Raw genomic sequence first — 144,179 nt, forward strand, 5'->3', positions numbered from 1 at the left:
GATTGCTTTGTCACTGATTCTGTTGTTTTTAAGGAAAGAATTTCCTTGTGCTAAACATATTAATATTACTGCTGTATATATTTAAGGTTGAGCTCATTTTAAATACTTTATATTCTGTTTAATGCGGGGGTGTCCAACTCCAGGCCTCAAGGGCAGGTGTCCTGCAGGTTTTAGATATCACCCTGGGTCAGCACACCTGAATCAAATGATTATTTCATTACCAGACCTCTGGAGCACTTCAAGACATGTTGAAGAGGTAACATTTAAATCGGATGTGTTGGATCAAGGACACATCTGAAACCTGCAGGACACTGGCCTTTGAGGCCTGGAGTTGGACACCCCTGGTTTAATGCAAAGCATAATCTTGAAATCTTTTGTTTCTTCTGGCTGTCCTGTCCAATGAGGACCACGTATTTCTAAGAAAAAAGGTTTTCATGAGCTCCAAAACACATGCCTATATATTTATTTTTAAAAAGTATATTAAAATAGTATAGTAAAAACAACAAAAATGAAAATAAATCAGCTGTACTAAAAGGCCTGAGCAGTCTGTCACACAGTTAACTGTAAATATCTACAGGGGCTATTAAAATATGAATGGAAAATGAAGTGTTGGCAAAGCAGCTGGTTAAACGTACTACAATCAGACATTCTCATAGATGCTAATCTGAAAGTGCTACTGAACTTGCACCTGCTCAGCTTCCCTGTTCTATTAGGCCAGACATAGTTAGAGCTGCTGTCCCCTCTCCATCATCATCTGCTTTCCTCACTAGTGTATTAAATGAGTTATTAACAACTTTGCTAATGCTAGCTGGGTTTCCACACAAAGTGCAGATTGTAATTAGTCTCAGAGCAGTGAAAGTGGAGCCAGCGGCAGCTTGCCTCGCACGCTGGTCTCCCATCAGTTTACAATGAAAGATCAGCCTTTTTTCCTAAACCAGAAAACGGCTACTGGCCTCTTAGCTTGCTCACCTCAAGTCATTGTTAAAGGTAGATAAAGAAGCACTGCTTGCCTTGCTTGTCCTTACAGAATGGCACTGAAGCAGAGTGTTTTTGCTGTTCAAATGTTTTGAACACATTGTGATATGTAAGGGGTGGATCGGACAGAGAAACAAAGGGATGCTGCATACTCAGACTGTATCAAGTTGTCAGTCATACAGTAAAGCATACCAAATTATCCTGCTCTTTTACTTTAATCGGACCATCATTTATAAAATGAATGTTGTGTTTTACTGAGGATGACTCCTCAGGAAAGTGTTGCTGAGGTCATGAATCGTGGGAGCCAAGTACCAGTTTCTATAGCCAAATGTATTTTTGCAACCAGAGGAGACGCCACCTGATGCTATTAGACAGCTATTAGACACTCTTGTTTTTTCTTCATCTTTTATATCTGGAAGCTATGACCATTTTTTATTTACAGCATATGGTAATTGAGAATATGTTTTAGAGCTGCTAAAGCAGGACAGACTGGAGGCCTGTTAAAAATAAACTTCCTTCATAATAACAGCCTGTATACCCATCCAGACAATGCAATAAGAAGTCTGAGATGATACTTGGTGCTGTTTACTGTATGGTAGATGCCTTTCATTTTAAGTTCTGGGTAAGTGAAGGCGGCATGTCTGATAGTGTTTAGCTTTTTATAAAATTAGCAAATGGTGCAAAGACAGAAAGATGTAGCATCAATTATATATAATTGTATGATGATCAAAATGTATTGTGGATAATAAGCTGAAGGGTTGCAGTAGTTGAAGATATGTTTTTATATATATATATATATATATATATATATTACGTTATGTATATTTATTGTACAGAATGTGACTTCTGAAATACTTAAAGGGTTTTTTCATATTGTGTTAAGTCTTTGGAATTTCACACATAATATCACAAATCTTTTACATTGTTTTGTATTATTTTTTGATTTTACAACTAATAATATAATTAATCTCACGCATCAGTGCACATAAAATATATGACATCCATAGAAACTTAATATAATGTGACTATAAGTGTTTAGATATACTACACAGAAAATATTAGCTATAGCAATGATATAACGTGTGAGGACAAAAGAGCTTGTTGTTTCAAAATGCACTCATGGTTTCTGCCTGATGGTTTAATAATAATCTGGAGGTAAAGGATGACAATCCTTGACGGTTTGATTCAGCAATCTCTGGTTTCTCAATTAACGATTATTTTAAAATATCCTCTCTTCTTTTCTTATTCTGGTTATAATTAAGGGCCACTAAATTATTTTGAGGTCAAGGGAAAAGCTCCTTGTTTGAAAGACTCAATTTTTAATTTAGAGCAACTCAGACTACAAACCTTTTACCATGACTCAGTGAATTTCTTATCTGAGGCTTATTCTTATTATGTGCCCTTTGCTTATTTTAATTTTTATCTTAAAAAACGAAAAATAAATTCCTACAGCTAAACCAAACAAAATAAAGAAAATGTAGTTTGTCTACGAGTGATAGTAAATGTGCTAGTCTACTGATTTTGATGACAGACAGCTGCTCGTAATTAAATAGGAAATTTGTATATTCCCGTAACACCCAGAGTCAAAACCAAAACAATCCCAGCATGGCCAGTCGCTTATTGGGCGTTCGGACACGTCACAGTCTAACCCGGAAGTGCAGTGACAGCTCTTGTCAAAAATCCTTCATCTCTTTCGTTCAAGTGCGAAACAAAGGTGAGTTTTAAAGATGTAAAATGAGCTGATCATATGTCTGTTATTTACGATTTTTATTGATTCCTCTATGGTAAAGTGCGTTTAAAGTTTGGCCGTAATTTAACGCTGGAAGCACTTTTACAGAGCTTCAATATTAGCCGCTAGCTGGCTATTGTTAGCAGGTAGGTAGCGGCTCGGGACTTATTTATACTGTTTCCGTTTCTGATTCACTTTTCCGCGGATTTTTTTGTGCAATTTTATGCCATGACTGTCACGTCTGGGTTGTCACGGCAAGAGTTATCAGTCTGAACGTTTCCACATGGATATGCAAAATAATGAGACCCATGTTAGAAAAAAACATGTTATGCTTCATCATGCCTCAGTATCCTGCCAAATAGTGACCACGGCTTCTCCCCTCCGTTGCTTCCCAATGCGCAGTACAGGACAGCTGCAGGTTTCAGTCTGCCAGAAAGCATCTGAAAAGAGAGAGTCAAGCAGAAAGGCTACTGCAATGCAGGCTGTAGTACCTCTGCACGGTGGCTGGGAAAAAACTGGTGACTTTTAGATAAAGTAATGAACTCAAAGTTCTATGAATAACTTTTTTTGTGATTTCCAAATTCAAGGATGTAACCCACAACTATTTAAATGAAATATGGAATGGCAAACATTTGGTACTGGAGCTACAAAAACTTGTAGTTTGTTGGTTTATGGAAAAAAAAAAAAAATCAGAAAACTTCTTTAAGATTTCAGTAGACCTTATAGAAACCCCTAGGGGGGGATTTGGCTTTTATTAAAATGAGAGAAGACTTTATCTTTTGCTTTGTTAAATTTAATGTTTTTGTTTTTTTTTAGTTTAGCTGATACATATAGACCAAGTTTAATTAAAAAATAATGATCAGATTAATCAGTAATAGCAATAACTGTTGCAGTCATTAGAGTTGGATGACTGAACAAATATCTACTGCTAATTGGCCAAGTCCATTGCCATTGGAGGAAGGCGGGGATTCTTTTCTTTTTTTTTTTTGTGAATTTTGTTATTTAATTTACCTAATTTAGTAGCCTGCTTCTTTCATAATTATTAACTTGTGCAGCTCCATTAAAACCAAGTACTAATAGGAACTACCAGATGGATTTGTGCTGACGCTAGTACATGCCAGTGCTACGGTATTGTTTGGGCTGTTGGCCGTTAAAGTAAAACCACAGGATGCATTCATAAAATATTGTAGCTGCAGAAAGGCAAGAAACAGGTAATTTTAGCCCATTGCTCAGTGGTTGGCATCATAATATCTCGTACATAATTGAAATATGAGTTAATAGACGTTATCGCTGTGAAATAAACATGATCAGATGCTTTCATAGCATTTCATAGGTGCATACCTGCTAAAAACAGGACATTTAAGTCCGTTGCTTGGTGGTTGCTAGGCAACCTTGTGATATCTGATAAAGGTAAGAGCCTTCAGGGGTCCAAAGCTGTGTCCATACTGGAAGCGTTGTGACGACTAGAGACCATAGAAAGGGAAGGAAATTTTGCAACTTAAGTGACTACAGGCAAAATAACCTGGTTTCAACTTTTCTGGAGTTCTAGGCGAGCGACGGACAGCGTTATCAAAAAGAGCAGAGGATACCTTTGACTGGCATATGACCTGGTGGTAAATACATTAGTGGGTTACCTAGGCAACTAGAGCCTGGAATGTCTGTCAGGGACGAGCAGTCGGCTTCAAAGTGATGCAAATTGCTTCCAGTGTGGACAGAGCTCAAGATTTACTAGTGTGCCAAGTTTAGCTCCTTGGGCTCTGATAATGTGGGTGTAGTGCATTATGGTGTATTATATTTATGTATGTTTTATATTAAGATTCTCCTGTAGAATCTGGGAGTAAGAAGTCTGTTGTGAGAGTAGTGTGCATGTGGTAGCGAACCTGGCGAGGTGGAGGTATGCACTGAAGAGAAGAGGAATGAAAGTCGGTAGAAGCACGACAGAATGTGTATGAATGAGAAGGACACAGGTATATCGGTGAAGGTGGAAGAGTTTAAATGGGTGCCTGAGGTGATTTGTGACAGAAGGACGTCAGCAAAAGTGAAAGAAAAGGTGGCAGAGTTGATGAAACTCAGATTTTCACTGGGAGTACCCAGGATGGACAGGACTCGAAATAATTACTTCAGAGGGACAGCTCAGGTCGAGCTCTTTGGAGACAAAGTCAGAGAGGCAATGCTAAGATGGTTTGAACATGTGCAGAAGAGAGATCGGGGATGTATTTGAAAAAGGATGTTCAAGATGGAGTTGCCAGGAAGACCACAGAGATCATTTATGGATGAAGTGAAGGAGGTCATGCAGAGGGTTGGTGACAGAGTAGAATACTAGGGATTGGGTGAGATGGATGCAGATGATCTACTATGACAACTCATAAAGGGAGCAGCCAAAAGAAGAAGTAAAATTCTTGTTGCACCATGTTCCCAATGGAACAAAACAAGACAGTTACTGTGCTAAGTGACACTGGACTTAAATTGGTGCTGAATGTCAATTCACCTTTGAGATCTAGACCAAAATGTGTGGTTGTGGACCCTGATCATTTGTTTCTATTAAGAGGCTTAAGGGTTTCTCATCCTGTTGCCTTGTAAAGGCCCTTCTCCTTGCTGAATTCATGTTTTAAAACCCAAAACTCACTATTGTGGCTATAAGGACACCAAAAGCTGTTTTTTACACATCATGCTGGAATAAATGACCAGATCTAACAGTGCATCCTTAAAATAATTAGGTGGCCATCTGAAAGGGCAGGTAAACATGTCTCATTTTGTATTTTCTGTTAGTGATGTGACAAAAGTTGGTGGAACACTTTTTTGCAAAGCTGAATTTCCTAGTAAAAGATCTGCTAAGTGCTTGCTAAAAATTCAGCTGGTTTGTCCCACAGAGTTTTCTGCTCAGCTGTGCTGCGATTGTATGCATGAGCAAAGGGCATGTGGGAGTTCAGAAATGCTCTGAATGGGAGTTTGGATTGATTCAGAAGATTCTATGGTGAACAAATTTGAATCCCAAAAGATAACTCTTTGACTGGCTTAGCATTTTTCTCATTTTATCTTCTTAAACCGTGACACATCCACACATTCTTCACATATCTGTTGGTAAAGACAGATTCTTGATGTACAAGTTCGTGACTTGTTTTGGTGTGCAGGGAAATTGAATTTTTTATTAAACTGCAGCTCATTGCACAAAATAAAATACTGACTTCATTCCTCAAGCTTACAATACGGTCGAACTATGCAGATTCAGGATCTGAATTTCAACATCCAGTCAGTTTTGTGTAACAGCTGTTGGCACTTAAGTCACAGTTGTCTAGCTGTGACTGTAAAAGATGTGACGTCACATCATTGTTTTTATTGTGTTGGTATGGAAGTGTTTTGTTCACTCTCTGGACATTGTTGTGTCTGTCAGAAAAGGAAGTGGATACAAACTGGTAAACTTTCGGTTCATATTCTGAATGCAGGTGAACTAATCTACTGTTTAAGAACAGGACTAATGAAACTAACAGTGTAGTTTTGGTAGATATTTCAATATGACTTATATGGAAAGCAGTAGATGTATAAATGAAATCAACCAGGTGTCCAGTCCAATTTCTTTGCTAGTTTAATGGCCCTTTAGTTATAAATATTTTTTGTTGTAACTTTTTAAACCAATTTCAATTAAAATAAAACCATTTTGATTAAAATAAATAAAGTAAAACATTTTTTTTATTTCATGTGTCCCATTTAAAAAAAACAAAACAAAAAACAAAACAAAACAAAAAAACAAAAAAGTTTTGCTTTCACTGTGGTGCAGCTGCCTCAGTCTGTCTTTAGCCACCACTCTGTGGTCTTGAGCAATGTCCTTTCCAATTTGATTGGTTACATTTCACAAGTAATAGCCTGTTAATGCTGAAGGCCACTTTGCCACAGACAGGCACAGAGGAGCAGCTTTTCAGAGTTTTGAAGGTATAACAGATATTTCCCAAGTTGCAATAAACACAATAATCCTATGATTTATTTCTTTGAAGACAAGCACTCTGTTTTCCAGTTACATTAACTGATTAAAGCACTTTATTACAGTAATCATACAGTTCACTCAAATGTGATGCTAGAGCTTTACTGTATGAATCGGTAGCATAAATATACTTTTATTTTAATTACAAATAATTAGTAATGTTTTTGAGTCTAAACAAAAAAACCCCAAAACAACAAAAGAAAACCAAACGGGTTCCTTAGGTTATAAAAATTGTTTTAATTATACCTTTTCTTATAGTTAGCTGTGACTGCTTAGTGAATATATGCATGCAATGAAGCTAGCATTTGGTTGAGATCATTATGTTATTACTATTGTAAATGTTCTTTTTATATTTTTTCCACTAGTGTGCATGATATAATAGGATATAATGACTGTTAATTTAAACATATAGGTAATTGTGACTTTGTTGTGCCAGCGTCAGTCTTTCTTCACTTTTAGGCCAGCAGTTTTTTTTAAATTTGTACGAGGAAATTTATTATTTTTCCACAGTTCTTCAAAAGCCATTAAAAAAACAAACAAACAAAAAACTAAAACCTGTAGTGGTTGAATTTATAAACACAAAAGTGTGTGTGTGGGGTTTTTTTTTTTGTTTTTTTTTTTTTTTTTTTTTTTTTTTTTTTTTTTTTTTTTTTTTTGTATCTGAGTGAACTGCCCAAATAAATTCTATGTAAGAGGAACACGGATCAGGCTGTTAACAAGATCAGTTTGGAGGGGACAGGCCAGATGCTGTGTTTCATATTGCTGAGCTGTGTGCATCAAAAGTGGTTATTAGACAGGTGGCCTTTCCATAGACTTCCACCTGGCAGCTGGCAGATAGGCACACTTTTTCCTTTTGTATCTAGCTGTGTGTGTGTGTGTGTGTGGAGTGAGACCACTTGTCTTGATTTAAAAGTGCCTTTCTGGCTTCTCGTATTCCTCAAATTTAAACTCTTACAGTGATGTGTCGCGCTCTCCCTCTAGTTGACTGTGTCCATTCAGCTCGCTGCTGTATATTAAACTATTCAACCACTCTGTTAGATGTTCTTTACACACAAGCGCCCAGCTGCAAAGAGCCCCCCGCCCCTTCATATACTACAAGATGCAGCCATTTGGTTTATTTACGGGTGGTGCTTCTGTAACTGCTGGGAATAGGCCAAGAGCCAATCGAAGCACACGGTGGAGGCCAGGCTAATAGAATCTGACAGGAATGGAGTCATAGAGGCCGCTCAGGCATCGTAAAGCTGTCGCTGTTTAAGCCCCTAAATTTGTCGCTATTACCTGCTTGCCTCTCTCTTTACATGGGCAAAGAGTGCACCCGTGTTCCTGAGTTTGAGACGATGTTGTTACTCATCTTTGCTCATTTCAACACCAAATGAGTACGTCGGTGTGTGCGCACATGCTTGTGTATTTTCAGGGTCAAATGCAGAGCGCATTGAAAAATGGATCAATGATATACTATCCACTATATAATGTCAAGCAAAAAGTGAATTACTGCAGAGTGTGGTGGACCTTAACAAACAAATGTTTCAGCACTGCACCATTTCTCCATCAGGCTCAGACTGTATCCTATGTTTTCAGATTTGTATTTTTATTTGCTCTTCTGAGAATTCCTTTCTTGGTGTGTGCAGCAGTGGGAGATGTCAAGATGTGTGAATTTGTTTGGAGTGTAACAGTGTAAAATGCTACATCGGTCAGTACATCAATACTAGTCCGTAAGGAAATTGGGTGTTACTGAAAATGTTTAATATGTCAGAATTGAAGATTTTATCCCACTAATGAGCCTGATTAAAAGAACATTCACAAATTCCTCCAAAACCAGGCCCATACTGTCCAGTCTTCTGAGCTGTGTCGCTGGATCGATTTCAAAAAGTATTGGCTGATCACATCACAGCATACAGCTTTGATACTTCTTGTTCTGGCTTCGTGAAAAGCTGAAGTGATTTATTTTAAAGGAAAAACTAAGGTAATGAAATCCATATATGAACATCATATTCAAATTACTCATTCGGTTGACTCATTCGATGCTGTTAGCTTAATGTTTATTTAAATGTTTTGAAAACATGAAGTTGTTGATATAAACACAGGCAGTGGTGTAATGTATGAGTTTCAAATGGCACGCCATTTGATTAAAAAAAAAAATTCCTTTTGGTTGTAGTTTAGATTTTCTATCCTGCAATGCTACTCCTAAGGACAATTTGCATATGCACGGCACTACTAAGACATAATTGATATAGGCATTCAAAAATGTCTCAGATTGGACCTGTTTTTAGATGCAACATGCGAAGAAGCTCATTTCTCATATTGCTGATCGCTTGTGAGGGAAGGCAACAAGTATTGAATTAGTTTGCATGAGAGGAGGGAAATTGAAATATGGATTGGGGTCGCAAATGCCTGCCAGTGCTTTGGCTGTTTCGGATATGGAGGATGAAATGTATTTCTTTGTGTATGTGCGTGTCAGTGTGTGACTGATGCAGACAGAGCCGGCATTGAATGGTTTTCCACCTCTCTTGCATGAAGCTATTTTCCAATAACAAGTAGAGAGCAGAAGTGACACAGATGAAGTGAATGTTTTAAGAGGAAAAGTAATCTTAAAGACAAGCCAAGCCATTCCTCACTCTAATCCCTTTGCTTCTCCTGCATTACTGCTTCTGTCTTGAAGCCAGATCCCAGCCAGGTCTCTCACCATCTGCCATTTAGATGTATTTAAATCATGCATGCGTGCTGACTTTGGACCTGTGATTTGAACTGGCCAGGTCCCCGGTCTCTGCCAGACTGCTCAGCAAAACACATGACCCAGGAAAGCTGTATGAATATAAATGAATGACAACACAGTTGGTTAAAAGCGCCACTGCCCAAAAGTCAGATTCAGTTTTGCTGATACGCTGGCATTAGATTGTGGAAAACAGCGACCCATCCAAATACTCTGAACATCAGATCCAACTTTTTTTAAAGCTCCAACAGTGTTTGGCATTTAAAATTCATATCACTTGTAGGTGAAATGTTAAAAGAAATTAAGAGAAGACTGGTTCAAATAAAACAGTTCAGGGATGTTTTAAAAAAATGTATCTAAGTTATCATGTTGGTGTTCCAGGATAAGAGTGAACCACCTCTGTAGCACTAAATAAACCCAGGGTTAAATCTCAAGTTACCTCACTAAGCCCATAGTACACAGTACAAGCCTCAGCAGTGAATAAATAGATGTCGTGATGCATCTCAAGTCACGATATAGTCATTATAATAGGCAGTGCATTGTTACGGTGTGCCATTGGAAGTTACTCTGTGAGGCCCACCTTTTAATATCTCAAAAGTGTACAAGGTAAGGGCAGTGGTATTCACTTTTGCCAAGAAATAGCTTTTCTGTTTCACCTTACAGATCGATCGATTCGTGATGTCAATGGAAAAAACATTTCTTTTAGGAGAAATGTGAAAGATGTAAAAATGTGACGGTAACGACCTCTTCGTCGCGAGAAGCCTAATAATAAACAGTTTTCATTTAACAGAAGTTTGGGGGGGTGGGGGGGAAGGAGTTCCACATCAAAGGTGGGGAATGGAAAAGAGAGAGGACAGAAATAGGCAGAGAGAGTAAGAATCGTGACTGTGAAATCGATAGTTCATACTGTTCTGAAATTGAGGGGTTGTGTTTTTTTTTTTTTTTTTTTTCTTTCTCCTCAGAAACTGTGTATATATGGTGAAATATGAAATAGCCTTAGTGGAGGCCCCTCATGTAAGCAGCAGTATTGATTTCCACAGACCTGATCCAATTTTGGTACCACAAGTTTTTTTTTTTTTTTTTTTTTTTCTCCCGCTGCCCTTTTTAAAGGACTAGAGCGACTCTGGTGGGGCAACGTTATAGAAAAGCACCTGAATCTGCCTCATCTCCTCATACCCGAATGGCCAAGCTGTTTTTGCCACCAAAGCCACGACGAGAAAAGAGTCAAGGAAATTTCTACAGTTTCCAGAGTCTCTCTGAGGACACAGCTGCAGGATGGAAGATTTCCCCTGTTGGCAGTTCCTGTTAAGAGATTCACTAGCATTACAACATGAAGAGAAAATAATCCTTTCTCTTCGTGTGCCTGTGCACGCGTGTGTGCGTCCGTGCGCGCTTGTGTGTCTTTCTATTGGCAAGTGGCTCTGAGAGAAAGCGTGTGGCCGAGTGGACTGACAGACTTTGTGTACGATATAGACTGGCTTCTTACGTCTGTAAGTGTGTTTTGTTACTGAACAGAGGGAGGGGGAGTCACATGAGTGTCTGTTCAGCTGCAGCTTGCGTTGAGGTGTATTCACACATATCCCCCACAGTTTAGCAGTTACTGCGAGCAGCCAGACATTAGTGGTGAAATTGCAGCTGTTTTAAAGCCTTTATTGCAGTAGGATTTACAGGGTAAAACGGTCTGTAATTCTTAGCCTGTGCTCCCGCTGCGATGTCCCTGCTGCTGACGCTGCTTTCATTCTGCCCTATCTGGCTTCATAAGGAAAAGCGACTGGAGGGTATCAGCTCCCGGAACAATATAGGACATTTTTTCCTCCCCTCTTCTCCTGAGATTCAAAAAAGTTTGAAGGCAAAGAAACAAAGCCTTTGCCTCTTACTCTTTTTCTTCCCCTTTCCTTCCTTTGCAGTCACCATGTGTCCCATCTCTTCTTCCCCTTTCCTCTCCGCCTTTAACTTTCATTCTCTCCAAGTAACGGGAGTCTCTTGCAATATGCTGTGTTTCCCCACTTGAGTGTTAATGAGGCAGATGAATATTCATGAAGAGGAGGCTGACATCGCTGTATGGCGATTGTGCAGCGGATGATTGTGTGCATGGGGACTGTTGTGGCCACATTTCTGAGGGATCTGTTGTGCAGTGGGTAGACATCAGGGGACTCTGGGCTCCTTTGCTAATGATGCAGATGCTTGAGTTTTGTTTTGGTCTGTGGTTGTGGATGACCTATTCCCAAGGCCGTTCCTCTCTCCCTCGTGGCTGCTGGAGCTTAAGTTTAGCCTCCAGCTGCTGGTGGAGGATAGCCAGGGAGTGAAAGACTGAGAAAAAGAGCTGCCTTTTTACTGCCTACACTCCTCCTACTCTTCCTCCCTGTGGTCTTGACTTGTGACAAAGGGATGCCATGAGTCACCTCTTCAGGGACCATCTCTGTCTTCTTATTTTACCTCTCACTATTTGTTGCTACCTTTCTTATCTTTTGTGTTTTTTGCATTTTCTTTCTGTGGTGACTAAAACTGATTTCACCACATGTTGAAGGACATATTAGAAACTATGTGGCCCATTTTAACAGCAAAAGGCTGCGTAGTGCATGCTTGTCATGTCTCTTGGATTGCTGTTTCCTCCTGTGCACTGCCCACCCCCTTTTTTTTTTTTTCCTCTTTTGAGCTTTGTTCTGCTCTTCAGTTTCTCCTCGAACAGTTCCTATAGTAATCTCTCACGTTTTCTTCCCCTCTTTTCCTTTTTTTGCATGACAGATTCTCATTTACATTTTCTCACTAGCTCATCATCCAGTCTGCCTCTTCTCTCCCCGCTGCCATCAGCCTGGGGCTTTCTCTGGTCCCCTTTCCATCTCTTATTTGCCGTTGCTACCTTTTCCCCTCTCAGCCTCAATCTTTCCTCCTTTATTTCCCTGCAAGATATCTGACCCTCGCATATTTTAAACCTTTGATCTCCAAACAGTCATTTTCGACATGAAGTGATGTGTGTTTATGTCTGCAGCCCAAGGTGGAAATTTGTGTTTGTCTGTCTGGGACATGCTTTGTATTAAGCACCCTTTAATTTAAGAAGGTGAGTCTGCCATTGCTAGGTTGGAGGACCGATAGTCCGACTGTCTCCTTTATGGTGACACGTCTGCTAGTGACATAATGGAGGTCTTCCTTTTCCTTTGTGCTCCTGTGTTGTTCATGAAATCAGTTGCATTGCCACTTTATGTTGTCAGTTCCAGTCTAGCAGGCGTTCATACTTATTCTCATGCACACATATCCTTCTTGCAGTTGGGGAAAGGGTGGATGCTGGCCAATTTATCAGTGTTCTGACTGTAAGGCTACAGGGAGCCCTCCGTCTTCATCAGTTCACTCAGCAAATAGGCACACCCCAGTCACTGCTACTAGACTTAGCTCATGTGTCTCCATTATACTTTAACAACAAATCTGTGAGGCTGACTAGAAATAGTGTTCTGTGGTTAGCCATCTTAAAAAAACAGTCTGCTCAGATCACAGGTGAAACGGGTTAAAATGGGTTTATTGCCGCAGATTTATTAGTGTTTCCCACAGGCTGGCAGTTTACAATAAAAGGCAGTTGGAAGATTATTATAGTATAATAGTAGTCACTTTATTATAAGCTAATGAGAATAACATTAGCTGAATTATAACTGCAATGTCAGCTGACTGCAGCTCAATTGCCATTACCGCGAGTATGGAACAAATGTGTCACACTGCTTGTAATAACTGCATTCGGTTTAGTGCGCAGTTTTTTGTTTTTCTAGATATCTCTTTGAAACACTGTGCTTTTATTCTGTCGTGTCATGTGATATCTCAGGGCTGTTGTCCTGCAATAGTGAAGGACGTTTGTCTTATTTGTCTGTCTGTCCTCATCCTCCTCCTCTTCCTCCGCCGCCCTTAGCCTCTGTGCCCCCTCGATTTTCTCGACCCACTGCTGATCAAAGCTGCTTTGAGGGTGCTGAGCGTGTCCAAGGCCGGTAGTGATTTGATGATATGTGTTCGTCTAGAGAATCTTGTCTTCGTGTGATTAGATGGTGTGTGACAGGTGGCGTCAGTCCCATCAGCTCATATTAAGCCAGAGCGCCGTGCTGCCACCGCCGTTGCTGTTTTTATCCTTTAATGTTAAACCTTCCTCACCAGCAGAATCAATTATCAGTGATTATGTTAGTGTCAAAGTCTTTAGCGCCTGGCTGAGCCCCATTGCTGCCTCCTCCCACTCGTTGTTGTGTGGCCCACAGAAGCCACACTATGCTGATCCCCCAGTCAGAGCACTGCTGCTGCAGAGGGACAGCTTTACAGACAGCTCTAAGTTTAACCTTCCTCCTCAACAGTGGTGTGACAATGCAGGGAGAGTTTATTATGCCTGACAAAACTCCCCCCACGTAGGTTTTTCCTCAGTGAGAAAGCTGCATAGCGATTAGCCCTATCATGCTCAATTGTGGATGTAGCTGTCAGAGCTGGCCTGGTGGTCTTGCGTCCTTGGTTGCAGACTGCTTGAGAAGGCCATGTTTTATAAATATAAGAGTTCACTGAGCGTTTGCTGCACTGCATTACAAAAAACAACAAAAATACCCAGAATTTTCTATGCAAAAACTCTACTTTGCCATGTAACCAATCTTTTTCTCACATAAGGTTTCCTCAGAAGGACGTCCTCAGCCTTGGATTTACCTGTGATGCACAGTGTGTGTGCAGATTATTGCCACTGCACCACACAGGGCAGTGAGGCAGCTTGTTTAAAAACCCCTCTCTGCTGCAAGGTCACAGCTCTGGCTTTTCCACCATTGTGTCAGTTCTTTGTCAAACAAACATTCGCACATTGCTTTCAGAAGTCTCATCAGGCGGGATAATTGGCTTACAGGACTTTGTGAAACGCACAGAAATATTCGCGTATGCACTAACAACAATTTCTGTGTAGTGTTTAAGTAATTAAGCAGCGCTTGCTCCATCATGTTCCCCCACCTCCTTTCTATACATGCACCGTCACTTTTTCTTCCCCGTTCAAACTGAACTGTAATGACCTGTTGGTACCGTAGTTAACAACTAAATTAGTTACAGTAACAGTACAGTTTTGATTCTACATTTGTAACTCTGTTTTGGATGCAGAGTATGATTCATGTTCAGTCTAACAGAAGACCTGTATCTCATGTCTCTCCATAAGCAGAGCTCTCTGTGGAAGTAAATCAAGGATCAGGTTTGGAGTTGCCACTTAGGATTAGAGGTTTTAATTTCAGCTGCTGGGTGTCTTTTCTTGACAAGCCTCTGCTGGTGACAGGAGTGGAAGTTGGTTTTTATTATTTTTTTTAAATCTTTTTGAGGCTTTTAAGATCTAATGTCCATCTTCTATCTAAGATGGTTTCTTTGACTCACTCTCGACCCTCCCTGACTCTCCATTTGCCCTTTCTCTCCTTCTATATGTTATCCAGTGTTGAGTGGAGGTAAGCAGAGATAGTAATCTGCTGTAGCCTTGGCACTCTCTCGCACTCTGGTCTCATTGAAGAAGATTGATGGCCCTCTTTCTGGAATGGCCGTTGTTTTGGATGGAGAGAGAAGAAGATGGAGGCAAAGTAGTGGGTTTAAAATGAAAAACTAAGTGAGGGAGGGTTGAGGAAAGGCAAGCGGTAGCAGGGATAAAGAGAAATGGAGGTAAGGTGAATGATGGTTGTAAAAGATGGAGAATTGGGAGAGGAAATGTCACTGTGGAGGATCTTGAAAGCTCATTAAATTTGGTTTTTATTTTATTGAGTGAGAGTATACATCAAACTGTGATTGGTTTCAGATTCACACGTCGTTTCTTTTTCCCTTTTCTAATGCACACGCGGGTTATGGAATTGGCTGCACTTAGTTTGCATGTCAGCAGGATTATATTTAAATGTCAGCTCTTCTCTCAAGATGCAAATGAGACAAGAACATGTTTTGATGGAACGATTTTGTACACGTGTTTTGTGTTGCTGTTGCATTACGATGCAATGGCCTTTAGGGCTTTTAGGTATGTGTGCTAGTCAGTATTAACAGTCGCTGCTGCATTGCTAGGGGGAATAAGCAGTCCTTCATCCCTCTTCATGATGGTTCTGTTGCTCAGTGGCCATGTGGGTGGCACTGGGTTGATTGGCTGTAATGACAGTTATGCTCTTAATTGTGTCACTTATACTCCCTCTGTGGCTCTTTTGAATGCAGTCAAGCGCTTGATCTTACCCCCCCGCTGTTTTGTTCCTTTCTACGTATTGGTCTTTTCAGGTTTCAGGAGCAGCGAGATATAGAACAGCCACTCTTTCTTCTTCCTCCTTAATTCTTCTCTCGTTTAAGAGAAGTATTGAATCTGACATTGTCTTTATATTTGGGCTCCCCCTGTCTCTGCCCATCCCCCCCCATGCCCTCTCCTTAATTTGTCTCCTATTCCTTTAGTGTCTTTTTTTTTTTTTTTTTTTTTTTTTTTTTTGTTCCTCTGTTTGACTATTGTCTGACTTGCTGTTCCGCTTCTTTCTCTCTTTGCCTTTCTCGCTCTATTTCATCAGCCTGTGGTACATCGACCTATCTTTCATCCTGCCTCTCCCTCTTCTGTCTTGTCGACTTTTTTTTTTTTTTTTTTTTTTTTGCTTTCTATTCTCCCGTCTTGTATTTTTTGTTTTCCACCTCCTCATCTGTCAGCTCCCTCCTCAATCTTTTCTTTTTCTTTTTTGGAGACAGCCCTTGCTGTCTCATGGCGTCCCAGCATTGCTGGGGTCAGCTTGACATGTCTTGGTGGCATGGCTGGTTGTATTGCCTATTGTTATCGCTTCCTGTTTGAGCTGACCACTTGACTGGAGCAGGGCAAATGATACAAGACCAAAAAAACCAGGAAGAACATGAAGGGCACATAACGTTATGTTTGTTCATACTCCTGACAGGGTTGTTTCAGGTTATACTTCATGTAATTTCCTGTGGTAACAACTCAGCATAACACTTCTGAAGAGCCTCAAATAAACATCACAAATGGAAAGCAACCAATAACAAATATTTAAAAATGTGTTATCTTAGGCAATCTCCACTTCATCAGCTGAAACGGTTTCATCCAAGTTTGTGACAAATGGAGTTGGAGTCCACATCTGCTGTTTTGAGTCGGTAAGAACGAATCTTGTATTCATTTCAGGTGAGCTATTGATCAAATGGTGCTGGTCCCATTCACACATCACAGAGCCAGTCTACCTTTTTGACATTTCTTTCAGGGCTCAACCTTTGTATTTTGCATCTGATTGACATTTCCTTGGTATATATGTGTAAACACAGGGATCTTAAGATATTTCATTCATTCATGCAGATCATCTTTTCTCTCTCTGAGGTAAAAGCCCACAGGCAGTTTGAATGCCGGTCGTGAATACAAAGCACCAAAATATAAAAAGTAACACTCTCGGTGCAGTATTTCTGAGCCAAATATAAGTCAGTGTTTAGCCTTAGAGTTGCAGTTTATTACACTTCTGAGGCAACTTGTCACTCCCTGGATTGCTGTAGTTTGAAGTCATTCAACGCCGGTTTTAAAATCCTGTTTTATTCTTTATGATCCAAGTGTCAAAGTAAATTGACTTAAATCACACAGCTTTCTCTAGTTGCATGTTAAATGTCAGACATCTTTATGGATCGGCTTTATTATGAGAACAAAGTGCATCACTGTGGCTGTTTAGCTTGAGACATTTTGTCACAATCTGCAGACCTTTCTGCAGTAATGGTTGGCAAAACACACCCAGTCTGCTCTGTGAAATCCTGTTCATCTGTGGTTGGCAGGCATGTGAAGTATGAGTAAGCGTCCTTGGTCATGTTTATTTAGGTAGAGGTGGTATTTGAAAGAGAATTAGACTTGGAGGATTTTAATGACACTGCAGAGTTGAAGCCACCGTGGGTCTGTTCTGTCAGATGATTGTTTTGCTATCGGGCTCTGTGTGGGCCCTTTATGCATCACATTAACGTGGTGAATTTTATCTACAAAGATTTTTATCCACTTTTATGGGCCACTGTAAATATAGCATAAAAAGTATCAGGGAAGCATTAAGCCTGCTTTGCTGTGATCCTGCTTTGAATGCTATTGCTATAAGCAGCACTATTTCATTTGTGGGATTGAGATTGCATTGCTTTATTGCTCTGTTTACACCTGTGGCTTTTTGGTTTGCTGTTTGGATACAGTCCAGATACAGTTTGTGCTTGGATTAGTATTTTAAAGCTGCGTGTAATTGTGGAAGGTGGGCCCCTGTCCCGCTTTGTTCCGCCTCGCTGTGTAAACCTTACTACAGTCTCTGTAAAACATGTGTTTTTGTAATATCTTGTCACACACACACACACACAAACACACTCGCTCTATCTCAGGAATACTCTGCATTCAAGTCTCCTACATAACAGATGCACACACAAACAGTCAACTTGACAAGGAGTCTCTTGCAAGACTATGATAAGGCACTGGCTCACACCCACGCTCACTCTCACAACTACAGTCTTGTTGATTCTTTTCGCTGTTTGTGTTTGCAGCTTGCCAAGAAGCTCTGGCTTTGGACAGACGAGCAGTACTGACACACCTACAGACAGCAAGACCTGACGGAGAGAGTCCAGCTGGCTAGTTATGGCAGTTGCAAGCGGAACAGATGTGCGAGGTACTTTGATCTAGGTGAGTACCAAATGAGGTGTGGATCTGGGGGAGGGAAGGGGGGGGCATCGGTCTGTACCAATATTGGGAAATTGCAAATCTGCCGTGGGTGGGGAGAGGAGAAGTGGAGAAGAGGGATTGTTAGAGGCAATTTTAGTCTATGACGATAAAACATTAAAACGACCACTTTTGATCTCAAGCTGATGACAGCACTATTAAACCAAGTGTTTTTAGCTAACTTTTAACGATTGTTTAAGTATTGGAGTCTTTGTGTTCATGTGTTCTGTACTCATTTTTCAAAGCAGGCAATTTCACATTCATTTAAGTTTGAAATGCTGCCTTTTTGACTTCTGAACAACTTCAGTTGTCTTGAAGTGTGTTTTTATTTATTTTTTTTTTTTTCCCTCCAAACAGGTTTTAGCTTGAAAAAAATTAGTCATTTCTTCTAAAGTAAACTACATTTTGTTTAGCTGTTTAAGAAACCAACACCTACAGTATTCTCATAAGGCTAACTTTGAATCAAATTATGGGTAAGAGGAAGTGGATGGTCCAGCATAAGAAATAAGCTTGATGGTTTGGATAGAAAACACAAACCTTCAAAAAGCATGAAGGTGAAAGAAGATCTAAAGGCTGCCAGTGAAGGAATACCAAATAGCAAGAGAATAGAGACGGCAGCAGACACTTGATCATATAAATGGCAGCTCGATAAGACATTTCAGGTAGTATTCATCTGTCATTTATAAGCAGAATTTGGACCCAGTTCTAATAAAAGACTGAAAAGGTGAAAAAAGGAAAAGCTTGGGTTTTTAGAAGGGAAAATAAGGGTGGAGGTATAGAGGATGTGCCAACATTGGAGACCAAAAAAAACAGAGGAACAATAAAATAAATCCTTGAGGGTAAAGTATGTGGTCCTGTGTGTTTCATGCTTCCCCCACCAAACTTCTTAATTAGGTAGTGTAAAACTAGCAAGAACAGCAAGACGGGAAGAAAGGAAGGGGGGGAAAAAAGCCTGGTGAAAATAGTGTAAAGTAGCAGTCTCTTTCCATTTAGAGGCTATGAGATACTTGTTTTGTATTTGCTGAGATGACGAAATGGTAAATGATAAATGCATTAATTTGCCCTACTAGTGTACAGATCAGTCTGCTTCTCCACTCCTTCATCACATGTAAGATAAGACGTTTATTTATTTTTTTACTTTGGGTTTAAACTCAAAGCAAAGGTTGGTGTTGACATTAATACAAAAGAAATTCCAAGATATAGTTCAAACCTTTTCTCTTTCTTCCCACGTGTTTGGTGTGTGGTTTACTTTCATACATTCAGAAGTGAATTTCAGAGTATTTTTTTTATTTAACATTTCATTTGGCAGTGTCTCTTGACATCAGTGTTGCTGTGTATACCCATGAAAATTAAATCTCTGTGTAGGATTTGTTGAGAAATGCTGGGATATTTTAATCACCTCCTTTCTGTATTATCACACAGAAAGAGCATCATGAAAAATCAACATGAATGTGGTTTTTCAGATGGTTATGAAGCAGTGCCGGTGATATTAGATTTCTCGGTGGTAACTTCAGTTCTCCCATGAAACTAAAAATAGTTTTAGTATTGGAGATGAAGAAAAGTATTGTGTGTGTTCGGTTTTCTTGCAAAATTAGATGGTTGGATTCTGTGTGTATTCTTGTGTTTATATATAAGTGAATAACGGTCTTTGCTGACCTTGTAGTTACAGCCAATTTGCTGTGATCACAGTGACAAGTGTCTCCATATGGATACTTAGTAATTAGCTAAGAGGAGATGGAGAAAGGTTGGAATTCGTGGGGTATTAGAGGACCTGTCAGAAGGCTGCACTCATCTTATCCCCACCCCCCCTCCCAAATCTGTCAGGAGGCTTGTCTGGGGCCCATGCTCCCCAGTCCCCTTCCTTACACTTGGCTGCTTCAGTTAATTGAAGCCACTTCAGATCACTCAGAGGAGCTGGATCTGCATGCCTGAACAGACCACAGCACTCACCTGACCTGTCACTCACTTCTGTCAGCAGCTTCCTGCCACCCACAAGCTTTTTCCAACACATGATCGTCTACAAACCCAGGATATAACAAAGATCCCGGGAATATACTTAGTACACAGTTACCTTAAAAAAACAAAACAAAAAACCCATCACTTCACTGGAAATTGACAGGTGCAAATGTCCAACATATTGGGATCTTGGAGTAAACAGACTTTTAACTTGCCAGCTCCTTAGTACAATGTCTGTTTGATGGATCTTGTTAGAAAAACCACATAATTGTCTCAAATTTACATCAAGTGATTTATATCGTGGCATCTCTGTCACACAAATTTGAGTATTTCCTGTAGTGAGAATGCATCAGAAGCATTCTGGCTAGAGCAAATGTAGTGAGAATGTACTACAATATGTGGCACATAACATGTTGTCTAGTACATATTGGAAAAGGCAAATTTAAACAAAGCCATGAACCAATTCTCCCAGCATTTGAGTTTATGTGTGAAAACAGCTGAGGTCTGTTGTATTGTATCAGGTGCCATCATAAAAGTCTGGGACTTTGCCCATGAGTATAAAACACCTTTCTAAAGTTAAATTTAGCTGATCTCCCCTTAGAGTTCATCTACTCATGTGTTTCATACCTTCAGCATTGCTGCTTTTTATTTTTGTTATTTTAAGGTTCCTTCTGGTAGTCTCTTTATGGCCACTACTTGTGTTTCTGTGATGCACACAACATTTTAATGTTATTCAAGTGAAGAGGATTAAAACGAAGGCTTATGTGGTGAGTAGGGTTAAAGAAATGTTAGTCTAGCCAAAAGGCTCCTGTGTTTTCTATTTCTCTGTCTATATACAATGGTGAGCTAGTATGATGACATACTAGCATGTGAAAATGCTATCATGTGCCATCGTTTGAATTAATTACACTAAATGGCTCTATTGGGCTGCGGTAGCTGACCATGGTGCGACCAAAGCTTTTTTTTGACCATGTGCAAGCACCTTGTCATGTCCTTGTCTTTAAATGGTCGCTTCAAAGGCAGGGAGCAGTTCTGAAACCACTTATAGTCAGTTGCCTTCTTTGACTGTCTCATTGCTGTTTCATCAGTTTAATCTGCTATTGATTTTCAGTTGCATCTGTTTTTGATTCCTTCAGTCTATTTACAATAATATAGAGCATGGCTATTCAACTAAGAAGTTAGTTGGGCCAGATTTTTTTGCAGCCAGTAAGCAGCAGATCATGATCAATTTCAAACCCACACAACTGTATTGGAAAAACAAGTAATTTTTTTATTCCTTTTCCCCCTGTAAATGTGGTGACCTCTCAAGAATGCACACCGAAAGGTCCATTTATTTAAAAAAAAAGGGAGCTATATATACTATAAACTATTTTTTTTGCACATTTGAAATAATAATAATACTAATAATGATAATACTAAAACATTTTGATATTTCCCTTTCGAATTAAAATAAATCTTTTGCTGACCACTCACTTTTCCTGCCATGAATGGAGCCCCATCTGTCACAAGTATACAGTCACGCTTCATATCCAGACCATTTTCCTCAAAAAGAGCTGAAATCTTCTCAAACATTATTTCGCCAGCTGTGTGTCCCTCTAACAGTAGTAAGCAGAGCAATTTTCCATCCAAAAAACGGACATATAGGCACAACTGTGCATTATCAGTTCTGTCTGTGAACCCATCTCCTGCTATAGACATTAAATCAGTTTTCTTCAGGTCCTCTAACAGCATTTCAAACTCGTCTGACGCCAGAACTTCACAAAACTTCAACTCGACGAATATTTGAACTGTCTGACAGGGGTACGTTTTTAATAGCAGATGTCACACTTACTTTAATTTTTTTGTCACTTATCACCGCATCCACCACGGCCAGCATGCAGTATTTCACTGTTTCAGAATCTGTGAAAGGCTGTTCTTCTTTGCCAAGAAGCAAACACGAAGGGAAGCTGCTGCAGCTCTCTCTTGGGCTGTACAGGACCCTCACCATGGTAGTACAACTCCGGTTGTAAGATTATTAAACTGTACTTTTGCCGCCTTCTCCTGAGATCGCTCTGGAAAGTTTGTGTAGAAAGCCTGGTGTTTGTCATTGTGGTGCCTTCGTAAGTACTGCAACACACTCACTCCAAACTAAACACATTGGTTTGGCATTTGGATTTGTCAGTCCAGCCAGGGTTAAACCGACGGTTTTCATTGTCAATTTACGCTTTTGGACTGAGAAAGACATGCTGTTGTCGCATCATGCATTACAATGATAGTTTAATATATTTACATTACGGTGCATTGTGGGTTAAGTATTGCTAGGCTACTAGCAACATTCAGTCTACACTACGCTGTAGGAATTTTTAATTTTTTAAAATTAATTGATTAATTTTTTGCGGTTTCTCTGTTTCTGCCAGGACCACAGGCAGGGCCACTCTCAGGTTGCTTCTGGGCCGCATGTGGCCCGCGGGCCGCCATTTGAACAGGCTTGATATAGAGACTAGCTGTGATAAATGTGATATCTGTTGCAAATCTATCTACCGTACTACAGACCTGTAGTGCTGTATAGGAGCCAGTGGGGAACTCACCATGCAGAATCTCAGAATACGAAATAAATGTATAAGTTTACAATTTAGACATTTATAAACAAACAGAGCTAGTTAATTCCATTAATGACCAAGAGCAGTGCAAATTTATTGCTCAAAACTGAGAGTGTGAATAACGTACTAAAAGTACTACAGGTTCTAGACATTGCTTTTATCTGAAAACTGTTCAGATAAATTAAACGAAACTGCATAAGAATCAATATGTTTATGACACAAGGGTGAACTCTTCTGCTAGAAATTGCTGAGCACTGTATGCAGTCCTGTGGTGTGGGACTCAGGTAGAGTGCATGATTTATCCAGAGTGTGTTTTTATTACATATAATATTGTAATTATTGCACTGTGTAACAGCTGAAATGTACAAAGGAACACAAAACATTATTCATGTGAGATCCCGAGCCATCCATGTCTTTGTGAAGATACTATTAGTGTGCCATGTCCGTTAAACCACACATCACTCTAGGTTTTTCAGCAAGTTATGTAAGACATGGGTTTTGGTGTTAAATTTAGCACATTTTAGAGTAAACTGTCTGCTACAAACATTAGTAACTCAGGTTTGTGTGTTTGTTACTTTTCGATGAGCAGACGAGTTGCACTCATAGCTGCAGACTGACTGAAATTATATGTAAAAATGACCCTTGTGCAACCAAGAAAACACCATTTTTACTCTGGTGTTTTGAAGGCCTAGATAATAATGTAAAGGCAAAGTGAGAAAAGTTCGTGGTTCAAAAACTTAGTGAAGTGGTCCTGGTTATGCTTCTGACTGGAAGTTCCACCTTTTGAGGTGTACAGCTTCCAAACCCAATGTAAAATTCCTCTCTTATCAGCATTGATGATCCTCAGTCAAATTTGGGCTTATTTGGGTCCAAATTGAAATCGGAGATGTACAAGGGAACTGCAACATGGGAATCTAAAATTAGCATTGGAGCTGGATTCAGACTAGAAGATCTTGATCTTGAAGGGGAGAGTGGAAAGATTTTATTCTGGTATGATGGAGTCTCAGAATTTTATGATTGCACCATTTATGCAACTTATTGCAAACTTCTTTTGTTCATTTTTCAAAATATTTTAAAGTCAAGTGAAAGCGTTACAAACATACCAAGAGGCCTGAAAATAGACTTCAAGTGAGCAGAAACACAGATTTTCAAGAGTTGGACCTTCATTTACAAGACGTGACCCTGAACTGCAGTTTTATAGCTATAAGGAGAATGTTGCCATCTGATAGCCTGTACTTACTCATGCTTGAAAAGCCAAGCATAACAAAATGAAAAAAGGGCAAATGTGGACTGGAGATGCAATAAAAGGCCTTTTCCAATTCATGGGTATTTCTAAACTCTGAAAGAGCACAAGAAAAGTGTTAAAACTCAGTATAAACAGAGATCCAAGACTTCAAGCCCACAAAGCTCAGCTAAAGTGACATGGGCTAGAATTGGATTTGTTTTGAATAATTTGCCTCCCACATGGCTTTTGTTGATAAATTACGGCTGAATTGAAAATTATCTATGGTTATCATAAAGTAACCATTCTATAAATGCAACAAAGAAACAACTTGTTCTATGATTTGGACCAAAACAAGCTGTCTGAAGTTCATAAAGGCCATAAAGTCACGCCTTCATCATCCAGACATAGAAATTCTCTTTTTCTCTTGCCTCAGCATGCAGTTTGATGTCTGACCAGCAAGAAATCATACCTAAACGGCAAAGAAGGTTTCAGATTGGTCCTGCACGGTAACGATAAATGAAAGACTATGATAGTTTATACAATTCAAGTAAGATTACTTTTTTAAGTTTATGGTTATCTTTGAAAGAAACCATGATGAAGGCAGGAAGTCGAAGCAAGAGGTTGCATGCAAAAAAAGGGTGCATTCACATGGTTTAATTTAATAGCTGAAAGTGCTGCTGGGACAAGCAAGCTCAGTGGTTTATGGCGTTGCAGATATTTTTCAGATATTTGCACCTAGAAATCACTCAGTTGAGAGATTGTCTGGCTGATGCTGTAAAAAGTGAAACTTGCCAATCTCTTACATCTTGCTACTGAGTTACTTGAGGCTGCAATAATGTGCCCCCTCTGCTGGTTCTGAAGTGCTGCTTCCCGTAACACTGAAAACTGGGAATGTGTGCAGTATAGCCATAGGGAATAGATCTTTTTGAAACACTCCACTTGGGAGTGAATGTCTAAAATGAGAAGTGGGGCTTGTGAATTGTTTTAAATGCCAGGCTTCTACTCATTCAGGGTGCTTTCTTGTGGAAGTCTTTAGTTATACTGTAGCTCAGTCTGCTGACATTTAATGCTCAGCCATTACATCCTCTGTTGCTGCTTTAGTATAGGCCCAGTTGTTACCGGTATGAATATGAATAGACAGATGTGACAGCTGGCCAGCCATATGTGACAAGCCTTTTAAATCTTTACGCCTTAATTATTCCGTCCCTTGGGACAAATATTGGCATTTAAGGTCTTAACACTCAGACCTTATAAACTGCCAGCCTCCAGTTGGCATTATCAGTCTCTTGGCAACTTCCAAGCAGACTAACAAAGGTGCTAGATAAAGGCTCACAGCTAAATTCATAACTGTCAGTTGTGCTTAGATGATTTCCTTAAATTCTATCAGTATTATACAGATCATTATGTTGCATATTTGTTTAGAGGCAAGTATCTCCTGTAAGCAGTGTTGACTCTAGAAATGTTTTAATGCTTCACAAGGGGGCTCTAAAAATCTCATGGTGGCACACTGAAATCAAAATCTATCACTGAATTAGAGTAATTCTGTTATGCCTTGATTATGTATATAGCTTTGCTGAAAACTACATCAATACTGGAATTGTATACCGATGTACCCTTTTCATTTATACCCTCTGTAAAGTTACCAAAAAATGGAGGTTAGTTCATCTGCTGCATGTAATATAATTAAATGATTGATGCACTGAGCATTTCTTTATTATTCTACTGCATGACATTTCATTTATTGGATGCCATCAAATTTTCTCTACCTTTTTTTTTTTTTTTTTTTTAAATTTTATTTTTACTCTTCTTCTTTAACCTTTCCCCTCACCCCCATTAGTTTGGAAAGATTAAGACTCCTCCCCGAACTTGCTTTTTCCTCTTGGGGAGTTCGTCCTTCCCACTGTTGCTAAGTGTGTAGCAATTGGGTTGTGTGATTGTTGAGGGGTTTGCTTTCTAATATTGTAGAGTCCTGCAATTTAAAGCACCTCGGAGTAGCTGTTGTTTTGAGTTGGTGCTAGGTAAATAAAATTAGAATTGAAATTTAAAAGATCCAGAAGAGCAAGAGAAATCTCTGTATGCTATAGGACAGGGATGAAAGCCAATGCTGAATAAGCATGTTTCTTGGGCCCCCAGACAATGCTGGATTAAAATCCGACTCTGTTCTGTTGTGAAAATCTGTGCATGGGCAAGACAGGAATGTTAAAGAACAATTTGTTTGGGAACACATTTATTGTTGCTTCTACAGGCAAAGTAAAACTATTGTGAAAAGAACAAATCACAGGTAAAAAAAAAAATGGAAAAAATATATGCTTATAACTTTCACATTTGTGAAGGCACCATTAATGCTGAGTGTATATATATATAATATAAATATTATGCAGGTTCTACAGCAGCACATGCTGTGATCCAGCTTCCACATCAAAATAATTAGCTTTTTTTAGCATGACAAGGCCAAACCACATTCTGCATTAATGCCCTGTAGTTGCTGCTCAGCCACGTTGCAGCCATGCCTGCAGTCCAGACTTGTTACTCATCGAATACATTTTAGCTCATTATGAAATGGAAACTACAACAAAGAAGGCACCAGACTGGTGAGCAGCTGAATTCTGACTCAAACAACAATGGGAAAACATCTTGCTTTCCCAAGTGGTCTCCTCACTTCCCAACAGTCTAACAGTCTCGGTAAAAGGAAAGATGATGCAACATAGTGGCAAACATGCTTCTGTACCAACTTTTTTTGCATCACATTGCTGGTATCAAATTCCAAATGAGCATTTTTGAAAAAAACAAAACAAAGTGATTTTACAATTCACTGCCTTTGATTCTTTTATGTACATTTTTCACAGTCATTGTTTTTGTAGGTAGATATAAAATGTGTGTGTTTTATCGTATACATATTTAAAATGGCAGTGTTGCTGCTGTCAAATGAAGAGGAAGATCGGAGTGCTTCTTTCTCCCAGTGCTCCCAGTGAACTGTAATAGGAGAGCGTTATTTCGTATTGATGTTTCTCTTAACTTGGTTTAAACTTACTGTACATATTGTGATAACTGCCATAATGTGTCAAGATTGTACGTTACTGTTTACCCAGATAACATTACTCTGTAACCATTCACTTGATTATCTGGTATGCACTGTCACAAATTTGATTTATTATTTTTTTTGGTCAAGGAATGGGCTGGTGACGCTGTTTCTGGGGCAGAGCGTCTAGCACTTGGACTGTCAAGTTTGAGATTTTAGTGAATGAATGTCACCAGCCTGCATCAGTTTCACATTAGCCGTGAGCACAGCCAGTGAGAAACTGGTGGCTGTGGCCCCTTGTGATCCTCTTAGTGTCACCTTTGCTGCCAGTTTTCTCATGTTGGTTGGAGATTTGCCTCATTTCCAATGAGGGCCTGAGTTTTTAAGGCATTTTTTAATGTATTTTTATAGTGTGGGTATTGAGAAATCCTTTGAGAATCATTGTGACTATGGGCCATACAAATAAAACTGACTTAATTAATAACTGGAAGTCAAAGTTATAATAATTTATCATACACTATTTATAGCATCAGTTTCCACACAGTTATATAACTCTTCAGCTATATGTAAACATGTACAATTATGAAAAAAATGATGATAACGTCACACTACAGGAGAGCATATTTATCGTTGTCTGATGCATCAGAGGAATAAGGTGCTGACATCGCTTTTAAATGACAACACCTACCAGCATTTAATTTATTATATTGTTGTGTAAGGGTTGCTCAACAAAATGAAGGCGGATCTGTTATTCTGTCTCTAAATCTTTTTCTTTCTTTGCCTCTCATCTTCTGTCTGTTCCCCCTCTTGGTCTGCCTCACCTGGGTCATCCCACACATTCTCATTTCTCTTGTTATCCTAGGTTCTAATTTCAGTTGCTGCGGTAACCCTGCGGCTCCCTACTCTTATGCCTCCTCCCTCATCTCTCTGAGCTCCTTGTTAAGTGTGGCAGAGCTGGTTAATGATTGTGTTTTATTTATATTTTTCCTCCGGTAGGGTTCCTTTTGATAGGGCACGCATGCCTTGACTCTTGAATAAGCCTGGCTTTATAGTATGCCCTGTATCTTCATTTTATTTCTTTCTCGCTTACTCGTTTGCTTTCTTTCTTGCCCTTTATTTTCCTTCCTTTTTTGATTTGTAGCTGGCTGTCTTGTGTTTTCTTGTTTTTCTCATAACAGTTAGCTGTCAGTCGTGCAAGAAAACAATCTCTCAGAGACACGAGGTGGACTCTCACTGCTAATGCAGTGCTGTACTCGGATGCAAACTAATTTGCTCAGTGTGCCTTGTATGATTGTTTAAACTTGATCTACATAAATGCAAACAGAGTTTCGTTGAGCTCTGAGTTCATGATTGGAGTTCAAAGAAACCTCCCAAAACAGATGAGAACTAATACCTGTAACTGGTATGGTTGCATGATCTTCACTCCATAATTTTTATTTTTTAAGATATCCAGTAATAGCTGTATTTTTTTTTTTGCGCATTTGAGCCACTACTGTATTTTTCATTTACTTATGCATGTTGGCATTTGCTGAGCATATGGAGTTTTTTCTGCTATGTTGAAATACTGACCTCTTCATTTGAGTTTCTTTATAGACTAGGGAAAGAATGGAAAGGCAGCCAGATATGCTGAGTAGGGGAGGTGGTGAGCAGCTGTTGTGCTGGGGTGGCTAGAAAACTTTCACAATGTTATGATGGCACAGTATCAAGCCAAGCAGTTCAGGTTGTTTTCACCAAATGTCCTCACTCACACACCTCAGGATGTTTAAAGTAGAACTCCTCATTGACAGTCTAACTGTAGCACAGCATGCTCCTTGCTGTACCGCTTGAGCTGATGTGCATCCTTCAGGCTTGGGTGATGTGGTCTGTTTTACTAAACTACTGGTGTTTGGTTTTTTTTTTTTTTTTTTTTTTTTTTTTGAGTCATCCCTGAAGACCTAGCTCTTATCACCAGTGATTTTGGTCTGTATGATACAGAACGTGGTGTACTTTCTGAGCATGTGTACTTGATTAGAATGGAACTTACAGTCAGTGACTTGAAAATGGTCAAAACCAAGGCCAATGGGGTATTGTCGTCACCCCGCTGGGTGGGTGCCATGGACAATTAAGTTTGTGAATGTGAGAACAAAGAGATGTAGGAGCTTAAGATTGATGCTGTTGTTGGATCAGCTAAAAATCTGACATGGGTTTGAATCTCAGTGACCTCAAAGTCGGAGTCAGAGGTCAAGTTTTCTGAAAATCTTGTGAATGCGATAACTGAAGAACACGACGACGTAGGATTTTGAGGCTGAAGGGTAGCATTGGCGGTCTCCAGTATTTTTATTTTTTTTTTTTTTTTTTCCCCCCTCTCTCTCTCACATATGCTTTTTGCAGTTTACCAGTGTACTTCACTGATATGTCTTTAATGCTTGATATATATTTGTATACCCACTGAAGTCCTGTTTTCTGCTTGCTTGGAGATGATTACACATTACTTCAACTCAAATATAGAAGATTAAATTGTCCTAGTGTGTTGTTCTTTTTTTTTTTTTGATCTCAGCTAAATCTTACTACTTGTTAAAGTTAACAATCAGGAAAATGTACTTGAATATAACTACGAAATAATCTTCAGCCTATCTAATTAGTGTACTGACTTGCAAATGGTAAGATGCCAATGATCTGACTGACTGCATACCGACAGATAGCCCAGTTCACTTTAATACCAACCAGTACAATACTGTTCACATACTGTGTGACTGGACAGGTTCATGCTTGTTTATTGTCCAGCACCACTTTCCTTTTTCTTCTATTGTTACATCTTTCATTCTTCACTGTGTCTGATTTTGTTCCTTTCACAGATATCTCTGGGTAACGGCACAAAAGTTGTTCGAGATATTTTATCGATTAAAAAGTGACCGGACTAGAAACCAGAGTACTTTTTAATTTTTATTTTACTTTGGTAGCAACTCTTGTGGGAATCATCATGGCTCTAGTTATGTAGTTAATGAGATCTCACTGTGAAAACTGCAATGAAATATTTGTGTTTGAAAATTCTTTTTGCAAATATGAAGAAAATGGCTCATCCAGACATGTCCAGCCTGCTTATCCAAAGTTACAGAGACTGAAATCTAATTTGTTTTGACATCTGGATTTTGTGTTTGTGTTCTTAGTTTTTGTCTTTAAAGACATTCCTTGCTTTCTTTCTCCCTTACTCATTTTGTGTCTGCATGTATGCTTCCATTTATATCAATCTCTTTCCCCATTCATTACCATCTTAAATAACTTTTTACATATTTATTATGTTTATATATTTAACGTTTTTCTTTTTTTTTTAATGAGTGCTGTCTTATGTTGTTTTTTAGGCTTGTCATTCTTTTTTTTTTTTCTCTGCCTCCATCTCTAAGTCCATCGCTGTCTACTGTTGCCACCATCCTGGCATCTGCCAGAGCGGAGAAAGTCTCTCTGGTGCTTTTGATTGGCTGTTTAGAGATTGGAATGTGCCTGCCTGACACAAATGACTTCATTAGAGAGAGTGATAATCTCAGAGGGGGTCTTCACCAAAGGCATTCTTCAACAAAGGCCATTTAGACAAAAGACAAAACATTTGAAATGGTTAACGTGAGTAATTTCAAATGGCAGAACAGGCGAGGAAGATGAGTTTTAGTGCTAAAAGTTTGATAGTGGCAGGAGTGTTCTCAGAGATAGTGAAAGAGAAGGAGATGAATTAGGGAAGCTTCAATTCAGAGCATAACTGTTGGTTACGGTCCCAGATTTACTGTGAAGATCTGAAATGTCACTGTGTGTGTGAGAGAGAGTGTGTTTGTGTGTGAATGTGTGTTTGTGGTAGTCTAGCAGCTTTATCTGCCTGGCATTTCCTGTTTTCAGAACTGACTGTGGTACCAAGCAACATCTGATGACCCTCCAAAAGGCTCAGTGCTGCAGAGAATACTAAGGGGAACACTTGTAACCTTAACACAAATTAGAAAGGCTTAGATTTGGAGGGTGACTCACAAGGTTTTGTCACCTTTACTAACACCAGCAGTTATTTTGCAGCTGTTATCTTAATAGTTTCATGGGAATTTGGATTTGATTCTGCCAGTGCCAACTTTCCGTGAGCTCCCTTGTGCAGGTAATGAACTGATCTCAAATCAGGATGCTGGCTGATTAATATAGATGATATGACACATTTCCAGCTGGGTGGTATCAGCTTTTGGCTGCAACTTTGCAGTCTCTTCCACTTCAGTGGTGCAAGGATAGAGGTTGGCATTTAGGTGTCAGGAGACAAACAGAGATGTTCGTCTGCAGGCACCCAGCGCCCACCACTATCTCGACTGGGGTTCCTCCAAGTAAATACTGAAAATGTCAGCTCAAAATTACATTTAAGTTGAAACTTCTGAAATTTTAGCATTTTGAATGTCATATCCTTTTTTTTTTTTTTTTTTTTTTTTTTTTTTGGAAAGAGAAAACGCCAAAAATGTATTGAAGCTACATTAACAAACCATACTTGTTACAAATGAAACATTCAGCTTTTTCATTATGCAAATGATCTAAAAATGAGAGCGAATATAGTTTGAAAGAATAGACCGATGCTTGTTTACCGGTCCTTTATTTCTCTGACATTTCTCTTTTATAGGTTTATGCATCCTTGCTGTTAATGCTTAGTCTGACCAACAGTGTTTTTATCTGTTAGTGCTACCTGCATTTCCATTCTTATTATCAGGGCTGCGGTTTGGCACTTTACCGAGTGAGATGGGTAATTTTCAGCCCTCGCTGTATAATATCTGTGCTCTTTAATGTATAGATAACAATGTGTAAAAGGTGAGAAGATCACTTTTGGATTTAAGAGTTGGTCCATCTTTTAGGAATTTAATGAAGAGCATTTAAAATTCTTCCTGAATATAAATGAGTGTATGCATGTGTGGGTGTCGGTGTGGGTATGTGTGTAAGCGTCGTAATTGGGAAGCAGAGTGACGTTGGGGCACACAAAGGAGCAACCCTTGTCGTACCATGTGTAACCGATGGATGGAACTGAACTTATTAGCACAACTACCTTTTCCTTTCTTTTACTGAAAAGAGCAACAGCAAAGCAATAAGACAGAGAGCACTGCATCTGTCTCCAAATCTCATCAATGGTCTGTGAGACTGCCTGGTTTCAGTATGTTTTTGTGAATTCTGTAGCTCTATTAAATAAAGAGAGGAATGAACTTTCTTAAATGGTTCATTCATCTCCTAGAATTACTTTGTTGACAGTTTATATTAAATCATACATTCAGATGTATTCTCTTATTGGATATAAAGTACCTGTGATTGTATAAATTTAGGAAGTACATTAGTACTAAGTGTATTTCTTTGTTCTCATCTGTAGGTACTTTAAAATACAGCCTCACGACTTGCTTCAGCTATTTCTTAAGAATTAACTCTTCTTGTTGATGTTAGTTTTTGGATTCAGGAAGCCAGTTTATTTGGTCAAGCTCACTAATACAGACTTGGGCAAATTCAAAACATAACCTAAGATGCAAGTGACTTGAGTCTATGGCTGTATCCCAATTCAGGTTCTGCAGCCTTAAAGTACGCAGCCTCAACGATCCTCAAGGGCCGCGTACTCAAAGACCGCTAAGGCCGGAAGTGCGAGGCTTGTGTAAGGGGACGGTCTAGCCTCCGACAACTTTGCCGACATGTGGCCAACAGTAATGTTTAATGTTCTTCGTTATTAAATATTTGCACATAAATAAGTGACATAATATTCAGTACTTAAAGTTTACTCTTCGGCCGCCCCTCATCCGCCGTTTTTTTTCAGCAAAATTATCCACACCCACCGCCGCGCTAAGCATTCTGGGATATGTTGGGCCACGAAGTCTACACTGCCACAGCCTTAAAATTCAGGGAAATGAAGGACTCATTTGAGGGCCGCATTTTGAGCAGCCTTTGAATTGGGACAGCGCGCCGCTGTGACGTAATCGGCCTTGAAATGCGTACTTTAAGGCTGCAGACCCTGAATTGGGATACAGCCTCTGTGTGGCATTTCTTACTTGTCTGAGTCATTTTGCTCCCTTTAAATTATGTAAAATGATACTTCTGAGATGCCCAATCAGCAGGGAATTGTATTGCTGACGATCCAAAAAAGCCACTATTGGAGAAAAAATATGTTTTGTGATGTTATACTACTGTGATTAAGAGTCACAAGAGAAAGTATTTCTAGTATTTCTAGTTACTAGTAAGTAACTAGTAATACAGTTGGAGAAATCGAGAGAAATGCTGTGGTGTTTGTTTTAATTCCCCCCATTTCATTTTCCAGGTTTTGTTATTGGTTTCTTGTATTGATCTACTTTTGGAGTTGATCCATATTTGGATTTGAATCTAGGAATTTTGGGGAAGAAATCTTTAGGGATGAGATAAAATTTGTCATATTGGATCACATCAAATTGATACAGGAAAGATTAGAAGACGTGTGTTGTTTTTTGTTGTTGTTGTTTTGAAGAAAATTGAAACACAAGTCATCCAGATATCTTTCCGGGACTCAAATCATTCATGGTTTGGCAGTAGTTTTCAGCCTTGGTTGAGCTACACAGTCTTGGACAGTTTTTGTTAACATTTGTTGAATTGTTCTTGGGCCCCAATTGTACTGCTTTCCATTGTTATTTTGTGAGGACAGTCTCAAGAAAAGATTACCCCTGACCATTGCTTATGGTGACCCTGTACTTTTAACTGCCTGCTTCAGTGGTTGGTCCTGAATGGTCTCTATTGTTCACTTCTTCAGGCAGAAGGAGATTAGAGATGACATCTGGTAAGAAGCAGGAATATTGTTCCCCAAGGTAAAGACGAGTGGTAGTGTGAGAGAATCCCAGCGTTGACCATCGAGGACATTAGAGCACCCTTGATCCCAATATTGCTGCACAGTGATGTGACAGTATGACACATTAAGCGAACAGTTGAACCTAATTGGCTCCTTGTGTGTGGGTGTGTTGGTGTGTTGGTGTGTATCCAACTGGGATTTATGTCCTTTGTAATGCTAATGGAAAGACAGCAGTAGGGATAGATGTACTTCACAAAAAGACGTTCATACTTTACATTAATATTTGGTTCATTGATGGTTTTCACAGATTTTTTTTTTTTCTTTTTTCTTTTTCTGAAAGAGGATTATTTGTAGCTTTATGGTACTTAAAAGTATAATTGTCATTGAATTCAAACTCAAAGCTACTAAATGCAAGCATAGGCAGCCATTCTAGACAGAGCACCATAGTGAACATTGTTAAGGATAATGAAATTATTCCTTGCTGAAATTAAATCTTATGAATGTTTGGAGATGCACAAAGTTGCTTGGATTTCAAGCATTAATTAAAAGGGAAACAAAAAATGGAAAGTGGGTGTGCTATGGTCTTAACTTTAATACCTTGAGTTTTAACAATGTCATGAAATCTGCAAATCAGAATTGCACAGTAGTAATTGGTACTTTATCAAGTTTGTAGGAATAGTTCAGGCTGTATATTTTATCAGATATTCAATACTCCTTGTAGTTTACACAATGCTGCATTTGGAGGTCTGTTAAGTTTTGTTTCATTGTGCATGACATTCTGTGCTATGCTACAGGGTCCCGTGAGTATATAGTCACCTGCCGCTTTATTAGTTGCACCTTTTTAAATTGCTCTTTTACTTAAATAACTAATTGACCAGTCACCAACAGCGTGTAGACATGATTCAGACAACCTAGGGAAGTCTAAACCGAGCATCAGAATGGAGGACAAAGTGATTTAAGTGACTTTGAATGTGTCATGGTTATTGGTGGCAGACTGGCAGAGTATTTCAGAAAATGCTGATCTCCTGGGAAGTTTCCACACAACATTCTCTACGGTTTACAGAGAAGGGTATGAAATTGAGAAAATATACTGTGGGCAATAGTTCTCTGGATCAAAATGCCTGTTTGACATCAGAGTTCACAGGAGAAAGGTAGTTTGGCCACTCTCCTCTGAACTTGAGACAGACTCTGTCACTCACAAACTCACTCATCACCCCCAAGGTATGCAGAAGAGTGTGTCTGAATGCACAAGATATCAACCCTTGAAACACATGGACTACAGCACCAGGAGACCACACTGGGTGCCATTCCTGCCAGCTAACAACAGGAAAACAGGCTAAATTTGCATAGACTCGCCAAAATTGGACAATAGAAGAATGCAAAGGTCTCAGATTTTTGGTGGTAGGGTCAGAAAATGCTGTAAACATCATCATGGATCAATCCTGCCTTCCATCAGTGGTTCGGTGGGATATTTTTGATGACAGGCTTTGGGGCTGTTAGTACCAATTGAGCATCGTTTAAATGCTACAGTCTGTCTTGAGTATTGTTGCTGACCATCTCCATCCCTTTATGACCCGAGTGTAACCATCTTCTGATGGGTGCAAATGGCTCAAACTGGTTTCTTGAATATGACCATGATGGCCTCCACAGTCCATAGATCGTACTGGTAATTGGAGATTTGGATCATGGATGTGTAGCTGACAAATCTTTATAAGCTATTGTGTTAATATGTACCAAAATCTCTGAGGAATGCTTCTAGCATCTTGTTGAATCTGTGCCATAAATAATTAGGGAACCTGTTAAGGCAAAAGGGGTCCAGTATTTGTAAAGTGTACCTAACAACGAAGTGGAGAGTAATTCAATATATAGGTTTTTTTTTTTTAAATTGAATTTGTTTTATGTGGGATACAATTTAATAGTCCCCGTTTACTAATTTTCAGGCCTACTCCAAGTTTCTCATTTTGCATAATGCTTTGGTCCAGAAAAGCTGAAACCTGTTGGCATACAAAGAAACTGACAGAGTGCATACATGATGTCCAACACCCTTTGTGAAAAGAGAAGGATAAGAAGAGATTAGACAAACGAAGGGGATAAAGATAGAGCTAAAGACAGGCTTTGTTTTTGGTCCCCTTATGAGCCAGGGATCCTGCTAATTACCAAGCTCTCTGGTCCTTGCTAAATGTGTTTGAAATCCACTGGATGCAGATAATTGAGCTGGAAATGTGTTACATGACAAAGTCATGCTGAAGGACAACCACTAAAAAAGGCCTCCTCTCCATCGTTTTCTCTGTCAGGCACATTTTTGATATAAAACTTTCTCAAATGATTCATTCCACAGTGTTTATCTTTGTTGTTTGTTGAGATTAAAGCTTAGGGGATGCTTGAACCACCTTTTGTGATAAGCTATAGTCAAAACAGAGACAGGTCAGTGGTGGACGTGTCAGACAGGTCTGTGTTTTCTTGTTGCTGAATAATTGCTTTTAGTTTTCAATTTAGGGATTTGAGCTTTTTAAAATCCCTCACATCATCATAGCAAAGCAAAAGACTGTTTTTATAGCCACAGGCTGGATGTGTCCATCTATGCATCTCAAGTTTTTTTTTTTTTTTTTCTCAGCTAAACAGTGTCTTGTACTTGAGTTTTTGTATAGCCTAAGTCTCAAATTGATTTCGGTGCTTCATATAAAATTGATTTACTGACTTGGATACATAGATCCCGGGCAGAGATCAGCCTCCCCTGAGAATGTTGGAGTAAAGTGAAAACAAGGTGAAGAGAGACTCCCTGTCGTTCCATTTGCATTTTAATTATAAATTGCATCATTGCACCGAGTGCGGTAACAAAACAACTCTGCCTCTCTCCATTCACTCCTCCCTTTTGCTTCAAGCTCAGCTCACTTCACGAGACTGAAACTTCATGCGGAGAGCCTCTGCTGGGCAGAAATTAAAGAGGGAGAGTTATATGTAAGAGAACAGTTGGTGAAGCTGAATGAAGCCTTGCCTCAGTGAGTGTATGAAAACGTTATACAAATGATGTTCGTATCAGTTTAGTTTAGAAGAAATACATTGCCAAAAGAAGATTTTTGTTTCGATAGTAAGACAGACTTTGCTTTGGGCACTGGAAAAGAACACCAATATCATTTTGTCATTTAAAAAGCTTTTCTCTGTTATCTTGGCAACATGGGCCCACTATGATTTGATGTCTGTCTCAGAGTATATAATAATTTTTATTTTTTCAGGGCTGCAAATTTTCTCAGCGGGTTTGACTGTTTCTGCTGTGTGTCTTTGTGTGTGTTTGTGTGTGTGTGTGTGTCTACGCTTAGGAGTATTAGTTTGTCACTTGTGTTGTCAGTAAGTATATAGAGCTAATTGATCACACTGGAGAAGTGTACAAGGACAAACTGTGTGAATGCAGACTGAGAGGCTTGAGATGTGGCCCATAAAAATCCAGCATAGCATGGCACATTATTTACAGGGGTTGTATTTCCGTACCACTTGCAAAAGGTACCCCATATGTGAGAGAAGTCCTTTATCTTTCCTGCAGATTTGACTGATAAAAATGTTACATTGGAATGGTTTCTATCAGAGTTTGCAAAATATGGGAAAAGAATATTGCCAGTATGCAAACAGATTAATTTGCATTTTTCTAATCCTAAAAGGCAGAAAAGCAGTTGGCATGTGTAAGGAAGTATACCAAGCCATTCACTTTCATATATTTATTCACACGTTGCATCTTTGTGTGGGGGAAAAAATGGGAACTTTGAACAGACCGCAGGTGTTTTGACACACACAATTTGAATAGTGTTGGGGAAAATCAAGAGGTTTCCCATTCTCGCATATAGTACTGTGCAAAAAATCTTGAGCCACCACTCGTAAAGTAGTCTTGTGTTCTCCAGTTTTTCTTTCATTTTTAAAGGTGGGAAATGGGTAGAAAACTGAGGTATGCCAAATTACACAAGAATTTATTTGAAAATTGGTGGCAACTGGTCTTATGAAGTGACATGTTTCAATCAGTCATGGTTTTGCCTCCTCAGAGCCTGGACATGAGCACGCAACATTGAAGCGGCGTGGGATCATCTTGACAGAGAATGGAACAATAGGCAGTTGGTATGCAAAGAAGCACTTTTGCAATGTCCTTCAAGAAGTCTGGAGAACTATTCCTGAAGACCACTTAAAGAAATTAGAAGAAAGCTTGGCTAGGAGAGATCAGGCTGTGCTGAAAAACAAAGGTGGACATACCAGTCTGTTTTTCCCTTATAGAATATATATTCTATGTATGTTTGGATGCGTTTCAATCATTGACTGCACATTTTTCAAAATTTCCTACAAAAAATAAACAAAAGACGAGTGGTTTAACATTTTTGTGCTACACTGTATAGCATGAGATAGTTGGCTATAGATTTGAACTACTCTGTTTGATTTAGACAAGGTTTGCTACCTTTCTAGAGTATATAGGATGCAGGAAACACAATGTACACTTTATACTAGGGAGCTGAGAGGGTAAAAACCATCTAATAACTTTTCCAACTGAATCAGATGTTTACATTCTCACCTACAGGTTTGCCCGACCTGTAATTCATGTGTAAATTCTGGACTGCATTGCATGTGTTAAAACTTCTCAAGTCGTTTTAACTGTAGTTTAAATTGTGTACAAGCTGCTCTTTATATAACCTTTATGTGCACTTGAGTCATGTAGCAGCTGGTCTGCTCTGCAACAGAAGAGCAATGGAGAGATTTGGTAAAGATCAGAATATGACGGAGAAGTGGGAGGATTTAAGAGAGGATGATGGAAAAGGGCAAATGCTGCCAAAATATTCTTTTCTTGTCTTTTCGGCCTTACTATTACATTAGATGCGCAGACGTACTGGGCTACTTGTATATTACACCGACAGGAGCTGCTCAGCCATGGAAACCCATGACATGAAGCTCCAAGCAAATGTTTTTTGTGCTGATGTTGATGCCAGAGGAGGTTTGGAACTCCTCCAGTTTGGAAGATTTGACTTCACTTACTGTATTGAAAATGTAATTATTTCGTGGTATGACTATAGCAAACACTGTGACGTACTTACAGTACATACACTACATACAGTACATGCATCGGTATGTTATGTGTTGCAGTACAGCTGTGGATATATTTTGAGCTAAGCTGTCTCGTTTTATTTGCTAGCATTATAGTAGTTTTGTTATCTTAGCTGCAAGTAATACCTTTCTCGTTTGAAATCATCTAAAGTAGAAAATGCCATGTGAATTAGTAGATCTAAAGCAAGGTATGTGGTAAGGCATGGTTGCTCAGTTTTATAGCAGTCTTGAGAAGGATTAAGAGAAGTGAAAACGGAGAGTTTAAGTGATTTTAAAAAGGGGAGAGAGAAGGAAGCTGTGAGAAATGGAGAGTGAGAGAAGACGACTGGTGATATGGAGAGGGATAGTGATGGTGTTTCGCTGGAGTTTGCTCCACGGTTCAGGGAGGACCTCTGTCTCTGTCAGTGCCTCTTAATCCATCACACCTCCTGCGGTCCTGGATCCGACACACTACAGCGTCTTCCCAACCCGCTGACGAATTTATGCTCAGCTCTGTCATGCATGTGTGCCCACTGTTCCTGGCCTTCTCTTATCCCTGTTTTCACTCTTTTTCTTTCTCTGAGTGAATGTCAGGGCTATCAGCACTGCCTCGGGCAAGATGGACAGACACTGTTTTACAGTGTTTTTATACATGCTCCACGTCTAGACTTGTTCTTTCTCTCAACACTGAGAGGCTTTTCTCCTTCCCTTTTCATGTTTTGCCTGCCAGTCTCTCCTGCAGCAAGCTCACTTATTTTCAGTGTTCTTGCCCTTAATTTCTGCTACAAATCCAGAATCTCTCATAACGAATATTTGGGACATCTTCCTTTTTTATGATCCATGTGCATGTACTTATTTGACAGGATGTGCACCTCCAGCCATCTGTCTGTGAGTTTTAGAAATGAGGGTCGGCTACTTTACTTGATCAATCTTGCTAACCCCCCAGATGGATCTGCACATACTGCCTAGGCTTTTTATGAAATCTGACGTTATAATGAACAGGCTTGATTAACCCTCTGTCAGACTGCTCACCAGAGCTGGAGGAAAGAGAATTGTGGTGGTGGTGATAGAAGAACATGGCCTGGCTCTAGGCTGTGAAAAGATGAGCTAGCATGTGGGCATTTGATTTGCGTTCAGAAATGCGTCACACATACGTTGAAGTCTGCAGCACTTTGTCACTTAACCTCAGTTTTCTGGCAGGTTTTCAGTGTTTGTAGTCTGTCCCTCTCAACTCTGCAGCCCGTCTGTGTACCTCACAGGTTTGCTCTGTGCCTGTTGTTGCACAAGGTGACCCTCTAAACACTCCGGGATCCCTGCTGTGATTCTGGCTTTTCTTTGTAGCGGCCAAATTACGCACCTCCACCCCCTGTCCACCTGGTGGCGATGTCTCAGCACCTTCCCACCTGTTTCTCTGAGGGAGAGGATAGTAGGTAACTTAATATTTTTGACATTTTCATTTTATTTTCCGTGTAAAGGGAATTAAGATAGTGACAGGCTAATTGTGTATTGATGTGTGTTTGTGTGCTTGCATGTAGAATGTGTTTTTCCTTTTCTTTTGTATAATGAATATATTTTCTGTTTTTGAGACTCTGCGATAGCTGTAATGAATTCCAGAAGGCTTTTTGTTGTTTTGTTCTGTCACTCCTATTTCACAGTAGACCAGGTTGCTTGAAGTCCCTGCCATATGGTCATACTGAAGGATTTATTGGATAAACTTAACCTTTTCATACAAAAACATTGCTATAACTCTACATAACTTATGTAACCACAATAGGATCCGTTTGTCTTTAGAATGGCAATATATTGTAAAGTTAGAGTAGGTGACATTAGATTATGTTGGAACAAGTATTAATTTTAGAATATGAACACCACCTACACTTGTGTTCATAATCCAAAAACTCGTGGTGATGGTAAATGTAGATTGTAATTTTTCAACAGCGACATTTTATATGTAGGGATAGTAAAGCTAAATATTTTTTCTGCATGTGTTTTTGCTACTATTTAGCCATGACAGCAGAAGCAGCATAAAGAGAAAATGTGCAATGCAGCAGTGGTCCCTGGCTGTAACTATCAGTTAATTAGGTGAAGTATTGCACTGAAACAGGTACCCTACTGGACTGCCGAGAATGTTATGTTAGGACGACTGGCTCTGTAGTCACAGTCACCGGCGTAATTGCAAATTATTGATCTGTGAAGATATTATAGGCTGATGATCCAACCTGCTGAATATTATACAGGTTCACCTCCTGCAGCTCCCACCATGGTATGAATATGTTACCTCTTAGGTGCCATGTGGTATTTGCAACCAGGATGTTAGAATCAGATTTTTGGGTCTTGTGGGTTATAAGGCATTGACCGGTTTTGTTTTGACAAAGCCTGCAGGTACTAGATCGGATTAGAATCTCAGGAATTTGGAGACCAAGTCAACACTGTGTCATGTTTGTTGACTCATTTTCTTCTGTTTCTTTCTTTCTCTCTTTCTTTCTTTCTTTCTTTCTTTCTTTCTTTCTTTCTTTTTTTTTTCTCCCCCGTCCAGTGTGGTACGGTGCATTGTACTGCAGGCCGTTGCCAGTGACATTGCTATGGGAATGTGATCATTTGCAAGGATGTTTAGGGGGTGCCTCATGTCAAATAACATCCAAGTAAATATCAGGATCTGAAGATTCCCAGAAAATTACACTTTCAGTGGTTTTAGCATTATGGCTGTTCAGTCTAATTGAGGAAACAATATGAGCAAATGTTCTTTGTCAAAGATGTTTTTTGTTTGAGTTTTATAGTTGGTCTAAAAGAACACAATCTGGGAGAAGTCAGGCTAACAATTCAGAGAAAATTACAACTGATGTATGCTCTGTCAGCCCAGCAGCGTAACAATGTGCACTCTCCAGCATTTCTATGCATGAGCTTCTTCTTTCGGCTGCTCCCTTTAGGGGTCACTGCGGTGGTTCATCTGCCTCCATCTCACCCTATCCCGAGCATCCTCCTCTGTCACATCAACCTTCTGAATATCCTCCTTGACCACATCCATGAATCTTCTCTGTCGTCTTCCTCTTTTCCTCCTACTTGGCAGCTCCATATTCAACATCTTTCAGCTCCTTTCCTTAGTTTCCAGCCTCACATAGAAATCACTACACACCTTTTCCTTTCTCTTTGCCACCTAGCCTCCCAATGCTCTGTCTACTTTACTCGTCCTCCTGACTATCCCTCTTGTTTCTTTGCTAACCCTTTTGAATGCTTTCCTGTACCTCCTCATTCAAAGCAAAGTCTCCTTTTCTCTGTCCACAGGGTACACCTTCTTAGCAAATTACCACCTCAGCTGTACTTTCCCAGTCCTCCCTACCTTTTGTCACCCTATGTTCCTGCCTCTTCCTGAAATGCGTGTTCACCTCATCCATCCTTTTCTCTGCCATCTGTGCTTTTCTCTTTTTAACACTATATCTCTCTAACACCACCTCATCACACCTGTTCCTTTTTACTTGCATTTCTTCATCGAAGAACATTCAGCATCAACGCTTCAGTTTCTACCTTCAAACTCATGATCCTGGCTGATATTCTCCTCACCTCTACAACATTGTTCACATTATCCTTTCTCCATTTCTCTTCCTATCTACACCATGGTTGTTAACCTGTGCACCAACGGATCCTGCATGGAAATCTTATTGGTGATCTACACGTTTTATCTGGCAAACCCAAGCAAGTCCAGTTAAATGATTGGAAATGTTTTAAATATGAAATGTCTGGCAAACTTGGCATTTCTTTGATCCTGTTAAGATTTTTTTTTTTTTTTTTTTTTTAAGAAGGGCCAATAAATACTTTTATCCTGCAATGAAGTAAAGATAATACTCCAACAGCTAGACATATTGAAAGTAAACAAGCTAAATATGCATTGTTCTCACTGACACTGAGGTTGGGAAGGCTGTGCAAGCGATGTGCATCACCAGCTATTCAGATTGTCACAAGCACAGATGGAAAAACAAATGAACAGAAATGTGTCCTCGAGTGTAAATATGCATTGTAAGCTCTTCACAATATCAGATTTGCAGATGGAGGTAACATATGCGCAGAATATGCTATCACCACGTAAAATTTACAGATGGAGTGAATATCGCAGCACAGGAATTATTACACCATGAGCCGAGTGTCATGTATTCACTTAGTGTGTAACATGTTAGTGATGTGGTACCGGTATACCGTGGGGCTGTAACAGTCTGGACAGCTGGTGGCCTCTAGCTCTCATCCTGATGGCAGAGGCAGACGCAGCATCACCTCGCTTACCTCTTGTTTATGCAGGAGAAGTTGAATCTATCTGTCTTTTGGTTTGTCAGAGTCTCTTCCCTGGCGTGTTGAAGTATGTGACAGAGAGATGGAGAGAGATGGTGACTGGACTGGTAGAGTGAGAGCAGACTGTCTTTCTGTAATGAATATAAATGGGCTCCAGGTCTCACTCTCCTCATCTGGCCTACCTTTCTGAAAGCAGACATGGGATGAGAATGTGGATTGAAGTTGGCCCATCCTCCTTTACTCCTTTTGCTACACAGTCACACCTTCTGCATTATACATACAGAAAACAGAAGATCAAACTTGTTTTGTGCCATGCTTTTTTTTTTTTTTTTTTTTTTCTTCCTCCCGGCTGCATTTTGGTTTTAAGGTGTCATTTGAAAGGGGCATCTTGAACATAATCTTCTGCAAGGTAAAAGGTAAAAAATGACGACATGCCCTAAGGAAGCCCACAAGTTACACTTATAGCCCAACATAGCACTGAATTCTGATCTGTAGGGTACATTTATGTAGTTTGTAAACTATTTCTTTTTCTAATTATTCACTGTCTGTAGACCTGAAATGTAAAAAAACTGAGGAAATTCTAATGTCAAAGAGCTGATAAATTGTTGTATATCATTTAAGATTAAGTGTGTGTTGAGAGACATTAAGTGTAAGTGTGTGGAGAGACATAAACCATTTTGACACTTATGTGAATGTAAAGTAAGAACATTTGTTAAAACATGACTTCTTGAAATGAACCATAGCACTAAAACCTCTTGCAACCATTCATTTTTTTACCTGAGGTTGTTGTGCAGAAAATCAGGAATGATGCGTCTTGTCAGTCAAGATGTTGTGATAATGACATTTTCAATAAAGATGTGCAAAAACCGATGTTGAAGGACAGGAGTGCAGAACATTTTCTCTTTTCTACTGTGCACTTTCTGTTTTTGATTAAACTGTAATTATTGTAAGTGCAGAATGGGTTAAAACCAGAGTGGCAACATCCAAGACTATAATAAGGCTCATGCAGAAGTGCCAGAAACGGTTCTTCATTTCCAGTTACTCAAATGATGACAAATTGCTCTGAAGATGAGTCCCCATGGACTTCTATGCTAAAATGCCCAGCAGAAATGAAATTTTTTGCAACAGCTGTTCGGGGGCAAACTTTTAAATAACTCCCCTGTACAAATTTTTGTCAACATTTAACCTTTTAGCATTATTTATTTATTTTTTTTCATGACTAACAGTCGCCTAGCGTTAGCAGGTTTCTGTGACTGTGTGATGTTGTCCATCAGTCCATCGCAGCACTGTTAACCAGGCTCTGTAGTTTTATCTTGTAACTTAAGTTACAAAAAACCCCCAAACAAACAAAAAAGGAGAGCCAATGCCACAATGCTAAAACTGAGTCTTCGAAATGGCAGTTTACAAACCAGGTGGTGACATCTTTGTGACTCAATTCATTTTTATATGGCCTGTAAATTGCATGTGAAAACCATGCAGAAAATACTTTGGTGAGCTTGTGACATTCGTTTTTCAGATTTAAAAATAGAACCTCTTACTTTAGTGGTGTTCAATACAACAATAGCCCTCAAAAATTGTAGTGGTAAAGAAGGACCGGTCATTTAGTCTTCACAATGCAGCATCCCTAGCACAGCGTTTGTATGCTTTTGTTACAGAAGAGTAAACTGTTGTCTAGTTCTTTAGTTTGCTGTATTTGCAGGCAGAGAAATTTTGATGTATACTCTGCAGAATCTGAACTTGTTTGCTGTTCTTCTGCATTGCTCTCTCTCTTTCTAAGCACTTCTTATCCTCATCCTAATTTTCACTGCTTTTTATCCAACCTTGGAAGTGCTGATGGCTACCAAGTAGCTGCAAAAAATTCTTCAGTCCTTATCTGAACCACAGCACCTCGATTACCTCTTTCCTTTGTCTTTTAATTGCCTTTGGGAGAGCACAGTCTTTGTGCCTGCCATACACTGTAATGTGACAATATTTATTTTCCCTACATCATATGCATTATCACCTATTAGCTATTCCTTTCGTTCACACCGTCATCTTCAGATTCCTGTGACAAATGAACTGTCTGAAGACATTTCTCCTGAGGGAGTCCTATGATTAGCACGCATCTCCTCTGTCTCTCAGTTGTTATTGTTGCTTTTCTCCTACTGCTTTGCTCTTGATGTTTGTCATGAAAAACAAGGAAAAAAAAAAACATCCCAAGCTTTTTTCTGGTTAAGTGTCATCTGGGTGTATTTAGAAAGCTGTGAGGCTGTTAGCAGTGCTGCCAGTGTTGTCATGTTTTCTCAAATTGATTTCCTGTGATTACTAGGCATTCATGGTGCTCTTTAAGGGACATGATACAAGAAAGCCACTTGGTAAATTGTGCCTTGAATACACTGTGATACAATACCAGAATGATGACACGAGGAAACACACACGCATGTAAAAAATCACCCTCGCTCACTCGTATAGACTGTAATTAATTGCCAGGAAGTCTCAGGTAATTTAAATTGCAAATGAGTACAGCTTTTTTTCTCCCGACTTTTTTTTTGATTAATATTTTATTGTTTTACTGAGCGAAAATGCCACCAGTGTTTTCATCAGATACAAGTGGCACAAAAGAAGAAAAGGGGGCACTGAATTGAGATGATCAGATTCAGGCGTTAGCTCTAAACATTAATTAAGTTGTCTGGTTCTAGAGCCGGTGAGGTCCACGTGTCGCCTCTTCTGTTTCCAATCCACTCACCAGGAGACAGAGGTTCCTCTTACCCTTTTTACCCCTTTCCTTTCCTTCCCTTTTTTTTTTTTTTTTTTTTTGTCTCTCTGGATTCTTGGTCCAGTACTGTTTCTGCCAAGTTTTCTTAGGTCCTAAACTTCTCTTTCAATCAGACACTAATTAAGCAATGGAGTGGAAAGGTTTCTCTGGCAGGAGATCAGGGGGACTTGCAGGTTGAGTGAGAAAAGCCAGATCTTGAGACCTTGATGACTTAGGTATGAAATTTGTGGAGAGGAACTTGAAAGGAGCGTAAGGGAATGAGACGAGAGGAAATGAGAGATTTAGACAGCAGAGAAATTACACTTTGAAACCAAACCGTGCATATTCCTTTTTATTTTTCAGTAAGATGTTCAGGCATTTGAGACTGCTAGTATAGAACGGACCAAAAATTAGAATAGGAAAATAATGAGGAAACTCCGCTTTGCTTCAAATGGAAGCGGAGAGGCGATGTAGCCATTACAGTCTAAATCTGTACCGCAGTATTCTGGAATAAAAACAGCCTTGGAACAGGTGCTTATCAAACAAAACTTTGACCTTTCTTAGTCGTTTGAAAGTAAAGTGTGACCTTGTGTGTGTTGTGAGTACAGACTGGCTGCTTGAGATGAAAGTCTTAAGTCCTGCCCTTCACTTACAGCCGCAGCGGATGGGATGCAGCCTGGCTGGAATCACGTGGCTGACACAGCACTCTGTTCATCTCAAAGCAAAACAAAGACGAAACCACGCGCAGATAAAGGAAGGCTTCCCTTAGTGAAGCCGAGTGCACGCTGCTGCTGTGCTTTGACTGCCAAAGACTCTTTTAAAACAAATGAATCCAGAGCCCTTGCTTCCTACTTACTGGGAAATACCACTCAATTATTCCAAACATTTAATTAAGAATTGCCATGACATGTACAAAGAGAGGCAAATACACACATGGGATGCACAAGGTCACAGATTTCTTAGTTATCGGTTTTGTTGCTTTAAAAGTCAAACTGTTTTAATGGCTGTATTTCTGTGACACTACAGGGAGCCTGTAGCTATTTTAGAGTCTGTTGTACTGAATTCAACTTTCTGCTGTTCTCTGTATGGCAGGGGTTTAAGAGGCAGCCAGCTTGACTGATTATTGGACCTTTCCTCCCTCATACACCTCATACCACCCCTGGCTGCTGCCACTGCCCAACTCGGTGCTCTCAGCATCAATGCTGGCAATGTCCAGAGTACCAAGTCCCCCACCACCGGCAGAAATGTCCAGCAGTCCTGTGGCTGAGAGCTGGTGTTATACTCAGGTGAGTAATGCATGACTTTTTATATTTTGTGTTTCACTTCACTGAACCGTAATCAGGCCAGAATGCAACTTAAAATATTATAGTTAGATTGTCAGGCATTACTTAAGTCGGTAACCACTAACCAGTGCCATTAACCAGTCTCCTGTGTCTCCTGTCCTTTTGCCAGGAAATTAATCTCAGCACACAATGCTGAAGGATATCTCAATTCCTAAAATGCATCTGAAGTGAAAATGATCTATGTGTGTGTGATTTAACAAAAGAAGTATATCTGGTCACATTGCACCACGTTTTTAATTTAATTAAAAAGTAGACTTAATAAATAATATTTTGCTGATTTGCAAAACCGTTGACCATCTGAGATGAAACAAATACAGCTGTAGTTGGGATATAACGAAGCAATTTATGACACACCTGTGGCAATAGTTGTTTTCGCTAGAAATCAATTTTAAATGAGGCTCTGAAGCAGTGATTTTTTTAAATTTTGTTCAACGCCTGTTGCCTCAGCTCTTCTCTCCTCATATCTCTTTATCACCTCCTTCATTTGATACTCTGGTAAAATGCGAGAAAAGGAAATGAAGATGTACAAACTGAGAAATAAGAAATGGGGTATATTTTACTGGACTACTTTTGTAACCATAATTTTAATTTCACCCCTTGTAAATGCTGAGGTTATTTAATTTGTGGTCTTTAAAGATGTTAGAGGATTTATATATCTTCTTTGGATGTCATCTGCCTTTTTGTTCGCTTTCCAGATGATCCCAAACTGTTTAGATAATTTTGAAGTCTAGTCTCTGGGGATGTGAATCCATGCCTGATAGTTGTGTGTTCCATTGTGTGTTCTTCCATCCAGGTGATTTTTTTTTCTTTTTTTTTTGCATTGGCAGTGTTTTTGGAATCATTGTTATGCTGAAAAATGAAGCTGTTGCCAATCAGACAGTTTCCAGATGGTATTGCATGATGAATCAAAATCTGACAATATTTTCTTTTTTCATTATTCCATCGTTTCTGACGAGATCACTGGCTGAAATGCAGCACCAAAGGACGACAGAACCTCCGTGTTGTTGTGTTGTACCTCTCCTCTGACTTATTTAATGCATTTTGGAAAACGATTTGATCTAAAAATTAGAAATTTGGATTAAGCACTCATTAAGACCTTTTGCTACTGATTTTCAGCCCAGTTCTTGTGTAATTTGGCAAACCTCAGCTTTTTCTTCTCATTTCGCTTCCTTAAAAATTGCTTTCTGACAGCCACATTTGCACTGAGACTGTTTCTGATAAGGGTTCAGCAAACAGTAGATCAATCAACTGATGGACCAAATACATTTCTCAGGTCCTGTGTCTGGTGTTTGCTGAATAACATGACTTTTAGTTATTGTTATTATATCCCCACTAGACGGGCAGGCAACGTGGACAAGCAGCTTTTTTTTTTTTTTTTTTTTTTTTTTTTTAAATGTGATAACATAACGAGGTAGCGTAGGAGTTTTGGTATCAATAGGTGTATCTGCTAAAATTTTCAGACAGGTTTGAATCCCGGTGACCTTTATCTTAAGGTCACAGGGCAAATTCTGAATGCAGTCACTTTTGAAATTGATACCATAGGTGTTTCCACTAGGAGGCTGAGGGTTAGCACTGGTGGCTGCAAGTGATTTTTAGACCGGCCACTTTTATGGCCAGTAGCTCTTTGGGAATCAACTTGGTGTTGCAAAAACATTATATTATGCCTGTAAAACAATGTTTTGTTCTGTTTTTGCTGCATTTTTTTTTACAGGTTTAACTTTCCTGACCGTTTGCTACAGAGCACCTTTAAAAACCTTTTGTTGCCATTTTTTCCTGTTATGTGCAGATACAACACTGCTTTATCCCTTTTGTTAAGTTCCTTTTTTTATGCTTGAATGAGTCAAGTTAAGTGACTTACTAAACAAACAAACCAAAAAAAAAATGCTGGTGAAAATGTTCATTGTGTTCAATTTTTAAACGAAACTATGATTAACTAGCCAGGAGAACTACTGCTCAAGACCACTTTAAAAATTACAAGAACGTTTGGTTCCTTGGAGGCAAAATATAACAAAATGAGGCCTGACTCAAGACTTTTGCACAGTACCATATGCAGTACCTGGCTGGATTTAGCAAAATAATCTAATTCCACCCCAGAAGAACTCTGAATTTAGTAATTTGGTAATTACTTGGTAATCAGTCCCTTTTGTTGGATGCTTTCATGCAGTCAGGAGGTTGAGATGCTCTTTTTTTCGGTTCCTCCTTTTGTTGTTTTCTGCCCGTAGATTATCAAATGTCAGTTTGATTCATGCAAGCAAAATTCTCTTCATCATTTATAAAGTACAATCTTTGCTTTAGAATTGGCTAAGCACAGTCTGACAAATTGCTTCAAGCTTCTTCAAACATTGTTGGTTTGTTGGTAAGAGATTTTTGTTGCCTGCTTCTTATTTCTGCTCGACGCTAGAGGCTCAAGGCAAATTAGCAGTTACTACTATAATTTACACCCAGATTACTAGATAAACTGTCAGACGTTGAGCTATATTGCGGGTGAACTAGGTTCTGTGTTTTAACAAGGTGGCGATATCGCTGTTTCTGCTGCATCAATTTTGAATGTTAAAAAAAGTTCTCTACAAGGTGCGGTGTTAAATTGGAGGAGTAATTCAGCCATAAAGGTGTTCTTGAACAGTGTTACACAATATGTATCTTTTGCTTTAATCAGCCTGGTGCAGCTTTTGCTAATCTTTAATGGTGAATCTTTTTTTTTACTTTTTTGGTATTTGTGCAATATTAAATCTAGCTTGCTGATATGCTTTTTCCCTGATGGCTTCTACATTACCAGCCAAATTTTTATTTATTTATTTTTTTAAATAAAAATTGATGTCATTTTACGTGTTTTCTTTGTTTAATGGTTATCTGTTCTATGAAATTGTATTTGTTATAGTTATTGCAGTGTAGGCTTTACTAGCTCAGATAACACTTTCCTGATAAGAGCAAAGCTAGATAAAGTATGTCATTGATGATGTCTGTTTTTTCATCTCTGCTACGTCCTTGCAAAATTGTTTTTTTTTTTTGTTTTTTTTTCCGTTGCTACTTTTCCATTATCCTTTCTTCTTTCCCTTCGTTTGTTGTCAGTGTTTATTAAGATGAAAGGCAGTTTTGATGTGCGGTTTTGAAGTCCTGGCTGACCAAAGACCACTTACCCATATAGAATAGATAAATATATAAAAAAGGAGATCTGGTTTCAGCCGATCCTGTGCTTTTTCTATGCAGATCAAAGTGGTGAAGTTCTCCTACATGTGGACCATCAACAACTTCAGCTTCTGTCGTGAGGAGATGGGAGAGGTCATCAAAAGCTCCACTTTTTCCTCAGGAGCCAATGACAAACTCAAATGGTTAGTAAAGTCTCATCATTCTAGCTATCACATATAAAGTACAGCATTCCTGCTCTAAGAGTGCTTTTGGAGAATGTCCTTTCAAGAAGTCGTCTTAAGGATTTTCAACTTTCGCACCTTTGAAAGGTAGATCTACGTGATCTACGTGCTTCTACACGTGGAGTATCAATCATTGCTCTGTGCCTTTTTAACGTGTCTGTGTTTGCAGTGTTTATTAGCATATGTTTTGAAATTAAAATTAACCTTCTTGCATGACACCTTAGTATGCATGAATTGATCTGAGGTTAAACCCACATTTAAATTGGATTACTTTACTCTGAGATGAGGGGACTTTGCTCTGAGATGAGCACCCTCCTGCTTGTCGTGTTTAAAATTATAGGTTGAGTATGTGTAGCTCACACCTCCCATCTTTCCTTGAAACATCTTGGCAACTCCCCAGGAAGAACTGAGGGATGTGGAGGATGTGGCTAGGTACACAGAAAATTGCTCTATAATTCTTCGTCCGCTATTATTCACAGTCTGACCAGGGGAAAATGGATAAATGTTCGCTGAATTTTCTAGATCGTAGCTTTGGACTTTGTTTGATTCCTGCAAAGTGTGGCAAAAAATGTTCAAAGAAAAAACTGTTATGTTTAAGGTGCTACAGTGCTTATCCATCCTTGTCAAAACTAAATTTTTGAAGGCAGTAATATGATTTGATTTTGTACTAGTTTGCCCTGAAATGACTTGACAGACTTATTCCATCCGGTGTTGGAAATGTACCTAATTGCCGAGAGTGCAGCTGTACAAACCGGCTAAGTGAACAGCTACTGGGCTGACATGCTTTGACTTCCGTAGATGGCTGAACTGATGAGTACTTTTTGGATCCACATCATCAAAGATTTGTGTTAAGTATGACATGCCAGTGATTTCATTTCCACATAAGTCAGGGTCACTCATTTAGAATCTCATGCATTTATGTAGTGGCCAAAGATATTTTAGGGGGATGAAGGCAATGATTATGTCCTGGGATAAAACAATGCAGTAGTCACATTGGGTTATGTAAGTTGCTTGTTTAAATTGGATGCAAACTGTGTCATGTTAAAGAATGATGACTTAATTAGTCTTTTGTTTCCGGGTGAACGATTCTGTTATTTATTTATTTTTATTTTAACCATCTGTAGCATAACTCTTTTTCAGTTGCATCTTTTTCCAGTGCACTGCACTGCAGATCAGCCCCCCAAATTGTACAATAAAAACTAGAGACAAACATAAATGAATTAATAAGAACTTGTTAAGAATTCAGGCCAGGTTCGCTTTTCTTTTCATTTTCTTTTACCTTATAATACTTTTTAAGTAGAGCTTATTTAATTTGAAAAATGTAAGACTTACTTGGCAGCTGACTATGACGTGATGCCAGGATTATTACAGTAATTCATATAATGTCGTAAAATATTATTAAATAATTTCCAGAATTACAGTTTCCAGATGCTTAACAGTCCATATGGCCATGGTAAAGTGTTTGATGCTACTTAAACTGTAACAGGCTGTGCAACAAACAATCCATATGTTGCAAACACAAAGCTATGATTCTTTTGTGAAACTGGTTTCTGTTGCATTGCTGAGGACCCTTTTTTCCTGTGATTTATTTTAGATTTCTGATGTTTATTTATAGTTATTGCGGTTTCATATTGAAATATTAGGAAAGCTCAGACTCTTTGCTCTTTGCTCAACTACGTTGTACCACTACTGACTATAAAACTCTGCTGGATTTACCCTCATTTCAATTTGGCCGATTCCAGTCTGCTTGTGAAATTCGGCAGCGCCTGTAACACTACTTTTTCGAGGATGCTCTTGCTGTTCAGACCAATTTCACGTCTGTGAAGGATTCTAGATCTTCAACTTGCATTTGCTTTTGTGGAAGAGGAGAATCGAAAGGATCTAGATCTGACAAGTATGGCGGGTGATGAGTGATGACTGTGCTTGTGGCCAAAGTTCAGTTTGTGTGCATTGGTGTACAATTGACACGCACCACAGGTCATGAGTTTGCACTGAATGCTCTCCCTCAGGCTCCTTATTCAATTACTGCTGAAGCCCTCAACAGTCGGTCTGATCTTGGGTTAAATGTCCCCCTAAAAAACCCACCCAAAAACCCCAAACCACCCAAAAGCACAGGGGGGAAGGGAAACCCCCCAAAACAAACAAAAAAAACTAACAAAAAACGAAAATACCCCAAAGAGCTTACTGCTGATCACGGATCTCACCATGGACACTGTGTACTTCTACTGAAAATGGCTCATATTAGTAGTGACAATCCTTGACATAAAGGTTGGGTCAGCTTGACACAGAAGTCTGCACAAGTTTGAGATCAAAGGTGGAACTCCTGATGCACGCGTGTGAGGTGTTGGAACATGACTTTTCAGGTGCATTGTAATAAAAGTAGCTTCGCTGGAAGCAAAGAAGAAGACTTTGAGGGGAGATTGGGAGTAGTAGAATCAGGTGTTGTTTATTGGGTTTTTGTGAGTACAGTGAAACTTTATATTGGCTTTGCTTCCTACTTTGTTAAAAAAAATACCCTTTTAATGGCTATAGCTTCCACTTTAATGCATACCGTGGTTAATTAGTGACTAGGAAATATATTAAATCCTATGTATTTTATTTATTCACAAGTGTCATAATGTCAAAATATGTTTTTAGTTTATCTGATGAATTTATGCCGTGACAGCGCCTCTGGAGATTTGTCAGTCTTCCCAGACAGCCGCATGTCACAAGAATCGCTGCTCCTCCTGGTCAGAATCGAATCAAACATAGACACGGTGATCACCTAACAGGTCTTCATCCAAACTGTGCTTGGCATTTTACCTGCAATAACCTGCAAATTGTGACGGATCCTGATCCTTATGAGTTATAATACTGCGTTATTGCTGTTGTGGCTTTGTTTAAGTGTATGGGATCATTAACCAACCATGGCACAGCAGTGGGTTACCTCACAGTGGTATTGTCTCACTGTCCCTGAAACCATGTTACAAGTGTGAGTCTGTCTGGCTTATTGTCAGAGTAACATAATAGTGCACCAGACAGATTATAGGTTTACTTTTGAGCATCATTTCCTTTGATTACTGGAGGGTTTTGGTGACAATAGCTTTGGACATGAAGAGTAGTCTGAGACTGCTGCTAAGCAGATCTTTAGTAGCCTTAACTGCTGTGGTTTCTGTGCTTTGATGTAGTCTAAAGCTTCAATTAAATGTTGCTTTGTGAATAAGGACATTATTCGATTTTTAACAACTTGTTTGAGAATTTGTGAAATCAAGAGAAATTGCTTCATATTGGCTAAAACATAAATCGACTAAGTAATTGATTGTGTTTGATGAGGAAGACGTTTTTGTGCCATTATAAAACACATTTAAAAGCTGAAGTGGAGCATAGAAGTGACCGTTTAAAGTACATATCAGATGAAAAGTAAAAATCATTGTCAATAATTTCCAATACTTTTCATCTAAGAATAATCAGATTGTCACTTACAAATATTACAGATACTTCCAGGAACTGATACTCCCCCTTTGTCCTTTTTTTCTTCTTCTTTTTTTGGTCTCACTAGTGTGTTTCTTCCCTTTCTTTCCCCTAGGTGTTTGCGTGTGAATCCTAAAGGTCTGGATGAGGAGAGCAAAGACTATTTATCACTTTACCTCCTCTTGGTTAGCTGCCCAAAAAGTGAAGTGCGTGCCAAGTTTAAGTTTTCTATCCTCAATGCCAAGGGAGAGGAGACCAAAGCCATGGGTAAGTCAGAATCACCAGGCCCTAAACAGTGGCAGTCAGTTTTATTTATATAGCCTTATGGCTCAGTCAAAATAGGAAAACCTCCTTGGACTGGAAAAAAAAAATCGTTGATTTGTGAATGTTTTCAAATTTGGTGACTGATTTCAAGTAGGCGTGACGACCTGTTGGCTTACCAGAGATTGAGTGTGCAACATCCTCAAGTTTTAGGTGACTCCTTTTGGTCACAAGGTGATTGCACAGATCACTTTGTAGCAGAAAACCTGTCTCCAAACAGTCACAGTCTGACTCAGACTGACTGCAGCCACATTCAGACAGATTTACGAAGAGCATGGAATTCCTTTTTAATTCATAAACACAGACAGATTGCAACACATTGCAATCAATCTGAGCTAGTCTACCTGGGCACAACTCATCTGCGATGCATCTCTTTGCAATAAGACACCAGTTTTGCCAACTGGTTGCATTTTGGTTATATTCCTATAAAAGCATAGTCTGCAGTTAAATGGCCAATCTCTAGCAACTATGTCAGTATTTGTGGAGGGATTTCTGAATGAGGTTCTGGCTATACTCTCAATTTAAGTTGTTAGTGTGAATTTCTAGTGACTCAGACTGACACAGTCAAATTATTTTAAAGACACCAACTGTCTGCATGTGGATCTTAGACCCTGTCCTCGAAGCAACTATTTGAAAAGCAACAAGATTGCAAGTTCATTGCACACACTGATGAAAGAAAACATATTTATAATACAGGTGATCAAGGTGGTAACATTATGTTTTATATGAGGAGCTTTGACATGATAATAAACACATGACCCCTCCCTCACCTGCACAAGAAGTTAAGACTAACAAGCATTTAAAAATACATGGGAGTCCACAGTTTTATATTTTCTGAAATCCTAACTTGTTCTAATTGACACTGAAAAATATATTCAAATTCATTACTGAAACCTAAGCTGTCCACATAGACTTTATATTCAGCACAAAGCCAGGGATATCTCAAAGTTTAAGAGTTTCAAAATGAAAAACTCTTGTCACACCTGTGTCTTTGGGGCACTGAAATTTGTAATGTAGAAGGTGGAGAGTGTGTCTAATACCCCAAGTGTGTCTAATAACGTAAGGTATTGATAGCCATATGGGCTTGTGTAATCACTGCCGGTTGGATTCATTTCTGGTAAATATATAATTCAAAGTAGCGTGGGGCAATTTTGATTTTAATTAAAAAAGACCCAACCTTTTTAGAAGTCTTCGACAGCCTCACTCCCTGTTGATAAATTGGAAGTGAATGCACCTCCAATTCCCTTTTTTTATTTTTAATTAGGTTATGTTATGGGGAGGAAAAGCAAACTTGTGTGGAATTGAATTAGTGAGGGCCAGATGTGACCGCTTCCTGGTTATCAGGCTTTTTGGCTGCCTCCCTCTCTCCCAGTACCCTGCAGCTCACTGTACAGGAAGCATGGAGGAGGGAAGACGGGGCGGGTGGGTAGGGAGGTAGAGAGACGAGAAGAGGTGGGAGGCGGAAATGTGTTTGAATGAGAGGCATATGCAGTGAAGTTGTGTACAACACCCTGCGGTGCAGGTTGTGTAGAAAGGGAAATCATTTTTCCTGCTGAGAAACATCCCCCCCATGTGAACTTAGGTACCTCATTTGCTCACTTAGACCTTTGCCATTTTTCTCACTCACAAATTCGTTTTCTTTCTCTTTTATCCTTTTTAATTCCATCACTATTTGAAAACTAAATCTTAATTCTGAGTGGCCGACTGAAGAAGAGTTTCTCTTGTAGTGCTTATACTGGATATTAGGTATTTTGTGATCGATAGTTTAGTTTTGCATGGAGGATTTTTCTTTGGTAGAAGTAATAATTAGACTGTGGAGATGTATAATTTCAAGGCCTTACAATTTTGGTAATATTGCTCCCTTAAATCGCCAGAGAAAACCTGAATTTTGGGAATGCCAAGTGAAGTAAAAAAGAATCTTCTTTTTCTGACTCTCTTGCTCTCTTTTTGTCTCAAGGGGCTTTCTGTAATAAATGGTATGCTCCATGGTGCACACCCCATCCCATTCTTGCCATATGCCCTCCTACAATCTTCCCACATTCCCCCTGGGGAAACCTGGGCTCTCCACTGCACTTGCATTGTCAATGGAGAAAATTACCCAACTGCCAGCATATTTGTGACACTTTAGCAAGCACTGTGTCTAAGAATATGGTAGTAAAGATTGCTCTATTGGTTCTGGATCATTTAGAATCCAATTTAATCCAGGCCTCTAGGAAAAAAAAAAAAAAGTCAAATAAAAACAAATTGGCTTAATTAAGAAAGCTGAGCGGCTGTGGACTGTTTATGTGGCAGGACAGTGATTTGTCTGCCTCTATACTGTGTTCCTGTAGGGACCATATTTAATATAATAGTTATTGGGTTATATTTCTTTTAATGTGGATAGTTGAATAGAAGGAAGAAATGGTTAGAAAAACTAGTGAGAACTTAAAGTAGAGTAAGTCCAGTATCTTAACTTTGCTTCCATTTATATATATTTTTTAGCTTACTGGAGAAGTAAAGACATATTTAGATTTTCCATTTTTACAGATGTATTCATTCCCATGTTTTGGGTTTGTTTATATGGAAAATATGAATATTCCTGCAGTACATAAGAGGAGGTGTAGGATATACTATGACTGATTTGCTTGACATTATCTAATGAAACACCCGATCTGCATCAGTCAGCCCTTGAGCTTCTCACTAGAGAAGGTGTTTGGCTGTGGATCCTCTGATGGTCTGTACTTAATAATGGAGATGGATTCAAATATCAGCAGCAGACCCCCCCTCCTTTCCTACACCAGACTTGGCCACATCATTTCTCTCTCTTGCTTAATGTGCTGGTTCTCCCTCTGAGGCTACTGGGTGGATTGTAAGTTGTCTTTTGACCCCACCCCCCTCTCCCCAACACACACACACACTCCTTCCCCCCCCCCCCCTTTTGCCAGAGAAAACAGCTGCCCCCCTGCAGACTCCTGTTCTGACAGCTCAGAGAGGAGAGATGGAAAGTTCTCAACCATTGCCGCAAGCTGTTTTGTATTCAAATGGTCTCCATGTTAAATCTCCCCTACAGACAATGGTTTTGTTGTGTTGTAGCCAAAGGCTAAGTGAGCTCATGTGTGTTGGCTGTGGTCTGCTTTATATTGTAATTTAAGAATGAGAAATGTTGGTTTCATTTAACTGAAGCTGTGGATGTGAACTTGTCAGAGTCTGTTGCCCTCAGTGACTGATAGAGGCGATCAGGCATTCTGTGTGGGGGGAGTGGAGCACCGTGTAATAGAGTAGAAGTTATTGGTCAGTCTTTATATAATCAGGTTGTATTGACATTGCTAGCAAGAATGTCAATAGACAAGTTTGTGCTGACATTAGCTTATAGAGCTCGATCTTTAGTAGAGGTTAGATTTTCTTGTGTGAACAGCTGTCACATTTATATCTCTTTATGCCAGCCAATTTGAATCAGTGTGTAAATGGGAGCAACTTCTTACATTCGATTTTTCAGCTTTTTATAAAAGCTAGTAGAATGCTCATTACTGCTAACTGAAGGCAAGACTAATTGTCCTTGAACAGTCAATGCATGAAAAATGGATCAGTATAGTCTGTTGTTAATTATAAGTTGTGTTTAGTGGGGTTTTGCTAAAATTGAGTGGTAAAAAGTAAGTCCAGAAAAGTGACAGACACCAAGAGAGATGTTGACTCTGGCTGCTCTGTCAGCTGCTATTTTTCTACATGCCAGCTTGTCTTCTGGCGACCTTCTCTTTCTGTGTGCCAATCGTACCCTTGAGTTTTCTGCCTGAATATGGATGTCCTGCACACCTAAATACTCTGGCTTGGCTTCCCCTTTAGTCTTTCTCTCGCTGTCGCCAGTTTAGACATCATTTTTCTCACCTTCAGCATCACCTTAGATTCTCTTTTGGCAGGGTGAGAAATTTCAGTGGTAGTGAAATATCGAAGTGCAACTGCGGCGTTGTTAAAAACTTGACAATTATCTCCACTTGTCGCTGATTCATACTTGTTATAAGTGTGTTTTTGTTTTTTCATACAAGTTCATTATAATTTCCCCGAACATTAAGAGGTATGTGTAGCTCCACTAAATGTGTACGGATCTCTCAGCTGCACCTACCTACCCCCCTCCCTCCACCGCTGCCCTGCTCTTTTTGGTATTCTGGCAGAGTGGCTGCACTCCCACCACCTTGGCCAGCTCACTGAAAGAGTGAGCGCCAGCGATCTGACCTGCAGTTGATTCTCTGCCAGTGCAGTGTTCTGATGCCCCAGTGGAGATGATAGCATGGCATTAGCTGAGCTCAGCACACACAAAGCCGTCATCATTGGTGCCTGTATGCATGCACGCATCCACACATGCACCCACAGTCATCTCACTGTCACAGCTGAACACTGAAGAAATCACACTTCTCTTTCTCTTTTCACTGAGTCTGCTGGGGCTTCTTTCAGCATTCCCTCTCACCTCTCTTCACTTCTTCCTCTTGCCCCCCCCCCCCCATCTCTTCCTGCTGCCAGCCTTTCTCCTCACCCCCTAGATTAGCTTTAGATACTGCCACTGGGGAACTATTCACTCGTCACTGGTCTTGTTACTTACCCAAATAACACAACTTCACAAGTAGCTTCTGTGCTTTGGGGCTTCATCTGGGTCACACATGCTAGAGCCATCAGACATGTTTAAAGGACATAAGAGTGGGTGAAAGTCACTAAAGAAAGAAGATTTTACTGAGAGCCTGTGAAAGATACCTGCATTAAGTTTAATTCTTTGTCTCAGCCCAGCCACAAAAGGTACAGTGTAGCAAAAGTTTGACACAGTTTTCAAACCTGCTAGACTTTACTGGAGATACCGTTGGCTTAAAAAAACAAACCCTCAGTCGATTTTAGAGTAACTGTTCAGCTGGGAGAACAATGAATAAAGTAGCTTTGTAAAGTGCATAAATACATTTTGTGAATTGACTTTCAGTCAAGCTTATTTGTGTATCGGTTTGCATGTGGATTCCTGTCAGCTTCTTTTGCGTACACAGCCTCCAGAGGCAGAGGATTACAGTGAAGGACCCCCTGCATGAGCAGTGGTGGGAATAACTGCATATGCACTGCACTCCCCCGCCAATCCCCTCTTTGGCTGCCTGCTCTCTCAGATCCAAACAGGGGATTAGACACAGGATCTTACAGTAGCATTGACACTTCATCCTAGTGCTTCCTACTGTGAACTGTCAGCAGATCTCCTATTGGGGTTTCTATGCAAGAGTAGGCTAGAGAGGAGTTTGTTTGAAGTGGCAAGAGTATACACATTAAGTTTACACACCCTGCAGATGTATGAGCCTTAGACATGATCTTTTATGGGGTGGCTGTAGCCTTTTTCACATTTACCTCTGGACATTGTTGGGAGAGTCTGGCTGGACATGGAGCTGGAATTAGGCTTTTTAACATCAGCAAAAGAGATTCTGACTGTGGATGCAGAATACAGGATGATGATACCTACTCATGGCTCGACCGGACATCAAACATACTTTGCAGTGGGCAGTTGTGAGGGGAAAAGACAGATTTGAACAGTTGATTTTACATGCAGCTCGATTAATATTTGGAATTGTTTAGGGCTGCAACCCACGCCTAAAAAAACCAATTGTGTATCTTATAGTCAGCTGGAATCAACACGAGACTTTCACTGTGTTGTTTTACTAGGTCTCAGTGATACAGTGGTTATTTTTAGCACATTTCGTCATCTGCATTAAAAGTTAAATTTAATGTTGACTTTAAGTGGATGTAATATGCCTGGAAGTTCAACAGAAGTCTGAAATGTCAGTGATGACCTGAACCCTTTTAAAGTACTGAATAAATTAGTTGGATTGAGATTAAAAACATTTGTGAAGTTGTTTTGTAAGAACTCAAGCATAGGTGGATTCTGTTCACTATTTTCTGACTCTGTTTTTCTTAAAAATCAACATTGTATGCAATATGTCCAGGTCACTGGAAGGAGGCCCCGGGGCAGACCCACGGCACACTGGAGAGATTGTGTCTCTTGGCTTGCCTGGGTACACCTCAGTGTCCCCTCAGATAAGCTGGAGGAGGTGGATGGTCTGGGCGTTCTTGCTTAATCTGCTGCCCCTGTGACCTGTTCGCAGATAAGTTAATGAAAATGCATGGCCAGGTCTGGACAATAGATGCTGATGGTTCTCATTGTTGGTATAAAAAGCTTCACGACTTTCGCTAGGGTCAGGTTTTTATTGTCTACCAGCTGTGTCAGAGCATGCCTGAAAGAGCAAAAGCTTGAGGGTAGATCCTGGTTAGTAGTGGTGGTTTCCTACCAACAGAGTCTGATAAAGAGGTGTTGGAAGTGCCACAGGTCCACCTCTCAACTCATACAACTTAAAGTTATTTGTTAGGTTTGCCAACACTGGGCCAGATTTTATGTCTGGTTCTTTTAAACATGCTGGGGCTTCTGTGGCAAGAATTCCACAGGCTGTGCTGTGGGGTTCAAAGTGGCTGAAGAATGAGGAGAACAGAGGGATGACAATGTTGACTTTGGACCCGATCCTGAAAATAATAAGGCCTTGGATGGATGTCAAGCATGGGAAGTTTTTATAGTGACCCATGTTTCATATTGATGTTTTGAACTGGTCCGAAAGTTTGGAGCAAAATACAGCGGTCCCTCATTTAGTGCGGGAGTTCTAAAAATAACCCGTGACCGGTGAAATCTGCGAAGTAGCCAGCGTTATTTCTTTTACAATTATTATAGATATTTTAAGGCTGTAAAACTCATCACAACACACTTTATACACTTTTCTCAGACAGGCATGAACCTTTTCACACTTTCTCTCCTGTTTAAACACTCTCAAAGTTCAAACCGTCGTAGAAAAATAAGTCCAGTATTATAGAATGAAACCAAAGATCGAACCCTGTTTTCAGGTCCAGAACATGGGGAAATTGAGCAGCTGCGAGAGAATCCAACATCGATGAGGAATGAGTTGAGAAAAATTTTACTTATCTGACTGTTTTGTTTTGCTTAATGCGCCTTATAATGCAGTGTGTCTTATGGTCTGAAAAATAAGGTAAAGTCCAACTTTTTGTGCGATGGTTAGCATCTTCCTCTGCCTTTTAGATGCTACCACAGGTGCCTTTGACGTTGCAAAATGTTTCGTCTGCATTGTTGTGTTTGTTGGGGAGAAAACTTACCAACATACAGTACAACACTTTTCAGAGTCACACTGCTAGCGATCAAGGATTTATGTAAATTTGACAAGCTGAAAGCATTCTGTACTGTACAGGAGACACTGCACGGAGGAGATCGATTGACGATGGTCTACAGCCAATCAGGAGGCAGAACACAACGCAAAATTGCACAAAAAAAAAAAAAAGAAATCCGCGAAACAGCGAGACTGCAATAGGTGAACCGCGTTATAGCGAGGGTCCACTGTATTAAATGAACCAATTTCAGGACCATGGACAGTGCGTGCATTTTTCACTATATTCACATAAGCTATGCTCTAGCACATGGCTGTTTGAGTGGTCGACCATACTAAACAAATCCAGTGGGGAAAAAAATTGTACACTTGTATAGAAATAAATGTTTGTCAATCAGGCATTTCCAGTTTAAAGTGATGTAATTTATTTTTATAGAAGAATGCGAAAGAATTCAATGTTGAACTATTGTCGGCTGGTTTACAGTCCTGCCTGTCAGTTCCTGAATCCTGTGTGCATTATAACAACTCTCTACCAGACTGCAACTGTAGGCCTACAATTAACATAGATGTGTATGACCTACATTTCTATGTGTTTTTACAATTAACAAGCTGCACCTGTCCTGTTAGAAACTACCCCCAGCTAAATATCTTGTTAGTTTGTGACAATGCGCAGCTCTTGGCAGATTGGGTCATAATGAACTGAACATACTCTGACTGTGTTTGGAAAACGGTGCAAAACTAACATCTATCAAAGCAATTTGGGGGATTATACAATCTATGTGTCTATTTAGGTTCATGTAAAACACTCTTGCACTTTGCAATACCTGGTGGTATTTCATCCAATACCATCAGGGAGCGTTCTGGCTGTCCTGTGTTCGTTCTGTTGCATGATAACAAGTACATCTCCGTAGCCAGAGTCATAAAGAACTATCTTCAGTGACACGAAAAAAGAAAAGGATTCCTGTAATAGTCTCCACAGAGACTCCACCGAGCCTTCATCTCAGTATTGTGGAGTGAGTCTGGGTTACATGAAGAGGAAGAAGTCACTGAAACAATCTGAATGCACAGAAGATACTTTGAACAAACTATATGCCAATTATCTTGAAAAATTATGCACAAGTGTACCCAGGAGAATTGCTGGCAATTTGAAGGCAAAATGGGTTGTCATAACAAATATTAATAGAAGACGTAAAAAAAAGTTTATGATTTATTAAAAGAAATAATTCTCACTGCTACTGCCTAAAAACTGCGTGGCTCTAATATACTATAATGAGACTGGGGACACGTTGCTTTTATACTCTTGTCAGTATGACCAAGCATTGCACAATTTCATCTGGTAATTTGCCAATTTGTTTATCCGTATGTCCTTACTAAATTTTCTTCTTGTTTCTGCTTAGTGCCAGCACAATTCAAGCATGGATGATTACATTTTTATTGTGTCTTACAGAGCATCCTTGGAAAGATCTTAATGGGGAAGAAATGACAAGGACTTGGCAAATAAACTGATTTCTATTGACTCTCATTGTAGTGTGTGGAGCTTTTTCCTGTAGCGTCATCTAATCCTTTACAGGCGCACAAAAAACAGCCATAAAACCTTAATATATTACCGTACCGTATCATGTCATATAGTTATGTCTGTGCTTACAGGAATGGACAGTGATGGCTCCATGCACAAAAAGGGTCTGTCGCTTAAGCTCAGTAATCCCAGAACAGTGCTCAAGGAAGCATTTTCTTCTCATTAGCAAAATGGTGAATGATGTAATTTCTCCAAAGAATGGTGTCTTATTCTTCCAACAGAGCTTCAGTTACTTGCAAAATTTATGTGTTAGCGGCTGGCCTTATTCTATCTGCAATTAGCTTTAATTTGCTGTGATCTCTGTAGCTGCCGCAGTTCAAAGCCATTAATGTTTTGACCTTGTATGTGAGTATTTGTGACTGTTAGGTGACTGTAGATAGCTGTGACCGCCTCCACAGTGTGCCTGTTGTACACACAAGAACTCCACCACCTTTCCTGTGTCTTTGTAGTGCAACTGAGTGTTACAGAATCCTTCCTGCCACTGTTAGAGATAATTGGCACTCCATAAACACATGATAATTGGACTGCTTTGATCCCTGCAATTTCTCACTTCTTGGCCAAAGAGGCACAGCAGTTCTGTCTCATGTTTACCACTAGTCTTTATGTGGCAGCGAGAGGATAGAGAGAGTGAAACGGGGGAGAGAGAGAGAGAGAGAGATATTCTGTTTTCTTCTGAAGTGTTAAAAGCTCCCTGCAGGCATTACTTCCTGCATCCAGCCTCTTTTGCCATTGTTTCTCCGCTGCTTATGGCCATGACTCATAACAAACTTTCTCTTTCGCACACACATTCACACACGCAGAGCTTAATCACGTTGTGAAAGTCTTCAAGTAATCTTGTTTCTCCTTGTTTGTCCGTGTGTCTTCTTTTCCAGAGAGCCAGAGGGCGTATCGCTTTGTCCAGGGGAAGGACTGGGGTTTCAAGAAGTTCATAAGGAGGGACTTCCTGTTGGATGAGGCCAACGGTTTGCTGCCTGATGACAAACTAACTCTTTTCTGTGAGGTAAGAGGTGGAACTGTTCATTAAAACTCATGTTGTTTGTTGAACTAATTTCACTGTGTCTTCATTTTTAAGCATTCACAGTACAGGCTGCACCTCCAAAAATGAAAATCCTTATCAAAATGATTGTTCATGAAATGGGATATTTCAACATTGACATCATATTCTGAGCTGTGTTTCTATTAGTTGAGCTATTTGGATTAACCCAGAATATATCATTTTTATTAAGTCCAACCCATAATTATTCAATTTTGCTGAAATACCTACATTTCCTGTGTTTTGGTGGTTTTGCCCACAAGTGATCACAACTCCTATTTCACTGAGTTGTTTTTTGTCACTACTACTTATTCTATGTCCCTCTTAGTTAATAATGTATGTTTTTATTGGTACTACATACTCTCTGGGTTTCTCTCTTTCATCACTAACATACAAGCTGATTGTCATTCATCCTGCATGGTGGCTTGGCTCCGATTCCTCTGATCCAAATCTGGCTGCTGCTCCTCATTGAAAATTCCCTTGTTGTTTTTCAGCTGTAACACAGGGGGCAGCAGAGGTCAACTGTCCTCTCTCTCGTTCCCCTCTGCTACTCGTAATGGAGCCAGGGAGCAGAGAAGAGGTTAAACTTTCCGGATATGTTAATGCCTTACTTGTAATGCATGCACCCCATAAATGTTTAAAAAGCATGGCAGTGGCTGTTTAAAACAATTCTAATTAACCCTGCGGGTATGGAGGGGAGCATGTCTTGAAGTTTTCCCTTTTTGTAGCGGTGCAGTGTGCAAGTCTGTTTAAAGTGTTTCCAAACCGGGCTTATCGACAGAGGGGTAGGAGGGGCAGTTCTGCTTCTCCAGAGCCATGAGGGAGGGGGTAGAATTGAGAGTGTGTGTGCGTGATATTGTATACATAGTGTGTGTGTGGTTTCATCCACTCTCCTGAAAGGAAAGAGATGGGGTTGCTGGTTCAAGTCCTCGGTGGCCACTTCCTCCCCTGTAAATATCTGTTGCTGCTGTAATTAGCCAGCTCCGCTGAAGAACAAGCAGGACGGCGAAATTTATATAGCACATTTTAGAGAGGAAAAAGTGCTATATATGAAAATTAGATAAATGGAAGATGGAGACATTGGAAGTTTTCATCAGCATAACAGCAACCATTTTTTTTAAACTCTAGAAACATTTGGAGGAATGGCCTTAAGTGACCTGAGGGGCACACAGAGTTTATTTTCTCAGAGAAAGTCAGATGTGATATATAGACAGGCAGCAGTGTTTTTTAGAATCAATTCTGAAAGAAAAAAATACTGCAAAGGAGTGTGTTATTCGAGAAAAAAGGCAGTCTGGAAGTGGGGTGTTTTGTGCGGTAGTGATGAAATTGCCAATATTGAGGGGAGTGGCAGTATTTTTCACCAACATGTGTGAAGAATGGTTGGCAGAGTTAGTTACTGGGTGGAGCATAGTGGGTTGATGGTGGTAAGAAAGTGTGGACGGGTGTTTGAATCTCTTTTCCTGGTCTTTTTCCATGTGAAAGTGATGCCCAGTGTTTACTGTCAGAGACCTGGCTCCACTTTCGTCCAGATGGTCCCATCCTGCATCTGAGAGAGCCCCATCGCCCCAGAGCCCAGCCCGCTCCCTCTTCTCTCTTCTCTCATCTCTTCTCCTTCCTCTTTTCCCCCTCCATCTTATCTCTCATTCAGACCCAATCTCCTCCTCCTCTCCCTTTTCCTTTCATGTCTTGCTGCCTCCCACTTGGAGCATCACAGTTTCTTACTTTTTTTCTCCTCATTCTACCTTCACCTCTGCTTCGTATCCCTTGCCTCACCCGTCTGCTGAGCTTCTCTACTTTTACTTCCTTCCTCTTTTCCCTCCCTTAATTCTTCCTCTTTTAGTATTTCTAGTAGAGTGTCAGAGGAAAAAAGGCTATGAAAAGAAGCCAGATTAAGGTTGGAGGGGGGAACTGACTCAGCCGCTCCTCCTGACCCCCCGGTCTTTCTGTTCGGTTCAGTTGCCTCCAGAGACATTAGTAATTCAAATTTAACACAGTGAAATCTGTCTATGTCTGTCTATGTGTCATGTCAGAAAGTGCCTAAACAATAGCTGATGTGTTTTCTCTCTGTCTCTTCCTTTGTCTCCATCTCTTTTTGTCTTTCTATCCCTGCCAAACCACTGCAGACACCTTGCAGGTATTTAATGAGGAGATGGCTCCCATTAAAGGTGCTGCGTTGGCTGTCAAAAGAGAGCATGAGGGACAGGGGGAGATAAAAAGGAGGGGAAGAAGGAACAGAGAGAAGAGACTGAAGGAAAAGCCTTCTTGCGAATGTGGGCACAATGGGTGGCATTAAGCCGCAGGGGTAAAGAACAGATGAAGATGGAAAAATAAAGACGATAAAGGACAAAAACAAAAGGCCAAGATTGGATTTGGAGTTGTTTTTTTTTGTTTTTGTTTTTTTTACCTTCATTTTGCTTCCTCCTCCTTTAATGCGATGCTGAGGTAAGGGAGGTTAAACCCTCTCTCTCTGTAACTGACCTTCTCCTCCCCTGTCAGCAACACGGGTAACCTCTAGCTCTAAGGTCAAACCACTGCTTATCCTATTGTTCATGCTACAGGTAATGCAGATGCTTAAGAGAAATTTTAGAGTAATGCCAGACTCACTCGGGAGGACCAGTGGCTCCTCAAAAAAAGAAACCCAACAACTTTGGGCTGCCGTTATTTGCCTGCTGGCAGAGTCGTGTTGACTGACAATGTAAGAGTTAGTCAGAAAGTCTGTTTTGATTGACTAAAGGGGAAAGAAGAGGTTGTTTTGGAAAGTTTGTAGTGAAACGTACCTGTCAGTCATTGTAAATTGGCCACTGAAAAGCAGAGGCACAGTGGTCCCCTTTTACTCCATTAGAACTAGAGTCACAGAACTAACGTTGCTGCACAGATATGGTTTATTTCTCCTCCTGTCCTGTGTGCTGTGGCTTCAGGGCCTTATTCCAGGAAGTGTATTCAACAAACTCTGAGTTTATTTTTAAACTCAAAGTTCAGCAACTCTGAGTGTCCTGCTCCAGTATGGTGGGTCAGAGTAAGTTTCGACAGCTCTGAGTATTTTTTTTTTTTTCCTGAGTTAAGCAGAGAAAGAAAGCCATCATCTGACCTCCATTTTAATCCATCGGACCAAAAGAGTGTGCATGAGACTTAGCTTGTATAGCTCTACCATAAACATAGACAGAATAAAAGTTTGATACAAAAATAATAATTCTTTTAATACTGGTCACAACTTGAATTTTCAATAGAAGCTGGAATCCCTGTTTCAAATTTCAACCTGCCGGGGACAAAATGCAAGTGGAAAAAAATGACAGAGAAACACATAAGACAGTTTACTAATTGACCCGTGACATTAGTTATCCAGATAGAAATAAACTCTGGGGTGCATCCAACCTCAGGCAGTTATAAAATTATATAAATAACATTTTTTTAAATATTAAGTAAAGGTTTAATAGGTTTCAATAAGTGTTAAAATGTAAAATCTGACGTAATAGTTGACTTCATCCTTAAATTAGCATCTTACTGATTAGCACTTATGTTAAGTACTGGGATTTTCAAGTTTGTGAAAATAAAAACTTCTGCAGTTGATTTGCTCTGCATCGAGCTTTGACAGCGACTTTATGAATGAGGAATCCAAACCACAATCAGTTGGTTCAGGTACCGCAGGAGGAGAGTAGTCAAACTCAGTTTGTTGTAGAAAACCTGCCAGCAAGCAGGTTAAGTTCAGAGTCTGTTAACTCAGTAACCAGCTCAGAGTTTAGGTTAACTCTCTTTCTAAAGCAGAAAACTGGAGTTTTGTCATGTCAAGATTAACAAATTCAGATTTGTTAGCTTATACCAGCTTCCTGAAATGGCGCCAGGATGAACCACAACAGCATCTGTTTCCACCATGCAGAAACTGTATAGAGATGCCAGTATGTAATATTTTTGGCCTTTTTTGTTGTACACACACAAATTTCTTTATTGCTAACATTGTGGTCAAAATGTCAAATCTTAAAAAGACAAATATAATTTTAGAAAGGAAAACGTGTGAAAAACAGGATTCAAGTGTGAGAACCAAACTGGAACCTGTTGATTCCTTTTTTTTCCCCCCATCCACAATCAGGGTTTGTATTTTGCCCCTGCAACAATCACTTCAATTCACTGGGGAGTATGCAGAGGGAAAATGACTGTTGATAAAACCTGGATTGGCATTGATTTTACTTCCCATTCAAGCACCGAACACTCGTAAACTTGAGAACTACTTCATATTTGGCGGCTGTCTGATTTAGACATAAATTAACCGCTAAGCTGGAGATGAAGTTTTCAGATGGGGACATTTTTTCAGGTTCTGTAAACATCACTGGAAAGTGCCACAGAGAAAAGAGAAAAAGCAAGTTTGTTTAATAAGTTAGAGCTTCTTTATCAGCAGTGGAGTGACGTAGTTCAAACTGAAACAGAATATGTATGGAGGTGGTTTTAATTATAAGAAGATTCTAAATCATAAATGTGGGCTGCTTAGTAAATATAGCATAGAAGAAAGCTGCAGAGAGATAAGAAGTGAAAAGGAGTTGAGGAAGAGCATAGCCAAACCACACTGTTTGATCCAGAAGAGGAAAATTAAATTAGTAAAACAGGCTATAACCACAGTTTTTGAAAATTGGAACAGTTTTTCCAAATGAAAACCCAAAACACCCTTCATAATATGATAGTACAGTTCTGGTTGCCGTGGTCTTCAAGCTAGCGGTGAAGATGGCTCATGTGTTGCATGTTGGGTAGAGCATTCCATAATTGGATACATTTATTCATGGCCACCTAAGATGTTTACTAGACATGTTCAAAATGACAATTTCAGTTTATTTCAACCTCATGTACTTCCAATTACTCTGGTCATGTGACTTTGTATATTTAACCTCTATTGTGAAGGTTCAAGGAATGACAGGTTTGTGTGCGCACAGCAGTCTACTTGCATGCTAGAGTTTGACTGTTGCTGTGGTCAGTGTATCAGTCTTTACTATATGCTGAGGAGACTTATCTAAATACAATGGGCAGAACAAAATTCATGGATCATTAACAGGATTAAAGTTTGATTAAGCTTGACACTTGGTCACATTGTTGGATCCAGAGAACTGGAAGATGGCGACAGAGGCAGAAAAACAACAGGAATGCCTAGAAAACAAAGCATCATCAAAACCTTGTTTCTGTGCTCAGTATTCCCACGTTAGGAAGAAAACAAAAGCAGTCACAGTCAGACTGGGCTCCGATGAGGCCAGAATCGGAGAATCTTGGTGTTCCTGAATGATTGAGACACTAAAAATGAATCATCAGCTTTGATAAATGTTCTGACTGGATTGACTGAGCACTCAGCTCTCCTTGTGGTCGCTGAAAATATTGGTGCAACCTGATGGAAAAGGTTTATATTTTATTACAAAGCCAAAATGAAAAGGAAAAAGAAGTCCAGAGAGCAACTAATGACTTACAAATAGAAATATAATGACCTGCGTATGATTTCTCATAGCCAGTGCTAGCATGAAAAGCTACGAAAAGAAGATTTTCTTCCCATGCAGAAATGAACCATTTTATCTAGTTTGTTACTACATGTCCAACGAACAAGTTTCTTCAGATTTATGCTTTAAACTTTTAACTTTTGAGACTTAAAGCCACAAAAGCAACATTAATGGGAAAGATGCTCAAGCAAAAGGGCAGAGGCTTAGAAGCAGGAAAGACCTAGGCTGAAATAATTTTTCAAATCTAAAGGTTAAGTGTCTAGTAGTAGTAATAGTAGTAGCATAATAGTATAATAATACTGTTATTGTAATAATAATAATAATTATTATTATCATCATTTGCAAAACTATACATGCAACTTTGCACAAAATTTCATGCACTTTTGTGTGAGCCATAAAACGGTAATGAGTTCATGAAGCTCAGCACTTGCATGTGTTACCTGGAAGATGGTTCAATTTGTTGTCCTTTTTCTTTTTTTGCTCTTGTAACTTTAACTCCTGCAGAATAACTATTTTTGATGCGATTTACAGTATATTAATATTTTGTGACTTAGGGCTTTTACTCTAGCGTAAAGGCCATTCTTCAAGGCTCCTCCAGTACACCTCTCCTAGGGTGGGAGAATAAATGAGTGGGGTGCTGATGTTCAGCTGTTTCCTCCTCTTCCTCATGGTGTTAGCGCGGTTCGCCTCTCCCATCGGTGGGTAAGCACTTTGCCGGGTGACAGCACCCATCCTTCACAGGGCCCTGCCATATGCTGTGCTGCTGTCAGAGGAGACGACTGCAGATGCTCCAGCTGCTCTCTCCCTGCACACTGAACAAGACGGGCATGCACACACTCACACACATGAGCAGCACTTGGTTCAGGATAAAGAGGCAGCGGTGGGAGACACAAGGAAGAAGGGGCGTGGGAGAAAGGATGCACAGAGAGATTTGTTTTTTGTTAGGCAAAAGGGAAATGAGGTGAAATATATTTGTGTAGTTCTGTGTTTTGTAGTAGCTAAATGGTGTAAATTTGGATTTAATCAAAGACTGATATGTAAAACTGCTGATTGAAGGTGAAACAACAAAGCAAACAGAGTGCAAGCTTGACCCCCCCTCTGTCTCACAATGTGACTTGAGCCACAGTGGATCCTTTAATAGATACTATCTTTGCAGTGCTTTCGCACCAACAGCACATAAATATTCTTTCATTTCCCATCAAAAGCACTTTGCTTCTCCCAGAGTAAAGACTGCAGAAAATTGAACAAACAGGCAACTTTTGCCTGTTTATTTATTTTCTTTGTCCAAACATTTCCTTCAAGCTTCTTAGATCGGGCATCAGAGTCTCAAAGCTATCACTTTGGTGTCTGTGATCTTCCAGCAGAGAAAACAAAGCTACTTAAAAGGAGACCCAAATGGCTGGTTCTCATAGACTGAAAGCAGAGGCTCATGCTCGCAGCTAGTGGTGTTACTGAGCGTGTGTTGGTTATATATGTGTGTGTGTGTGTGTGTGTGTGTCTGTCTGTCTGTGCGTGCATGTGTGTAGAGGAACTGCGTCTGAGTGTGTGTCTGTCTGTGTGTGCCTGTATGTGTAAGAACAAAGTTGGCTTGGCTCAGCACACTTGGCTGTGAATCAGGACCTGAGCCATGATACTCGTTCAACAGATTGACTTCAAATCATGCATGAAATATGCCTCTGTCTGTGTAGATTCACCAAAATACCACCATGTCAGTGGCAGGGCAGTAGGTATGTCTATGAGCACAGTCACAGAAATTCACACAGCTGGATCCCTGCACACAGCCAGTGAAGTGACCACTGTAAGACCAGGATGGATACCTATAGTTAATATTTTGTGAAAACTTTAACTTTCTTGGCTTAACTTTGTAGTGTGCTGTTGGTCGGAATTGGAAAAGAAGAGCTACTGTTGTGTTTGGCCAAAAACTAATTATTCTTACCTTGAATTAAAACGGCTATCAATAATCCAGCTTTTCCCATTATGCAATTAGCAACAGCATTCTCATTTCGTGCTACACCTGGCAAAGTAGTTTTCCTCATTTTCCCACATTTCCTTTAGTAAATGTGATAATGAGTGTTCAGTATATTTTTGTAACATTTAGAAATAAACTCAGAAATGTCCAAATATATTGATATTTTGTTATCATGTTGTTGATGGAAATATGCCCTGAGCTTTCAGTGGACTGTTGGGTAGTCTGTGTGTGTGGGTTTTATTTATTTATTTATTTATTTATTTATTTTTATGCCCCCTCAGTAGCCACTGTATTACGCTTGTACTTGTTTGGTTTCTTTTGCCATCATAATTGGTTTAGTTCTTCTTGGCATAGAGACAACAAGTTGCTGGAAACTTTCTCAGAGAGTTTGGTCCATATTGACATGATGGCATGATGCAATGTGCTGTTCTTCCACATCCTGAAAGTGCGGTCTTAGATTGATATTTATTAACTATAGAGGTAATTTGAAAGTAACCACCAGAAGACACATGCACTTTAATGAAAGGGGATGCACATAGTCAGCACTATCATGATCCTCAGTTGACACTAAGGGGCCCAAACAAAATATCCCCCACACCCATACAACACTACCCCCAGCATGAACCATTGATACACGGCAGAATGGTTTTATGCTTGCATGTTTTGTTTTGTTTGTTTTTTTGCCAAATTCTAACCATATAAAAGCAGAAATGTTCCTCTCTTTGATTGTCCAGTTTTGCTGAGCCTGTGCCAATTTTAGCCTCAGTTGTCTGCTCTAAGGTCTTCTGCTGCCGTAGACAATCTGCTTTAAGGGTTGACATGTTGTGCATTCAGAGATCCTCAGCTTTGGTGGGTATTTGAGTTACTATTGCCTTCGTTTCAGCTCCAAACAGCCTGCCTTTACTCCAGCATTTTCACCCTGAGAACTGGGTATTTTCTCCTCTTTGGATCAGTCTTTGTAAACTCTAGAGCTGGTTGGAAAGAAAATCTCAGTAGATCAGCAATTTCTGAAAAACTCCGACTAGCCAGTGTGGCACCAAGAAACTTGCCACATTCAGAGCCACTGAAATCACCTTTCTTCCCCATTTTTTTTTTTTTTTTTTTTTTGGCTTTGTTTGAATTATAGCTTGTTGTCTTGACCAGGTGTGCAGCCTTAAATGCATTGAGTTACTACAAAGTGAATGGCTGATTAGATATTTGTGTTAATTAGCAGTTGAACAGGTATATTTAATTAAGTGGTCGGTGAGTGTGTAAACTAATATTAAAGATATTAGTATACGTGTTAACATACACATTAAACAAAGATTCAAATATTGAGGTTAATCTACTTTATGTGCATGTGATCCCTGTTAGCTAAAAGCTCCAAACACTGTCTGACTGTCTTTTCTTAGCTATGTACAGTGTCAGTGAGAGGGGATATCTCTAACATGACTTTTCCGCACAAAGCCCCACTCATACGCTGTTGAAATCTTTTGTTTGTGAGGGGCAGCTGGTTCAGAAGAAAGGTATCATAAAGGGAGGGTGGGGAAGGAAATGAAATGGCTTATTTCAGACAGAAGATGAACTGACTGGCTGCAGCAGGAGTTGGTATAAGATAGATAAGGTATATTTTAAACTGTGAATCGTTTAAAGCTGCTCTAGTATCGTATCTCCAAGAATAATAAATGACATAATAGGTCACCTTTAACGAAAGTGTGGTTTCTACTGCTAACAATCTTATGGCACTATGGTCTTGCATAGTAGGAGTAAACACAAGCTATATCAAAAACAGCTATAGTGGTGTTTTTGTTGTTATGCAGCAGTGTTCTTTGTCTGATTGGGGCTCGTGTCTATAGCTGCTCAGACTAGTCATCCAGTATTTAGTGGTTGGTTCTTTTTTTTTTTTTCCTAAGTTTTCTGCAAACAAAACAGAAATAAAATTAATTACTCTTTGTTCACCAAAGGGAAGACCGAGCAAACACTGGAAATATAAGAGCTTCCATTAAATCCTTATGGGTGGAATAAGGAGGTTAAAAAACAATGATCAGCTGGGAGGAAGTGAATAGCCTTTAATTAAAGAAGGTGGCGGTTTTAGCTGTCGCCTTCCTGTGAACAGTGTTTATTTCTGACTTTTGTTTAATAGCTCTGGGATTTAGGGCTATGTTTGTTTAATGGTGTCAGGACTAAATCAGATTCCTCTATTATTCTCCGGTTTAATCAGTTCTGTCACCTGTTGCAGCTGCCAGAGGGCCACTAACTCAGACCCGTGTATTAGACTGTCTCCAACATCCTGTCATTGCGCTTTGTTTTTTTTGATTTTTGTGAGCAATAAAATCTAAAAGTAGATGCAGGGAATGAGTAAGAGAGCTGCAGAGCGCGTCTGTGACATCAAGCCTGTTTACTCTAGCTGGCTAGAGAGTGGAGAGCAAGTTGTACGTTATAAAAAGATGGTGATGAATTTTTGTGCTTAGGGGTTCAAATGACAATTTCAAAGATCACAGATCTTTTGAGAGTTTGTCGATGAAATGAGTGGGTGTACATCATGAGTGTGTATTTGTTGTTTATCGAAAAATAGTGGAATTGCATGCACTTTGTTATTAGATTTATTCCTCAGATAGCATGCACTCACCTTGTTGTTGCGTCTTAAAAATCTATTATAAAATGCAATATTTTCCCCTGACATTTGATTCAGGTTCAATTGCAATCAAATTTCCATTAAAAATGTAAATAACAGATAAATGAAATTCTGAAGTATGGCTGTGCTTTTCCTTGAACTAACTCGTAATGCATTTGTAATGATTTATTTAAACACATTTGTTCCACTGAAGCAGTAGAAACACAACTAGTAGTGAATCCTCAGACTAGCAGTGTGTTTGATTTGAAACACAGCGGTGATATAATGTGGGTAATGCTGTAAAAGATGTTTGTCTGATTTAATTTGTTAATGCTTCTGTAGTTACCTCCAGAGAGATCAATAGTAGGTTTTTAGTGGCCCCAGGCAGCCAGATTTGGATCACTGTCAGCCATGTAGTATGGTGTGGTTGCCACTGTAGGAAGCACTTTTCATGTCTATTCAGTGCTTTCAGTGTATAATCTTTGTCAAGGCAAATGAGTGTGCTATAGCTGCATTACATCACACTGTCACATCTAAAGGCAAAAGTGAGGTGTGCAATAAAACAGTGAAATGATTGAATAAAACAATAAATAACACTCAACAGAACTGACTTTATACTTAAAGAAAAATAAAGTGTATCATTGTGAGAGTACTGATACTAAAAGACAGACTGATTGGGAGCAACACTGATCTAATAAATAGAGGAGGATGGAAAACATGCAGTAAATCAGTTTCTGGTTTAATTTAATGCAGTTTTTCAAATGTGGAACTGTTATCTTCCTTTTTTCCCCCTCAGTGGCGGCAAATGACCCAAAACTTGCAAATGTGTGATTTCAAATGCATTCAGCCTCACACTGATATTTTTAATTTGCATAATTAATAAGGCACAATGGTAACATTTCCTCTGTATGTGTGTGTTGCACACATACAGACGATTAAAAAATAACATCTGTGTTATGTAAATTGCTTTCAGACGATCTTGGTATCAGGTTTTATTTTCGAAATATGGACATAATTGTTCCAATTCCAAACAATTAAAATAAGGCTACCATTTTGGCAGCGGCTCGTTGCCAACCTGGCAACCATTTCTGAACCATTTACTGTCAGACTTTGATTCTGCCTGCAGAGATGGACAGAATTTGTTTTTCCCATTATGTTCATTGGGTTTTTTTTCTTAGAAGAATGACCCAAAAAGTTAACAAATTTAAGCTGTTGAATAATTGTGAAAAACATCCTCCTTTAATGGGTTATTGTTTAACATACCACATAACAAATACTCTTAATTTTAAGACTTGTTTTGTTTATCGAATGACATCCTTAATGATCTCAGAAGTAAAGAGTTTGAAAGAATCGGAAGGACAGTCATGAAAATGTGTGGTGAGGACGTCTGGGAGAAAGCAGCATAAAGGAATTCTATTTTGCATAGAACTAGTGGATATTTATTCTCATCCTGAGTGCTGTCTGTCTAGATAGCACCTTTTCAGGTTAATAATAATAATACATTCTATTTAAAAATAGCGCCTTTCAAAGCACCAAAGGACACTGTACAACAGATAAAAACACAGAAACTGGAAATATACACAATAATTTAACCGGGAGCCAGTGAAGCTGCTTCAGGATTGGGGAGATGTGGTGGGTAGAGGAAGTCCTAGTAATAATACGGGCAGCAGACTTCTCGACACGTTGGAGCTTGTTAATAGATTTTTGTGTAAGGCCAAATAATAGTGAGTTACAGTAGTCAATTCGAGAGATAACAAGATTATGGACGAGAATGGCAGTGGCATGAGGAGTGAGGAAAGGGCGGAGGCGATTGATATTACGGAGTTGGAAATATGCTGCACGTGTGACATTATTGATATGTGAGTTAAAGGATAATGTGCTATCAAGAATGACACCCAAGCTTTTCACAGAGGGAGAGATAGGGACCAGTGAATTATTGATGGTGAGAGAGAAATTGTTAATTCTGGATAGCAATCGTTTAGTGCCGACCAGGAGAAGTTCTGATTTATTGCTGTTGGGTTTAAGAAAGTTGGAGGAGAACCAAGAATTGAGTTCAGCTAAGCAGAGGATAAGGGAGGGTGGAGGAAGAGTAGAATCGGGTTTGGTAGAGAGGTAAAGCTGGGTGTCATCGGCATAGCAGTGGAACTGAATGTTATATTTACAAAAAATGTGTCTGAGTGGAAGAAGGTAAATGATGAAAAGAAGGGGCCCGAGGACAGATCCCTGGGGCACCCCAGTAGATAGAGGAGAAGGCTGAGAAGTGAAGGATTTTAATTGAATGAACTGAGTGCGGTCAGACAGGTATGATTTAAACCAGGCTAATGGAGTATGAGAGAGACCAATAGAAGCTAATCTGCTAAGAAGAATGGGATGAGAGATGGTGTCAAAGGCTGCACTCAGATCAAGGAGAATAAGGATGGAGAGGAGACCAGAATCAGCTGCCATAAGAAGGTCGTTTGTTATTTTTTATAAGAGCAGTTTCGGTGCTATGCAGAGGACGGAAGCCAGACTAGGTTAGAAGTTTGCCTTCACTCAAAGCAGGTCATTAAAACTATGTTGTGTGGAAAGTCAAATAATATTTATGCAAATTATCTATGGTAAAAAAATAACAGAAAGAAGGAAATTACACTTTTTTTTTTATTAAATGATACATCAGCAGCAAGTAGTGTCCTGTCATATGTGTGAGAAAGTGTGTAGTTTGCTGAGGTGAGTGTATGTATGCATGCATCTGTCCATATGTCTGTCTGCTTGGTCCGTCATCTCGGCCCGTGTTTACGTGTTTGTGAATGCAAAGGACTGCACCGAGAAAATGAGTCTTGGCAGGTAAAGGAACAAGTGTTCCAGAACTTAATGAATTTCATTTGATTTGAATCTCTTTTTTTTTTCCTTTTTCGAACTATTTCACGCATGGCAAAACACTGTAAACCCATAAACAAACACATAAACAGGCAGAAAAAGATTGATGCATTATGAATAAATCATCTGGGTGCTGAAACTCAATATTAACTCTGCGTTGCCTGGAGGGTTTACAATGAGATTCATCTTGATGTCTGAGGAACTAACTGGGAGGCAAGCGCTTTAGTAAGTACTTATCTCTGGAACTTAATTACCAAAACAAATGATGATTGTGGTGATATAGCTGCAATGATTCTTCATTACTGTTATTTTCTTACCTAAGGTTGTATACATAAGTAGTTTCTGTCGTCATCATCATCATGATAATCATCAGTATAACTACTGGGTAATAAATACAAATCAGTCAATCATTTAGTTGGTTGGTTGGTTAATTCACTTCTTTCATTGCATTGAATTGCACTGCTGGCAGAGTTACTATGGAGTTTTCCTCTGAGGGATCATTCTTATTGACCTCGTTGACACCAAAACTCAAACTTTAGAATCAAAGTCGATATTAAAATTGTGATATTGACCAACATTCAGTTAACGCTCCATTACTGAGGTATCTTTAAAGAAAAACTTCCTTCTGGCGAGCAAAGTTTACATTTCCGTTAGCGTACATTTACCCGGGATGCCTCCACACGTCTTCCTGAACAATCTAATATTAATTAAAAACGATATGAGGATGGGAGGATGTCATGACTGTGGCTCTCTTATAATAAGTTGGACTTCATATAAAAACATATAAAACAAACTAGTGTGACATCATCCAGCTGTTTTGAAGCCTGCACCTGAGCTTTTGCTTTGCTGAAGCCGGATGTGATGTGACTGAGAGCTTTCATACAGTTGGTACTTGTCAACTGCTAGGTGGGGAGCACAACTTAGAAAATTAATGTGATGCTGTACTAAGAAAAAAAAAACTAGAAACTAACAATAAAACCCATAAATCACGCAAGCAGCACGATTGTGTCCTCAGACTTCTATAAAGGGACTCACCCCCTGCTTGGAAACGATGAGGATTTAATTCACTAATGCATTGGCTTCACAGACCTGGAGGCTACGTTCATCTTTATATACCGTCTGTTAGTGGAGTTTATAATTTCACTGAGGAAATCTCGATGCGAAAGAGTCACACAGTCTGTATATGTGTTTTTGACATTTTATTAAGATGTTGAACACTAATGCCTTTTTCTTGGGAGGACTTACATTTTTGTTGTCAGGAGACAAATAACTCATCACAAAGCATTCGCCCATCTCTACTAAAATAAGTGAAGACTTAAGATGACAAAGTATACTTATTGTAAGACTGAATTAAGATCAAGTGTATACATGGTTAGGAATGTTGTCTGCTCAATCACTATGAGAATTGTTTTCGAGTGGGGAAAATGCAAGCAGGAGGAAGCTGACAATGACTGAAGATGACAGCTAATGGTGTGAAGACTGTCTGGGCAGCCAGTGTATCTAAATAACCAGGTGCTGCGATTTAGTTTCTGCCTGGTTAAACAGTGAAATAATTGGTCAAGTTAGCCAGTAATTAGACCGGCTCTGCCACACTGCATCTGAAAGCCCAACGACGGCTCCACCATACTAATTGGGCTATTTATACCGAAACGCACGGACCAAGCTTCCAGGCTTCCCTTCCAATTCGCTTTTCAGCACTTGTTTATTTTATTCAGTGGGTACTCAGGACACAGCTCTGGACTCTCCCCTCTCTCCTCCTCTTCTCCTCCTAAAGCCATTTTTCATTCCAGCTTGAGCTCAGTGAACTTCTGTCCTCCGCCCTCTTTCTTTGCCTGTGCGTCTGTCTCTCTCTTCTGTTTTTCCTCCTGTTCCTCCCTTATACGCAGCAAATCCCTATCTACCAGGCCTTCTGTATTACTAATCAGTGTTTTATGAATGCCAAAGTCTGTGCACAGGAATGTCTCTTTCTCGTGTGAATGTGGCTTTATTTTTAGTTCCCATCTGTCAGTGTGTTGAGATGTACATATGTCAGTCAAACCTGCATCTCCTAGGAGTGTGAATAATAGGCCCAGCTGTGGAAACCAGACTGTCTCACACACACAGGAATGCTTTGAATTCTCCTTCTTCAGAATAGTCACATTTTCTTCACACTGTCCCTGTCATTTCTGTACCAGGAATGAGCTGCTACTATGAGAGGTCATCTTCAACTGTAGATCCCACCAATGGCTCACTCACTCCTAGCTCTTTTGTGTGTGATGGCTTCTCTCTATTCTGTCTGTCTGTCTTTTGGTATCTCTGCATCTGTATTCTCTCCACTTTTATTATCTCTATATCTCCCCCTCCCCCCCAATCTCCTGCTTTTCTTACTCTTCTGTTTTATTATCAGTCTGTCTTTCTGTCCCCTTCAGGCTAACCCTCAAACCTCCATCAGGAGCAAACAAGGCTCCTTGACATTCAATTTCCTGCTTGCCACGTACTTCTCTATTGTATGCACTTTTCCTCCTTTTCTAGGACTCTTTTTGTGTTCTTTGAATAGGTGGATGGATGTGGCATTGGACGAATAGGTGGGCTGATGGTTGAATGGGGATGGATGAGAAGGGAACCGGGCTGTAATTTAGTTTAGTTTTTTTTTATTTATTTTTTTTATTTATGGATTTTTGGGTGTCAGCCTCAGTTGCTGATGCTTTAACAGCAAGGTCACTTTGTGGGATGTTTTGGGATTTTTGGCCTTGTTCTTGACAATAGTTTACTGAAAGCTATTCGAAGGTGTCAGCGAGAAAAACAGGAGAACAAGCGTCCTTTTATTTATCAGGTGTCAGGTGCCCTGTAGCTCTTAATTGTGGTGTTAAATGTAACTGAAAACCAAGTCCTGCAAATTTCATTTTCCATCCACCACCAATACTGCCAGCTATGATAAAATACATTTATTTAAGTTGATAGAAAAAAACATGTCAGAAGTCTTTGAATAGTGTTTCGGCTGTGCCAGATGTCATAGGACACCCGTCCGTGGTACACCCTGGACAGGTCGCCAATCTATCACAGGGCTAACACAAAGACAGACAATCGTTTATGCTTACTTTACATCTTTAGCCAGTTCAGAATGACCAGTTAACCCAACCCCATACATTCTTTGGGACTGTGGAAAGACGTCAGATTAACTGGAGACAACCCATGCAGGCTCTGCAGAGAACGGCCTCAGGCTGGATTCAAACCCAGGATTTTCTTGCTATGAGGTGACGGTGCTAACCACTGTTCCATTGTGCCATTTTAGAAAATAATACAGTAATAGTAATAATAATACGATTCAGCTTTTCTTTAATCAAATGGTTACAAGTATTAAAAAAAACTACGAGTGGGATCACTTCTTTTCAAAAAATCATAATATAATATAGTGTCTGTCAATGGAAAATTGTATTTAGTAGTCAGTATAATCTTTTAGTGATATAAGTTTGCATATGGTAGAATACTGCATGTAGTTATTTGTATTAGGAAATATTCAACCATGTATACTTAGAGGCATATAATTAATTGTGTGTGATCTCTAACAGGCTGCAAAGGCTTGGTGTGTATTCCACACTAGAATGCACACCCACATCCTGGGAGCACGAGAGAGGTCATACTTCCTCTTATTGTTTTACGGCAGGATTAATGTAGCTATGTCTGTTTTAGTTTAAGTGCTTCTTTACATATAGATGAACTGCTGGACTTCCTCACCATGTTATTTAGGGTGAGGGGGAGACTACCCTTTCCTGACCAAGGATGTACCTTTTGTGTTTTTATGACCCTTTGATCAGCAGGACACACACACACACACACACACACACACACCACACCACACACACACACAACACACCCACCACACACACACACACACCACTGAAGTATAAATAAAGACCAGGGCAAAGCTCAGGGCGAGTCTCTGAGACTGCCCTTGCTAGCAAGAACTCTGTGTGTTTCTCTTCTCTGAGTCTTTACTGAAGAAGTGTTTTAGAATATTTTCCCTAACAGTGTCATTACAGTGTCCGTAAACTTACCTGACCCTAAAAGGCCTAATTTAAAGGGAAAAGGAAGCAACCCAACCCAGTAATAACAGATAACTAGCCAAATCTTAATTTGACAATTTACTGAGCCCTCAGCTAGACAATTTAAAACACATTAATTTACAAGTTGTGAACTAAAGGAGACTTTGTTGAACTTTGTCAATGCAGTCTTTGTCTTGTACTAAAAACTCAATCGTTACAAGATTATATTAATCCAATCAGAATAGGACATCTTCCAATAATTTCAACAAAATTAACTAGACCATTAGTTTTAGTTTATTATTGGAACTCAGTTAATAATCCTTCACCGTTTAACCCTCACTCCGCGGATGCTAGCTAGAATGACTCTGGACTTCGTCATTACTAGACTAATCTGTCATGAATCGAAAGCCAGACAACTAACTAACTAATTAATTAACTAACTACAGAATGTTCCAAACCAGGCTATAGCTAGCTAATTTTTCTCTTTGATTAGATTGCACTCCAGGCAGGTGAAAAACTGCAAGTCAGTCAATCCAGTCTGTTGGAAATTACTTAGTAATTAGTGTGTGTGTGAATATGTGGGTGTGTTTGTGCTCATGAGCCTGCTTGTTTGTGTGTGTTTGCAGTGAGTCCTGTTGAGAGATAAATGAGTCTGGTTGACATTGTCTGGAACAGGTGGTGAAGTCAGCAGGGAAGACATACAGACAACTCTCATGCACACACACACATGCTGGCACTCCCAATTTGACTTCAATGCGGGTTTTTTGGATTGTTTGGGAGTGTAGCCAGTCTGATTTGATAAAGAAGGAACAATAGGTTTTCTTCAAATTACTTCCATACTGAGTGGCTGATGTATTGATTACAGAGACAGTGAACCCACATTAAGCATTCACAGCATGTTTGATTTACCGATTTATTTTCCTTTTATGAACATTGCATGCTGTTTATTTGCCTCTGTGTGAACCAGTCAGTGTGCTAAAGGAACTATTCACTCTAAAACGAGTTATTCCGATTTACACAATAAAAAGGGCACAAAATTTACGACATGGGGGGGTAATCTGTAAACGTGTGTGTGTGTGTCTTTTCAGGTGAGCGTAGTGCAAGACTCTGTGAATATCTCAGGCCAGAACACCATGAACATGGTGAGGGTTCCTGACTGCAGGCTGGCGGAAGAACTTGGAGATCTGTGGGCAAGCTCCAGATTCACCGACTGCTCCCTGTGTGTTGCTGGCCAGAAATTCCAGGCACACAAAGCCATATTGGCAGGTGAGAATATCCTTTGTCACATGTGTAAGAGGTTATTGCTACAGCTTTATATTTAGCCTTCAGGTGCTAAAACCCAGCTGGAAACGTTGTTTAAAGCAATACACTTACTGCTTTGTGTTGTCTGTGAAGATAAAATGCTTTTAATGACAACACAAGTTTATGATTGATAAATAAATTAAGACATTTAGAAATTTTGTGGTCCAACTTTAATGTCTTCTTTGCAATAATACATACATTAGGGGAAGTAATTATTTCACGTGTATAGTTTTTATAGTAGTTTCATTTTATTGGTGAGAGACAAATTATCAGTTAAGATTGTCAGACAATAATTCTGAAAAAGAGGGAGAGTGGAGCCTAAAGAAGAAGCACATTACGGTCTCCAGACCTCAGTCCTATAGAAAATTAATTGACAGAGCTGAAACTTGCTGAAACAGAGTTGCCAAGCAATAGCAAAAAAACCCTGATGGAAACCCATGAAGAATGATCTTGGATCGTCTGTCAGATAATTGTATTACAAACTGTTTATTTTTGTTTTTTAAACCAGCCACAAGTACCCCTTTAAGAAACTGCAACATGTTGGCTTCATTTGACAGCGCTGAGGTTTCCGTTCGATAAAACATGACTGATTGTTGCCTGGAGCTGCCATGTTCATTTTATGAACATTCAAGTGACTTGTTTTAATCAAACTTTGCATCAATATGACTTTGGAATCAGCGGGGGCTGAGAAAACAATCACACCATTGTCTAAAGTACACAGTGATATGCCATAGGCAAACGATGGGCAAACTTTCTTTGCAATGTTTGTTTTAATCCTAACAGCTAGTGTTGTTAGACTAGTGGCAACATTTGGTTGATTGTTCCCAGGAGTATACTTGTCTTTTCTTTTTGACAATGTGTTTTTGTGCACAGTACTTCACATTAAACATTGATGCATTAAATTCATTTTAGGATTCTCTTTTTTTTTTGTTGTTTTGTTTGATGGTCGCACATGCAGTCCAAAAAACACATCCGATTTAAATTCATGATGCTTCCTTCAAGATTATTTACTTGGGCAGCTCTCTACCACTTTCAACGTGTCCTTTTAAATTCTTTCCTGGAAGTTCTGACCATTTATCACGTTTGTGGTGCTTGCCTTCTTTTCCTCTTTGTGTGAAGATGGTCACCCCCGAGTTGAATTTAATTTTAGAGAAGAGGATGAAGTTGCATTGATATAAATGGGGGTCTAATACCCTGTTGTTGTTGTAGCCCCCCACAAATCAGCCTTTTTGGTAAGCCTGATGTAGGTGCGCTATGGTAAATTTTTGCCATGCCTTAGGTTATTATGGACTACAAGAACCATGTTTCAGGTCAGCTGATGACTTGTGACTTGAGTTCTCCCTTCAGACTTACTGCTGTTTGGTCTCTTGGTCTCAGCCACAAACCTGCCATGATCACCAGTCTGCTGCTGCTTCCGTTTCTTTAGTTTCTCCCTTTTATTTGGAGCCACAGTAGCTCATCTGCCTCCATCTCACCATGGCCCTAGCATGTCATATGTGTTTTACCAACCTCGCATGTCCTACTTCATGATTCCTCTCTGTGGTCTTCCTCTTTTACTTCTGTCTGGCTTCTCCATATTTAACACTTCTACTGCACACCTCACCAGTGGCTTGCTTGACTCATACATGTCCTGCACCACCCTCACATACTTCTCTGCTGCTGTTGACTTTCTAATGCAGTACCATAGTTCCTCTCTTGGCACCCTATCATATGCTTCCTCAAGGCCTACAGAGACCCCGTGGAGCTCTTTCTGACCTTCTCTATACTTCTTCATCAACACTCTCAAAGCAAACATCGCGTTTGCAGTGCTCTTTCTCGGCATGAAGCCATACTGCTGCCCCTCAATATATGCTAGGTCAGTTTGACACAGAAGTTCAGGTTTGCTGTCTAAGCAGGTTTGAATTCAGTGGTGAGATTGCAGATGCACAAGTGCAAATAGTCAGAACCAAATGTAAAGTGGTCCATTGGTACACAAAGAAGTGGCCTCGAATGGGGAAAAAGGGCCTCATTTAAGTAAGGTCTGTTTTATTTTATATATACCTTGTTTCTTTTATTCTTTTATTTACTCTGATGGTAAAGAATATAACACCTTATGCCTTTGTTAAAATTGGTCTGTATTTAGATTGAATTGAAATATTAAAATTTGATGAAAAAGTAGTTCATTGACATTGCACTCTAATCCACCGTTTATATTAAAATACTTTGAATTCAAAGTTTTATGAGGGTGGTGGAGTTTGTTATTATTCATAGAGGAGTCTGTCATTATTCTAGGCTTCACTGGAGAGTTTTCGTTTCGGTGTGAATGCTGTTACAGAGGCTTTTCCACTGTGACGAGAACTAAATTCTGGGGGAAATACTTCATCAAATTTTTAATTTTGATGAATAATTTTGCTCGCCACGGGGATGATTAAATTTGAATACATTGAATATCCGTATTCACTATTGACACCTTCAGCACCTGTGTGTCTTCATTGGCCTTCAGGAATCCATATTGATGAAAATAAAGTTTCTCGCACTCTCACGCAGACAAGCATAAACTTGTTTCAGATATTGGCACTTTGATGACAGCCAGCATCAGCTAGTGAAAAGTTTGAAGAAACTGGTGAACTGTGTGTCTCTGTGGAGACGAGGGGAGGCTGTTCATTATTGGATTTGTTGAAATGTGTGTGTGAGGAGCCATTTTAATTATGTGCTGCTGTGGTTTGGGGTCTTCCCCTTTCTCTCTTGCTACCGTGCTTTCTTTCTCCGCTCAGTCCAGATGACGTACCTCCTCCGCGTTACTCCCCCTCTAGGCTGTTCCCGTGACAACTCTGCTGTCCGTTAATCGCCGTGGAGACGGACAGAGTGGGATCAAACGGCGTAGGGAGAGTAACTCAAATTGGCTGTGCATTGGCCATGTGATCTTTGTACAACTCACTCTCTTCCCGTCGCTTACCTTAATTTTATACCCGCTTCTACATTTCTTACTTTTCTTCTTTCTCTTTCACTCAGGCTTTTTATTTTTTGCTCCTTTTTTATTCTTTATTATCTTCCTTTGACTGTATTCTTTTCTTATCTCCTTTTCCCTGTCTTTTATCTGCGCCTTTCTGATTGTTAAATGTCTTCCCAGTGGTTTTCATGCTTTTCTCTCCCCTTAAATTGTGCTCAGTTCCGCTTTCTCCCCATGTCCATCCCTCTTCTTCCTTCCTTCCTTTCTCCTCTCCATGCTTTCTTTACTGTGACCTCTTCCTTATTCTTTCTCTCTCTCACCCACCCTTTCGCTTTACTACTGCAGTATGAGCTCACCAGCTGCACCAGACAGACTTGGTGTAGATTTGTTCCCAAAGTCCTACCAGGCCATTCAGTTTAGTTTCCATGCAGATATTAAGACAGAGAGAATGTCTAGGCTAGGCGGACTCCCGATCAAGTCATTGAAGCGTAACAGGACCAAACTTTCTAACTTCATCTAAGAGTCAAAAGACTCAGTACTAATATCTGATAGTACTAGTATTGATATTAGTCTTGAGTCTTCAGTTATGGATCCATATACATAATGGATAAAGTATGCTGAAGTCTTTAACATGGCACTTCTTAATATCCTGTGGACAGCAAGACTCTCTTAAAACTTAATTTTCTCAAAAAACATTTTGTGGCTAGCTTGTCTTACCTCATATATACACAAAAGAAGTATCCTTCCTAAGAGACGGGAGAATAGGAATATTTGAAGGTTATGTGAATTTCCATTATCAACTAAAACAAGCTTGATAGTTAAGATGCTATCCATCATTTATTTAATGTTTCAACATTTTCACTGGTGTGAGAACACGAGCAATTCCTTTGATATTGAACAAACTTTTACATTGTATCAGAAGAAGTTCTGGACCGCCTACTCATTACACCTACTGGCTGCTCAGCCCCAGAAACACATGCCATGAAACTCCTGTTGCAGTTTTTGTGCTGATGTTAAAGGAAGCTTTGAATTTGAATTTGAAAACTGACTTGCATTATTATTAAAGAATGCCCCATACGCTTACAAAATAAGTTAATAAAGGCAGAATGCAAGGCTAGGTGCTTGATTTCTTTTTATAAACCTGTGGCAATGGGATTTCAAAGATTAAGATTTTGTCTGTACACTGTATTTTCACGTTTTCTCATCAAATGATCTTCTCTACTATAGTAAAATGACTGTGACAACTTAAGTAACTAAAACGAACACCATTTATTTCCAATGTCCCACCTTTGCTAAAACTCTAAACGTGTCGTAAGTAACATGTATGAAAATGTTAAGGGACTTAGTGTTAGCCATTTTTATTTAGTGGATTTGAGATTCTCCTGTAGCGAGTGAGTTTCTGACCTTATAGCCTCAGTGTCCATTGTTAATGCTTATTCAGTTATACAGTATTATAGCTATTTGTGGCTTTGGCAGTTTTAATGGATGACACCGTGTAACCCAATGAGTAATTAAATGGTTAGATAGCTCTGCGTTAATAACTCATTATTAAGTGTCTGAATTAATTATTATATCACTGACTTTGACACATACTTAATAATGTGTTACAACATTTGTTAGATTTTAATGACTAGCTAATAAGGCATTCACTTCTGAATAATAATGTGAACTGTTACCCTTTCAGTGCATAATCAAACTAAGCGAACCATGTCAGAAAAGCGTGGCTATAGTATATATGCGACTCTGAGTAAAAGGCCAAGGTCTACCTTTGTAGGAACACATTCTTACTCTACTAGTAATAACAGTAGCTGGAAATCAAGTACAGGCTAAGCTCCATCTGTGAGGCTGTGCTTTATTCTGTGCCAAAACTAACCACTGTCACCACTGGGACGACAAGAGAGAAAATACAGTGTTGTTGCCTTAAGCAGAACTACAGGGACACGATGCGGTGATTATTTTAAGCCTGCAGAATTATTAGACAGCAGTAATTTGAAATTTTAAAGAGCTCTGTTTGGGCCGTCATGTTCTGCCTGTACTGGAGATTAAGCATGACCTCTCCAGCTGGGGTCACGTCTGGGATAACAACAGTGAAAAACACTGTGCTTAAGCTTTCACTAAATACGTTAAACATTAAATACATTAATATGTCCATTTTAGGGCCATTGGGTCATTGCTTTTGCTTCTTTTTTTTCCTACTAGACTTTATCTTTGTTATTTTGGAGATTGTCAAAATGTGCAAAAATGTCTTTAGCAAAATATACAATATGAAATCTGTGTGAACTTGGATTATAAGAATACATTTTTCATTGCAAACCCTCTTTGTTTCTTGTTGTGACTTGGCAAATAACCAGCAGCTCTTTTACATTGTTTCTCTCTCACGGCTTATCACTTTCTATAAATGGAAGAATAGTCTGAACTTTCCTTGAGAGGATTTGTAGACTGTGCTGTGATGCAAAAGCCGTGTGAAAAACCATATCTAGGAAAGGGGGGGAAAAAAAAGAAATAGCAGTTGAGTGGTAGCAAGTGAAAGTGCAACTAAAAGAGGAAAACAGATCTTTATTAGGGAATAATATATGAGATAAGCAACACTCAAGTCGGCCCATCAACGTTGAATACTGGCTAAACAAACGAGAAAGGCTGTCAAGAGTCTGTCAGCAGAAAGGAGCTGACTTTTTCCACATGATGCCTCTACTGCTGTCACTGCTGTCAGTCATGTCCTTGCTCTCCTCCGGCCCTGTGGCAAGCTGTTAACGGATATCAGAGACCTCACCGTGTATCAACATTACACTCAATAACAAACCCTCTTTTCTCTGTCTCGGCCTTTTGTTTCTCTCTGTCCCAGCTCGCTCGCCGGTGTTCAGTGCCATGTTTGAGCACGAGATGGAAGAGAGTAAGAAGGTGAGTTGACTCTGTCGCTCCTGCTCCCTCAGTGCACGGTGAGTCAAATGTTTAAATTTCAATCTTTCCTTCTGTTGCATCAGGAAGCACTTGCCTCTTTAAACAAGTGTGGCTGCACATGTTCCTTCATGTCTTGCTGACTATTATATGGTGTCATCACAGCTACTATATGGAAAAAATCCTTAAGTGATTATATCATTATCACTTGTATAATCTTTGATATTTCTTTGATGGCATAAAGCGTGTTATTTGTAGACTTAACAAGACTGTATCAGACAAAATGACTGAAGTCTCTGTTGCTTTCAATATGATCACTCTGTTCCTGGAACTCAATTACAATGTCATGAGGGAATTGGTTTTCCTTTTGATATCTCTTTTTAATCTTTTTAATATACATATCTTTTTGCCATTTTTTTTGTGCTGCAGTTTGTGCCTGGTGTTGCTGCTGCTCAAAATGTTCATACCTCACATCAAAATTCATTAATTTAATGAAACGGGCACAGTAAATCTGCTCAATTTGTTTTTTTTATAAGTTCTGACTTTAGTGAACTTTAACACATGCATAGGTGCCATTGATCAGTAGCAAAATGTCTTGACAGTACTGACCTTTAAAGGAAAGTAGAGAGAGTCTAGTGGGAATATTAACTGCTCCAAAGAGGGAAGTGGTTTGCAGACAGTTATAAGGCAGGAGTCGGTGTCATAAGGGTGTATTTTAAATAACCTGTCTGACGTCGTCCTATTTACAGTGGAGATGATGGAAAGGTGATGCTAGTTGTGATAACTTTCTGCCTCTCCTATAACTTCTTATTTAATTATGTAAAACTAAAGTGTAAGTACTGTGGAGGTATGAATAGTTCTGGGAACTATTGTGACTGATTAGTGTTATTAGCAGGTTGACGGTGTGGATTCAAGCTTCCTGTTGCTACAGTTCTGCATGCGAGTAGCTTGATAATACTTTTAAGAGATGGAAAAAACGTTGAAGATTTATGTGCAAATTTATGTAAAGTTAGGTAAATGCAATCCAAGTTCCTCTTGAGGCAAGTGTCGCAACTCAACAGCCATCCTGGAATGAATCATTGCAGTTATTTCCTGTCCCAGAATAAGCTATAAAGGTTTTTGCCCCCCCTCCCTCAGTTTTATAACAGGGTGGTGGCACCATCAGTGTCTCTGCTTTTTTCCCATTCTAATGCACATTAGGGATACAGGAGCTAAAAAGTAGCTACTCCCTCGCTACAATAATGAGCAGAAAGATGCATCTGCCACCAGAAAACTGAAAGGGTCGTGAACCTCTCGTGTGTCAGTGTAACAGCATGATTGGCTCATTTGTTTCCTGTTTCTGTTGTTGATTTGCTCTTTGGGAGCATTTCAGAATTCTCCCATAAATCCCATAAATATAATGTCTCTGATGCCATTCCCCTTCCAGTCCTCATAATACAAATAATTAAATTAGTTCGTGGTTTAGTGAGGCTTGGTCACGAAATTAGTGTAAATAGGGTTAAGTTTAGGTCTGACGTGATGGAAACAAAACAGTGTTTGTGTCTGTGTGTGCTTGTACATGTGTGATGCACTGAGTCTCTCTGCCACAGTTGGTTGTGTTGATCTGATAGGAGGTGGTGAGATTCAACTGTGGTGATTTAGCCGTCATGTCAGCGGAATATTGATGCCTGCAGAGCTCAAATGGGGAAATTATAAAGCACAGAGCCAGGAAATGCATCTTAATTGCTGTTTAAGTAGGCGTCTTCATCAGAAAGAGGGAGAGATTGTGGGCCACGTCCCCATACGACTCAGAGAAAACAGATAGGTGGGTTAACACTCCTCTGCAGCACTCTATAGAAAAGAGACAAATGAGCTCATAAAGAAGCACTCTGATAGAGGACTGCTCTGTGAATAGAGGGGAGCTTCAGACACTGTAACTACAGGAGTTGTGTCTATTTATGAGACCTGGTTGGGCACTGCCTTCTCATTACGCGAGAAAGTCCTGTTATGTTTTTTTCTGATGTGATTTCCAAGGTAGTTTGGTGGTAGTATGTCTTTTTTATTTCATTAACGCTCCAACACACGTTAGAAAAAATAGAAAGGAATTAGAAATATAACGATTCTGATGAGTTTGAGGTTAATTTAGAAACAATAGGTGTGTTGTTTTTGATATTATACACATTGATGTTATTTTGCCTGTTAGAATTACTCATTTTTTTTCACGTCTTCATGTGTTTGTGTGATTTGTGCATTCCTGCAAAAGGCTACCATGGCAGACTGCAGGCTCAGACCAGAAGCTTTTAGACTCTGCTTCGATTATTTCTCAGTATGATTATGTTGGTGTTGAGTGGTCAGAGTTGACACAAATGCACTAAACTGTTGGTACACCCAGTCTGACCCTGCTAAAACGCCGCTGGTCACTGTGGTGACGATAAAGCACTGTTATAATTGGTTTATTGCTTTGTTCTTCTTGTCAGTGTGGAGGGGAAAGGTTCAGGTTACCGTCACTGTGCCATAGAGCGATAAAGCCTACTTTGATTGCTGCAGGCACCGTCAAGGAATGAATGCTCAGGATTAATTCTCCTGAATCTGCTGAAAAGAGTTAAATAAATTTACTAGAATGTAGTTTTGCTGAAACGTGTTTTGACTGCTCAGAAGGTTCTTCAAGGTGTTTCTTTTTCTTTCTTTCTCTATTGTGATTTTGGAACATGTTTTGGTGTGTGTGTGTGTGTGTGTGTGTGTGTGTGTGTGTGTGTGTGTGTGTGTGTGTGTGTGTGTGTGTGTGTGTGTGTGTGTGTGTGTACACTAAACAAGGCGAGAGAGTTTTAAGTCAGGTGGGTTTTGGGAAATTTACATGAAATAAAAAAGACACTGCTGCCATACATAGTTTTGAAGGATTGTCAAAGCGTTTGTTTTTCTTCTCTTTTCTTTTATTCTGTTAAACCCTGCGTGTATTCTCCTCTCCTGTCCTCTCTACCCGTTCAGAACCGTGTGGAGATAAATGACGTGGAGCCAGATGTCTTCAAAGAGATGATGTGCTTCATCTACACAGGCAAGGCCCCCAACCTGGACAAGATGGCTGATGACCTGCTGGCTGCAGCTGACAAGGTACAAAGAGTGTGTGTGTGCATCGCACCTGCTACTATGTACATTTACACACAAGCTGGTATGCATGATAATGTTCCCAAAAATACACCTGGGAAGCACCAAATGCTCCTCAACCTCTAAACACACATACTTACACATCCAAACATACTTTTATAGCAAAGGATAAAGCCGACCCAACTGTGCAAGGTAAAGACATGCACACACTTCCAATGAATCGTTTTCCTCATTGTTTATTCTTGTACTCATGCCGGATATTCAGTGTTTCCTGTCTGTTTCTGTAAAATCACATTTTGAGTGAGTCATCTGCACCGGAAAGATCTTGTGGTAAACTTATGATATATGAGCTTTAGCTGGCATAGTTTGCATGTGATACCATTTTTGTTTGATTCTTTTTGTATGAACTAATTTATTCACAGAGGAGTTCCAAGCAGTGTAAAGGCTTTAGTAGTGTTTACCTTTGTATGTTTTTAGTATTTATACCAAGTCATCTATATTCACCTTGGTTGAACTTGTTTTACTCGTCTTTGTTATCGCAGATCACTAATGCATTATTTTTCCGTGCTTGTTAAATAGTGGTCGGTAAATGTATCATTTTATCAGAGGCTAATTAGAGCTAGTTACTAGCTCTAATTTTTTTTTCTTTTTACGTGATTATGAAATCACGAACATTCCTAATAGTCGTAGCTTAATGTGCAAATTTGGCTCAAAGAACCATGTGACTCAGCATAGCTTCACTGCTCCCACGATCTTAGACTTTGTAGAAATTTTGCCAAAGGGTTTAAAACACTTGCAACCAAAAAACATTTAACCCCCTAAGACCCGAACTCTTCCACGGCATGCATTTTTAATTTCTCTTTGAAATTTGGGCATATTGGGACCTGATGAATGTAAAAACAAAGAATTACCAGATTTTTTTTTTTTTTTTTTTTACCTGATTTTTGTTTCTAAGGAAAATAAGAGCCACATATGAGGATATTCATTTAAAATTTTGATAGAACAGTAGTAGTATAATGTCCTTGTAAGTGGATATCAGGCCCCAGTAGAGCAAAATTGAGTATTTTGGTCTAAAATAACCCAAAATGTGATGTCCACATATGTGGACGCCAGGTCCTAGGAGGTTAACTCGTCACTAGTTTCCTAACTTGTGTCTTTGGAGCAAGACAGATAATTCCTGTCTTTTTGGCATTCAACAATAAATATAAATTGGTAGTTTTGGGATTTTCATGAACCAGTAGCCCTATTTAAATCTTTCCACATGCTTACTTGTCGTTTTTAAAAAGTCTTATTTAATGACAAATCATTTAAATCGACTGCTTTATGTCACTGAATGTAGATAGACAGAATGTAACTTGTTAAATTAAAAGGAAGTACTGCGACATTAAACTGTAGTCTCCGCTAAACCTCTACGAGTCATCTTGAAGTGTGTGTGAATATGAGAGAAGGTTATTGTAGCTGGCAATTTTGTAATCAGACTCAGTGGAAATAATTTTTCGCTTCTCGTGTAATGCTATTCCATCATCAGTTCCAACTCAGTATGCATATCTGTCACTTACCCTTCTCTTTGCCATATTTTTTTTCTTATTCAATTTAATGCTTGTTGCCACTGCGGTGGAGTAATTCTGTGTTACCGTATCATTACACACCGCTGCTACAGTTGTTGGTGGCAGCGCTGTTTAAGTAATTTAGTTTACCTGCTGTTTATCCTCCCTCTCTGTCATTTGTAGTATGCTCTGGAGAGGTTGAAGGTGATGTGTGAGGACGCTCTTTGCACGAATCTGTCTGTGGAGAATGCCGCAGAGATCCTTATCCTGGCCGACCTGCACAGTGCAGATCAGCTCAAGACGCAGGCTGTGGACTTCATCAACTAGTGAGTTACACGCTCGCGCTGAGATCATCCATCTTGAGAACTACCTCCACACTAATGCAAATATTTTTTTCACCGACACACGCACGCTTCTGCGTTCGGCTTTTTGTCAGGGGATGTCATTAATTTTCAGTGGGAGCAATTTTTGTCTCCCGAGGAAATTTAATTTAATCTCCAGATCAGATGATTTTGCTGCTGTATCATATTGGTCCATTTAGCAATAAACCTCAGCTGCTGGTGTTAATCGTGTTGCGTGCAGCCTGTTTAGGTACGATGTGGCCTATTAGCATCAATGACTACTATTTATGTCCACCGACAGGTGATTGATCCAGTGTTTCAATGCCCACTTGAAACAAAAGGCTTTCTCTCAGTCGCTACCTGAATTGCCTATCACCTTACCCGTGTTTGTTCAAACTGTGTGCCTTAGAGCCAGACACATTTTCCATCCCTTTGTTCATTCCTCCGTCCTCTCTTTACAGCTTCATGTCCTTTCCTTGTTCCTGCCTGGGCTTCGTCTCCCTCCCTTTTCCATTCACTCCCATTATCCTTTCCTTTCCCCCCCTTTTCTCCCCGTCTCCCACCTCTGTTTTGTGCTTAAGAGCTCATGTGTGCCTAAAGGTGTTCAGTAATGCAGATTTCTCCCCCTAATCCCAGTCATTAATTGTGGTTATGGGCGTTATGACAGTTTAATTTGCGACAGCGTTGTTGTGGTGGTGGGAAAATTGGCCACAGGGGACTCCTGGCCAGCAAAGCGTTATCAACCCAGCTCCTGCAGACACAATCGACAGCAACAAGAGCAGCAAAACAAAAATCAATTTAGAGGACAAATATTGAAAACGGACGACACAGAGAAACCAATAATCCTACCCCCAGAAGCACCTTAACCTCTTTCCACACCAGTCCTTACAAGCAGTTTACAGTCATGTAGTTGAGACAATAAGAGTCCTCTTTATCCTTCCTCTGTCTCATTTATTCGTCCTCACCAGGGATGCAGCAGAGAGGAAAGGCACCTAAACTCTCCTAATCCACTTTGTTTACAGAAAAGCTTACAGAGTTTTTTTTTAGACCAGCATGTAAACACAACACGAGTAATGTGAAGCACAGACAAAATGCCTTTTTAGTAGATTTTTTTGGTAACTTATAATTACCACTGACTGGAGACTATAGTTTGATTTACCTTCACATCACTGCTCTACTCCCAGTCACTCTCTCCCTATCTCCCTCCGTGACGTTTGATTACTCTTTGTCACCTCCCTTTTTCTTTATTTGTCACCGCTGCCGTCTTATTCTCCCCTCCATCGGTCCATCCCTTCCCCTCCTTCTCCTGCTGTGGTTGCTCTCCTTGTGCCCTTTCACTGCCCTCAGCTTGAGCGTACTGGCCATTATTGTGAGCAGGGCTTCACTTCCTCCACAGAGAATAGGGTCAGAGGTTGGCTGGAGGTCTGGAGCTGCTGTGTGGAAACCATAGGACCACACATTCACGCAGACACACACACACAAACAGCCAGGAGCAGACGCGCCAAAACATAAACACACTTGTACACGCACACGCATGCGGTTGTTTATTTACACACAATAAAACATGAAAAATGTCATTAAAGGCCACACAGCAGTGTGCGTGATAGTGCATCCCAGCACCCTGAGGGTGTCAGGAGGTTGAAGACTGCCACAGGGTCTGCTGGTGTAAGCTCAACCACAAGTAAACTGATCAGCACTTAATTAGAAAACCTTCCCAACTTTTTCCTCCCTTTTCCCAACTAAGGAAAAACAATTTAGTTTAAATGTCTGAGGATCTTTCAAGAGCAAACAAATGAACAGTTAATGGAATTAATTCAGCTGAAATAGGCACATGCTAGCCATCTTTATTTCTCCTCATTACAATACCAGGTGTGAATAATGAAACCTAAACGTGGAATGCTTTGAAAATGGGAACTAGTCATCATTTGTGTGCCTTTATTTTGCTTTTCACAGTGAGATTTTCATGTGGTCTCTAAAATGAACCATCTATCTGTTAATATTGTGTTCTGCTTACTATATATACTATAATATATGAATTATAGTACATGTTAAGAGTACTGTGTAATAGTATTGTATAAAAGAGTCCAAAAAACCAAAAGATTTAGTTCATTAGACCCAGAAAAGCAGCAAATCCTCACAATTAAAACTTAACAAAAGGTAATGTTTAACATTTTTGTTTAAAAATCGACTCTCATAAATAAACAAATGATCATAATCTTTCCTGAATAATTTCCTGTTCATTAGCTGATTAATCAAGTAATTATTTCATGATATGATATAAAAAACATTATGACTTAACCTTTTTATCACATGCCTGTATATTTGTGCAACTTTAATGATGCCTTTTTATTTGTGTGATGTTATTTATCACAAAGATGACCTCAAAGGTTAAATATTTAAAAATATAAAATAAATAACAGCCTCACCAGCTGGTATGACAAATCTGTAATGTCTCAAAGCTGCTCTCCACACAGATGGAGTCTTATAATCCCAAACTCTTTCTCTCTGAGAAAAAGATTAATTTGTGTACTTTGTTTGGATATCTGTTTAGTTTCTTAATTTAACATCTTTTCCTGCTTTCCGTTTCCTTTGTATTTCATTTCCCTTTTTTCTCTCAGTCACGCTGCTGATGTGATGGAGACATCAGGATGGAAATCCATGGTGATCTCTCACCCACACCTGGTTGCGGAGGCCTATCATTCTCTGGCCTCGGCCCAGTGTCCCTTCCTGGGTCCCCCAAGAAAACGGCTGAAACAGTCCTAGTGGTCTGGAGCGATTCTCCCGACCTAACCCTGCTGCTTCCTCCCGTACCAGCAGCCTCACTGCTCCTCTCTCCCAATCCTACTTTTGTACCTATAGCATCCCAAGATGCCCACAACTGACGCCTAGGGCTTGGGTACATATATAGCTAGGGCAGCTATACAGCTGGGCAGCACAGAGAATTATTGGACTAATGCTATAGAGGAGGTACTACACATCACTGTAAGATGAACTGAGTGAATACCATAAGACCTGGACCTGGATATTTAAGGATTGCAAGCCCAAAGCCTTGCTTATTCCATATCCATCATCAATGATATTGGAAGGCTACAACTCTATTCTGCCTGTCAGGCACGTAAAGAACTGATCTCCTGTCTGAAAGTGAAAAGTCAATGCTGAGTCCCTGAAAATATTTGTCTGTGACGTCTTGACTTCTACAGTGTTGTAACCCAAACTGTGCTTGTGAAGAGACAAGTGAAGAGGATCAACCAACAGGAAAGTGAAGGACTGTTGTTCCCATTATTGGAGACCTTAATGGTGTTCAGTTTATTGTTCTTCTAAGGCTTGAACAATTGTCTTGATATTTTTTTTTTCCATGAAAGAATACAAATGTAAACTGTTTAACTGTTAAAATCAGGCAGGCACGTTGAGATGTTTAGCTCAGATTTTGACTATTTTCCGACTGGTGACAGACTTCTGCCAGATTGTTGTCATTTAGCAAGTAGCGCGAGGCGCAGTCGCTCTGTTTGAATAATAACATCGATAACAGTACGGCTCTTGGATGACTGAGGACATGACAGTAATTTTACAAGAGTCCGATCAAAGTATTCACTGTAATCTATAGTGGGCATGTTTTAGTGGGCAATATTTTAATATCTAGTGGGCAGTGTTTTAATATAATTGGCATAGTATTTGTTGTCTTGTGACATTAACTGTGCTTCAAAGCTGACAGACCATACAGCCACAGAGTATTTGCTCTTTTTATGTTGTCTTCTTATTTTTCATTCATTGTAGAATTGCACAAAATAATGCTTTTTTTATCTTTTTTTTTTTTTAAACACAGTTTTTCAGTCTTATTATTTCGTTTTTTTATTCGTTTCGACTGTATTGGAAGTGTCACTTGAGAAAATTGGCTGCTTATTGTTACACTCCTGCTGTTGGTCAGTTGATCCATACGATACATAAGCATAAATGAAATGTAGGAAAGGCCAATAAAAGAGAGCGCTGCCAGCTAACACAACAGAGAAGGTATCTGCCAGTTTCAAAACATGACATGTTTTACATTAACCTGTTGACCTCAGGCAAGAGATACTTGCTTTTTAACCATGCAGTAACGTAAACATCCGCTTGCAGTGATAATATAACATTTTATGTGCTTGACTCCCTACTACACGTGTTAGTGGAGGATTCCACCAGAGGGCTTCCATATTTGCATGACCTAAAACAGTAAATATCAGGGCAGCCCATTTCTTTTAAGAAATTTATTCTCAGTGGGACTTCAATTGATAAAGCTCAACGTCTCCATTTTGTTTTACCCCTGCTCCCTTGTCACAGGGGCCGCCACAGCGGGTGGCTTTGATGGTTTGATCGTGCTTGATGTTTTTCGTCATGCAACCACAATGGGAATTTGTCTCTCTGGCTAGAATTGAACCAGCGAGCTTTTGCTTGGCAAGCAAACCACTAAACTACGGAGCCACCTCCATCCAGAGCTGCAAAACGATCAGAGTTGTTTGTTCCTATGTCTAATTTACATATACCTAAGATGACACTGATAACGAAGTGTAGTTGTCTCTGTGCAGAGGCAACAGCACATCATAGAGATGCCAGCATGCCTATACAGACTCTGGTACTTACCGTTGGAGTGCTTCTTGAATCTTCTTGAAACGCATATTTTTATTTTTTGATGACATTCACAACTGAAGCTCCAAACACTCACCATCATGCGTGTAGTTAAAATCAAGTATGTCTCATGCCTTAATGTGTTCCCTTGACTTGTTCACAGTCTTGCCCTTTAAAACTGTAAAATACATATATTTTTGAATTTTTTCCCAGCATGTTGGTGTCTTTTTTTCTAATACTTCATATTTTCTTTCTTTCTAATTATGCAGTTTGACCACATATACAGGTTACTGGCTAATTAATGCACAGCTTCTTTCAGCTTGGTGCTAGGTCACTGTGTTTCAGTGTCACATTTTAGTTTCAAGTGTAATCCTGCTGTGATCAGTGTTCAATCTCCTGTGCAGATGTTGTCGACCTTAGCAGATCACATGGGTCTCATACCAAGTTGTGTAGCATGCAGACTTAGCTCTCAGGCTTCTTTGACTGGGTCTCTTGCTTAGAGAACAGATAGATTGTAATCACTTCAGAGACTCAGACCTTTGTCTCGGACTGTATTTTAACAGGGATTTCTTTGTGTTGACCAAAGTAGAGGCCCTCCGAGCTTTAGGGAAGCTCTTCCCTGAGCCCTTTAAATCACTCCTCATCAAACAGTCAGCCGTGGCCACCGGTCTTTGGGGATAATCTGGCATTGTGCTGGCGCTCATCAAACACACAAATGGCCATTATTTGTGATACAGACAGTATACAGGGGCTTAATGTTTGGGCACATGGGAGTAGAACTGATTCAACTACATACATCAGATATCAAGTTATGATGCAAGTTTATGTAACAGTTTTATGAGTCATGGTGAACAAATTTTACGCCTTTTATGTGAGTGTAGTGTTTGTGCGAGTATAAAAATGAGAAGAGTTGTAAGGAGACAATCCACGCATGAACCTTTGGTGGTTCTTATTGTGTTGTGAGTCATTCTCTAAAGAAAATATTTATTTAGCAATAATTTCAAAATGGACAGTTTTATATTAGCAGGCTTTTTATTACACGTCATCTGTACAAACCAGCATTGAGAAGAAGAGCTGGACAAATACATGCATAAAATTATGATCTTAACTAGTTGTTACGTCCCCTGGCTAGTCTAGGGGGTTAAAGGGACGAACATAAATGTGGATAGAGAAGGAGGAGCCAAGATGGTAATTTTAAAAGGTTTATTTAACACTGGTGATGGGGTTCAGACCGAGGTGTAACGTCAGGGAGAGCCAAGGCCAACATAACAAACAAAACATCCCTGACGTAGAAATAAAAGAAACTTGCCTAACTCCAAAGAAACAAAATATACAACCTATAACCATAACCTACCTAACAACACAAACAGGAGAAAACAGGGTGTCAAAACAAAAGGCAGCTCTCCCCTACAAGCAGTCTGAACATGAAACAACAATGCTCACACAAAATACAAAGGCATGCAAGCCTGCACAAGTATGGCAACCAAAATGGCCAGAGGGCCCAGAAGCACAGCTCCACAGGCCTTAAGTAGTGCTCTGCTGATTACCAATTAGCCGGACTCTGCGCAACATCCAATCAGGACAGAGGAGGTGGAGCCTGGACAAAACAAAGGGTTAATAGGGAGAAGAGACATCCTCCTGGGGGATGTAACACCCCTACCCAGAAAAACAAACGTATAAGTTTGTTAACCTTACACCATCACATTCTTGAGAGGGCATCGGCCACAATATTTTCACATCCTCTCTTATGCTTTATTTCAATGTTGTAGTTTTGTGAAATTAAAGCCCACCTCATCAATCGTTGATTGTTGTTATACATACGAGAGAGGAACACGAGAGGATTGTGATCGGTGAAGACCTCTACAGGTTGGGAAGTGGATCCCACATACACGTCAAAATGCTGAAGAGCCAGAAGCATGGCCAGAGTCTCCTTTTCAATTGTCGAGTACCGCCTTTGATGAGTATCGAACTTCTTGCCAAAGAAGCAGACAGGATGACTCACTCCTTGTCCATCATCCTGAAGAAGAACAGCTCCAGCCCCCACCTCACTGGCATCCACTTCAAGCTTGAAAGGTTTAGAAAAGTCTGGAGCGACAAGAACAGGTGAACTCGACAGAAGACTTTTTGCACATTCAAAAGCATGTTGACACTCAGGACTCCAAATGAATGGTACCTTCGGGCTGCACAGGTTTGTCAGGGGTGTTACGACTTCAGAAAAATTCCTACAGAAACACCTGTAGTAACCAACCATCCCCAGAAATCTGCGCAGCTCACGGCGTGTTGTTGGCACAGGAAAGTTGAGGATGGCATTAACCTTTGCACTGATAGGGCGAACCTTGCCCTGTCCCACTTCCTTTCCAAGGTAGGTCACTGTAGCCTTACCAAACTCGCATTTAGCCAAGTTAAGGGTCAAGGAAGCATCAGCTAAACGCTTGAACACAGTGGTTAAGGTGTCAACATGCTCTGACCAGTTGGGAGAATAGATGACCACATCATCAAGATAAACATTACAGTTCGCCACACCAGATAATACAGTTGACATTAACCTCTGAAAGGTAGCAGGAGCATTTCTCATTCCAAATGCCATGACTGTATATTGTAAAAAGTGATCAGGTGTTACGAAAGCTGAGATTTCTGATGCTCTTTCTGTCAGAGGTACTTGCCAATAACCTTTAAGAAGGTCAAGCTTACTCACATAAGCAGCAGATCCGACGCTGTCAATACAGTCCTCAATACGGGGCAGTGGGAAGGAATCAGGTACTGTTACTGCATTTACCTTGCGGAAATTGTGCAAAAGCGAGGTGTTCCATCTGATTTTGGCGTAACCAGGCACGGAGAACTCCATGGACTATAGCTTGGGATAGCCAATCCATGCTTCAGAAGGTAGTCTACTTCTGTGTTCATCATTTCCCTTTTCGCCATATTCACACGGTAAGCATGCTGCTTAATAGGCACTGCATTCCCAACATCAATGTCGTGCTCTATTACAGTAGTACGGGAAGGCATGTCCCCAAAGAGTGTTAAATGAATGTTGACGAGCCTTTCAATGTCCAACTGTTGCTCACGGGTCAAGTGGGACAGATATATAGACAACTGGGACAGTACCTCAGAATTAAGCATTCTGGCATTCTGGTAGCTGGCATCACAAAGGTTGAGCCCGTCGTCATCTAAGCTTGACCTCAATCCTGAGGGAGAGTTCAACAAGAGAGTTTCTGGAGATGAGATTGGCTCTGACGGAGATGCCACAGGCTTATCTGCGGTGCCACAGAAAGAGTCAGCTCTAGAATGAAAGGATTTGAGCATATTGAGATGGCACAAGCGTGTTTTACGCTTCCTATCTGGTGTTTTAATCACATAGTCAGTGTCATTTACTTTCTTATCCACCTGGTATGGTCCACAGAAGCGGGCAGACAATGCAGAGCTAGCAGTTGGTAGAAGAACCAAAACCTTGTCACCTGGATTGAAAGATCGAGGAACGGCTTTCTTATCATACCAACTCTTCATCTTCCCCTGAGCAGAGGAGAGGGCTTCTGCAGCTGCCAACCTGGCCTTATGGAGGCGCTCTCTGAACTGTGAAACATAATCCAGAACATTAGTTTTCACAACATGATCTGTTGACAAGAACTGTTCTTTCAACAACTTCAAAGGTCCCCGAACAGAATGACCAAACACTAGTTCATTTGGGCTAAACCCAAGGGACTCTTGCTTAGCTTCACGCATGGCAAACACCATCAGGGGTACTCCCTCATCCCACTCTTTTCCAGTATCCAAGCAGTATTTCTGCAAAGTTGCCTTGAGTGTCTGATGCCAGCGCTCTAATGCTCCTTGAGACTCAGGATGGTATGCACTTGACACAACATGCTTAATCCCCAGAGTCTGCATGACCTGCTTGAAAAGTTTAGACAGAAAGTTAGTTCCTTGGTCTGTCTGGACTACTTTTGGTAAACCAAAAGTAGTGAAGAACTTTGTCAAAACTTTAATCACCAAAGGTGCAGTTATTCTCCTGAGTGGGACAGCTTCTGGAAAACGAGTCGAAGTACACATTGCAGTCAGTAAAAACTGATTACCATTCTTTGTCTTGGGCAATGGACCAACACAGTCCACAATGACACGTTCAAAAGGTTCACCAAGTACTGGTATAGGATGAAGAGGAGCTATAGGAACTGTCTGGTTTGGCTTTCCTGCAATCTGACATGTTTTACAAGTACGGCAAAACTCAACTACATCAGCCTTCAATCCTGGCCAAAAGAAATGGTTGAGTATCTTGTTGTACGTTTTTGTAACTCCCAAATGACCAGACAGGGGGTGCTCATGTGCAAGGGAGACTACGTAGTGACGATACTCAAGAGGCACAACAATCTGATAAGTAGTGCTCCAGTCACAGTCATCAGGACAGCTTCCCTCTACGTCCGCTGTTAAACTTGGGTGGGCAGTCCACTTGCGCATCAAGACCCCATCTTCCAAGAAATAAGAAGCCTTTTTATTTCCTGTTTCAGAAAGAGAAGTAAAGCATTTAGTCAATGAGGGATCAGACTTCTGAGCAGCAACAAGGCTTTCACGTGTGACTGGCAAGTCTAACTGTGGGAGATGGAGATCCTTCCACTTCTCAGTAGTATCCTTTGAACCACTTTTAAGATCAATCAGGGTTTGCAAATCATCTGTAGCCAGAGCCTGAGCCAACGAAGAGTCCGACAAATCAATTTCTGCAGCTTCACGTCTTGCTTGAGCCCTGGTGAGAACACAAGCAGGAAAAACAGATGGAAAACATGTTGCTAGGTCGTTGCTCTTCAAGTTTGATTCTGGATCATTTGTTACTTCGGGAACAGGTTGCACTTTTCCACCAGCAATATCATTTCCCAAAATGAACTGCACCCCTTTTATGGGAAGTGAGGGGCGTACTGCCACAGAGAAGATGCCATTAACCAACTTTGACTTGATGTGTACGTAATGCAAAGGAGCTTCGACATAGCCCATTTCAACTCCTTGAATCAGAATACTACCATGACAAGAGGAATGGTCACTCAGGGGTAATACATCAGATAAGATCACAGATCGTGACCCTCCCGTATCTCTGAGTATTCGAATGGGTTTTCCATCCTCAGGCTTCCCAGTCAATGACACAGTGCCATCTAAGAGGAAGGGTTTGAAGCAGGGATCAACTCCTTCACTTTGATCCCTTCTCTCAGCACAGATGGTTTTAATTAAGCCTACTCCTTTTGGTGACTGGTTCTTGCGCTTCAAAGCGGGACATTCAACAACAACATGACCAAGTTTATGACAATAGAAACATTCCCTTTCAGTCCTTGGAGCAAAAGTCCGTCGTGGGCTTGAAGGATCCTTTCGTGGGGGAGGTTCTCTGGTGGTATCTTCACGTTTCTGCACAAAAACAGTTTTATGAGTCAGCACAAATTCATCAGCTATCACAGCTGCTTCTTTCAAAGTGGAAACCTTCTGTTCATTAAGGTGTACAACAATGCGTTCTGGCAGGCCATTTTTGAACTCTTCCAGCAGTATCAGTTCACGTAAGGAGTTGTAGTCAGGAACTTTACTTGCTGTTATCCATCTATCAAAAAGGATAGCTTTTTCACGAGCAAACTCTACAAAAGTCTGATTTGCTGTTCTTTTGTGATTGCGAAAGCGTTGCCTATACGCTTCGGGAACAAGTTCATAAGCAGCAAGGATAGCAGACTTCACTACATCATATTTCAAACTTTCTTCCAAAGACAAAGCAGAACAGACTTCTTGTGCTTTGCCTACCAATTTGCACTGAAGAAGCAATGGCCAAACTTCTCTCGGCCAGTGCAATGAGGCAGCAACACGTTCAAACACATTGAAATATGTATCAACTTCTGATTCACGAAATGGAGGTACCAACACAATGTTTTTACTCACATTGAAACCACCTGGGTTTACATGGGAGGAGGTTGTTTCATCAACAGATGAATTTGCAGAACTAGGTTGAGTAGTACTTCTTGAAGTCTGTGCCTGTAACTCCAACTGACGCAGTCTGACCTCCCTTTCAATCTGCAACTCCAGCTCCAACTTTTTCAGCTTTAACACCTTTTCTGTCTCTGTTTCCAACTCCAACCTGCGAAGTTCCAACTCTGCCTGACGAGCTTGGGCTTTATCCTGAGCCTCCAATTGTAATTTAGCCAAACGTACCTTGAGTAATACTTCTTGTCTTGAACGAGGAGAAGATGGAGTAGCAAAAGAAGGTGAGCCATTAGTGCTTAAATTTTCCACCGTTTGTTGCTCCCCAGCAGCAGGGTTTTGCCCTTCTTCCTTTAACACAGCAGGCTTCAGTCCTTCGTTAGGGGACCTGTCAAGAGGAACCGGCAAACGAGGGGATTTAGAAACAGGAAGCAGGCCTTCGTCTACAAGTTTGTTTGAAACAGCAGTTTTCAAGTCCTCTTTCACCATTTGCCTTGATACATTTAACTCAAAGTGTGCTGCTATAGCAAACAAATCGTGTTTCCTACACACGTTTAGCTCCTCCCAAGAAGGATTACTCAGAAATGCACTCAAAGCAAAAACACCAGTTGCCATACTAACTACCTCTGCCAAATACACCAGCAGAAACAAACAACTCCAAACCTTCACCATCCACAAACGGAATAACCAGGACTTTATCCCGGACGAGCCGCCAATTTATGTTACGTCCCCTGGCTAGTCTAGGGGGTTAAAGGGACGAACATAAATGTGGATAGAGAAGGAGGAGCCAAGATGGTAATTTTAAAAGGTTTATTTAACACTGGTGATGGGGTTCAGACCGAGGTGTAACGTCAGGGAGAGCCAAGGCCAACATAACAAACAAAACATCCCTGACGTAGAAATAAAAGAAACTTGCCTAACTCCAAAGAAACAAAATATACAACCTATAACCATAACCTACCTAACAACACATAAACAGGAGAAAACAGGGTGTCAAAACAAAAGGCAGCTCTCCCCTACAAGCAGTCTGAACATGAAACAACAATGCTCACACAAAATACAAAGGCATGCAAGCCTGCACAAGTATGGCAACCAAAATGGCCAGAGAGCACAGAAGCACAGCTCCACAGGCCTTAAGTAGTGCTCTGCTGATTACCAATTAGCCGGACTCTGCGCAACATCCAATCAGGACAGAGGAGGTGGAGCCTGGACAAAACAAAGGGTTAATAGGGAGAAGAGACATCCTCCTGGGGGATGTAACACTAGTGAAAAAAGTCATCTGTGTGTGTGTGTAAAAGCACTTCCACATAGGGCTGTTCAATATAACGATATCCGATGACGATATAAAAACATCTATCGTTTCCTATTACGCTATCGTTTGTTTCGTGGTGTCATAAAATAAACTGTTTACGGCAATATTTTTTTCCATCGTTTTGATGGAGACTGTAGTGGCTATATTAATTTCTTAAAGTTCTCTCTTTCTCTTATATTTAATATAACTACACTACAGACGGACAAGCGCCTGTTTTTACGTGTTGTCGTTAGCAACAATGACGTAAAACCATGGCTCCGCTGCCGCTCGTTTGTTTTTCACGTAAACCTTTCACAATAAAGCTCAAGATCCTGTTGAGACTTTTCAAAATAAACTGAATCACGTGAAAGAGTATGCAGAGAGTTTACGGATGAGAAGCAAAAAAGAGCTGTCAGGTGCTATAAAAATAAATCTTAGACTCAAACCTTTGAAAGAAAATGGTGGACGTTACAACTTATGTCTAAAAATGTATAGTTTCATGCATCGGTTAAAACACTCGACTCCAGGTAAAGGACGCCCAGCTGGAAAAACTTCACGCAAATCGAGTTGCCCGAGATTCACAGAATTTACAGAAAATATTACATTTTTGTGATTTATATATCGTTGTCAGGACGATAAATGACTTATATCGGGATTTGAGATTTTGGTCATATCGCACAGCCCTACTTCCACAAAGTAATTTATACAACTGGGTCATTTAGGTACCTTTTTCAGTTAACATAGACTCAATTCATTGGTGTTTGTTTTTTCTTTTTCTGAATTTGCATATTGTATTTAACCAGTCACTTTGTGCTTTGTGTGATTTCTCAAGCTGTCAGAGATTTTTAAAAGTTTTTGTTAAGGCAAAAAGGATATGTTCTTTTTATTAATATATTTACAACATTTGCAAATGCAGATATATTTTTGGGACTAAAATAACTGGCTAGTGTTCACAAACATCTGTACTGCCCATGGATCTGAAGTCGTCATGAGGCACACCTCCTAAAGGTGCTGAGAGAAACGGCGCTAAGATCCTCTGGGACTGCAGCATCCAGACTGACAAACAGCTGCTGGCTAACCAACCGGATATAGTGGTGGTAACTCGGAGCAGAAGAGGGCAGTTGTGATAGATGTGGCAATCCCAGGTGATAGTAACATCCAAAAGGAAGGAAGGAGATGAAGAATCACCAGATGCTGAACGAAGAGCTCGAACAGATGTGTAAGGTAACGTCCAGTGTTCCCGGGGGCAATGAGATTAGTGACCGAAAAACTGAATGAATGGCACCAGCAAATTCCAGGAATAATATCTGAAATTTCTGTTTTTAAGGAAATGCTGATAACAAGAGTCTGCAAAACTCTCAGATTCAAGGTTCTGAAGTCAGAGAAATAAAATAAATATTCCTATAAAATTTATATTCCTTGGAGAACATGCCTTTTGTTTGAATGCCACCTTAAACCTCAGACCTGGCAGTATGTGTTTATCCCACTGTGGTGCAGTGTATGTGTATAGCACTATAGAATTAAACTGCGTGCCAAAAGTGGAGAACAAGACTTGATGGTTTACACTTTATATTGCCTGATAACCCTCAGAATAAGCTGTCCAGCCAATATTTCAGAGTTTGAGAATTTTGCTGCAAAGGTCACGGTGTGTGTGCGCATGTGTGTCGGACTGAGAGTGTGTGAACATCGCAGACATATGGTTCTCTCTGAGTGGGCGTGCATGTCAGCACTTTGCTTTTTTGGGGAATGTCCCTGAGATAGGAAAAGCCTTTGTTAACTGGAGTCGAGCCTGTCAGTGTGACCTTCTTCATGTGAGCTGGAGTTTGAGGCGCCGGGGTGTGATTTCTTTTTAGCTTTGATAGTCAGCTTGGGTAGCAGCTTGCAGCCAACCTTCGGTGTCTTTGTAAATGTGTGTGTTTGTGTGTGTTTGTGTGTGTGTGCACCTCCATTGGCCTCAGATGAGACAGTCAGGGGGCGATGGATGGCATGATGCATGTGGAGAGGTGTACTCAGTTGTTATGCATGCTGTATAAGTCTGTCGCCCCCCCTTCCTTCGCTTCCCCATCATTCACTCCTTTTATAGGAGAAAGGAGAGCAAGGCGTGGCAGGTCAGTGCTGTGAAAGCCTGTAACAAGCTCTGCATCTGTGTCACCCCACCATCAATAAAGAGAAGGAAGATCAAGGCTGAGATTGATGCCTGCTGGTCTGCACTGGCCTGAAGGAGGGGAAGGAGGATGGATAGCAGTGAGGAGATGGCAAAGTAAAGTGTCGAGTAGGGGGTCAGACCTTGTTGGGCTTTTCAGTTTAAGGGCCTAGAATTCAAACCTCAGCTATTTGTTTATCAGTGCCTTTGACTTTATACACACATGGCAGCAGTTTAAAATAGGATGTTCAACTGACTTTTATTAAAACAATTATTTTACTTATTTAAATTTGGTCAGTCTTCCTCCTTCTACATTATCTCCTTGAGTAGCGCTACAGTTTCCAGTGTGGTTGCCTTTATTTGACTGCTCCTAAATTCTCTCATGACCACTTTCACTTGCATCAGTAGGTTTCCTCCACTGTATTGAAATCACACACATTCAACTTCAATTTCATTTTGGGGAAGAGGACAAAGTCGCCGAGAACCAAGTCTATGACTAGAGCTAAATATATGCATTTTCAATTAACTGTGTGCTGTGCACTATGGCACGCTTCATGGTTCAGGTTATTTGCACTGAATTTTAAAGTCTTCATTGACAGTCTCACCCTAGGGGAAGAATTTATGCTACACATCACATCCATCCATCTATCTCTTTTCCTTAATTCAAAGCAGGGTATTACAGCTACGTTTCCAGGTTCCTCCTGGGGGATCCTGAGGCATTCCTGGGTCAGAGGAGCAGTGCAATCCCTCAAGTAAGTTCTGAGCGTACCCTGGGGTGTTCTCCCAGCTGGACATGCCAGGAAAGCCTTAGAAAGAAAAGACCCAAGAAGCATCCTAATCAGATTCCCGAACCACCTGAGCTTGACTCAGCTGGCTGTGTTTGACTCAAAGTACCAGCAGCTCTACTGCCTACTTGTTTTGGATGTCAAAGCTCCTCGCCCTATCGCTACAGCTGAAATCTGGTGCCCCAGATGGAATCCTTTCAGGAGGCCACCCGAGACTGCGGGAAGTCTGACTGCTCTGAGCTGCTGCATGGTGCATAAGCACACACAACAGGCTGATCCTCCCCTGATGCTAGTGTTTGGAAAAAGTCTGTCCACAAACACAGACAGACGCACAAACACTTGACCAAGAGCTTAAAACTGCATGATTGCGCATGATTACCCAAACACATTTTACTGCGATTACATGCGCAGAGTCACAAAATTAAAAAAACAATGACAGCTGTACTATTGCATTTTAAATATCAGGTTGCATATGCAGCTATTAAAGTATGAGTAATATTTATATAATGGAAAATATGATTATTTATCTTTTGTAAAAAAAAGACCTGTTGAGTATCTGAGCAGCTCTCAATGATTTGGTAATAATTAATATGTATTATAAATAGCTTATTAAAAGTGTAAATATCATTCACTCACTGTTTCTTTTATAGTAAGTCAGTACTCAGAATTTTTAAGTCACTTTATAAAATATAGACAAAACAACACTACCTATAAATAGCAATGTCGTTATTTAACATATTATGACCTCTGCAAGGGGATATTTGACCATATATTCCTCATGATATCCCAAGTAATCCACACTGATAGTATCATCTGTGACAGGCGAGGGAAGCTCAGGCCTTGGGCCAGAGAAATGGAAGGATGAAGTGACAGGGGTAATGGATGTACAGAGGGATGAAGAGTGATCGGGTGTCATACAGGTGGGATAGGGCCAGACAGATAGCGAATGAAGGAGAGATCGAGGATGGATGGCCAAAGCACCTCAGACATTGACAGCGTTGAGAGATTTGTCTTCTTTGAACGCCATTTGTCTTGGTTCTTCTTTTCAACCATGTCTTGGCGAGTTAAATTTCATAAAGCTCTGATGATACAATGCAGCAGTGTAGTTTTGCATAATGTAACTAGTTGCCATTTTCGGTGAACCCTCTGCTCTGAAAGTTGTCTTCAGGATTACGGGAAGGACACAAACAAATAAACTGCAATCCATAATGAACTGTTTGCTCATAACACCGGATGTAGAAATTAGAGTAAAACAAGAAGTAGACAAGGGAGTTTAGTCACACGCGGACACAATTACACACATATATATGAGCTGCTAATTGCTTTGTGTGCTCCAATCTGTCGTGTGAATGTGTCGGTGCAATATTGCATTGCTGTGGGTGTTTGCCCGGCTCATAACCGCAGACCAATGTGGCAGAGACAAGCTCATATATTAAGATAACCCTGAAACGGAATGGAATTGTATTTCCCTGGCGGTTCAAACGACTTCTGTGGTTGTAAACTGATAGTGGATGAGATTTGGCTTTAATGAAGCAAGACTTATTGTGCACAGTGCAACAGAGGAAGGTGCATGGGTGTATACGTTTCATTATCCAAGGGTGTGTTTGAATGCGCGTGTGTGTGTGTTTGTGTGTGTATGCATTCATTTTTTTCCTTAACAAGGAGCGCTGTCATCTATAGCTGCATGTTTGCTCGTGCTCTCATGGCAAATGTTATTGTATCGCCATTTTTCTTGCTTTGAGGTTAGAGTGTGTGTCTGAGGGCTATGATTTATTTCACGTGAAATAATCAAGTGCAAGGTTTTTATTTTGTGCTTGTCCCTGGTGTAATCTTTTTCAAGGTTGCGTGCGTGTGTGTGTGTGTGTGTGTGTGAGAAAGTGTGTGTGTGTCCCCTTCATCTGTTCATTAGAATCTCCCCTACTGGCCTGGCTCTAATGAGACCTGTGGAGCCAAAAGTGATGGAGACTTTGAGAGGGAGAGATTTAAGCTGAATGGTATGAAAGAAAAAAGGTGCAAAACTCTTAGGTTAATAAGCGATGCATTTTTTTACACTTTTTGTCAACCTGATCTTTGCTGTCAGAAGCCTTAAATTTACTCAGATCTATTTTTAATCAGGGGTTTCAAACCAGTTTAAACCCACCATGTTTTCAAGAGAGCTAAAATCTTGCTGGTAAGTGGGCTAACATTCTTCCTCCTAAATTCTACTCTGCAGCTACATCGTCTACTTTAGCAATAACTGAAATTCCACCCAGAATTATCAGCTCAATACGTAAGTAGCATGGACAATGTTTTGCTACCCATCTTCCTCTGGACTTTTAATCCTGTAAAAATAGGCTGAGGATGAACAGCATAATGGAAGAAGAGATGAGTGAAAATAAAAGAGGGTGTGAGAAGAGTAGTGCCTTAATGTTTCACAGGAACCATTCGGTTTTTACACAGTGAATACAAAGAATAGTGGAAAAATTACAGATCTACAGTACCATAGTGATGTGATCCCATCTTATCTTAATGACCTTGTAGTACCATATCACCCTATTAGAGCACTTCGCTCTCGCTCTGCAGGCCTACTTGTTGTTCCTAGAGTATTTAAAAGTAGAATGGGAGGGAGATCCTTCAGTTTTCAGGCCCCTCTTCTGTGGAATCAGCTTCCAGTTTGGATTCGGGAAACAGACACTATCTCTACTTTTAAGATTAGGCTTAAAACTTTCCTTTTTGCTAAAGCATATAGGACCAGGTGACCCTGAATCCTCCCTTAATTATGCTGCAATAGACGTAGGCTGCCGGGGGATTCCCATGATGCATTGAGTTTTTCCTTTCCAGTCACCTTTCTCACTCACTATGTGTTAACAGACCTCTCTGCATTGAATCATATCTGTTATTAACCTCTGTCTCTCTTCCACAGCATGTCTTTTATCCTGTCTTCCTTCTCTCACCCCAACCGGTCGCAGCAGATGGCCCCGCCCCTCCCTGAGCCTGGTTCTGTCCGAGGTTTCTTCCTGTTAAAAGGGAGTTTTTCCTTCCCACTGTCGCCAAAGTGCTTGCTCATAGGGGGTCATATGATTGTTGGGTTTTTCTCTGTATCTATGAAGCGCCTTGAGGCGACTTTTGTTGTGATTTGGCGCTATATAAATAAAATTGAATTGATCATAAGCCAATGTTCTGGAGAAATGGAATACTAGATAAAGACACCCCCAAAAACAAAACGAATAAAAAAAAAACAAGCTTATCCAACATGAATGCCATTATCAAATGTTACAGCAGTCCATCAAATATTGAGATAGAAGATCGAGAAGTTTTTAAGGCAGTGAGCTGGTCATTTCATTTTCATTTCTCACTCCCACTTTAGTAACTAAGCAGGTTTTTATGTTTTTTAATGTAAAGTTTTACTGTTAAAAAAATACAAACTATACATAAAGTTTATGTATAAAGTTTGAGGCGGTAGGATTTCTTTTGGAGGGCAGTTGTTTTAGATTTCTTTGGGTGTAACTCACAACGTGGAAAACGCACATAAAACAAATGTGTAGGAAATGGATGCAGCCTTTGCTCAGATAAATCCTTACAATGGCAGACTCCGGAATTGCTTTGCTCAAAATAAAATGAAAATTGTATCTGAGTTAAAGCAGATGTTTTCAGGTAAAAATACGGGGAAGAAAAATCAAACGGTGTGGTTACAGAGTATGAACCTTTTGAATGTGAGGAAAAGTGAGCACATAACTAGAGGGAGAGGAGAGAGATACTGAAGGACATCACAGAAAAAGGGGAAACGGGGTTGTCTTATGAGCACTGGTCCATTTGTTACCTGTGCATGGGTAAATGAGAGCCTTCTTCTAGCCTCGTTAAGCATGATGCAGTGCCTCGGCCGTTGGCACGGCGCTGATTAAAATTTACCCTCTAGAGTTTGGAGGAGCGTCTAGCTGAGGCTGCACTCCTGCACTCTTAAAGCAAATGGGCCGAAAGGTCACGGCTCGGCGACCCCCACTGCCATTCCTTATTTATTTAGCTTTTTAGCTTGGATTCTGCTGAGATAGAGGGAGGAGAGAAAATCTTGATTCATTCTCTCATACACTGAATGTATAATACAAGCATCCTCCTCCATCTTTGATTCTGCAATGGCTGTCTCTCTCTCTTTTTTCTTTTTTTTTTTAAGTTATTTGATAAGCCGTATTCAAATAGCTTCCGCTGATTAATTTTATACTCTGATTTTTTTTAATTTCACCCCTAGATCTGGGACCACTACATTTATTAAGTCAGAAATCAGCGACCAAACTCAAATGCAGCAAAACACTCCAGTTTACAGTAAAATGGTGGTTTTAGTCGTCTTTAAGTCTAGACGAGCTCCACGGGGTCAGATTTATCCGCACCTAAATTTGAAAGTCAATTGCCTCATATGCCAGTAGCTGAACAAATATTTAAAGTTGTACTAATCAATATTTGCTGGCCACATGTCTCAAAGTGAGATCCTTCGCTTTGATCCACACTGGTGCCTCAAATTATCTATGAGATTATTTTTCCTTGGTTTAAAAAAAGGATGAATCCTTACTACTTTGGTTTACTTTTATTCAAGTCTGATTTATGATTTAAAATGAAATGAGACAGACACAGTAGTATTATATCTGTTTGCAGAATAAATCGAATGAATCAAAGCTGTGAAAGGAATTATAGATTGTGAGAAAACCAGTGGAAACCGTTAAGAATTACGCAGTCGTCTTCAGTGGCTCCTTATTTTTGGGTTGTGACTGCTTCCAGTTGCAGCAGACTGTACCGTTAGCAACCACCAGTTGCTAGGGAAAACTCTGCATTCTCTGACCAGTTGTGAGTGGTTGCTAGAGGTTTGCTAAGGCCCCAGTCAGTGGCTCAGCTCAGTGGCCCCCGGTAACAGCCGGTTGCTAGGAAAAATTATGTATTCCCCAACCTGACTGGCGAGTGGCTGCAAGAGGTTGCTTGCAGTCAGTAGGTGGAATGCCGAGCAATATATTTATCTGAGTCTTTAATTGAAGATGATTTGTATGAAATACAAACTTTTTTCTTTTTGCATCACACATCACAACAATGAAATGTTTACGTGTGTGTGTGTGTGTGTTAAATTATACACATTTTTCATGTATTACCCAAAAACTCTAAAGCATCTGATTTCAATCCATTTGTGTTCCAGGGTCCAAATGTTCATCCAGCTCACAGGAACACATGAAGGCCAGCTTGCAACTTTAGGGATAAATTGGTGCTGGCTTCTAAAAACTCACATCATCAGTCAGCTACAGAAGACCAGATAAACTCTGCTGGCTCTGAGTAAAGAATAGCTGTTACCAGAAGCAAGTAAAGCTCGGAGACGGCAGACGCACACTTTTAATCTCTCCCCGTGTTTCATCTCTATTCTTCAACTTCTTCTCTGTCTGTTTGGGTTTGTTGTGTAAAACTCTTTGACAGCTACAATCATCACCTGCATAATTACTCTGAACATTTTTTTGGGGGGGATGTTAAGAGGGGGGAAAGTGAAGAGGAGGTTTCTGTCATTTCTGGATTGGAATTTAGAGATTTGTGTTGTTAAAAAAAGCACTTTCAAAAATGGGTTTCTTCATAAAATCACGCTTGTCTATTCAGTCTGCAGCATGCTGCCTACACGAAATTTTAGCTTTAGAAACAGCGAGTGTCGTTTCTCTCATATTCAGTTGGAAAAATGTTCTCAGCATCAGAAATCCAAACTATTTTATGATTGCATGTTTTAATTGAATTCTTTTAACTTCAGGTACCTTCCTTTGACCTACCTTGTTGACATCTGATTCACTGAGTGATATTTTTTTCATGTTTTGCCAACCAAAGAGAAGAGAGTTATCTTGCTTTATTCAGCTGAAAATGGTGACTAATGTAGATATAATAGGAAATTGTTTTTTCTTCATTTGAGCAACTGGATTTCCTTTTTTTGTCCTCTGATTGCATTTTTAGAAATATCTTGTGTTCTTCTTTTTACCTCATTTGAGCCTTTGTATTACAACACAAACACACCTAAGCACACACACACACACAAACAGTGGAAAGAAAAGGTCCCATTCATGCAAAAAATATGTTTTAGGTGACAGTTGGGGGGAAAAAAACCTTTTGACTTTAACAAAGGCTGTGGCCTGCTGCTGGTAACATTACTACTCACTCCTTACAACACTGGATTCATGTCTCATATGGGTCCCTTAAAGGGAAGGGCTCGGTTGGTAAGTATTACTCTGCCTTAGATTTCATCTTCTTTCATGAATCAACCCCCCCCAGCACAGCGCGCTTGCCATGTGGGATCTACACTTGATGCTTCGAAGCATCGACTTCCAGGGGGCACCACTAAACGAGACCGAGGGGAATATTTACTAAGCCTGGAATTTCTGTCAAGAGTGCAAAATATTGTGTTAATGCAATTTTTCATTTAAGTGTGGTATTTATTAAGACTAAATATCTAAATTAGCCTTGCTACAGTTTATCAGATTTGGATAAACTGCAGCTAAATAAATTATGCGTGGCTGTTTTGATAGATGCTGTGTATGTCAAGAAAGTAATTGCACACAGAATAAATTGCTTACTGATGAATTTGGAATAGCAGTAAAAAGGCGCTTCTTGAAATGTATACTTTCAACGAAAAAAAGGAAAGAGAGGCTGTGCCCTGTTTAAAGTCCGGCCTCTCTCTCTCCCCCGTATGTATACTAAAATAGTGTAGAGTTCATTTTTACAATTTAACAGTTTAGCTCGAAAGAAGAGCAGAAAAAAACTGAAGAGCGATCCTGCTGTGTGAGGGCTCTACAGCAGTTGTCTGAATAATATGCCAATATCACCATGCTTGCATGATCTGAATAGCGATCCGTTCCCTCACCTTTACCTTTTGTTTAGTATGCTAGCAGTGCACTTTGGATATCTGCACAAAACCTCATGACAATCTATCCAATAAAAACCCAGAGATTGCCATCTTTAGAGTTATACCCGTAAAACAGCTTTACAAAAAATTGAAAGAAATGAACATTGCACATTTTGTGGGTGCATTCTCGTTTGCAAGCCGTGACCTGAAGCCAACAGACCAGTTGGCTTGTGAAACATGAGCAAACTGTCTACTTCTTGACGTCATGTTGCATGATTCATGCTTTTTGAGGTCTTGAAGTTTCAAGTAGTTAACTCTTTCTGTCATTCGGAGTCCCAGCTTTTAACTGGACACAGTATTTTTCCCCCAAGGAGACGTCTGACATTGCTTTCCTCTCGCCTCTGATATTCTCTATTCAACCCCCCTTCCCACTTTCTGTTCTAACACCTTCCTTTGCATTGCACTCATTCCTTCAACACTGCCCTTCTCTCACATCAACTACATCTTTTCCCGTGTCCTTTTCCCCTCCACAGTCATCTACCTTTTTTCTTTTTCCCCCCTGCAACTCACTTATCACTCCCTCTAGTCTCCAGCATCTTAATTGTCTCTTTTCTCTTTCTTGTGCATCTCTGCCTTTCTTCCCCTTTTGGTTGTAGGTGCAGGTCTGGTGAGGTGTAATTGGGTTGTTCTCTATAAGCGAACTGCCGGGAGAAGAGCTTTAATCTTTAGTCTCGCTTAAAATGTAAAGCAAACGCCGGAGGCTTTGGGACACAGCAGAGATTTTTCCCTTTACCACACACGTTTGCATATTCACCTTCTTTTATAAAGACACGGTGCACTAAAAACATATAGGGGATTATGCATTTGCTCCCTTACTCAAGCATGAGTCTACCAGAACACACTGGATTACACACACCAACTGCACACTTGTCAAATGTTGTTCTTCAGCAAAGCTAGCTTTCACTTTCAGTGTCAGTGCTTTCAAAAAACAAGTATATAGTCTGATTCTGCCCACAGCAAGTAAAGCGCATTAGTGCTCTCCAGGTGGTGTGTTGACTAGATAATGAGCGTTGAGGTAATTGATTGGGGGTTGTAATTAGTGGTTAGCTGTCACTGATTAATCACAGTCCGCTACTTCCAGCGTTACCATCTCTGGCTCTCACGTTGTTTTGAGCATGTGTGTCTGCTTCACCGTGCAGCAATTGAGCCTTTATTGTGATTGTCTCGGAGCTTAGCTCTGAACTGGCCAACCAAACACACTTTTTTTCTTCTTCTTCCCTTTAAGCATTTATTAATTGTTCATTCTCTTCCTCGTTGCAGTTTCAGCTGTTTGGTTTACCTCATTTTCTCTCCGACATCCCTGTATCCCTTTAGTCACTCTCATTAGAAATATATAAATAAGCACAAGGCTGCACGCTCCCCGCTCAGTCCTCGAGGCCGTCCTATTGTCATTTGTGATTAGTGCTGGTTTGTCAAATTAGCCCACTTTAATCTCACAATTAAATGATCTAATAAGTTTTGCAGTTGTATCAGATGAAAGTTTTGTAAGTGACTCATTTGTATGCTGAAGCTTGTGAAATCATTTCTGTTAATGGGATAATTCCAGTGCTAATCAGCAGTTTTTTCTCAGATGAAGTACTGCTGAGCTGCCTGCTACATCCCCAGATTACTGACAGATAGCAACACTGCACACTAATGTCACACAGCTTCATTGACGAGACAAAACAGATTAATCTCTGTGTGTAGGTGTGCGTGCGTCCACTTACTTATACAGTCATTTGGACGTGTTTATGGTTTTATGAAATATAGTCTGTTTGAGGGCAGACCGCAGATTGGCAGTGTCATGGAAACAGGCAGAGACCAGCGGCCTCTTAATTGTCTGAGGTTTCAGCATACCGCACGGGTGACAGATTAAAGGAAAAATCCATGGCCTCTTTAGTGGGGGATCTGGTGGCTCTGTTATGCCAGAGCGAGGATTACCTTTATCCAATGTGGGGTTGTAACAGAAAAAAAAGGAGAGAGATGAGATATTAGACATTCCTCTTTCCTTTTCATGCATTATGTAGCTTAATTATTCCCCGAAGAAAATAATTCCCTACACTATTCTTTACATTGCTTTTGGTTTCTCCATAATATGCACTGAAATGCATCCTGCAGTGTAAACCTTAAGCTACATTCCCACACACTGACACAAATCCCTGTCCTAAAGAGGACACACATGCAATCTTTCTTTTAGCGTTTAGGTTTGAACTCACAGCTGACAACACAAAGCAACGTTGAAAACCAGCCCTAAAGAAACTGTACTCCACTGTAGAGGTAAAAATGAAGGCTACAATATAGCAAGTCTGACTGCTCGTCACTGTCTTTACTACCTGTTGAAGATGAGGCTGTGGTGGGCAGACACTAAGCTTTAACATCACTCTGGGCTCTTTGCTAGCTTTGTGTTATTGCAAACATCTGTCTGTGAAGATATCTGCAACAAGCTGAAGTTGTGTTGGCAGCATAATGCAGTTCTTTCTGTCTCCACCCCTCAAATGTGTCCACTCCATTTTCCTTCACTCTGCACATGAACTGAAATCAACTGATTGGGGCACAAGTGTGTTGGAAGAGAAAAGTAATTTCTCTTTCTTTTCTCTGTCTCACCATCAGGAAGATAATTGAGGATCCTTTGTAATGCCAATAACAACATAATTGTAGCTGTAATGTTCTATATGCCTGCATTAACAAAAAAAAAAGAGGTTAAAGTGAAACCCAACATTGTTCATAATGTGACTTGTTTATTCTACAATGATATTACTGGTACTAAGTTTCCTTTATTAGGCTGTGTCATTTGTCATTGGTATCTAATGCACTGGGTTAAGGTAACAGTGCAACAGACTGTGTACTACGAAGCAAGATTAATGGCTTGGCAAACTACGTCGAGCTTAAAGTCAGAGTTTTCAGTGATATGAAAGTGGCTTTCTTCTTACTGGGCTAAATCACTGTGGTAACACTTAACCGGGTTGGCAGCAGGTTATGTTCCGAGTTCAGTTTAAAATCTGCTGGAAGCTGCACATTTTCACAGATTCTTTCATTTACAGCATGTTTTAAGTGCATTATAAATTCTAATGTGCAAGATGTTAAGTGGTACCTTTCTAAAACCACTTAAGTGCAAACTGTGTGTCACATTGTCATGGCAATGTTTGTGTATTCATTTAATAGTCATTTATTTTTATTTTAAATTTATTTTAAATATTTTATTCTGATTTACTGCTAAGTCTCTTTTACCCTGCTGGAGTTGCTGCAAGTAGAATACAGAATACCTATTAAGTAGTTTCACTTTGACTTGCCAACAACTAAAGGGATTTCCATATCTCCTTTATTAGGCCATAGGACAGTAACGTTTAATGTTTAAAGGTGCTCTATTTTCAGAGTTTCAGAGCTCTAACACGCAGCTGTCACTTTAGAAATAAACAGCAGCACTGAGAGTGCGCTCAGCGATACATAAACTTTCATTTTATTTTTTTTACAGCTCTGTGCAATAAATCTCAGCATTAACGATTTTCTGAAGCACTCATCTCTTGTTATTTGCAACAGTGTTGCATTTTACTGTTATTATTTTTATGTTCTTTATACTGTAGATTCTTAATCACCATTTTATAACGATCGTCATCCGATAACATCTCTGAAGTCGGCGGCACTCTTAGGGATCACTTTGTGCCAAGAAAGTGTCATGTGACCCCTGAAACGCCCCCTTTTTATTTGAGCACTCACAGAGCCTGTAGCGCAAAAACCAGCATAACAGATAAAGTTGAGAACCATCGTCACAATACCCGTTATCTCTGTCTGGGGTTTTAGGTGTTAGTTATTGAGCCAATTATTATAAAAATGTTGGCTGTGTTGAACTTTATTTGAAGTATACCTCTCTGGTCTTTTAGTCCCTTAAAGATGCTTATAAAGGACCCCTTGATGTCACAGTTAAACTTGGTGGGTAAGCATGATTTTACGCCACGCAGATTTAATTTTGGGTGTGATGACCCAATCCACCCTGCCTTCCTTTCAGCCAGTTTATGTGGCAGGTCCCAACTGCAGATGCTGGAGGAGTGGTGTGGCTCATTTCTCATCATTAATACTGGCCACACCCAGGCCCAGTGTGCCAGTGCTCTCTAAAAGCCCCGAGAGATCAGTTTCTGCATGGCTCTCCTCTCTGAGAAACCCTTTTGGCTTTGTTTTCCGCACTAAACAGCATTGCTTACACCACTTGTTCACCCATGCGCTCATTTATACCACTAATTGTACTGACTACACACACCATGGTTTGTTTATTTTAAATGAAAGGGATGAACTTAAACTGTCTCTTATAATTGGCATCTGTGTGCATCTTTTTTGGCATGGATGTTCCGCCCAGTTTGTAACATTGAAAAGTGGGAAAAACACACACACACAACCTTTTTTGCTAAACGATTAGATTTTTCTATATAAACCAAACTGGTGTGTAAAAGTGAAAGTAAAAAGCAACTTAAAACATATAAGTAAATTAAAACAAAGCAATGGAGATTCTTAAGAGAGTATGAACCTTATTCTATTAGGTGGGAAGATTGTGACTTACTCCACCCCTCCAGCCTCCAACCACTGACTACAGCTCTTTAAGGAGGGCTGGGATCTCTTGGTGTCTAATATTGCCCTGGCCAGTGTGTCAAGGTGCTGGTGGCAAAGTGCACTTTGTCTGTATCTCTGTGAAGCCGGCAGCATCTGACTGAGTGGTAGCATTTAAAGCCCTGGGATGACATTCAGTAAAGAGGAAGGTAAAATTGATTTCAGAGTCAGTGTTAGGTTCAGTTTGGGTTGAAGCAAAGTTTTGGGGTTAGCCATGTGGGAGACTAGTGACAGGCAGGAGAATGTATTAATGACTATCCCCACAAGTATAGAGGAATCTGTTTTGTGTGTGTGAGTGTGTGAGAGAGTGTGCTCACATGTGAAGAGAGAAGGGAGTGGGACAGAAAATCCCTCATTTCACCACTGTGCAGAGGAATGCCAGCATGATGTATGAGGTCACTCGTCCTTCAAGAAGCTTTGCTCTAACCGCTTTTATCAGGCTTGCTGTTCCCTCAACACACAAACCCGCATGCATGCGCGCGCACACATACACACAACCTCACAAACAAGCCTCTGTGTACCTGAAAGGTCACTGTGAGGAATGTTGGTCCATCATTTTGGCTATTACCCTTCATTAGTTGTAAAATATCTCTGTCCAGCTGACTCCTGTGAAATAGTTGCTGCTTATGAGAAGCTGCTGTCGAGACCTCATGAATTCTTCAAACACCCGATTGCCCTCTTCTGCAGAAGTCCCCGATCATTCAGGTGAGCTGATGGGTCCAAGCTGAAGTCATAAGTCATCACACATTCTCCTCACACTTGGGTGAGGGGAGTTTGTGTGTCAGTCCTCCTCATCATGACAGCGTAACACTCCCCGACCCCCCCCCCCCCCCCCCCCCCCCCCCACACACACACACACTCCCTCCCTCCCGCTCGGTTAAAAATTCCATCAAAACCTCCAAAGCTGATGCGGTTTTCGCCTGAGTTTTTTCTCCTCTTTTGTTTATATACCGCTGTGTTCCTTCCTTTATTTACGTTCACTTCAAAGTTTTCATTAAAATGCAAAGGATTTTTGCTTTTCTCACTTATACCTCCTCAATCTGCCAATTTCCCCCCTACTGCACTTGAGAATTATCTTGACTTGTAAGGCTTTGCAAGTTTGTCTTTCTCTGTTTCTCACTCATTCCCTCTCTCACGAGTGCTCCGGGGGTGCGGTTATTTCTCAGTGGGAAAAATCCAAATATCATATCTGCACTGGCCCAATTACACAATCTGTCTGTTTCTGTGAACTTTGTTTTACATTTTGGCACTAGGACCGTCTCATTTACCTTCTACTGCAGATCACATAGCTAATCATTTTCCATCGCATGATCAGGAATAAGTGCAAATACAGAATATACAAATATTTATTGCAGATGCAAACATATCCATACTTAACTAACAACTTGTAACTTCCTGAATTAACCATAAATTACAATATTAATACTTCTACACTGACCGTATATCTTAATCATTATATATATATAATGTGCTTCTAAATACTTTGTTAATCACTTATTTAAACTCGTATGTTATATATGAGCTCATTAATCAAGAATAAACATTTTTTATATACATCTATTTATAAATTATATACGAAGGCTGAATAATGCTTTATAAATGATCAATTAAGCACTTATTAATACCTTAGTAATGCTTAACTGTGTGACATTATTATAAAGTTCTACCCAATAAACAACCTCCATTATCTTTTAAAAATACCATGGTGCTACTGTTTCCTTCTGATTACATATGAAACAGAAAGACAGATGCATGTTTTTGTCTTTTTTGGTCGAGGTTCATTAGGGCAAGACATGGATAATAAGCTTCACATGGAAAACAATTTTCAAAGCGCTTCATGATAAAAATCATTCCAATGGAAGCAGCAGATTATGACGGTGAAACAAACTCTTCTCTCCCTCAGAAACTCCAATTTCTTTTTCATTTGAATGAAGACTTCTCCACCATGCAGGTGTGTGCTCATGCAAACTTTCATTTTAGTTTACGATGTCTCCATGGCCTGTCATTCTGTGGGATGTTTTCTCTATTTTAAAACGTGATGCATGGTGATTTGCGTTCTGCTAATGAACCACATCATTAAGAAATCCAGAGTGAATAAGAAAAATAAATGAATTACAGTAGATCCACAAAGGTATGTGTGCAATGATGGGGATAATAATAATAATCATTGTGCTGTCGCTTCAGCTAATGACTATGAACATGATGCCTTGTACAATGTGCTGCAGCGCTCTATTGCTGTTAATATAGCGTGTGTAATTGCAGTGTGTCTGGAGTTTAAACAAATATTTCGCCACAGATTAAAGCTTTAGAGTATTACATCTCATGCTTCTAATGTTGACATTATCGCTAAGTTTCTTTCTTTGCAGTTTTTTTTTTGTTAAAATAAAAACAATCTCTCCATCATTTCTCCCAAATCCAACACAATATGCTTAACAAAACCCCCCCAGAAAGGTAAATGTCAATGTGAAGGTTTTCATAAAGTGGTCGTACGGTAAGTAGGTTGGATCGCTCTTGTGCTGCGGCAATCAGTGCTGCTCCTGTGGGAATCCATTAATACACAGCTGACAACATGACACACGCTATAAACCAGAACCGGTGGGGAGAGATTGTGCTGGTTGATTATAATGAAGGATTTCACAAAAGCTACTTCAGAAACATATCTCATGACTGCACACTGGCAAAGATATTTTATATATATCCTCTCAGAAAGAAAAAAGTTACCTATAATGGCATGCTGTGTTTTAGATGGCCAGTAGTGGGTGTGAGTAGTTTCTGTTTACAGAACGGCCAGCTTACATGGAGTCTGATGGGGATTCTCTGCTTTCTTCCAACTTTTTCTCCTCCTCCTCTCCTCTGTGTCGAGGAAAAGATGTAGCTCAGATCTCTGTTGGACTAAACATCTGTTCAGCCTCTGTGGAAGTTCAGGAGGAGTTTGAAATAAAACTTGTGAGTGTTGCATGTGCAGTTTTTTTTATTTACAAGTTAGTTTTGAATGGCACATGCACAGGGATTTGCATATGTGGCCCTATTAATGCTGCAGATGATTATTACATTAAATAATTATTTGACTCTTGCCCCCTTGGATGCCAGGTAGAGTTAACCCTTGTTTCCTTTTTCAGAAATGAGTAGTTTCAGTCAAATTTAAGGCGTCATTCCAGAACAAACTGACTGGGTGTGCATTAGAAGTTAATGAGGGTGATGTCTGCCTTACGGTGTACTAGGACTACCTTTAAAAGAACCTGTCAAAACCTGTCAATAAGGGTACTGGGGAAGGTATCAAATGTCATCATTATGGGGGAAAGAGTTGAAGCCAATCAGCAGAATGAAGTTTGTTTTTTTTAACAATATGAAGACTCATGATCCAGATGACCTTTGTGATCATAACTTAATGGGTTATTTTCAGTCTTTCATCCCCAGCAGTACCCAGACATGCATATGAACAAAAATATTGTGCCCCACTCAGGTGTTTCCAGCCCCATTAACACAGAAGTATAAGATCAAATACGTAGCCATGCATTTTGTCTTTACATTTTTAAAAGAATGGGTTATTGTAAAGAGCTCACTGAATTCAAGCACTGCACTGTAATAGGATAACAAAATTTCAGTTTCAGTAAAATTTCTTCCCTGCTATGTTTTCCATGATTATTCTGAAGTGGAAGCAGGAATGACACCAACTGATCCAAGAAGTGGCAAACCACATAACGTTACAGAGTGGTGGCTGAGTGCTGAGGCATGTAGCACGCAAAAGTCACCAACGCTCTGCAGACTTAATGGCTGCAGACTCCCAAACCTCCTTTAGAATAAAAAGTGTGCACTGGGACCTTCATGGTCTGCTCCAGTAGGTAAAGTTTAGGCCAAGTTTCTGCATGAGTGAACCACTTGCTACTCTCCCTGTGTCTGATCCAACAGAAATGGTCATTTTAGTTCTCACAGAAAAATTAAAAACGGAACTGAAAATGACTGTGATTACTCTACAAAAGCTAATGTCAAACTGGGCTCTACTTCAATACGCCATAGATCATTCATTCCCGACTTTGTTAAAGTTTGATATTTGACTTTGAGGCATTTACAGCACTATGCAGAAGTTGTAAGTGCTTTAGGGGTTTGGATTTTCGCCACAATAGATGCATCTGATATGTCACAATGTAAATATAAAACAACAGTGAAGCCAGAGAACTAATGAGCTAACTATCTGCAATAAAGAACAAGAAGGAGTTCTGCAACTCTAATCAAATCACTTGATGATTACGTGAAACGATATTGAACGAGCTGTAATCCACAGGCGAACAGGGTAAAGTTCTTCAAGATGGTTGGAACAAACTTTCTTGAAAATCTGCATAAGTGTATGAGAATGAGTGCTGCTTTAGTTAAAGGTCACGAACACCAGATGCTGATTTGATTTTCTTTTTCTTTACCACACAATCCGTAAGCTTATTTAATAGAAAACTTTTTTTTTTAAAATCTTTTCTAAGAAGCATCTTCATTTCAATATATAGCTCTACATTTATCTTTTGTTTCTTTAATGTGACAAAGATACAGAAGCAAAATTACATTTCACAAATGCAGGGCAGCCTATGTATCTACGTATTTGATCAACATCTAATACAATTTCAGAGGTTTAAAAGGTTGTTGATGGGCTGTATTTATGTTTTTGTTTCATTTAAAGTGCTCAAAAATCCATGCAATGATACTCTGCCATGCAAGGCACTGGTGTAAGCATCGAGAGCTGTTGGCGTTCTGTGTCTAAAGTTGCTAAAAAAAAATACTTTGAAATCTGAAGCTGGAAATCAAACTGAAAACTGTGCAATTAGTAGATAGCACAGTCTACCTGTGGAGCCAAAGTGCCCAGTCCATCCAATCCATCTATTCACAAAATGTGCCATAAAAGATAAAAAAAAAAAAAGCCTTCCCACAGTGTTTGTGTTTTTCTTTGTAAATTGAGCAGTAGTCTGAGGAGAATGTTTCTACTCTGTAATTGTTTTGAGGGATTATTCAGCTGTGCATTTCAAAAAAAAGAATGAATGGCATTGTTTAAACCATTCAAACACTGAGTCACAAACAAGCTGTCAGATAATACAAACGTTTTTAAACTAAAAGTTGACAGGAAATATTTTCTCCAAACCACTTTTATTTATTTTCATATCTGGGTGATATTTTAATGATAACGGTTCCTTTAGATCGTGCCATACTGAAGAAGTCGTCTGTGTTTCACATGCAATATTTCATACAGGGCAGGGGTGGGTGATATAAGATTGACGTCGACTGGCCCTCAAGCCTAGACAATATTGGTCCTCACTGGGGGTCTTTAGTGATAGAGGTGGTAATAAAATAAAGATGAGACTGGGCCCATGATATTTACAGAAGGACAATGCGATTACGAGAGGACTGTTAGTTCTGCTATGAAGCTCTTGGGTTGTGATGAAAAGCAAGGGGAAGATATTAAACCTGAACCGTTTTGTAAAAGCCTGCCTTTTGCCATCCGCACCTGCCTGAGAGAGAACCTTGGTGTCATGTAAATAAAGAGAGAAAGGAAGAAGGATGATTGCTTTAGAGGGAGAGGGACAGCGAAGGGGGTGGCGAAGGGGGCTGAAAGAAAAAGCGAAAAGGGCTTGAAAATGTGTCAGTGAAATATATAGAGAAGGTAAATGGAATCTTCTGAGAAATGAAGGATGAAGGACGGCATATTGAAACCTGGGAGGGAGAACGTTAAGTCTGAGGTAGAGATGAAAAGTGAGTGGGTGTGAGAATGACAGTCGAAGGCTGAAGCTCCTCAGTATTCGGGGCAGAGCAGAGGTTTGGATCTGGGCAGTCAAATGGCGCTCAGCTGCTTTAGAACCATGGATCCACTGTAGTGATTCAGTACTTTGAATATAGAAACAAAAATGCTTTGACCAGGCTCAGGCAGTGTTTCTAAAAATTCATGCACATGAATGTCGTCTGCAGCGCTTTTTTTTTTTTTTAATAAAAACATAAAAGATGATATTTTTTACGTAATAGTTCATGGTCTGATAGTATTCTAAAGCTCTGCTTTTAGTACTTTTGTGAACCAAAATGGGGATATTAAAGTGAAGAAAGATGATTAAATATATTGAGAAGCAGGAATGTCAGCGGTAATATACAATATGTAATTCCACTGCTCATTTTTATGCTAAATAGATGAACCCATGTGCTTTCTCTTTCCTATTATACTTTTTTTTTTTAAAGCTGCATTATAAAAATAGCAAATTATCAGCATTACCAGAAGGCGTGTCGCATCAGTTTGATGACACATCCTAACTGAACAGGAGCTTCTGTGATCACTGCATCCTCCTTTCATGGAGGAAAAGTTGATTTGACAATCTTGCGCTGCTGACTGTCAGGAGATGGTGCTGACCTGTCAGAGAATGGACAGGAGAAACTACTGTAATATAATCCAAGTGCTCAAATTGCTATAACCAGTTGTTTCACATTTTATATTGTTTTACTTTAAAACAAAGAACAAACAGTATATAAAGTATTGTGCAAAAGTATTGAGCTACAACTCATTTCTTTATCTTTTCCTAAAATGAAAATGACATATAGGTGATGAACTGGCTATGAATATAAATAAAGTTTATAAAGTCTATTATTTATTTATGGTATTTTTATAGATTTCACTAAAGAAATAGGGAAATTTTAATTTTTTTGCAACAGGCTGCTATTAAAAAAGGGCCTAAAGACACAATTTAAAGTTTGATCTTTAAAGTTGGAATTCTGGTACATCCCTGGGGTTCGGTGCCTTTTTTAAGGCTTGATGGACGGAAAGGTCAATGTTAGGTAGCTTTATCAACAAAGAGGAAAAGAAAATCCTTTGAAAATGGTCAGGTACAAGGACTGGATTGAGAATGAGTGGAAAAGCAGCCAGTGTCCAAAGAAAAACTCTGAAAGACTTTCAGTAAGTCTGGAGAACTATTGCTCAACAACACTTAAAAAACATTACATGAAAATCTGGGTCCTTGGAAGCAAAATATTTTAAAGATCAATACCTAAATGTGCAGTATCGCGCAGCACTAAATATTACCATTAGCCCTGTGATTGGCTGCAAACTTCTATTTTGCATCTCATGTACTACATGAACAAAGCCACCATTCATGCTTTCACTTACACCTGTGCTTTGTCTTTAATGACAGGTGAAAATAAGTATTGTGTGGATTACAGTGGTGACAGTGATGCCAATCAATACTATGACAGGCAACCAGCCAGTACATTTAATAACACAAGAAAATATACAGAAAGTGAATGTAAAAACAAAGGTTCCGTACATAACACAGAACCACATCCATCCATTCATTCTCTTACCTGAAGTCAGGTTGCAGTGGCAGCAGGCTAAGTAGAAAGATGTCCTTTTACTCCGTAACACTTCCTAGTTCCACCTGGGGGATCTCAGAGCATCCCCAGGCCATATGAGATATGTAATCTCTCCACCAAGTTCTGGGTCTACCCTCGGGTGTCCTCTCATTAGGGCATGCTGAGAAAGCCTCTAGTGGGAGGTGCCCAGAGGAATCCAAACCAGATGCCCAAACCACCTCAACTGGCTCTTTCTGACACAGAGGAGCAGTTCATCTCCTCCAAGCTTTCTCCAGATGTCCGACATCCTTACCGCATCTTTAAGGCTGAGCCCAGGCACCCTATGGAGAAAAGTGATTTAAGATATTGCCAAATCCCCAGCATCCTTAAGCAAACTTTGTTTTGTCTGCTCTCATAGTCTGGTATTGTCACAACACGCAGCTTCCAAGTGACACCTTGTGTGTATCTGTGAGATGCCACTGGCTTTAAGAGTATGTATGGCATTAGTTGATGCCATAGGAACAAGAAGAGGTTGCTAAAGGGTGAGAATAGGAAAAATCCTTTATTTATCCTTTATTTGGAACATTTGGAACAAGATTATCTTACATGTGAAACATTTCCTTTATCGGTCTTTGTGGCAGTGGAGCAGAATTAGTCTGTTAGAGAAAGTATTAGTTATCTTTGCATAAACCTTTATGAATAACACAGCTTGAAAACTACATCACGTGACCTCAAATTCTCTTCACTGTAAAGGTTTTCCCACGCAAGTACTGCCAGTTTCTAAAAAAGTGTAATAGGAAGTGTCTGGGGTCACTGAAAGTGTCTTGTAATGGTTTGGGGCTCTGCGCACTGGTCCTCTTCCAGGGTCTTGAAGGTCACAGCATTCTAGTACTGCTAAAAGCTATGCGGTCATTTTTGCCCTGCTAATAGAATTAGCAGGCCATCTGTTTTTGTGTGGTGTGCCAGCCCGGAACCCCTGCTAATTATGTTATAATATCCCGTTCAACGGCAGTCGTCTTTTTAATATTCCCCCAGCAAACACTCCGGGGGCAGGCTCCAATAAAAGCAGGTGGCTGGAGACAGAGATGCAGAAACACAAACCCACATGCTCTGTTCTAATGAAATAACACTGTAGCTGAAAGTGTATATCTTACCCGAACTGGGAAATATGTTCAGAGGCTGAGCCATGTTGCCAGGCGACTGCTGCCTAGAATGGCGTGCGTGTCTGTGGTGACAGACAGATGGAGAGAGGAAGGACGTGGTGAAGCCAAGAGGCTGGAGTTACAGTCTCTCCAAGTCTGTGCGTGTGTTTGTTTGGAAGATTGTTGTCGCTTCGGCTGTGGTAGCTGTGTTTGCAGGGTTGCACTTTAGCACATCAGGGGAGGTGAACAGCGCTGTTTAATAATCTGGCCCAGTCCGCTTCTCTGTAAAATGCTATTACCACTCTCTGCACAGCAAACGCTGTTTACAGCATGTCTGCTATTACAGTTTAATTATTGGGATATTCTGGGCTGCCAGTGCGGGCTTTCTTGTTTGCACTGTTGGTGGTTTGTAATCTGACTTTTCCTTTTTTTTTCCCTTTACAAGGCCTGGCTTTGTTTTGTTGTTATTTCCTCTGCGTGCCCTTGCTTTTGCAGATTGACCTTGCTTCAGACAAAGTGAGACAGAGATTCACCTGCACACTCTCACAGTGCGCCTCATTAAATTAGAGTACTGTCAGAGGGGAGTTGAAATAATGCCTGTTCACCCATTGTCTGTCCCTCTTTGTCATCTGAATGAGGCATGTTACATTTTCCCTCTTGTTGTGTCTCCTCTCTCACAGATGTAACTACTGATGCTGCTCACGGGGGACATCACACTTTCACTCTTCAGTGTGACTCTGCTTATGAATGCCTCAGCAGTCTGCACAGCTTACACTCTTCTTACAGGCGGATGTTCATGTCTATTTATTATTTCATCATGCAACCATCTGGGTCTGAGAGAGACTCCTAAAGAGAGACAATATCCACATGTTCAGCTGAATTAGGATTCACAAAATGATCAAAATATGTTATGAATATGTTTGCAACCAGTGATATAAGAGAAACACACAATTAAGAGCATCTGGATTGTCTGGATAACTTTGAAGGAGGATGAATAGCATGCACGTCTCTATAATCTGATAAGTTTTCACGTGCACTGTCTTTATTAATGTTGAATTTTAAGGAAGTGCACTGAGAATCCTGTGGTATGTTATCTGCTCAAACATCCCCCTTGCTAAATGTGAACAAATTGTCCACTGATTAACACGTCAGGAAACTGGCCACAGCGTGGGCCTACTGTAGCTGTTACCACAATGACGCTACAAGAACAGAGAGATAAGGAAAAGAGAAAAGGGAAAATTAATATCCCTTTGAAACTGACAGCGGATGTGGCAAATTACTATGCTGCTGCCGTATCTGTGTGTCTGACCAGTTGTGTTGATTGGGATTTCTCCCCAGAGGTAAAAGACCCTCCGACAGGATTCAAAGCTTTAGCCTACCGTCAGACGCCTGTCTGTAATTTGTGATTACAGCACAAGCAGAAGGGGTGGCGGGGATTAATTCAATCCAACACACAAATCTGATTCCCCACATTTGCATATTAATGAGAAAAAATGTTGAGTGTTTTTGGCAGGTGGCAAAGCAGAAGATGGTTAAAACTTGGAAATTTGGATATTTACTGCTCTTGTGTCTGGTGAGTTGAGGTCAGTGTCTGGTTTTGCATGTATTTGCATGCATTTACATCTAAATGATGTGATATACTTGCAGATATTCCAGTGGCTTTCTGTCTCTTTTGCAGCCACTGTTTCCTTTTCAATTATCTGAATTTATGTACTGATCACCCAATTGTAAAAACCCTTGTTGTTTTTGTCACTTACAGAGAAACACAGTGTCTTTTATAAATGGCTTATCAGATGACTCTGGCCAATGTAGCGATGTCCCTCTCTATAGAAATAAACCTTGAGTGGCTGTAAATGATCAGCGATGATCTTTACGATAATGTATTGGTCTTAGAATGTAAAACCAGTAAACTGTAATAATTTTGCTTTGCGCATCAGATCCAGGTAGCAGCAGATAAGTAAGTACAGTCAAAATCTCATCTCATTTTACCTACCTCCCACACTACATACACCTGGCCACTCACAAAACCCTGGCTAAATGTATAATACAGCTAATGTGTGTTCACTTTGTTATGTTATATTTTAAATTTAAACTTCATTTTCATAATTTAGGTTAAAATAGGTCTGTTTTTATTAGCTACGAACAATTGTGGCAGTTATAAAATGTGTTTCCACTGGCAATGCAGCTTCATTATTTGGGGACATAATTTTAGGAATCATCGCTGGCATTACAGCCTCCTGCTGACCTCTTCCAATAACAACTATAATATTTTAGTAGGTTACCTATGATTTTCTTATAGAGGCACTTGGGGCAGCTTAAGGGGGCCTGTATCATTTCGTGCATGGACAGCCTGCTGAGTGCAGCTATATTGATCTGATGTGCTTGTATTCTTTTTTTATGCCAGCCTGCCAGGTGAGCAGAAGTGATAAAAAGATGTACAAGCTTACCAACATGTCCTAGAGTAATGTACTATCACAAATCTGAAAACAACATTACGATGTACATTAACATACTGCGTCAAACATGCTTCAAGTAGTGATTGATTAATAAGAAAACCAGCAGTGTAACAATCTGTATCCTGCTATAAACTCAGATATCCTGAATCCCAGTTTTCGGGTGTGCAGAATATTGCCCGTGTGAGTGGATTTACGAGGATACAGTTCTGAAGGAACGTGAACATTTATGTGTGTCATTTGCTCCACAGGCAGCCTGCAGAGTGCAGTCACGTTGTACTGATGTGCTTGTGTTTTTGTGTTTCCTGAACAAAAACAAAAAACAGAACAAGCAAAGGCAGTTATTCAAAATTTATGCGTGCCTGGAAGGTTCTCTCTGTCCACGTGTGCAACACTGAGCAGGAATGTTTAGATGAAATTTTATTTTAAATGTCAACTTCTCCAACGCTAAAACATTGACTTTTATTGCTGATTTTAGCATGCTACGCATAGAAGATTAAGTTTAGCCTAAATGTTTTAGATATAATCTATACTCATAAAGTACAGTCTGCTTGTAGAAATGCAGTAAGGTAACAGTATTAAGTTGTCCACAATTCCTCAAATCTAGCTATGCTGCTGTATAAGTAAAAACTGAATTGAATTGAGCACACACAAGACATGCAGTTGCAGCGCTTCACCTGGCTAATAGCTTGGTATTACTTGGGTCTTGATTGTGTGATAGCTTGAAGTTGTGACCAGCTGCCTGACTCATAGAAAAACAGCTGGTCTAGCATCTAGAGTGGTACCATTTCTCTGCTGCAGCCTTGAGTAAAGCTGGCTCTTGGTTTCTGTTGCAGTTGGATGCGGCTGTGGTTTATGAGCCACACGGCCAGCCCATTAAACCCGCCGCTCTTTTGTAAAGGTTGTCTGCCTCTTAAACGGTGTCATCTTTATTGATGTGTTTCTCTCTCAGCCCCCCTCCTCTCATGTACAGAAATATGCAATATGGCCCTGGTTTAAATTCAGTTCTCCAGCACAAGCTGTTTATTATGGCAGACAGGCCAGCCATGCTATAGCTTTAGAGCAGAAAAAAGTGTGGGGAAGAAGGAGGGGGGGTGACTGTCCCAGCATGAAATGATACAGCAAATTAATGTTCTCCTTTCACAAATAGCTACACAACCACGGCACACACGGAGAAATACACACAGCAGTGGCTCCACATGCTACATCCTGCTTAGTCCTGACAATATAGCAGCTGTAAAAGTGGCTGCCTCTGTGATCGGATGCACAAATCACAGCAGGATAGACGAAATGGTGCCGTCCCGCCGCTCAGACAGCCAGGGAGGGCCAAGCAAAAGGACAAGCTGCCAGTCTTTTGCCATGGAAGAGAAGGCACTCATCTTCTGCACCTTCATTCAATGTCATTTTCACAGTCTCACTTGTTGTGTATGGCCATCGAATGAGTATTTATCTGTTAGAACGGCCATCAATGTTTGCTCCGTTATACTGATGATGCTAACCTGTCGTCTGCATTCTGCTTTTATTTGCTTTTACTTCCTCATTATTTTTTATGCTTCTTTGGGTGTGGAGTCACCTTTGACATCAATTTCACATGGTTCATCTTGGGTAGTAATTTTTTTTTCAAAGCTGTGGTGCCATTACAAATGTAATACACAGAGTAATAACTTTGGCTAAGTATTGATCTTGTGGGATTTCTAGACTGTGTTAAGTACTCAATCTCATTGGCTTCAATCTTTACATGACAGACATAGACTGTGTGTGTGTGTGTACATTCTTGGTTATTTGTGTGTAGCACTGCCTGCGATATGCTTCTCTGTGGACATTCATGACTGCACAGACACACATCAAAAGGACTGTTTGCTGTGGGGGCGTGAAAGAGTAGCATTTAGGGATGGAGAAGCAGACCTGATTAGCGCTGTAAGATCTTGTCATGCTGTTGGAGTTTGTCCCCTACCTCGGTGCTCCCCAATCCCCACACCCCCCCCTGTTCCCCAGAGCTACTAATGACTGCTAATTGTGGCACTGCAGGGGTGAGATGCTAAAAACTGGATATCACCAGCCGTGCCTGGCAATGCCACTGCCCACCGGCTGAGAGGCTCATGGCCCCTCATCTGTTAGCTACATCTATCAGGAAGTTGACTCAACTTCTGTGTGTTTGGGAAGGCAGCCTGAAAAACAATGTTTACATAAGTATCATGGCTAAAGGGACAATTCATACTAAAACTGTTGCACATTTGCAATGAAAATCACTAAAAAAATCAAATCTCCCTCACTTCGCTGTGACTTTTTGGATTTGTGGTCGCACAGAAGTAGTGTCTTAGAGGTTTTAACACTAAACACTGCTGAAAAGTTGGTTTCATTATTTACAACCTGCAGCCTTCCCAAAGTGAAATTGAAGTCACTGCACATCCTCTTAATGTGCTCAGAGATATAAACAAAAAAGGTCAAAGGTAGACCTTTGGTCGTCAACCTCTGGTCTTCACTCTACTCACGTCCCCCATCTTTCTATTTACCTACCAAAAATACCAAACAAGAAGGAGTCCAGATGAACCACAGACTGTGTTGCTAACTTGATGCATGGGAGAAAATGGCTATTGATTAAGAATGTGACGCTTAGTAAAGAAAGTTAAAGTTCTCTAAATTGCACGGTGGGACTCATAGTGCCCTGTTTTTCGACCTTGATGCATTCTTGAAACTAAATATTGTAACTTGTCTTCTGTTGCTCTGACTTTAAAAAAAATCATTTGTGTGGGTCACCACTACTTCTTTGCAGGCTCATTTTAATAAAACTTAAACTCAAGAGTGCTAACCTGTGCAATATTTGAAAAACTTTTCATTTGATGGATTTTTACCCTGAACTGGGCATTAAATGAAATATGCCTGTTATTGACCTCTATTGGTGATCACTGGGAGTTGCAGTATCAAAAGGCCTGACCTCTGCCTACACATTATTCTTTATGACCTCCACCTTTGCCCACTGAATTTTGGATATTTGAAAATGCAAAAATCTAAATCAAACATGTACATCACAGATTAATGAGGAGGAAAATCAAGTCTTTGAATACCTTAAAGGCTGAAGTAAAATCCAATTTTCATGCTGTTTTTCTCTTCTTCTTTTTTTACGAGTGTGAAGAATATGTTAAAGCTTAACTGTTCAGTGCCGTTTCCCATCCCTGACCATCCTAAACTTCTAAATATTTTGAGTAAATCCATAAACATATTTCTTCTGAAGCAATTTTTTGTGAGAAACATGGCATATTAGACTAAGTTTAGAGTCACTTAAAGCAGATGTGCATCTCAAACAAATCACTAATGCTACTTCCAGGAAATAAAGCAGAAAAAGAAACTTTCAAGCAGTTTAAGAGCACCTCCAGTCCAATTTGTACTTGCACTTGCTTGACTGAAGGTTCAAGTTGGTTTATTTGTACCTATCAGTAGATTTAATTTGCAGTCGCTGAGTCCTCCTCTGGTAAACATTTTACAAATAACACAGCCAACATAATACAGCATTATGCAAAAGCACTCAAGGTACTGAACATCTCAGTATATTAAAGAAAAGGTCAAATAAAAATATATAACTAAAACAAAAGATTCACATACACATATATAATACTGTGCAAAATTCTTTATACAGTGGAACCCCGACTTACGAATACCCCGTTAAACGAAAAATTCAAGTTACGAAGGGACTGAACGGCAATATTTCTGCCCGTGTTACGGCAAAATGCCCGTGTTACGAAATCTGCTGGCTCTGATTGGCCGAACCCACAATGCCCACAATGCCTTCCGAATCATGTGACAACCCCTTGGCTTTCGTACTTGCGCTTTGCTGTTCCACTTGAACGATGTATTGTTGTTCTAGTTAGCAATTAGCCTATAGCCTATCGTTCAGCATCGCCTCACTCAAAAGGCGCGATGGGTGCTTCGATTTACGAAAATTTTCGACTTACAAAAGACCCTCGGGAACGAATTAATTTCGTAAGTCGGGGTTCCACTGTATTTTGCCTGCAAAAACCCCAAACTTTTCAAAGATTTTTAAACTGGTCTTGAGCAAAAGTTCTGTAGTCTTTTTAAATGGCTTTCAAAGTTTTTCTTTCAAAATTGGCTTCTTTTCTACTCATTGTCAGCTCAGACCTCGTACCTGACTACGTTAAGAAGAATTTTAAACCACTTCACGATGAAGTATGACTCATTCAAGCAAAAACAGCCACCTTATTCAAGGGATAAGGTAGTGTTGTGTCTGTACATAAAAAAAACAACAACCAAAACAGAAACCAATTTTTAATTGTATCTTTGGGCACTTTGGTATTAGCAGCTTTTGCAGAAACATATTTGTTCAAATTTCTGTGACATGATTCTCGAAGAGCTATTACCTGAAAACTTGCAGCAGCACATCTTGGAGTGGTGTGCAGTATGTCCTTAAAGTTTTCAAAAGGGCTGGAAGAAGGGAACAGTGTCTGAAAATCATTTTCTTAAGAAACAGGAAGAAAATGCAGCAAAGACCTGATGCAAAACCTGAGAGATACATCTGGCCCTTCAGTTGCTACTCCTACTGCTTGCTGAAGCCTCATTACAAATGGTCTCAATAGAGGAATGGCTGTGAAGAAGACTCTCGAAGGAAGGTAACCAGAGAGAAAGACTGAGGTACACCAAGTTACACTAGAACTGGACTGAAAATCAATTAATTTATGGTGGCCCTGAGAGGCCAAAAAGACTGCAACTTAAGAAAACACCAGCAATAAGAAAAACGCTGAAAAAGCAAACGACAACGGAAATAGGAAAAAACAAAAACGGACCAGTTGCAGTAACCAAAATATGCTAAGAATTGCGCTAGGAGACACTTAAAAGAAGCGGAGGATCTATCGGTTTTATGAGAAAAGAAAAGATGAGAGGTAAGTGTGTTAGCTTAACTATTAGCCTTAAAATCCATCATCGGTATTATATGAATCATAATAAAACACACCTACCATGTTTTGGGTTCATGCAACTGGTCCGTCGCGTTATTGTCTCCCCAGAAACGCTTCCCTTGTGCTTTTGGAAATCCGTTTTTTCCTATTTCTGTTGTGTTTTGTGTGCTTTTGCAGCATTTTTCTTATTGCTGGTGTTATCTTAAGTTGCAGTCCATTTGGCCTCTCAGGGCCACCGTATTATTCAGTCAAACAGGTGTTGTGGAATGATGAGTCCAAATCTGAATGTTATGGTTCAAACTATCATCAGTATTTATGGAGGAGGTCATAACAGAGTACAACAGTAAGTGTCTACATTTGTAAAACATAACAGAAGCTCCATCACGCTTTGGTGCTGCATTTCAGCCACTGGTGTCGGGGATCCTGTTAAAACTGGTGGAATTATGAATGCAGAAAAATACCATCAGATTTTGATCCACCACCATCTGGAATGTATTTGATTTCATCTTTCACCACGTTTCAGCGTGACAGTGATTCCAAACACACTGCCAACGCAGTAAAAGCATACTTGGACGAACACACAGTGGAACACCATCAGTAATGCATTGGCCTCCCCGGAGCCTGGACCTTAACAATATTGCAGTACTGCAGGATCATCTTGGCCAATAAAAAAACAAACAAAAAAGAGCCAACAATTCAAGGGGAGCTTCGAATGTCCTTAAAGAAGCATAGAGAACTATTCCTGAGAACTACTTAAAGAAATTTCTTGAAAAATAAAGGTCCTTGTACTAAATATCAACTTTCAAGCTGGTTAGAATTGTAGAAATTCAGTTTTTGCCTTATATACTGTATTTCCATACATTTTTGTAGATGTTTTAATAAATCAGCTTATTAAGTAGTAATTATTTGTTAGTCTCATACTATTTAACTAGTTCCCATTTTTTACAGAAATGAGGAGAAGCTCAAGACTTTGGCACAGAATTGTATTGTTTCATGAACAAAACTACTTCTACACTGTGTTGTTCTCTAATAAACTTTTATCCAGAAGATAAAAGCTCACTGTGTAGGGCGTTCGAGTGGCCAATTAAAACTCAGCCACCAAACCACTCTAACTACCTGATGTAGAAGAATGCTGACTCAAGCTTTGACTTCCCAGCTGCTCCCCAAGACTATTCTACAGTTTAATATAGTCAGTTTCTATTCTTTGCAGATAAGTATGTGAACTGTGACATCAATGAAAAAGAAATCATGACAGCATGGTAAAATAAGATCATCAGACTCTCAAAATAAGACAGACCATGGTGACCCGTTTTGCACACATGCTACATTAGGCCTCATTCATAAACAGCGTGTAGGCACAAATCTGTGCTTGAGCACAAGCTGTGGACGAGCTCGTGCAATTTGCATACAAATACAAGTGACTGAGGCTCATTGGACCTCATTTACTACTATGTGCGTGGAAACATTCTTACCCTGCGCAAAAAACAAGAGCGTACACGAAATTGCTGTTGGAATTATGAAATGTGCGCAATGCCCTGTTTTGTTCTTACCGCTGTGTGTGTTTTACTAAACCAGACTCATTTTGAACTGGCCCTGGCATTCTGCATAGACTCTGCATACTGCCACGCCCACAGATCGCTTTCTGCTGTGTCAGGAAGAGCATCCAGTGTAAAAATCCTGGCAAATGAAGTGTGCAGCCAAAAGTAGCTTCTTATTATTAGTACTGTAGTTTTAATTTTAAAGAAGCCAAGTCTTCATTTGTTCATATGTGTAATCAGAGGCCTTTCTGAGTTTGCTTGTAAAGTTCAGTGCAAGAAAATTCAAGTACAAAATTACTGATAAATCACAGATTTGTGCGCATGCAGTGTTAGTAAATGAGAGCCACTGTTTTGGTGCAGACTAACAACAACAATCTGCATGCTTTAAAAATGAGAATAAATCATGTTTACTTGTTTAAAAATGATCGTCACTCCTGCAACATGAATGCTATTGTGCATGTTGAGGGGTTTTTTTTTGCAAAAATTGTCCTATGATGATAAATGGTATGACGAACATCTCTCTTGGGACTCATTTCAAAGAGTATCATCAATGTCTGTTCATTTTTTAGAGAAATGGGTAGAAGTAGTGCCTGTGGTAATGTGGCTGGTGAGTGAAAGTCCTGTCACACTCCAGTCTGTCAGGTTTGGAGGGACAGCGGCACACACGCCACATAATTTTCCTGCTCCTCAAAAAAAAAAAAAAAACTGCGATGATGTCTGCAGCCATGATGAGAACTGCACACAAATGCTATACTTGCATTCTGAGCTGCTGAAGAAATTTAGATAGCTTTCCTGCTATCATTCTGTTATGTTTGTTCTTCAGATTTCTATTACCAGTGACATTTTTGTTTTATTAGCCAATGTATTTACAAAAGGAAGGCAAGGCTGAGATAGCATGGACATGTGCAGGGGAGAGATAGTAAATATATTGGACAAAGGATGTTGAATATGGAGCTGCCAGGCTGGGAGAAAAGAGGAAGACCACAGAGAAGATTCATGACAGGACATGTAGAGGACTGGTGTGACAGAAGAGGATGCTAGAGGAGGGATGAGATGGAGGCAGATGCCAGGGACCAGCCAAGAGAAGACGAACAAGACTGATTAATGTATTTATTTATTTTATTTTACAAATTGTGTGACACGTGGCATACTTGTATTTGCGAAATCAGCCTTTTGAAAGAAAAAATTAAAATAATAAAAGGGAAGTTTATGTAAACACTAATGACAATACAGTCACTGCAGAGGACATAATGCTTTTCTAATGTCAACTTATTAAGTATTAGATGGATGAGTGGCTAAATGCTAAATCTCTAATGCTTGATTTATAATACTGTGTTAAAACTGTAGCCTAGCTTACACCATAGCTCTGTACCCCAAATAGAGGGTGGGAATATATTCCCAGGAATATAACTACACATTCCAGCAATGCAGATCTTAAAAGCTTTTAAACGGCTTCAACAGCTTCGTATTTGTTATCAGTTTAAACCATCACCTTGTGATCGACTTAGACGGTGCCCCAGATGAGCAGGACAATAGGATAAGACAGCTGTAAGGTGTACATTCTTTAGATGGGCATTTTCCTGAAGTGTGAATTATGTGGATGAGAAATCAGATGCCTGTATGTAATACTGTCATATTTTTTTGCTACTTCTGTGTATTTCTGTGCATGTAATTTGGAATGGGAATCCGCTCGTGGGTAGAAAGTAATGTGCAGATGAAGTGCAGTGCCTGATTCTTTGTCTGGTGTTAGCTCTCCCATATCACTCCATCTCTCAGCGAAGAAATTTGCCTCTTGTTTCAAACTCAATTTTTCCAAAACTCCCTGCGTCAGCATCCGCACCTACATCTGCCCAGTCAAAAGCACAGTGTCCAATTAAACTCTCATATCCATGCAGAAAGAATAATAGCGTTCTTGTTCCTCCCCTCACTCCTTCACCCACTCAATCCATCATTAATATTATTTCCTCCCGTTCTCAATTACGTTTCTGTTTTTTAATTAGCCTGCCTTGTTAGAAAAACGGAAAAGGCTGAAAAGGCTGGGAACAATATGAAATACCAATTAAACTCTAAATGCCTAACACAAATTTAGATCTCACATCAGCACCTTTTTTTCACCTTTTCACCAGTTTTTTCCAGGTGTCTGCTTCTTGCCCCCTACCTCCTCCCTCTCCTTGCAGCAGATGGCTTTAGTTAGAGGTGGACAGGTAACAGACGACCCTGTGCCTCCCCTGATGGCACATGAGCCCTGCCCTGCCCCACCTGCCTTGCCACCAACCACCTCCAAGCCCTTTTCCAGCCCTTTGAACACTTCCATCCCTATCTCTCCTCACACCACCCTCCATCCCTCCCTACTCCTCCTCTGGGTTGTATCTGGTGGGGCAGTTCCCTCCTCCTCCCCCAGTGGTACAGGCCTTCTGGACAGAGCAGATGGTAAGAGAGGGCCAGGAGGAGACGTCCTCTAACCTGGGAGCCCAGCCAGACCTGGCCCACAGCGAATGCCTGATGCCTGACTAATAGACCTGGACTGGGCTTGCAAGAAATCGCCTCACTCTGTGTGTGAGTGAGTGTGTGCATGGAATTTGTCTGTATGTGTTTGTGCACATATGGCAGTGTGTGCTGTTCATACGTCCAACATTTAACTGTGTTTTACTGGAATCTGTGTTATTTAAAAGTCAACGTCTGTCTGAGTTTCTGGAAGCAACAGATATGCTCCACGTGTTTAAAGGAGAGCTTTGATAAGCTTAGAGGGCTGTCGTGATCATGCAGTAATAAACACTGGCTAAATGTTAATTTATGGTTACAGGAGCTGGTGTTATGCATTCAGCACCTGAGGGAATATGAATGAGAGGTTCCCTGTGGATATCCTTGAGCCCTCTAATGCATTGTTACCGTATGGACCACGCAAAAGCTATATGTCGCCATACTCCAGTGCATCAACTATGAATCCACCCTACAGGTGGATTAGGTTTGAACAGGGAACAAACACTGGTCTCTACTAACCTGACCATTATAGCTTTGTAACAGTGTCACCTTGAGCTCTGACCTCCTTCTTTGCTCCTATCATAGGTATTACTACCACCTGAACATAAATATATTTCATTTTGGAGCATTTACTGAAATGACTAATGATTTATAAAGGTTACTGATAATATATAACAATGCTGGCTCTCCCCTGTTAATGGAAATAATTCAAGGGTAGTATTTTATGTAATCCCTCCATTGTCTTATGGTTATCTGAAGTTTGGTCATGAGGGCAGCAGGCCAAGCAGTGTATCCCAAATGTCTTCCTCCCTAATCAGTACTTTCCAGTTCCCCCTGGGGAATCCTGAGGCATTCCCAGGCCAGACGAAATATATCATTTGTACGGAGAGTTTTGGGTGTACTCCAGGGTGACCTCCCAGTTGGGGGTGCACAGGAAAGCTCCAGGAAGAATTCTAACTAGATGTCAGAAGCACCTTTTTTATACAGAAGATCAGCAGCTGTATTCACTCCTCAATGCAAGCTTCTGGTGATTTTTCAACTGTTTTAAGTTGGTTGTCTTTACATAACGTCAAAAAATAAATAAATAGATAAAAATAAAAAATAAAATAAGGATATGTCACAGTCTGCAAGTTCTGAGCACCTGCTAGCCAAATACAACCTTTCTGCAGAATTTTGATTACTGAAAACAGCAATCCCTGCCTGAACTTCACCGTGGTGATATTTTATATTGTTAAGAGTCTTCCCCATTCACTGCCATCAGAAGAAACCATTCAAAAATAGAACATTTGCCTTTTGGAAAATAAACGGTAAGATATTCTTTAGTATCAAATCAATGGTTAGCGCTTATTAGCTAAAGCTGGCTAGCTATCGTGGATGCTTAATTTTATATTTGCCGTACTCTGGCACTGGTGACAGTCCAGTACAATGCAGTGGATAAGTTATATGATAAATGTATACCTAGTATCAGTTTAAATGACCCAGCATTGATGGCATTGAGTTGCTGACGAAGAGGAGCTGAGTGCGCACCTGCATGTCAGGGTTAAGCGCAATGGGTTCTTGTGAAGTGCTTTCCGTGTAGTTGTGAAACTGAATGAAGAAGAAAGTGGGGGGGAAACAGCATTCTCTTTCTGTATAACAATGTGACATCACTTGAAAACTATGAATAACTGCAAACTTGGTCACATCCACTTAAAAGCAACTTTAAGACTATGTGGGAAATCTTCCAGTTTACAGTACATGCAAATCAACACCTTTGATATGTCATAACATTACCATTAAGGTGCGTTTGAAAATGTGAAAAATACTGATGGAATAGATTGTTTTCGAGCACTATAATGTGCAAATATGTTTGTAAGTTGATTTTAATTACTGTCAAAACATGCTTTCCCTCTAAAGTGATTTATTAAAAGCTGAGAAGTTTTAAATTGAAAACACAATAGAACGACGCATGACCTTTTCTTGTGCTGATCTGTGTGCGAGGCACTTGCATGTAATTAAAAAAATATCTAAACCGTTTCTATGGCAACATCCCTGGACTGAGGTTAAAGGTACAGAGCTCTCCTCCGATTGCAGACATTATACACTGGCGGTGTTTTGATGTTTTAATGGGTGTCGTGGATCTGTCGCTGGTCTGATAGGAGTTCAAAAAGAACTGTGAACTTAAAACTTGTGTAACTTCATATTTTGTTTTTGGTGGGGTGTTTTTTTTATAACCCAGTTTACATGTGTAGGTGAGTTTGATCCCTGTAACTGGCCAACATGATGGATGTGCTGGATTGAGGAATATATTGAGTTGAAAATATGTGTGCCCCAGTGGAGAGGGCTTTTCGACTGTAGCTGGCGGAGAATAAATGTCTCTATCAAATCTACCTCGGAGAGTTTTTCCAATCCTGATAAGTCTTACATATGTCTGTCTGCTCCCTAATACCCAGAGCTGTAGTTGCAGGGCACCTTCATTGTAAAGAGCACCAGTTTCTAATGTAAAGAGACAGTTATTCTGTCACCACATGAAGCAGAGTAGCACTTCCACTCACTGTTTTCGAAGTGTATTTATGGCTATTCCCTAAAATTCATTTAAAATTCATTAATACCACAGGGACAAACTCAATGAGCTCAGCCTAGTTTCCCTCATTTGCCCAGTGAATCCAAACGGATTGTTGTTCTCCCCAGACACAGCTCCTCTCCAATCTCTTCCTGTTATTAAATATTCAAATCTCCACTGCAATCACTCTGTTCAGTAAACACTCAGGGGACCTCACCAAGACTATTAAAGCAGAGATGATTGCAATGGTTTGTTTTTGTTTAGGTTTTTTTTTCTCCTTGATATGGCCGACGTGCTAATTGCAAAAGCATTGCTCGTTAATTGTTTGACCATCATGGAACCGTTTCTTTCACCTGATGGAATGTTACACTTTCATCTGCACGTTCCCCATTTGTTTTCCCCTCCTGCTTGTTTACATGTAGTTCCACGCGCCCACCAAGAATACTCACATGCATGCTCTCAGAATGATTTCACACTCCCACAGTCGTCTTTGATCTTTTATGCCTAGGTCCTCGCCCGCTGTCAGATAGCACGAAGGACCATTGAATTTATCTGCTATTTCCTCATTTCACATCATTTATCACTCCTGTCCATTCTGAGGGCTTCTCTTCTTTATTGTAGCAGATTGTTTTTCATCCGATCTCCAGTGTCATGCTGTTTTCTAATAAGCGCTACAGTAATTTCTGTATGTTATTAATGGTGGCACACGCTGTCATTGGGCGAGCTCCAGCTGTGCACAGACGAGGACGGGGCATCGCGTGGCCCCCCTGTGCCACCACACGCTCAACATGCAAACCGCTGCCCCCACCGCCGCCTGGGGAGGGCGCATATTTGCCCTGGAGGTGATGCTAATGGGAGATTTTAACTACATTTCCCTCCTTCCTCCCTTCCTCGCCTTCTCTCCCACTGGTGCTGCGGATATGAGCCTAGAGCAAACACAGGGCACTCTCATTAAGGGACTAGTGCTGGTATTAAATTCACTGTTATTAGAGAGGCCTGCTTTCATTTCACTGGCACAGCAAACCACAGACACCCACAGGAGACTTTGGGTGAGGGCTAGATTACATTTACACACTCAGATGCGTGCACGTGTGTTTATGTGTTTTAGGGGTTGAGGCGTAAAGGGTGTTGAGAAAAATTAGAGCTGCAGGTGCTACGGCCTTTTTTTGTGAGTGCCAACTGCATCAAGAGACACCAGTTTAAAAATAATAGACTATAATGTGGATGAGCAGAGGGTGTTTCTTTAATGGTAGAGTTCCCTGTTGTGTTTTGGCCTTGCCTCATTGGCTTTCTGGCAGAGATGGTGGTCATTTTTCACATTACAGCTCACCACCCGTCAGACCTGTCAAAGACGGGCAAAATCAATATACGTACAGCAACAAGGACTCGGATCCACAAAATCAATGCCACTTATTTGATCAAAGACTGTTTACACAAGCCAGAGCAGAATGTGCACGAATGCCTTTCCTGTCTGAAATGGCAGATTTGCATTGTGACTCTGGTATCTAGAGTAAGTGCCCTCTATAGGACATTTTCACAGCCATTCGTCTGCTTTCCGATACTGCTCTTGTCAGCGGGCCCCGCGGGGCACAGCGGGCTGAGTGACGGGAGCGAGCCAAAGTGACTGTGACAAGGGAACTCGCATCAAATTCCCTGACAGTTACCTCAACAACCTCCTCTGATACCACCACGTCACACGCATAAGAAGATTACTGAATGGATTTAGTAAATGTGAAATGTGAGTGAGCATTCCATGATACTTTTTTTTTTCTTTTCCCTTCCTGGCACAAAGGAGCCTGCCTATGTGATATGCTGCTATCTGGCGTAGGCATTTGGATGACTCCACTCAGGAAGAAGTCAGAACAGGTGGCAAAGAGGCGAAAGCAAAGCAGAGTGTGTGCGTGCTGAGAACACACAGCAGGTGTCCTGGTTCCTTGCAATGGTGAGAGAGTGAAAAAAAGAAAAGAGAAAGTCCTTACCCACATTCAGCGACACAAACAAACTTAATTATATTGGAGATCTAGTGCAGGAGGACCTCATTTGATTGTGCATTTGTTGTTGTTGTGTTCGTGATTGTAGCAGGCACTCACTTTTTCACGGTGGCAGGCCCTTCTGTTGGTGCTGTTAAGCACAGCGGTGTGTTCAGCTGTGACTGGGACTCATTAGAGGAGGAGAATGTCCGTCATGGTGCCTGGCTGTCTGCGTGTTGGTCATCCAGCAGGGGACTGGGGGAAAATATTTGGAGGAGGCGGCCAAGTTGAGCTTCCTTTCTCATCCTTTCCTTTTCTGCTGTCTGCTGCCTTTTCCCTGCTGCTCTCCCCCTTCATTCTCATCTCCTCCCCCTCTTCCATCTCTCATCGGGGGTTCATCTCTTGTGATTCACTGAAGCCCATTATCAGTTCCCCGCCAACCTCCATCCCCAACTAGCCTCTCAACAACAACACACAACCACTCGATCACGCCCCAAGAGGGTCGGCAACTTGATTGATGCTTACCAAAGAATCCATTGTTGTTGACCTGTGTTGTCACCTCAGTCGTCATCTGTGCTACTGTCATTGTATGTCTCTCACTGTATTGTAGTGGAGTGTTGTTAGCCAGATATTGTTCCTGCTCTATACCAAGCAATCTTCAGTAATAAAAGACAGTGCCAGGTGTGCCAGACAACCATGACAAGCTGACATTCCCTCATTTATATCAGAGT

The 144,179-nt window shown here is 40.1% G+C and overlaps 2 protein-coding genes and 1 long non-coding RNA gene across 7 annotated transcripts; 2 read left to right on the forward strand and 1 right to left on the reverse strand.

Annotated features, from left to right (window-relative positions):
* The first annotated feature begins 2,563 nt into the window (after window positions 1–2,563).
* On the forward strand, window positions 2,564–97,706 carry LOC120741429 (speckle type BTB/POZ protein). Of its 5 annotated transcripts, XM_040044347.1 has the most exons (12): window positions 2,566–2,689; window positions 16,396–16,479; window positions 17,872–18,007; window positions 46,748–46,941; window positions 50,206–50,327; window positions 53,932–54,083; window positions 63,740–63,867; window positions 81,894–82,071; window positions 87,879–87,934; window positions 90,896–91,018; window positions 92,743–92,885; window positions 95,519–95,663. In XM_040044347.1, exons 4-12 carry the CDS (start codon window positions 46,855–46,857, stop codon window positions 95,661–95,663), a joined length of 1,134 nt encoding a protein of 377 aa, XP_039900281.1. In that variant the 5' UTR covers window positions 2,566–2,689; window positions 16,396–16,479; window positions 17,872–18,007; window positions 46,748–46,854. The 5 variants fall into 5 exon arrangements, with proteins under 5 accessions (XP_039900289.1, XP_039900281.1, XP_039900306.1 ...); XM_040044355.1 differs by lacking the exon at window positions 16,396–16,479 and having other exon boundaries at window positions 2,564–2,689; window positions 95,519–97,706; XM_040044372.1 differs by lacking the exons at window positions 16,396–16,479; window positions 17,872–18,007 and having other exon boundaries at window positions 2,578–2,689.
* Window positions 66,114–76,561, forward strand: LOC120741457. The gene is made up of 2 exons (XR_005697630.1): window positions 66,114–75,411; window positions 76,441–76,561. It is a non-coding gene; the product is annotated as an uncharacterized LOC120741457 (long non-coding RNA).
* Window positions 97,707–100,678: 2,972 nt separating the features above from the next.
* On the reverse strand, window positions 100,679–104,689 carry LOC120739179. The gene is made up of 4 exons (XM_040040880.1): window positions 103,392–104,689; window positions 102,315–102,875; window positions 100,872–101,069; window positions 100,679–100,684 (listed from the first exon to the last, which is right to left on the reverse strand). The coding sequence occupies exons 1-4, from the start codon at window positions 104,100–104,102 to the stop codon at window positions 100,679–100,681; spliced, it is 1,476 nt and encodes a 491-aa protein (XP_039896814.1). The 5' UTR covers window positions 104,103–104,689.
* Between the last annotated feature and the right edge of the window lie 39,490 nt (window positions 104,690–144,179).

The sequence above is a fragment of the Simochromis diagramma genome, unplaced genomic scaffold, assembly GCF_900408965.1.
Source record: "Simochromis diagramma unplaced genomic scaffold, fSimDia1.1 OVJJ01000321.1, whole genome shotgun sequence".
Taxonomy (NCBI): Eukaryota; Metazoa; Chordata; class Actinopteri; order Cichliformes; family Cichlidae; genus Simochromis; species Simochromis diagramma.

Coding starts and splice junctions, on each gene's coding strand:
- LOC120739179 (XM_040040880.1), bottom strand. CDS start 104,102: ATGGTGAAGGTTTGGAGTTGTTTGTTTCTGCTGGTGTATTTGGCAGAG. Junction 102,876..103,391: donor TAAACCCAGGTGGTTTCAAT/GTGAGTAAAAAC, acceptor GTTTTTGTGCAG/AAACGTGAAGATACCACCAG. Junction 101,070..102,314: donor AAGTGCAACCTGTTCCCGAA/GTAACAAATGAT, acceptor TATGTTTCACAG/TTCAGAGAGCGCCTCCATAA.
- LOC120741429 (XM_040044355.1), top strand. CDS start 46,855: ATGCTGGCAATGTCCAGAGTACCAAGTCCCCCACCACCGGCAGAAATG. Junction 87,935..90,895: donor AGATGGAAGAGAGTAAGAAG/GTGAGTTGACTC, acceptor CTACCCGTTCAG/AACCGTGTGGAGATAAATGA. Junction 92,886..95,518: donor GCTGTGGACTTCATCAACTA/GTGAGTTACACG, acceptor TTTTTCTCTCAG/TCACGCTGCTGATGTGATGG.